The sequence below is a fragment of the Pinus tabuliformis genome, chromosome 8, assembly GCF_031772625.1.
Source record: "Pinus tabuliformis cultivar Carrire ecotype Pingquan chromosome 8, CPIR1, whole genome shotgun sequence".
NCBI classification, from domain to species: Eukaryota; Viridiplantae; Streptophyta; class Pinopsida; order Pinales; family Pinaceae; genus Pinus; species Pinus tabuliformis.
This window is the reverse complement of record NC_142294.1, coordinates 1,135,208,482-1,135,352,660: the sequence shown is the minus strand read 5'-3', so window position 1 is coordinate 1,135,352,660 and position 144,179 is coordinate 1,135,208,482. Positions and strand designations below refer to the sequence as shown.

At 38.6% G+C, this 144,179-nt stretch overlaps 1 long non-coding RNA gene and 1 pseudogene across 1 annotated transcript; both read right to left on the bottom strand.

Moving 5' to 3' along the window:
* Positions 1–46,717: 46,717 nt before the first annotated feature.
* Positions 46,718–143,050, bottom strand: LOC149239341 (oligopeptide transporter 7-like; annotated as a pseudogene).
* On the bottom strand, positions 88,444–89,282 carry LOC149239342 (uncharacterized). Its single transcript, XR_016245444.1, has 3 exons — positions 89,092–89,282; positions 88,783–88,856; positions 88,444–88,669 (listed from the first exon to the last, which is right to left on the bottom strand). It is a non-coding gene; the product is annotated as an uncharacterized LOC149239342 (long non-coding RNA).
* Positions 143,051–144,179: the final 1,129 nt, after the last annotated feature.

Below are 144,179 nucleotides of genomic sequence, written 5' to 3'. Positions count from 1 at the left end.
AAAACTAAGAAATGCATGCATAAGCAATAAAATATGAATGGTTTGAGCAAGTAGAATAGGCCAAAATGAGCCCAAATTGTACCAAAATTGGGGCTCATCAGATGTCATTCCCTTGGGCACTTATTCAGAGATTTCCCACTAACGCAGAAACCCTCTCCTTCCTCTGATCCGAAAGCTTTTGAAGCAAGGTGCTTCATCAAAGTCACAAATCGCCGGAAAGCCTACAAGAAACATGTTCCAAAACCAAAGGTAGCGCAGACTAGCCCGCCCGGGCCCTCAACAAGAAATAGTTTTGGTGTCATAGCTAACCAACTGGAAATGAAAACGAATCCACCGGAGCGAGAGACAATGAACAATGACCACTTAAAGAAGGGAAACCCCACAATTCCACAAGAAGATACTCAAGGTAAGGAAGCTTCCACCTCAGACAATAAAAAAGAAACATTATGGAACACTCAAGTCATGCAGTTGGAGATTCCAAACTCAAATGCCAGCCTAGAAGTGGAACCGATGGAGGAATCATATTACTCTCAGTTCATGGAGGAAGAAACAAAAGCAATAGACATTGGGGATCTGGACCTTCCCGTTCTAGAAAAAGCCTACACAACAAACAACTTTGACAACATTCTGGCAGGACAACTTAAGAACCTGGAGGAAGTGTTATCTCGGGCGCAAAGGGAAAAAATCGTAGGGATACAGACAGGAGGTCCATGGGATGGTCGATTCATAGCCAAAGATATCAAAAAGTGAGGAAGGAAGACTGTTCTATAGAGAACAATCAAGGTAGGACAAATTCTAGTGGAATCCAGTAGGTATGCCAAGTTAACCAAGTACTACCGTCCTGAAAACAGTCCTTCCCAATGAAGTTAATCTCTTGGAATATAAGAGGGATTAATGGCCCAAGGAAGACCTGAATTCTTAAAAACATGATAAAACAAGAAAACCCTCAAGTTTTATTCTTGCAAGAGACCAAATGTGATTCTAATGCATTTGATAGATTAACTGCTAAATTCTGGCCTGGTAATCATAACATAGCAGTGGATGCGGATGGTGCCTCGGGAGGCCTCGCTATTATATGGGACTCAAGAGCTATCAAGCTCAACAATTTTCATGCACACAGGAATTTCCTTCAAGCAATTTTTCATATCATAGGCACAAATCAACATGGGCTGTTAACTAATGTATATTTCCCACAGGATACATCTAGAAAAGTGGATATCCTAAACTCCATCTCTGCTCTCAACCATAACAGATTGCACCTTTTATGGATCGCAGGAGGCGACTTCAATATGATTACAAGACTGGAAGAAAAGAGAGGGGGCAGATGGAGAGGATGTTAGGAAGCGTCGCCCCTGAAGGACTTCATTCAGAATAACTGGCTTATCGACCTCCCTTTCAATAATGGAATATTTACCTGGAACAACAGACGAGCAGGGAACCAGCAAATCGCTTCTCGGTTGGATAGGTTTCTACTCCCAGATAATGCCATTCATATTGGTGGTGATTTTGCAGCCTCCATACTACCCTTCTCGGGATCTGATCACTGGCCCATTTCCCTCCAATGGTCTCATGAGGGAAACAAGTTCCACAGGCCTTTTCGCTTTGAGGCCTTCTAGTTGACCCATCCGGACTTCCACAAATTAATCAATACAGAATGGAACAACTTCTGTCCTCCTCCAAGCTCAAAAATGTTCCAATTCCAACAAAAGCTCAAGCACCTAAAAGGCAAGATCAAGTATTGGAGTCACACATCATTCGGAAATATCTTTCAGGGGAAAGCAACCATCGAGATGGAAATGAGGCAGCTACAGTAGAAGATCATCACAAATGGCCGCTCAGAGGACCTGGCAGAATAGGAAAAAACCCTTGAAATGCAACTAGCAGAAAAGGAAAAGTAGGAAGAAACGTTGTGGCGGCAAAAATCAAGGATTAGATGGCTCAAAGATGAAGAGAAAAACACTAAATTCTTTCATAGCACTACAATCCAGTGCAGGATGCATAATAATATAACTCATATTCAAAATGAGTATGGAATCAAAATGGAAAAGCATGAAGAAATAGAGACTGAACTTTTAAATTATTTCAAGAAGGTGCACAGAGAGCCAAACAATGACAGATCTCAGGCCATAGAGAAAATTACTTGTAATATTCCCAAACTTATCACAGAAGAGCATAACCAAATGCTTCTCAAGCCTGTTGATCTCCAAGAGGTGAAACTTGCAGTACAACAACTAAAAGCAGGCAAAGCCCCAGGCCCGGATGGATTCGCCTCTAACGTTTTCCATAACTTCTAGGACCTGATCAAGATGGAGGTCTGGCAGGTGGTTGAAGAGTCTCGCTCTCTAAGATGGATGTTTCCAGGGGTAAATGCTACTTTCATAGCCCTAGTTCACAAGGTGGATCAGCTAAGCACACCTGACAACTACAGACCGATAGCACTCTGCAGCATAATCTATAAGATCTTGTCTAAAATCATAGCTTCCAGGCTCAAACTCCTACTTCCTCTCATCATCTCACCTAAGCAATCCGGATATGTTGAGGGGAGGCAGATCACGGATGGGATCATCCTAACTCATGAAGTAATTCATTCTCTGAAGATCTCTAAGAAGCCAGGTATGCTACTCAAACTAGATCTCTCAAAGGCTTTTGATAGCCTTAGCTGAAAGTATATTGAAAAGGTACTAACAGGTTTTGGTTTTGATGCTTCCTGGGTTCGATGGATTATGAGCCTCATCTCATCCTCCCTTTTCTCTATTTTAATCAATGGCATTCCCTCTGCTAGCTTTCATCCTTCTCGTGGCATCAGGCAGGGAGACCCCCTCTCCACATTCATGTTTGTTATCATGGCAGAGTGTTTAGGTCACAATATCAGGTCTGCTAAGCAATATCTCAGTCTCAAAGGCTTCTCCTTTCACAACTCCCCTGCTTTCACTCATCAGCAATTTGTTGATGATAATATGCTTTTTGGGCATCCCTCAGTCCAAGAGGCTCGACAACTCAAAACTATTTTGACAGACTTCCTGCAAGCCTCTGGTGCCTCAATCAATCACTCCAAATCTCAAATCTTCTTCTTTCATATTCCCTCAGTCACTTAGTCAACCATTTCATGCATCCTAGGATTCTCCTCTGCTAAACTTCCCTCCTCTTATCTAGGTGCTCCGCTCATTGCCTCTGGCCTAAAGCACTCTTCCTGGAGAATCCTTCTAGAAAATTTGGAAGCGCGGCTCTCCTCTTGGACTCACAGATCACTTAACATGGCAAGTTGTCTTGTCCTCATTAAATTTGTCCTTCAAGCTATGCCTTTATACCTCTTCTCCATCCTTGCGGCTCCCAAATGGGTTCCTAAATAAATCAAAACTATCCAAATATTGTTCCTTTGGGGCAGCAGCGGCCTCAAGCGCAAGTGGGCTCTAGTTAAATGGGAAATAACATGTCTTCCAAAGAAAGGAGGCGGTATTGGATTGGGGGACGCCTCTCACAACAATGCAGTTATGGGGGCTTGAATCTGTTGGAAATGGCTTTCGGAACCTCTTACCCCTTGGGCCTCGTTATGGACAACTAAATATGTGGGAAGTTTTCCAAGGGAGGAACTACTTAGAATATCAGAGACCAACACAGGCTCAATCATGTGGAACTCGACCAAACAGCACAAGAACCTCATTCAGCAGCGTAGCTTCTGGGAAGTGAAGAATGGTGGTAATGCTAGGTTTTGGGAAGACTCCTGGCAACAGATGCCCAAAATCAGGGACCTTTTCCCTCCAAATACACTTCTGGAACACTCAAAATACGGTGAGAAATTTCTGGTGCAATTCCTCACACCAAAATTACAGAGAGTGGCTCAAAGCGACTCAGATCTTAAGACAGGGGCTGATACAAGACCAAGAAATTCTGGATACAGAATTAATGAAAATGAAAATTCAATATTCTGAGGAAAAGGACATTCTCAGATGGGGATGTGAAGAAAAGGGAACCTACTCCACAAGGGAGGCGTACAATATACTTATCAAGGAACACATGGTGCTGGACTCGCTCTGGAGCAAAATATTGGATCCCTCCATCTGGCTGAAAGTGTCTACTTTTCGTTGGCTCCTTTGTCACAAAAAGATTCTCACATGGGATAATCTAAGAAAAAGAAACTTCTATGGACCCTCCATCTGTCCCAAGTGTAAAAACGAAGAGGAAACCATTGAACACCTCATGTATTACTATCCGTTGGCACACAAGCTATGGAAAAAAATAAGTTTCCGTTGTCAAAAAGAAGGAGGAGCCAATGGAGATATCACTGCTACAGTGCGCAACTGGGACCACCGCCCCTATCAAAGTAAGATCCTGAATTTTCTCTGGAAGCTCATCCCAAGTTTTTTTATGTGGCCCATATGGAAGGAGAGAAATTGTAGAATATTCAAGAATCACACCAAATCGCTCGATGACATATGGAAAATCATTAATCAAAATATTGAAGAAACCATATCTATCAAGACATGGTACCAAGAGGACTTCCCAACTATCCCACAGGAACAAGCAATATGGAATAATTGGAAATGGCTCTCTGAGAGGTCACTCACCGGAGAAATGCCTCTCCCCCTCCCATGAACATGTATAAGCTAAATTTTGATGGTGCCTCAAAGGGTAACCCAGGGAATTCTGGCTTTGGAGGGATCTTCTGAGATCACAAAGGAGCTCCTATCTTAACCTTCTTAGGCTCATGAGGGTGGGACACCAATAACTCAACGGAGTTAGAAGGTCTATGGCAAGGCTACTTCTGGCGCAAGGTAAGGACCTCTTTCCTCTTATAATAGAGGGAGACTCCCAAATCATCATCAAAATGGTCTCGAGAATCCTACAAGGCTCCCCCTCCTCCAAGATCAGTAACAGTTGGAGAATGGCACAAAGGCCACAGCATATTGAACACTAGTTTTCCTCCCACGGAGCGGTCTCCTTGAAACACACTCGTAGAGAAGGGAACAAAGTTGCAGATCTATTAGCTAATATGGGCATTGAGTGTGGGATGTATCTACATGTTGGATCACTCACTAATTTAATATCTCAATCTAAACTCCTGGATTTTAACAATCTAGTGCGGAAGGAAATGCCTAAGATAGAAGAAATACCCCCGGATGCGGGTGGCACCATTACTCTTAATGCACATCATGCAGCAAATTAAAGCCTGGCACCGCCAGCTCCAGAGCACCGTGGCTTCCCAAGACTTCCCCTTGTGCGAGCGGGAGGAAGGTATTAAGGTTGGATCTGTAGGAGATTTGCATTAATTTCTCGCGCTGTTCGACGCAACATTCCCTTTGTTATAATCATGTCGATCCTCAGTGTCCTCATCATGCCTTGTGCTCAGTCTCACGGCAACGGAACCTGGTTAGCGTAGGTAGATGGTGACGGGGTAATTCTTTCTTAGCGCCTCGAGCTCCAGGCCAACATTTCCAAGGGTAAGCTCTCCCCTGCTCAGGACTTACGCATTGGTTGTATTATGCCTTCGTCTGGGGTGTTTTCTGTGCATTCTGTTTGGTATCTCTGTTGTTTCATTCAACCTTGTTATGTAGTCTCTGGTGTCTATAATCTTTGCGCCCTACCACTCGCCTGTCATTATGGTTTGTTCGGGTAAAATACATCGTTCTGGGGAGCATCGTGACAGTGGCTTGCATTCATCAGCCGATCATTCTCTGGAACCTCAGCAGGCACCCATCAATCCTCCTCCCATCCATGAGGCTGTGCCACCTTTGAGCTCTGGGCGCAAGCCAGTTCTGAAGAGCGCCTTCCAAACCACGCACTTTAAATTTCAAAGTAATTTGAACAGGCCTCTTACCACTCCTCACATCACCATTATCCTTTCGGAAGAGGAAAATCAGGTCTCCCCTCTGTCTTGCATTTCTCCTAATCCTTCCTAAAGCAGTGAGCACTCCATGGACAAAGATAGCCGGAGAATTGGAAAAATGAGAAGTCTAGTCAGGAGGAATTCAAAAAAATATTCTGCCCCTTGAAGACACAGACCCTGCTGTTGAGGAAGGGACTCATGGTGAAGCAAGCCATTCCATGGCAATCCCTGTCAGTGATCTGGTTGGCAACGAGAGTCTGAGGACCGGCAGTGCATGTCTAGCTGAGGAAAAGAATCATGGAAAAGCTAAGGAAGGGTAGCGCCACCTGGGACTGCTTCTTTCTTCTTTGTTTCGGTTAATGTTCAGATAATCACCTACAGGCATCCTAGCTCACAGTCAGGATTCAGCACTCATGACTTGTTGTTTTTGGCTTCGCGCTGGGGAATTGGTGATACACTTTCTGCTGGTTTGCACTGATTTTGTATTTCTGTGGCCCATGTCTCCTTCTCAACTAAACATGTCACTCTCTGTGTTTTTCATCTGGTTCTTTGCTCTATGTAACTGGTCTCACCAGCTTCCTTTTGTAAGGGGGCAGTTCTGTTGTGTTGAAGGCCCTCAAGCTATGTTTTCTGAGGCCTCAAGTCTATGTAAAAATATTCTTCTTTACAGTTAATAGAATTTAGTATTTGCATAGAAAAAAAATGGAGAAATTTGAAAACATTGGGAGACCAATACAGAAGTGGATAGGGGTGATTTATAGCCGATTATTGGAGTTCATGATAATTATTTATCTGAACCTTGTCTTCTTTTGAATAGCAAAAAAAATTAATCTCTATAACTGAAAGTTACTACGACGCTACAAGCATAAATTTAAAAGGTGAAATATGGAAATAAAAAAAACCGAACTGAACCTTAGTGGGAGCTCGACTGAGTTCTATTCCTCTAATTCATTACAATGGAATTTCCCAATAGTCAAAAATTATGATTCAAAACACACATGTATTTCCCATTCGAAATATAGTGATATATCTGATGCTTCATGAAAATATTAAAGAGTAACTTGTGCCCTCGATTAGAAGGTAGGAACGAAATAGCCTTTGTCTCTACAGATATAGAACTGGTTAGCCAAATGAAAATGGTTAGTAAAAAAAATAATTTCCTTATAACATTTACAAATGCATGAATATGAATTTCAATGAGTGTTTAGAAAAAAATTAAGTATACATTTTAGTGAGGTATATAGACGGAAGTGGTAAATGTATACCATCACCACTAACATCAATTTAGCAGTCGAACACGACCAGATAGATTAAGGGAGTATTCATTTAACTTTTTCAACATATGTAAAAACCTTTAGTGTATAAATACATCACTGCCATTAGATAGAAAAAAAGGGTAAAAGCTGGAAGTAGGCCATAAAAACAGTATCATTATGGCATACACCAAAAGTTATACTTCATGAAAATTTACCTGGTGCTTAGTACAAATTACACAATAGTTGTTCAATGATATATGAACCATCATGGGCATTATAGCAGTACTATGGCTACCTTGTAGTAGGATAAGGTCTCCATGGTACAAGCCTAGAACGGGAACCAAGAACCAACTATAACTCAAACTGGTTTAATATTCCCGAGTGAGGGGAAAGATGAGAGCAGAGAACCTCTGTAACTCAAAAATATTTAACACTTGAAATATCTACTTGAAAAGTAAAATGGTGAGTTATAAACGCAAATATTATCTGCATAAAACCTAATTGGTACGCTGCAATATTTGAATCATTAAGAGAGGAGTTGAGACCAACCTGGTAGTCAGAACAATCACAAACGAGTGTTGATTATGGAAGATCAGTTGAGCAGGAAATAGATTGATGCAAAGGAAATGTATACATGTAAGAAAGGAAACAGGGCGTTAGAATTTCATGCAAAACAGTACAACTGTACGAGATTAGGTTTGAGGGTTGGAAATAGAAAGTGAATAATACCCAAACTTTCACTTATATGAGAACGACAGATGTCGAAGGAGGTGAATATCTCGGTGTATATCTCGTCATTGTCGGACCCTCACATTAGTAGCAGATGAAAACGAAAGTATGTAGGTAAAGTAACTAAGGGAAAAAAAATGTTGTGTGCATGGTAATAAGCCATGGGTAATGCTCTCTAAAACCAAAAAGTGAAAAACTAAATTTTCACAAAGACTAAACAACAAATAAATGAAATTGAGACCTGAAAGTAACTACGATAAATATTCAACTTAACCAAATTTCCAGAGTGATTGCATAGAATAGAAAAGAAATAACCAGAGGGTTACCTGGTGGAGTATGCGTCTGAAGAATTTTTGGTCAGACCTTTGGGAAGGTGAACTACATGACGAGGGAGGTCAGTATGCTGGAAATATTCTAAATCTATGGCTGAGAACACCAGTGTGAAAGGTGGAAAAGGGTTTCATTAATTCGAGAAAATTCACATAGAAAGTAGCTCACAAACGAAAAATCTAATGTTCACCTTATATAATAGAGGTATAAAATTTCTAGTGATGATGAGACAATTACATAGAAGCGGAAGCCATGGAAAATGACCATCCCGATGTACCCAACTCCAGATGGAAAAACTCAATGCTCTAATGCCGAGTTGCAAAAGAAAAAATGTACCGAGCCAATTATCCATCAGAAGTGATATGTTAAAGGTTATGAACATTGTTTATCACCACCAAGATTGGGGAAGTTAATCTGGGCCATTCATTAGAAAAACGTGGTTAAAGGTTATGAACATTGTTTATCACCACCAAGATTGGGGAAGTTAATCTGGGCCATTCATTAGAAAAACGTGGACAACCCATGTGAACTCCACATGGCACGATCAATGTTGAGAACTGCGATTGATTCAAATATTTATACATATTAACTACCATTAAATACTTCCATCAAAGTGCTTGAGATGTACAAGTGTAATCACAAGCATCAAAATTTAATAAATTCGTTGATTTCCTTAACCAACAAATCATGACGACTATGTAAATCAAAGAGACCAGAAAAATTATATGTCAGTTAATGAATGTCGCATACCTTTTAAACCTTGACAGAGGGTTGAAATTATATTATAATTCAATTGGATAGGTCGTAAATTAGTGCTAATATTAGTATTAACGATGAGGGCTTTGACGCGAAGTGAAGAATGGAGGATAGTGAGAGTAATAACCTATAGTATAGATAAGGTATTATATGCATACTCAATTTAATTATGTATAAGCGCACATGATCAAAGTTCCTATAGAGAGGTAAGGTACTATGTAGGCTCATGACATATATGTTTTTAATGTGCCCTCGTTCTCCTTGAAGTGGGGTACTAAACAATAAAAGCCTAATAGTTTTCTAGATATAAGTCTTGTGATGACAAGGGTATAGTGATAATACAAATGTAGGTGTTGGAGGTATATATCACATGGATCTTATCACTTATTGTCATATGTGTGAACCTTTATATATAATGGGACTTTCACTGAGAGGATTTTCTTTTTATTAGGTTACTTTGAGGTATATGAAAGATGGTATAGTTTAGGCTCAAGTATCATGCCTAATGGGCACTATCGTAACATGGAGTAAGAAAGAATACCTATAGCACCTACCATGGGTGATGGATGAAAGGAAAAGTAATTCAATTCTTAAATTATAGTGGAAATACACATGTGAACCCGGTTGCCAAAGAAATTTGGCTTCCTAAATAGTGACGAACAATGCCATAACCAACAAGAATACCATTTCAGAGTGAGAAAACATGATCGATGGGCTATAAAAAAAGAATTTATTAGAATGTAACAACTTATCCAAGCCAATGAAGGAGATTGGATAATTCCTATTGAAGTTCGAGAAAATTTTTTTTTTTCCTTTTGAAAGGGAAGTCCATGGTTTGACCATTACCTTAGTTCATAGCAGTTTTCGTGAGAGGCACCAATAATAGTGTTAAATTGTTTTTTTGGTGAAGTTACATTCTTCCTTCCTTAAGTTCTTACTGTAATTGGTATCGGGAAAAGGGGGTTAGTCCGTAAGATGCATAAATTATTGAGAACCTCCTGTGATCATAGTTTGGGTAAAAGGAAGTGATGAGATGGTCAACTTATAGGTACACCTTATTTTTAAATAGGAAAAAAAACTCATGGAACATATATTCTATAACATATAATCATCTAGCGGATAAGCTTTAAAAAGGAACGATTACCAATGTTATCCAACATTGGATACATAATTAAACAACAAGGAAGGTTTACTGAACCTGGATCTCAACCCCTAATTGAAATACTAAACAATATTTCCTTGAAGTCTTGTAAAGATACACGACTTTGGAAGACATGGTATATTAAAGAATATATATTCTCATTTAGGCTTTAAAATATAGTAAAAATACTTTTAATAAGAAGTGAGCTAAGTATTGAGATAGCAAGGTAAAGAGGGTTAGTTGGATTTCTATTGAAAACTATGCTTATAAATAGAGGTTGGACTTCTAATCTGTCGAATAAAAGCTGGTCGTGAAGCATTTTCTTCGAAACTGTTAGCTCTGCTACAAGCTTCGGCGTTTAAAGGTCAAATTTGGGTATGGTGATGGGTTTATGCTGAAAAGGAGCGCACAACAGTCTTTTCACCTTCTTCTCCTTTAGTTTCCTTACACCCTCTTAACCTCTCACTACTTCTATTTTCCTCCAAAATCCTTCATAAACTTGTATTCCCATTTGCTCCCGCTTATACATTCAAGCCCACATACCCGCGCGCTTTCGCAAAAAAGCGCTATAGGCCTTTTCCCCTCAGTCGCTATTGCAAATCGCCCATATAACCCTCCACCTTGATCCCCGCCGTCGATCGCATCACGATCTGATGGTCTCCATTATTTTTATCACACGCTAAACCTTGTTTCTTTTCCCCACCATTGATCACGTCCATCACGAGATCTAATGGTTGTCGCAAGCCCCGATCGCATGACCTGTGCGCACGTTAACCCGCAGGGCTGGCAGTTTTCATCCGCCACATATCGTAATTTTACGGGATCGCGCCATCGCATACGGAAACCGCTCGATGCCTAAAGCGGTGGAGGGAATACCACCCGCCTGCGAAACCACCTTCCCCCACCTGTTATTGTCTGCATGTTTTTCCCACCCGATCGTCGTCGGATCTGTCTGCCCACAATCCGACGGCCCACATTGGTTTGACCCTATTGGTTCTCACTTCTCTCCCGCCAATAGATCGTTGTCGTCCATGCACTGGATCCGATGGCTCACAGCTTTCTTTCGCCTCGCCTCCCAATATTCCTCATCGAGCGATCTCCACCATTGATCTATGCCATCTGACAATCCGCCTCGTTTCTCTATTCACTCTGTCGACTCACCATGAAGTCTTTACTCCTTTGATTGTTTTGAGCTCTCGAAGGACGAAGTCATTAGCTACCATGTACTCTGTGCAATTAATACTTCAACTACCTACATTCAAATAACAGAGTGGCCGAGGAGGGAGAATAGAGAGCTCGAGCTAATAAACACAGTTATTAGTTATAGAGCCTTGTATCAGTCAGTACTCCGCCTGCTCACAGAAGGACAACAAAATATCTAAAAAGGCCAATTTGGTTCTTTAAAGCATACAATTTGTAGCAGAGACCCATATTAGATTGTAAATGTGGTTGGTAGTCGTTTATGACCCCTCCACGCATAGCATAGCAGAGTGTTTTATTAATCACCCTCTATATATATCCATAAGACAGAAGGTTGATGGTTGATGAATATTGTTTTGATGTAAGAGTTCAACTTCTGGAGACTGTAACTACTGTGATACCTGCAGCTTCTGGTCCTCATTTTCAGCTAATACAAGCTTCTCTTGATGTTAATTGCTCACTTTCGACTTCTTCTTTATTCTAGGCTGTGCCTGTTATGCATTGTTCATGTGATCTTGATGTTTAGCATTAGAGGGGCTGTCATCCCACCTCTGTGTCATAATCTAGTTAGTATTATTGAATATGTATGTAGGTTTATGTTGTTTTAATGCCAGAGAGCTGTCATCCTGTCTGTGCATTAGGAAATAGATTTGCAGGCCTCTTTACTGGTTGGAGCTGGCCATCATAGGGTCTTGTGCATCTTCTGATGTGATCAGTATTCTCCATTTCCATTTAATACTCAAACTATGAGTAAGTGGTGGTCTAAAGCCTTGTAGTATAGGGGTGTTCACCCATGTCTAGGGTTAAGCATAGTAGAAGTGGTTATCTGGCTTGAATAAGCATCATTCTTTTCACTCATCCACCATTTTTCCAAAAATTTTATTGAGTTTGTAATTTCCCAAGCATCTCTGATATACAACCTAGGAGAATTGCTTGGGGTGATAACAAGAACTAACAGCGAGATATAAAAATCATGAAAATGGGTTTCTTAACTTATGTGAAAGAATTAGTAAATGTGTGTTATATATCAGGAGGAAATTGTAAAGCTGGTTTTTGAGAGAACTAAACAAGTATGAAGGTACAAAAAGATACCACAAAATCAATGCCGAAAATATCATCTTGATTCTGAAATAACAAAATGAACGAGCACATAACTTTTAAAGAATTCGTGATTGAGATTTAATTTGAGGGAAATGGCCATAAGACTTTGGTGGGATTCGAACGTGTTATTTTGAATATACTACAGACTTTCAAGATTGGAAGTTAAATGAATTAAATTACCGGAGTAGTCTAATCAAATAACAAAGCTTTGGGACGGAGCTATACATGATACAACCAAGCTTGGAAGATAATCTATACACTTACCATATACACATAGAGTAAAGATGTCATGATTGCAAAAAACAATATTATTAAGGAATTTGCACAAAGTATTGATATAATCACTACCAATTGGTTGTTATTAGTAGAAAAACAAGGAAGCTAATATTTAATAAATTTTAAAGGTAATAAATTGAATTCAACTCAAAATTTTAAATAAAAGCCTATAGATGGGACCTTTTGAGGAGATTATAAAGATAAACTCGAAAATATATGAACTTGATTTTTATTTCTTATATAACCCTTAAACGTGATAATTCTTATTCTTTCTCACGAATTGAGGATGTGTCTAATAGTTTGATATGATATTCTCTCTACAAGAATAAGGTGGGTAGAGAATTATTTCTGATTACTAGGACTAGGGAAGTGTGTGTCACTCTTTGATAATGTACCAAAAAAAAAATTTGGAAATTTGACCGCCATGGTAAATTTATTATGCTTACACTCTTGAGTAAGGCTGAAAGTAAGGAATAAAAGGCACCAAATGTTAAAGAGTGAAGAGAGTCACTCAAATCCATAAAATAAGCTACAGAAAATGTGTATCTTAACAAGATAGGTGTGTTGGACACATTTCGGCAGGAGAAATGACGACTGGAATATGTTGGAAATGCATAATAAATCTACTAGATGTAGGAACCATTAATAAGTGATAGTGGGAAATATTAATATTATATAGTTAATGCTACGTGATTTTGGGTAACACACGGAATCTATTATAGATTCTCACAATAAGATAAGAAAGAATGTAATTTGGAAATTGAGAAAATTAAGTATTTTGTTGAGAATATTGATTAAGTAAGCGAGGATCATACAATGTGATGATCAAAGATAAGTCAATGTGACATACATAAAGAGAATATGAAGAAGTATTAAGCTCATTAACAATATGCAACCGATAGGGAAAAAGGAAATTTCTTGAGGATAACTAGTATTTATAGTAATATCACGGAAATACAACTATCAGGAAAACAAATTTTGATCGTATATGTATTTTGAACAGTGCACTTTTCAAGTTGAGAACTAAATTACCAAGGATGATTGAATATAATTACTATAACAACTCGTAAAAATTTAGGAAAAATGTGATTTTCTACGAAGAAAAGAGATGGTTGGAGGAAGTGACATTCTTTAGTTCCCAATAGAGACATATATAATGGAAACATGGAAAATGTTTGTCAGAAGTGAGTGGAAGTAATATAAGAATAGACACAAAAAAAAAAAAAAACTTGAATGGAGTTTATGAGATATCCATGTGTAGAATGTTATACTAGAATAATAATTAAAAAAATGATACTGGCTACTAACAAGAGCTAACAAACTTAATTCGCAGTCTAGATAAGAGTGTAACCATATTAAAAATTGGAATTAAAAACATGCAATGCTAAAGGAAGGAAGAACAACAAGGTGTCATAAGTGTGAGGACATGATGTTGATCGTGGGTGAACAATGAGATACCCATTAACTACCAGTATTGGTAATGGGATGAGTTAAGAATGGGCATCGTTGAGTTCACCTATACGTTATTTTAATCATAACATAACTATTTATATATATATAGCTGAGACAGTAGTTGCACAAGCGAGAAAATCATATTTAGATTATTCCCTACTATAAACAATTTCCGATTAATTGTGATTTTCCTATGAGAAATGTGCAAAGAAATATACTATTATGTATCTTGAAGTTATAAATGAGGCATGGTTATGATAATGTACCTAGCGTTGGGCCCATTGAAGTAATATATATAAAGGATGTTAAACTTATTAGTTGTAGGTAAATAATATGTTGAATGCAGGTGGAACTTATAAAGCATATATTTAACATATATGATCGAAAAGGACATGGAATGAATGAAAAAGTATAAAGGTTCAAGGTTATACACAAGGTAAATAAATTTCATAAATTACCATGAGAATCAACAGTATCAAGGAACTTCTTAAGTATCCATGATTGCAGTAATCCTATACCTACATTGGTTTCTAGAAAAGAATGAAAACTATATCAAATTATTGTCATGGACTTACCAAGATTCATGCAGAAAATGGGATTGGTAATAGTAAAATGATATCCCACACAGGAATATTCTTGATGGATGCATATTAGATACAAATATATCACGCTAATGGCATAAAATGGAATGATGCAAATAGCCTAGTCGTTATTATTTTTTCTATGTAAGTGATATGTTCTGTAATAGATTATACTCATATTGTGGAAAGTAGCAGTGAATGAATAAGTGAAAAGAAATATAGGAAATTGTTATAATACTACATTAAACTTACTAACATTACCAAATACATGTGGATAGATGTTACAAATGCAGTTGGAATGTACTAGGCGACTGATAAATATGAAAACACAGATACTGAAAAAGAAGGCATTCTCCTTCCTAATATTAAGAACACAATGCAGTGTAAAATGGGAAATGTTCAATTGTGGACAAAAGAAGAATTTATAATTTCTCAGCCATACTAAATCTTATGATATTTCTTTTTATATATGTAGCAATACTTCAATAATACGTAATTGATAACTCCCACACCATTGATTGTAACAAATGTTGTAGGTAGCACTTTAATATGGGTTGAAGTACTGAAAGAAAAAGTATACTTCTGATGTGGCTACCTGGCTATGAGAAAGTAAATTGTATAATTCTTATCTAGCACTAAGTACGATACAAGTGACTGGGAATATACACATCAAGGATGGTGTTAGTTTAAGGGGTGGAGAATGTAATATCCCTATGTGGATGTAATGAATTATTTAAGATGACATTGTGTGAATGGGCATAGTGGGAAAAGGTTGTATAAATGCATGGATATTTTATGTGAATCAAATAATTTGAATAAACAAACAAGCATAAGCTGTTAGAAATACTTGGAAATGAAACACTTAGAAACGTGACTCTTGCTAAAATAGAAGAATATAATCTCATAGATAAATGAGATTGGATAATTCTTTCATGATCATAATTATAAATAAAATTATAGATATGCTTAATGTATAGTTAATTTTATTAGCTAGAGAAATATGTTAAGATTAGAAAATCCTAAAAGCATCTTGGGAGAGAAATGCGGGCTTTTATGGAAAAGCCTGATAAGAAGTTCCACAAAAGTAGGACGTGGTTAACAAAAGATTTATCATGAAAGAAAGGTACTAAATATCTACTAAAGAGATCAATAGTGGTGGTTGATACTAAGAAATAAACTGAAAGATTATAATTCTAGGTTGGGTGGTGAAAATGTACGAGATTAATATCTACTAAAGAGATCAATAGTGGTGGTTGATACTAAGAAATAAACTGAAAGATTATAATCCCAGGTTGGGTGGTGAAAATGTACAAGATTCCCAAGCCAACTGCTATCAATAATTATGGTTTGATTACTATTGTTATTTAATTTTAATTCCATTTTGATTCAATTTCTTTTAGCATTTTACAGTATCCGAGGATTAGATTTAATTAGAACTTGTACACTAGAATAATTCATAGTGAAAAACTACTTAAAATAACATCAAAACTAATGTGGGGGATGTGGGACGATTGAGGTTGCTAGTTCAAGTGATTTGAATGTATTATTTCATGGTGGATATAACTAGGTGGAATCTAAATCGGCCTTTATATTACATTAATATGGTAGTATGGATTTTAGTTACTAATAATGAAATCAGAATAGGAATTTGAGTGATAATATTGTGCGCTGGTACATAGCATTGACTGAGTTTCATTATTTGTTAGTTATAGAGCATAAGATTACATCTTAACTATTGAGTAATGGGGAAAGTTAAAAATACTGACAGGGGTGATTTCTAGGCGATTATTGGAGATCAGGAAAATTAGTGATCCGAACCTTGTACTTTTTTGAATAACAAAAACGGAATTTAATCTCTATAACCTACCATTACTATTACGCTACAGGCAGAAAGTTAAAAGGCAAAATATGGAAATAAAAGAAAACAAACTAAACCTTACTCGGATCTTATTCAAGTTCTATTCCTGTAATTAATAATAATAGATTTGATCAAGAATTTAAAATTATTATGATAAACACACATGTGTTACCCATTGAAAATATAGTGATATATTTGATGCTTCATGAAAATATTAAAGAGTAACATATACCTTTGATTAGCAGGTAGGAAAGCCATAACCTCTGTCTCTAAAGATATAGAAATGGTTAGTTGGATCAAAATGGTAGATATTATGAGGGAAATGAGAAGACTTGAAGAATGAGATAACAATGGAAGAAAACAAAAGAATTTCCTTATAATAGATACAAATACATGAATATGAATTTCAACAAGGGTTTAGAAACTAATTAAGTATAAAGTTTACTGAGGTACGTAGCCAGAAGCGTTAAAGGTCTACCATCACCACTAACATCAACTTAGAAGTAGGAGAAAAGGGTATAATCCTGAAGTATACAATAATAAAAAATTATCGTTATGGTATACACCAGAAGTTATACTTTATTACATTGAAAATCCACGCAGTGCTTAGCACAAATTACACAATAGTCATTGCATGGGATACGATCCATGCTCGACATTATAGTAGTACTGTGACTTTGTTGTAGTATAATAAGGTGGCCATGGTACATGCCCAGAACGCAAACCAGGAACCAAGTATAACTCAAACCAATTTAATAGTCTCGAGTAGGGGAAAGACGAGACCAGAGAACCTCTGTAACTCAAAAATATTTAACACATGAAATGTCTACTTGAAAAGTGAAATGGTGAGTTATAAACCCAAATCTTCTTTGCCTAAAACTGTGTTGATATGCTGCAACAGTTGAATCATTAAGAGAGGATTTGAGACCAACCTATCAGGAAGAATAATGGCAAGCGACTGTTGATGATGGAAAATTGGTTGATGAGGAAATAAAGTAACGCAGAGGAAATGTATACCTATAAGAATGGAAACACAGAATTAGAATTTCATGGAAAACACTACAACTGCCCGGGATTAAGTTTGAGTGTAGGAAATATAAAGTAAATAATACCCAAACTTTTAACTGTACGAGAACGGCGAGCTGTCGAAGGAGGTGAATACCTTGGTGTAAACCTCCTCATAGTCAGACCCTCACATTCCTAGAAGATTAAAATGAAAGTATGTAGGTCAAGTAACTAAGAGAAAAATAAAGTGTTGTACGCACATTAATAAGCCATGGGCAATGCTCTATAAAACCAAAAAGTGAAAACCCAGATTTTCAGAAAGGCTAAACAACAAATAAATGAAATTGGTCGTTGAAAGTAACTGTGAGAAATATAGCTTAACCAAATTTCTAGAGCCATTGAATGGAATACAAAAAAAAATAATGAGAGGGTTACTTGATGGAGTATGCGGTTGAAGAATTTTTGGTCGACCTCTAGGAAGATGAACTACCTGATGAGGGAGGTCGGCATGCCAGAAATATTTTAAATGCATAGTCGAGAATAGTAATGCAAGAGGTGGAAAAGGGTTTAGTCAATCTGAGAAAATCCACAAAGAAACTAGTTCACAAACCAAAAATCTATTTTTCACCTTAAATAATAGATGTATAAAATTTCCAGTGACATAGAGACAATTACCAAGAAGCGGGAGCCATGGAAAATGGCCATCTCGATGTACCCAACTTGAGATGGCCAAACCTGGTGCTCTAATGTTAGACCGAAAAATAATAAACGTACCTAGCAAGAAACCCATCAAAAGTGAAATGTTAGGGTTATGAACATTGTTTAGCACCGTCAAGATCCGAGAGATTAATCTAGGCCATTCGTTAAAAAAATGTTGACAGCCCATGTGAACTCCACATGGCACAATCACCATGTAAAACTGCAATTGATTCACGAATTTCTACATATTAACTACCATTAAATCTCTCCCTCAAAGTGCGTGACAAGTACAGGTGTAATCACAAGAATCAAAATTTCATAAATTCATTGAATTCTTGAACCAAAAAATCATTACCACTATGTAAATCAAAGAGATTAGAAAATTTATATGCAAGTTGATGAGCGCCTTATACCTTTTAAACCTTAATAGATCGCTGCAATTATATGATTTCAATCGGACAGGTCGTGAATTAATGCTAATATTACTATTAATAATGAGGCTTCTAAGGTGAAGTGTGAAATGGAGGATAGTGAGGGTAATAAGCTATAGTATACATAGTGTATTATATGCCTACTCAATTTAATTATGTATAAGCGTACATGATAAAAGTTCCTGTATATGGGTAAGATACTATGCAGGCTCATAAGGTATATATTTTTAATGTGCCCTTGTTCTCCTTTAAGTGGGGTACTAAACAATAAAAACCTAGTAGCTTTCTAGATATAAGTCTTGTGATGACAAGGGTATATTTATAATATAAATATAAGTGTTGGAAGTATATACCACATGGATCTTAGCACTTTCTATAACACATGTAAAGGGAATTTAACTTGGACGAAAAAAAATAGTAGGTTAGCCTGAGGTACTTGACACACAAACACATTAAATTTTCTTTCATAATTATTAATATTTTTTTCAAAGATATTTTTCTTATTGATATAGTTGTGATTTAAATATCTCATGGTTGAGTGAAAACGCTATAATTATTTCGATGGAACAAAAATTGATAATAACATCAAAATGAACGAATGAATTTGAGGATGCAAAAAAAAACAAACCACTTGTGGGAAGTCTTATCTACCTCACCACCATCACAACATATCAATAATTTTTTGTTGTGATTATTTCTAGGTTTGTGCAAAAGTCTTGTGAAGGGAATTGACATGATAAAAAATGAGTTTTGAAGAACTTAAAGGGAACTCTAGATTTTGGAATCAAGTACTCTATCCTGTTTGACTTTGGCTTGACTGGATTTTCTAGTTTAGAATTTGATAGTCATTAAGAAAATGGAGTTTTTATTCTAATATAGCTCAAGAGTCTTCAATTATTAGTTGTCCCTTAGAGGTAATTGAAATAGTCAATTTTAGTAGATTCCTTACCTAGGGAAAATATGTAGTAGTTATTGAAGCAACAACGAATATTATGTAGCTCAGGAAAATACTTCAATGTTTGCATGAGAAACAAGTGAAATCTACTCCCCTCCTAGTTGATAATATTTTTCAATTAAGCTTTCCAGGAGTTCTACTTTCCATGGTTAAACTAAATACATCAATACAAGCAACCATTCAATTTAATACTCCTCTTCTAGCTTATAATATTTTTCAATGAATTTTCCCAACAGTCCTACATTCCATTATTACATTAAATACATCAATACAAACAATCATTTAATTTGATATTGTACATAGGAAAAGACTATTCATTTGAGACATTGTTCTATAAAATACCAAATTACAAACATCTTTACCGAAGCACTTGGAAGAGAAAATTCTAAAAATTTCATCATGATGCTTAAGCTCACCAACAACCCTTTAAGTTAATGTGGGGAATGGTGTACACATAATCCTATGATACTTTTGTTACGTTGCAAATAAATTGTAATTATTAGAAGAAATATGAATTAATAGGAGAATGTGAAAGACCATCGAACCTCTTGGAATATGAAGCCAAGATTCATATCTTATATATCTAAAATGAGATTAATGGTAATGGGAAACCATCCAATTATAGAGTTATCTCTAGTAAATGTGAACCATGAATGAAGGACTTATGGCATAAACATTTCATCTACATGGAACATTTGTGGATTTAAGTTAATTCATGGTAACAATTCATTATCATCTAAGATTACTTTATTCAATGGCCTTCATTAAGATGATTTAACTTTTATGTTCATTTATGATTTCAAAAATTTCACATTTCAAATTTCTATCCACAATGTATTACCCAAGAACAAGTGCACATAATAAGTTTTTTGTGTTGAATGTTCAACCCAACATGGTATTTTCATTTAATTTTTAAAACAATGATTCTAGTAGAGATTTCTCATTACTTTTCCTCTCTCTTCAATCCATTCTCAAATAAAATTCAAGTAACAAGTACATAATTGTTTCTAAAATATGTTGTAAAAGATGTTGCAGTGATTTAACTATGCAATAGGATAGTAATGTAATGAAAACATGATTATTACCATATCATAATTTTGACAACTTTCTGGTCTTGTAATATCTTAAAACCATGATCTAGGATTTTAAAAAAAAATTGATAATGCCTCTGATTTCTACATATTTGGTCTCCCTAAGATGTTGAAATAATAATTCTAAAGTACTTAGTCATTATGGCCAAGGAAGTAGGCTTGAAAATAGAATAATAGACTATGTAAGACACAAATACTCACTATAATTTATTGAACAATAAAACCATTAAACATAATAATCAAGTAAATAAAATACAATAAAACAAAATGCATACAATGAAATAATTTTTAACATAAAAATCTAAAAGAAAATGTCAATAATTTACTCTCAATGGTTAGCCTTTATTCCTTAGCAAATTTTTTGCTTCAATCAATTCAAGTATGGCTCTGTAGATTTATTTCAATCACTTCAATTGAATTTTATTACAACATTCCTTTCAATCTCTACGAAAGAAATCACTTTTCTTTATTGTGCTTGAGTTAATGCAAGAGTAGTTCTACTAGCAGTTACCTAAGGGGCTAGGAATCCCAACTCTTCAACTTGCCTAACTCCAACACTTTTCTTCCTTTTCATTATTTTTTGGAAACAATACAACACATGGTTGTTTTATTTTATTTATCTTTCTCTCCATTTTATTTGTAGCATTATGCTGAATAATATAAATTAACACATCTAGCATAGGATGTTTCAGGCTATGAATCACATCTCGATACCTCATTGTTAGTTTTTGCAACCATGAAATTCAATTTTTATGGCCATAAATTTCAATTTTCACAAGTACAAACTTTATATTTCGCAGCCATGAATTTCATCTTTTGTAGCATGAATTTTAGCTTCAAAGCTAATACTTCTTACTTTTATTGAATTAGTTAAGTTCATTTAATCCATTATCTATTTTATGAATCTCATGTAGATCCAAATTCGATCATCAATAGATCTAGAAAAACTAAGTATACTTTTACCAGTTACACTTCTAATTGAGACTTAGTTTTTCCACCTATTTATCTAATTTAAACTCCTATGGCTAGCACTAGATAAAAAAATTTCATCACCTCATTTATCCAATTATTTCTAGCAATTATATATAAGACAAAAAATACCATAACAACCAATAATGTTTATATCCAACTTGCAAACAAATGTGATAAACTAGAATACAATAAAAACTTTAGAATGATTTTTTTTTGGAAAATGTTCCCTAAAAAAAACATTTTGTGAGACAAAATTTCCTAGCCTTATTCCTTAAAACTAGAATATACAAAACTGCCTTTAGAAAAAAAGAATGCAAGTGATCCTGAGAAAAGTATATATCTACCAAAAATACCGAGAAAAAACAAATCCAAGGAAAGCAATCAAACATAAGATTACATAATCATACTTTAACACTTTCTAATCACAATTGTCATTTTCATGGACATCAAACAAAAAATTGCATAACTGTACTTTAACACTTTCTAATCACAATTGTCATTTCCATGGACATGGAATGGTGCACATTTAGTGTTTAGATTTATACCAAAAAATAATTCATCACACAATCTCTATAGCATGTACAAAATGTTCATTCTCTTAGCAATGACTAGTTCAAAATTTTCAACAACAAAAAGAAATATGAATGCGTAGGTACGTTTACATATTCACATTTGAAATTGTGATGGTATGGGAAAATGAACACATTTTTTGGCATGGGATTTGGTGATATATTTATCTATCATAACATAGGTGTACATATGTACATAAAAATAAATCATAAGGGTTTCCAAGTTGAATACAAAACGGTCTTTTCTAAAACGATGTAGAGACTCTTCCCTTGTTTCTCCATTCACTCAGATTAACCACCCTCTTAATAATTCTACTGGTTGTCATAATATAGCCGTTACTTGAAATTATGTCTCTACATTGTTCTCTATTTAAGACTTTGCCATGGTCTCCCTCTTCATTTGGTCTTGATGATGAACCACACTTGTTTGTTCAAAACTCGTCGGCCAAAAAATTCTCTCATGTGATTTCTACCGAAAGACTTTATTTAATTCATTATGGATCACAAAAGCTTGAATACATAAATTAATACCCTATACAAGAGAGCCACTGCTGTTAAATATCATCACTTTGAACGGTCTCACGTAAGGGTTTCCAAGTTGAAGACAGATCTCACTTTTCTAAAATGATGTAGAGACTCTTCCCTTGTTCCTCCATTCGCTTAGATTAAGCACCCTCTTAATAATGCTAGTGGTTGTTGTAATATAGCCATTACTTGAAATTATGTCTCTACACTATTCTCTATTTAACCTTTGCCATCGTCTGCCTCTTCATCTGGTCTTGATGATGGACCACACTTGTTGGTTCGAAATGCATTGGCTAAAAAATTCTCTCATGTGATTTCTACTGAACGACTTTGTTAGATTCATTATGGATCACAAAAGCTTGAATACATAAATTACTACCCTATACATAAGGCCATTTCTATTAAAGTTCATCACTTTGAGCAGTCTCACGTAAGGGTTTCTAAGTTGAACACAGATCTAGCTTTTCTAAAACGATGTAGAGACTCTTCCATTGTTCCACCATTCGCTCAGATTAAGCACCCTCTTAATAATTTTAGTGGCTATCATAATATATCTATTACTTGAAATTATGTCTCTACATTGCTCTCTATTTAAGCCTTTACCATGGTCTTTCTCTTCATCTGGTCCTGATGATGCACCAAACCTATTGTTTCGAAATACGTCAACCAAAAAATTCCCTCATGTGATTTCTACCGAAAGACTTTGTTTAATTCATTATGCAGCACAGAAGCTTGATTACATAAATTACTACCTTATATGGAAGGGCCACTACTGTTAAAGTTCATCACTTTGAATGGTCTTGCGTGAGGGTTTCCAAGTTGAAGATAGATCTTGCTTTTCTAAAACGGTGTAAAATCTCTTCCCTTGTTCCTTCGTTCACTGAGATTAAGCACCCACTTAATAATTCTAGTGGTTGTCATAATATAGCCATTACTTGAAATTATGTCTCTACTTTGCTCTCTATTTAAGCCTTTTCAATGGTCTGCCACTTCATCTGGTCCTGATGATGAACCACACTTGTTGGTTCAAAATGCATCGGCCAAAAAATTCTCTCATGTGATTTCTACCGAAATACTTTGTTTAATTCATTATGGCTCACAAAAGCTTGAATATAGAAATTAATACCCTATATGGAAGGGCCACTGTTATTAAAATTCATCTCTTTGAATGGTCTCGTTAAGGGTTTCCAAGCTGAAGACAGATCTGGATTTTCTAAAATGATTTAGAGACTCTTCCCTTGCTCCTCTGTTCGCTCAGATTAATCACCCTCTTAATAATTCTAGTGGTTGTCGTACTATAGCCATTACTTGAAATTATGTCTCTACATTGCTCTCTATTTAAGGCTTTTCCATGGTCTACCTCTTCATTTGGTTGTGATGATGAACCACACTTGTTGGTTTGAAACGCGTAAGCCAAAAAAGTCTCTGATGTGATTTCTACCGAAAGACTTTATTTAATTCATTATGGATCACAGAAGCTTGAATACAAAAGTTACTACCCTATATGGAAGTGCCACTACTATTAAAGTTCATCACTTTGAACGGTCTCACGTAAGGGTTTCCAAGTTGAAGAAAGATGTGGCTTTTCTAAAACAATGTAGAGACTCTTCCCTTGTTCCTTCATTCACTCATATTAAGCACTCTCTTAATAATTCTAGTGGATGTCGTAATATAGCCATTACTTGAAATTATGTCTCTACATTTCTCTCTATTTAAGCCATTTCCATAGTTTTCCTCTTCATCTGGTCCTGATGATGAACCACTGTTGTTGGTTCGAAATGCGTCAGCCAAAAAATTCTCTCATGTGATTTCTATTGAAAGACTTTGTTTAATTCATTATGGATCACAGAATCTTGAATACAGAAATAAATCATAGTGTTTGTATGGGGTTTGTGAAGGTACAAAAAACTACCATTTGTAACTGTGGTCTATTAAAATAGTGGAGACATTTCCCAAGTGAGGTCCTTGGGTCAAATGGTTGGAAGGTAGATTTCACATTTTTCTCACCAATGTTGAAAATCCTTGTGAGATTTTGGCCCATTGTTACGAAGTTAGAATGTTAGTTGTCATCCATGAATGGGACCCCTTTCTCTATATTTCTCAAGATGTCTCAATGGATGCTAATCAGTAAGTTTCTTAGATAAGTTGGTGTAAAGGACATCAACACCATTCTAGGGTTTATAGTGGCAATGAGGGGTATTTGAACTAAGGCCACAACGAAATAATCTAGCGAGTTATTAATACTCATCAAATTAAAATAAAATAGTGCTTTAATTTCCAAGGAATAGAGATATTGTTCTTCAAAATATTAATCATTAGAAATGATGCAATGTAAATCACTTATATTGCACACTCCTTTTATATCCAAAAAGCATAAGATTTTCTCTAAGGTTCATAACTTGGTGAATGGGGGTGTTAGTTCATAACTTGGTGAATGGGGCAGTGTTATTTCTACTCATTGCACAAGTTCATTTTGCACAAGTTACATATTCACTTATTGTCATAAAGATAAAAGACAAAATATTTATAATAGAGATCTAGTCTAATAAATGAAATTCCCTTTACATTTCCTTGAAATACCTTGAGAGAATAACTCAATATGTTTATCTCAAATTCAAACTCTTATTTGGAAAAATAAAAAATACATTTTCTAATTTAAGCAATAATATTTACCATTCAAATCAAATCTAAATAATATAAGGTACATTTTATGTTTAAAATGTAACGAGAATCTTTCATATTATGGATGAATTTAAAAATTAATAAATACTATATAGAAAATTAAAACCATTTTATTGAAATATATACCCAACAGAAAAACAAAAGTCAGAAGAATAAGCCTCCCTCATTTCCATGATATTAAAAAAAGCTATTGGATTCTTTCCATGCATAGAAAGAAATATACCAATTGGCTTCGATAATAGTCCCTTCCGGTGACTAGGAACTCTCAAAACAGAACATCTAACCACAAAGCAACAACATTTTCCACCAGACACACCTCCAACGGAAAATTCAGTTCCAGGAAAGCCTTGACTAGGTCACAAAAACACAGGACAGCCTTCCACATTATAAAAATCGATATTATATTAATTAAATAGCTCTCCAGGTGACATAACTTGAGAGTGTATAAACACTCATACACACACTACACACCACATACAATCAGGAGAACAACCTACTACATATAGGCTTTCTCACAATCAGGGTGGTTTCAACCACTCCCTAGATAGTAGGATCTCAGGTCTAAGATTAGTTAATCCTATCATCACCATTATAGTAATCTAAGTTTAGCTTTATCCATTAATTCTAACACTCCCGCTTAATGGAGAAACGGTACTGAAACAATAACATATGCCTGCTGGTCTAGTCTCAGCTAGGCTTACAATTAAAACATGAAACAACTTGGTAACATAAGTATTCATTTTTGTCTTCTTATAGCAGAGATCATACTTGTTCATTTGTGGATGAGGCTTCATCTTCACTTTCTTTGCCATGAGGTAGTGCTATATATTCACCTCATTTCTTCCCCAGTGATGGAAAGCTTGAATTCTTATTCTCTCCCTTCTCAAGATTATGACAGGCTGGATAGGAGAATTTTCCCTCTCGCTATTTTCGGTGTCAACCCTCTGAATTTCAATGATGATGTCTTCATAATTCATTGATGCAACTTCTATTTTAACTTCATAAAGACATGGTGTTTCAAGCCATGCTTCAAGAATCTTCAATTCTTCTTCAAACTTCGTTACTTTTTCCTTGTTGTTGTTGGTAACATCTGCACACAGAGAAATGTTAATGAGATCATCACAATTTAAAGTTTCTCCAACTTTGTTTTCTGTTGCACATCTTTGCAATCAGCTTCATTTGGCTCGTCCTATTGATCTTCAATACTTTATTTCTCTTCACACCCTTCTTGAAGATCAGCTCATGAATCTTGCACAAGATTGTGCCTCTTGAATCTCGTCGTCATCAACAGAACCACATTGTTTTTCTGAAATTTCTTCTGACTCGAACATACTACCTAGGTTAATGCCAAATACCCACATGAGAAAAAGATCATCATAATAATTAAAAATATCTTCAAATATCAACATGTTGTCAAAGTCCAGCTTATCTCGCTTCGAGATTCCTTTTTGACTCCACACGATCCTATAACGAGCTCCAACAACCCCGTTACCACGCAGGTGAGAAACTTCTCCCTTTGGCAGCGTTTCAACTGTAGAACCTTGTAGACTGTAGCTTATGTGCAACGCAGGTCTTAGTGCCCTCGGCTCTGGAAATGAGCAACAAAATGACCTCTCACAAGCTAGAAACATTGTCGGTATGTAATTTTCATGCACATATTTATGAAGATGGGTTCAAATTAGCAAAAAAATTCGCATTTTCTGTGCCATATAATAATTTAGAAGAATATTTTCCAACTTGTTTTTTAGATCTCCACAACTTTCACCTTCTAGGTTACTCAAAACAATAAAATTTCTAGACAATGAAAAGTAAAAAATGACACAAACAACAGACAAATTCAATCCACCACGGGTAGAATGTTGCCTCTGCAGCACCACCTCAAGATCCACACCAATGTTCCACGGATCTTCCAACCACAACCCTGAAGGAGCTACATATATGTCAATATTTCGATAGTTATTTCTATCGCCCTCTTAACTGGGTTAAACACGTGAACTGTGGGAAGTTGAAGCATGCAACTTCCATACTTTCGAAGGCATTCATCATAGAATCTTTATACCTGTGTAATTTGTCGGCTCTCATGATTTCCTTGATTAAGTGTGATTCGATCAAGATATCGAACCTTCAATGCAAGAAGCAGCAAGAAAGTCTCCACAGAGTAAAAACCCCTATCAATAAAGTCGCCTAAAAAACAAATAATTGGTCTACGGACAGATTCGTCTCTCTTCCACTGACTCTGTGACAGGCCCTACTCCTTATATGTATGACTTTTCTAAGCGATCCAGCCTCCTCGTCAATGCAGGTCTAGCCTGAACGCCTTCTTCCTATGGCCTCTTGAATTCAGCTGCCTGCAAGAATCACTGCAGCTACATGCAACCACCATGCACACCAAAAAACAAGAATCAAGGATCAAGGATCCCCGTTCCCCCACTCTCCAACAATCAACATTCAAAGGGACACCAATCAACCAAGATCTTTCACTTTCCTCTTCTCAATTCCCTTCATCCTCGGATCAAATCCATGCTTACTATGTTCCTCTCCCACACCATAAGCAAACTCACACAGTGCAAAGGCAGTACAGTCAAAGTGATCAAGCAAAATAATGCAGATGCATCCGTGACCACTGCAAACAAAGAACGATAACAGAACAGAATCTAGCCTCCACACAACCCCTCTCTCATTTACACAATGGGTTCTCTTATAAACCGTTGGCATTATGATACATATTTGGCTCTATGACATAGGTGTTGTCCTTGATGGCAACTCACACAGATCACAGATCATAGTTCAGGCTCACAAAATGAAGAAAGAGAGGTATATGTAGGTTCCCCATTGACCAAGCTGCATGTACACGCGGGTTCATAGAACAAAAGGCGCGTATAGTGTACACATGCACTTTCATGGAAGGAAAGGGGTGTACATGTTGGAAAACTTAGTTTTGGTCGGTGGTATTTGGTCCATGGTATTTTGGTCCATGGTATTGGTCCAAGGTATCTTATCCGAAGTTTTGACCATAGGTATTTGGTCCAAGGTATTGATTCTAAGTGGTTTTGGACTGTGGTATTGAGTAAGACCTAAGACTATAAAAGGAGGATAAGATCATTAGGCAAAGGCACTCATGAATTGAATATCTAATGAAGAGCAAGATCTAGAATATAGGTTGTTGGGTTATGGTGCACAGTTGGATCTGAATCAGGGATGAACCTAAGCACTTGATGAAGGATAAGTCCTATTGATGGGTCAAGATCTTAAGGCTTGAAGAGAAGTACCTTTGTGTGGTTTTGATCTTTTATCTGAATAACTGGCACATGTTGTAATCTGTAAATATGATGATCTGGGTATAACTGATGTCTGGAATTGTTGTAAAGTTTAAATCATCATTTACAGATCTGTACGTCGGTTCACCTTAGCAGAGACATGTATACACATTTGTTCTACATATCAAAATAGCATATATGCAATTTCGCCTTGAGAAATTGGCATATGTACGCAGGTTCAACACATTAAAGTAGTGCATAGATAATAAAATATGCTTTAGCTACTTCTATTTGCTATTGCAGTGTTTTAGGCTCTAGCTTGGGTTTTTCTTACTGTTACTGTATTCTGGTTACAACATTCTGAGAACTGATTGATTGCTTCAGTCCTTGTTGGCACAAAGGAGATTGATTGATTGATATATATTTGATGTTTGATTGATGGATCCAGTCTGAAAATTTATGACACATGGTCCCTGGAAGAAAAGAGAAGGTTGTAGCCTTCTATAGGCTAGCACCTATGCATTAGTAAACACATTAGCTAGTACAAGAGCTAGGGGGTTGTAGCTCCCTTCCAGGAGAAGTTGGAGAATAAGAGAAGGTTGTAGACTTCTGCAGGTAGAATTCTCTGTACTGTATAAGACTGCAGCAGTATAAAAATTGTAAAAAGAAGTTTCTTATTAAAAGAAGATGGAGATGATTGCAGCAGGTGGTTTTCACCCACATTTGGTTTCCACCTTATATCTTGTGTCCATATTTTTGATTGTATGTTCTATTTTTACTGCACCTGGTTACTATTTGTATGGTTCTGATGCATAGATTAAAGATCAACATATGATTAATTAAGTTAGTTATAAGTTTGAAGGGTATACACTAGTTGCCTTAAATATAGTTGGTATACACGCAAGCTTGATTAACTGAAGCATCGTATATAAATCTAAAATGAAATATTATTGACTTGCTAATATTGATTCACCCCCCCCCCCTCGCAATATTATTTCCAACAATTGGTATCAGAGCAGGTCCCTTAGAAGAAGCTTGATCGCTTGAAGGAAGATTTATCATTAGGAGTAACTACGAAAGAGAGGGATCCATTAGACCACCAATCTTTGATGGGAGCAACTTCATTTTTTGGAAGGTAAGAACCACAACCTATCTTCAATCTCTTGGAATAGATGTTTTGGAAATCGTGGATGGAGGATATACATTTCCATCAGCAATTCCTACAGATACGGCAGGTAAAAAGTAATATGAAACCAATGCCAAGGTTGTCAATACATTATTGGGGAGTCTGTCACAATCAAAATTTGTCAAAGCTATGCAACTGAAAACCACAAAAGAAATATGGGACAAGATTGTTCTAAGCTATGAAGGAGACAATCAGGTAAAACGTGCAAAACTGCAATCTCTCATAATTTAATATGAAACTCTCAAAATTCACAATGATGAAAGTATAGCTAACTACTTCTTACTTATCTATGATATTGTTAATTGCATGAAGAAATTGGGTGAAGAGATGGAAGAAGTTACTTTAGTTGAAAAGGTTTTAAGATCATTGTCTACTAAGTTTGAATCAAAAGTTTCTTCCATAGAAGAAAAGCAGGATCTTTAGAGTATCACTATGGCACAGCTGCACTAAATCTTAACTACATTCGAAATGAGAAAAGGAGGTCCATCAGACATGAGAGAAGCCACATTAAAAGCTTAAGGAAGAGAAGAACTCAATGAATCAGGACATACTTCAAAAGAAGATGAAGAAGCAAACTTTATCAAGAACCTTCAACGAGGTTCTGGAAGATTCAAAGGTAAACTACCTTTCAAATGTTTTTCTTGTGGAAGAGTCGGTCACTATGCTCCCAAATTTCCTCATAAAGATAAGCTTGATAAAGGTAAGGAATCAGCAAAATGGAATAGAAAACAAAGTGTAAGTAAGAAGATCTACTATACGCATGAAGATAGCGATGGTTTATCAAATAGTGATGAAGATAATAATGACTATAGACTTATGATGGCTTTTGAAGATGATGATTTCTTGGATGCTTTAGATGAATATAATCTTTATGAGGAAATCTCTAAACTCAAAATTCGTTTAGAAGAAAAGAATATGATTATAGATACTCTGACATTCAAACTTGCTAAAAGAGAAAAACATAATGAAAAACTAGAATGTGAAATTGAGGGTCTAAGGAAAGGTATTGAGAAAACAGAAGCTCTCAATCTCAAATTGGCTAAAGGATCAGAAAATTTAGATGAAATTATCAAAGTGCAGTGTTCTCCTCTGATAAAGACAGGCCTTGGATATACTGAAGAAGCATCTCAAGCACAGAAGCTGTCAACCTCCACTAAAAGCTATCTTGATGTAGCAAAGAGCAGTGAACAGTTTGACAATCATCAGCAAAGGCATAAAGCAATTCACCAAGTAAATTTGGTTCAATCTACTTCAAGGATAAACAAAAGTTACAACCAACCTCAGGTAAATCATACTCAATTTTCTTCAATAATAAATTCCAATGGAAACTATAATCACCATGTAAGTAGATTCGATAATCGCAGGAACTTCTTTAATGGCCAATGTTTTTCATGTCATAACTTTGGACACAAATCTACTCAATGTGTTTCCTACAAGACCATCATGACTAGAGAAACACGAAATCAAAGGAATGTGACAGGGATCATGAAAAGGACCTACAATAAATTTTCGCTTCTTGAAAATGAAATAGAATGCTTTACCTGTAACAACTTCGGTCATGAAGATTCTGAATGCAGGAGTAAATTTTAGGAAACATCTCAGAAGGAGCAAACTTTATTGAGCCCAAACTATGGAGGAAGAAAGAACCACAAACATAAAGATGTGGTATAGCCTTGTATGGAGAAGGAAAAGAAAATCAGTGGTACATCGACAGGGGATGCTCGAAACACATGACAGGTGATAAAGAAAAGCTTCAGTCATACAATTCCTTAGAAAAGGAAAAGAAGTTCTCATTTGGAAATGACACTCCTGCTATCATAAAAGGTAAAGGTTCTGCTCTATTAAAACAAAAGGTTAATGTTGGGAATGTTATGTCTATTGATGGTCTAAAGCATAACCTATTGAGTGTTAGTCAAATGTGTGATCAAGGATATGAAGTAGTATTTCGATCAAACGGATGTGTTGTTCATGAACTTGATACAGGAGAAACTGTGATCAAAGGCATAAGAACTCCAAACAACATATACATATTGAAGGGAGGACAAAAAAAATGTTATCTAAGCAAAAATGATGAACATTGGCTATGGCACAGAATATTGGGGCATATAAGCTTCCCACAAATAAGGAAAGCATACAAATTCTAGGATGTTCGTGATCTTCCTGATATCAGCATTCCAAAAAATACAATATGAAAATCATGTCAATTTGGTTAGCAAACCAAAGCAAATTTCCATGAGAAGGAAGGATCAGCTAGTAAGCCTCTTGAACTTGTTCATACTGATTTATGTGGTCCATCAAGGAAAAAGTCACCTCGTGGAGAAGAATACTTTATATTGTTCATTGACAATTTTTCCAGAATGTGTTGGATAGGACTTCCAAAGCATAAAGATGAAGGATTTTAAAATTTCAAAGCCTTCAAAGCTTTGGCTGAAAATGAATCAGATCGCGAAATCAAATGCCTCAGATCTGATCGGTGAGGGGAATTTACCTTGGATGAATTCTTCGACTTTTGTGAAGAACATGGAATAAAAAGAGCATTCTCCACCGAAAGGAGTCCTTAGCAAAATGGAGTGGTATAAACGATGATCAGAATTGTTCAACAAATGGCTCTTGCCATGCTAGATGAGTCTAGAACTCTTGCAACATTCTGGGGTGAAGCTGCATTCGCTACCATCACTATCCTCAACAAAGCAAACATTCGAGTAAATAGCACTCAAACTCCACATGAACTTTGGTATGGTAAGACTCCTACTATAAAATACTTCAATGTTTTTGGAAGCAAATGTTACATCAAAAGGACTGATGAAAAACTTGGCAAGTTTGAACCTAGAGCAAATGAAGGCATTCTCCTTGGTTACTCTTCCTGAAGTAAAGGATATAAGTGTTATAATAAAAGACTTGGGAAAATTATTGAAAGTATTGATGTTGTTGTTGATGAAGCAGGCAAAAATCCAAAGTAGGTATAAATGGAAGGGTGTGGAGAAGATGAGGATTATCCTTCCACATCAAATCAGACAAATTCTGAAGAAGAAGAAACCAATGAAGCACCAGAAGAACAGATAACGGTAGAAGAAAAGACTCCATCCAGGTATGTTGAGAAAATTCATCCAGAGACTCAAATTTTGGGACAGAAAGAGGTAGGTCTGCAAACAAGAAGAACTATTACAAAAGCTTCAATCTATCCAGCATTGCTTTCCTCCATCGAACCTCAAAATGTAAATGAAGCATGCAAAGATGAATGTTGGGTCAAGGCTGCGAATGAAGAACTTGAGAAAATTGAAAGAATAATACTTGGGTATTAGTTCCTAGACCTCATGATAAGAATATCATAGGAACCAAATGGATATTTAAAAACAAGTTGAATGAAAAAGGTGAAGTTATTAGAAACAAGGCCAAACTTGTTTGTAAAGGATATGCTCAACAAGAAGGTATAGATTTTGAAGAAACCTTTGCACCTATTGCTAGACTTGAAGCCATAAGAATGTTCCTTACTCTTTCTAGCTCCCAGAAATTCAAAGTATACCAAATGGATGTAAAATCTACCTTTCTTAATGGAGACTTAGAAGAAGTATATATTAGGAAACCAGACAGATTCATCCTTGGAAATGATCCAAAACTTGTGTGCCAACTTAGAATGTCTCTCTATGGTCTAAAACAAGATCCTAGGGCTTGTTATTACCATCTTGAGAAATACCTCCATCAGCAAGGCTTTTCGAAAGGATCGGCTGATAGCAATCTATGTACAAAGACTGATAATGGTAAATTTCTAATACTTGTAGTGTATGTTGATGATATCATTTTTGGTAGAAATGAAGAAGCCATGAGTCAAAACTTTTCTTTGGTAATGCAGTAAGAATTTCAAATGTCCCTGCTTGGTGAGCTCACATATTTTCTCGGCCTACAAGTTCAACAAAATAAAGATGGTATTTTTCTATCACAAACCAAGTATCTCAAGTAGATCTTGAAAAAAAACGGCATGGAAGATTATAAACTAGTATTTAACCCCATGGTAGCACGATGCGGTCTTAGCTCAAATGTTGAATCAACAGCAGTACATCAACCAACCTGCAGATCCATGATTAGCAGTGTGCTTTATCTAACAGGTACCCAACCAGACATCATGCATGCAGTGGGAATAGTTGGAAGATTCCAAGAAAATCCAAAGGAATCACACCTTCAAATAGTCAAGAGGATGTTCAAATATCTTCAAGGAATTCAGAATTTTGGTTTATGGTATCCTAGGGATAAAGATCTTACACTTCATGCATATACAGATGCAGATTGGGCAGGAAGCATGGATGACAAAAATTGCACTAATGGTGGTGCATTCTATATGGGTTCCAGATTAGTGTATTGGTTTAGCAAGAAAAAAAGTTCAATTGCATTATCTACAACTAAAATAGAATATGTGGCTGATGCATCTTGCTGCACACAACTCCTTTGGATGATGCAAAAATTACAAGTCATTCAGATCACATGTACTCCACCCACCTCCATTCTATGTGACAATACAAGTGCAGTTAGTATTTCAAAGAATCTCGTCATGCATTCCAATACCAAGCACATACCCATCAAATATCATTTTATACGTGTTACATAGTAATTTGTCACTATCCTCATCTCAGTCTGTCTATTCCGTCATGTGTCAAATAAAAATGTCCATATCTTTCCACTTATGCAATAATATTAAGCAAATGATCTCTAATGCTGAAGATTGACCATTTTTTACTAAGTTCCTACATTGTCACGAGTAAACCCTTAAAATACACGAAAGTTCTCTGTCATGCACTGTATCATTGTGACATCATCACTAGTCCCCAGTTCATGACCTGCGACGATCCATATTTGGTGAATTAGTTCAAATAGTCGGCCTTCTAGATTTTTCGAGACCTAGTTGTTGGGTCAGTTTGGGTCACCCTTCCTCTTCTGGGATGGTGGTTCTGCCTCTTATGCAACCTCCCTTGAGGATAAGCTCCCTCTCCCTCATTTCATGGAGGCTCCTCCTACTATAAAAGCACTCACCATTTCTATGATCAAGCTAGTTCCTAGTTATTTAGTTCTTTTGGTTGTATAGTGCTGCTAATGCATTTGAGTTTGGTAGAGAGCTTTGGAGTGAGTGTGACAAGTGTGGGATTATTAAGTAGTTTGTAAGAGGTTGTGGAGTTCCCTTAACCTTGCATTAAAGATTGTGAGTGAGAGATAAATATTTTTGTTTGGGAAACCCATCCTTGAGAGTGAATTCTTAAAGAAACATACTGGCTAGACCCTTTGAGAAGGCTTGTGACATCAAGACTTGGTTGTAAGCTTTGCTCTTGATTTATTATTAATACAATCAATGATGATTTCCTATGTCTTGTATGTAATTTACTTGATATCTCATGACTTCTTGACTTTATGAGTAAATAGATCATTCTTGTTCTCGGCTATGTCCTCTGTTGTTTTCTTATCATGTTTCAGATTGATTTCACATTAAGGAGAAGGAAACAGAAGTTGGAGATGGGTTGCATTTGTCCGTATAGGGAACACTTGGCACTTGTGAAGTAGTAAAGTGTTCCCTCTGCAAAGAGAGGTAGCCCCTCTAGCCCTAGAGTGGGTCTAGTCACAACAAAGAAAAAAAAACAATTGATTCCCTTAAATAGTCATCGTTGGTGGCCTACCTCAAACCGGTGGTTGATGAAGTTCTGTTTCATTTCTCTACGTTTCGTTTCCTTCTCCTTAATGAGCAATCAATATGAAACACCACAAGGAAACAATAGAGGGCATAACCGAGAACAATAATGATCTATTTACTCATAAAGTCATGAAGTCATGAGCTATCAAGTAAATTACATACAAGACATAGGAAATCATCATTGATTGTATTAATAATAAATCAAGAGCAAAGCTTACAACCAAGTCTTGACATCACAAGCCTTCTCAGAGGGTCCAGCCAGTATGTTTCTTCAAGCATTCACTCTCAAGGATGGGTCTCCCAAACAACAATATCTCTTTCTCACTCACAAGCTTTAACACAAGGTTAAGGGCACTCCAAAACCTCTTGCAAACTACTTAACAATCCCACACTTGTCACACTCACTCCAAAGCTATCTACCAAACTCAAATGCACTAACAGCACTATATAACCAAAAGAACTAGGAACTAGCTTGATCATAGCAATGGTGAGTGCTTTTATAGGAGGACGAGCCTCCATGAAATGAGGGAGAGGGAGATTATCCTCAAGGGAGGTTGCACAAGAGGTGGAACCACCATCCCGGAGGAGGAAGGGCGACCCAAACTGACCCAACAACCAGGTCTAAAAACAACTAGAAGGCTGACTATTTGAACTAATTCACCAAATCTGGATCGTCGCAGGTCATGAACTGGGGACTAGTGATGACATCGCAACGATATAGTGCATGACTGAGAACCGTCACCGATTTTAAGGGTTTACTCACGATGATGCAAGAACTTAGTAAAAAATGGTCAATATTCAGCATTAGGGAGGATTTTCTTAATCTTCATGCATAAGTGGGAAGATATGGACATGTTTGTTTGACACATGACGCAGTAGAGGGACTGAGATGAGGACAGTGACAAATTACTATGTAACAGATGCCCCCTAAAGAATGAAGCCCACGAGAGTGGGAGGGATGAAATTCTTTACAAAACTGTCTAAACTAGAACACCACTTTGAAGTACCTGTAGGCGCAAGTACAACTGATATCACTGATAGTGAAATACATGTCGTGTAGGAATGGGCGCAACCATCCAAAACACATATGAAACTTGATCAGTGGTATGGAAACAACCACCCAGCTTATAAGACCATGATAATGATAAAAGTATGGTTGCAGCCATTCATGGCGGGCCTTCTTACGTTCCATTTGTTCCGGAGAGGCGGAACACTAGCCTTTCCTTTTCATTCTGTTGCGCCTCGCTGGGGCATTTCGCGACCATCATAATAGGGTCTACTATGGAGCCATTTCACAAAGGGAATTGGGCGACTTCTCGTTATTACTATTATGATTATTATGCGACCTATTTCTTCTCCAACTATGGAAGGGGTGCCTAATTTCCCCCATTCGCACCTGTTCCGGATCATCGCCATACACTTTGAGCCATCCAGGTCAGGGAGGGGAAGGAATTCGTGGCATGAAGAAATGGCTCACATTCCAGTAGGGAAATTCCTGATTCCATTAGCGGAATGACTGAAATATCTTATCTATGTTGCGGTAGTTTTCCAGATGCATGAATCAGACGTGGAATCCAGTCTGAAAGGCCATTTGCGTGCGTTTTACGGCTACTTGAAACGCCCAAAGACTCGGGTATGGTCACAACCATCCATCAAAGAGTCATGTATGTAATCACGAACCAATCCATGCAGCCCGAAGATACATAATCTTATTTCAGGGTATCGAAACCCAACTTATCATAGTACAAATTATACCATGCGAACAGATGTGCTGAGGTCCGGCATGGTAGAAAGTCGCTTGATTATCGGTCAATCATGAAAACCATTAAAAAGCTGGAGAGAAACCACTAATAATGAAAATGGCTCTCAAGGTACTGTCCAATACAATCCACTAAGTGTGAAAAATGAGATGAGGTTGAACACTCATGGAATCACCTAATTGAATACCAATGATGAGAGTCTATCATCAGGTGCGAAGAACTTGCCATTGAAGCATGCAAGCTCCAAGGTACCGAAAGGGATCTCTACACCAATCTCTTGGATAATGACTTGGTGTCGACAAGAGACGGTCCATTGCAGGAGGGCTGTAATGTTTCCCCCATCAATGACACGAGATAAGGAACAAACTGTAGATGGTAAAACAAAGTATTAGAGGAGGAGGTAAGAGTCTGAACTGCAGAAGAATTACACTCTTGAACATATCAGCGAAATGACTCCGGAATGCGGCAGCACTTTAGCACCAAGGGATCAGAGGTCTGATAGAGACAACATGGATCAGATGGAATGAGGCAAAATGGCAATCGAAACCCCAGAAGGCGAAATGATGATTTATGGATATCCCGACCTGACAAGAAGCAAAAATGTCGATGTTCAAGAGTCACTAGCTGCCACAGATAACCAATGATGACTTCCAAATTTTCCCCTGCCATTGTTTGCGAGTACCCCAATTATTTTTGGAAATAAGCTTGAAGGGGATAGCATATGCTTGTAATATAAGTTCGACCTTCAGACGAATCCAACCTAGTGATAGTTTAACGAGCCATAGGGAGGAGAAGCTCGAGTCTCATCATGGCGACGAGTCCAATGTCATTAAGGTTTAACGAGTCTGACATGGAGAAAACTCAGAGTCTTTTTCATGTTTAGAGAGTTTGAAAAAGACACAAAAAAGAAAACTCGACGGGGGCCCCTAGAGCCCAAAAATATATAAAATAATACTCAAGAGAACCACTTGACCATTACGATCAAGGAGTAATTTTCGTAATTAGTGGTCTCAATCTGAAAAAGTAAAAAAAGAGATCGAAGACATGTTGTTTTGTGACCAATATCGAACCTAAAATGACAAAAGTCCGGCAATCTCTTTTATACGGTCAGAAAAGAGCTCAAAGTGGACCACCTTTTATTCCTTTTAACAAGTCAAAAGGGAAATTTCGGCAATCTTTTCATCCTTTATAAGTTGAAAAAGAGCTTAAAGAAGACTTGTCCTAGAGGAACGAGTGGTATAAAGGGTAGCATCTGGTTCTGACAATGGTGGAACAACTCAAAACATGTGATGGTCAAGAGGTTGGCTAATAAAACCATTCATCGTTGTGGTCCCTCAAGAAAGGAAAAGCAACCAAGTGAAAGCATATGATTGGCCAAAGAGGTGGCGATGATGAAACGAAAACAACCAAGGTTCTTCTAGCAGAATTTAGCGGATAAAAACAACAATCACGAGGTGTAAATTGGGTATGGGTTCATGTTTACACAAGCTTGAACCATGGAGAACTCTGCTTGGATTCGGTTTCATGTTTACACAAGCTTGAAACGAAAAAAATATGATTGTTATAATTTTGCATGCCCTCAGCATAATAACGTAAATCGACGTACACGCCCCCCAAGATTCATTGCATTCAATGAGGTGGATGGAATGAAGGTTCACTTTCAAGATCTTGGAAAGACTCGACTCAGATTTTACGAGATCTTAATCAAAGACTCAATTTGGAAAGGTAGTTGTTTCAATTTTTAATGAGGTTTAAATAGTAAAAGAACTATCCTCATAACCCTGGTTTCATTTTTTAACGAGGTTGACACAAGATCAAGAACTTTCCTCAAGACTCCTTGTTTCGTTTTTTAACAAGCTTGACACAAGACAAGAAACTATGCTCGATGATCCTTGTTTCATTTTTTTAATGAGGTGGACACGAGAACATGGCTCCCATGAGGTCTACATTGGATGGAAGAACTATGCTCTGGGAGGAACACATGTTAGTAGACACCAACGATAGATCAAGTTCCAATGCCCCCAATACATGATGTACTAGACCATCTGCATAATCAGCAGTAGAGGTGGAGATGGAATGGGTAGCCACATAATTGACCTGTGGCAAAGAAAGTGCTGCTTGTGGATAAGAACCGATGGGAAATGATGGCGGTACAAGAGGCACCCGGTGACTAAAGAATGAAAATTGATCAATAGTCACCATACTCCCATCGTGCGGAAAAAAAACCATGTAGAAAAGTGAAGAAACAAGAGCTCCCATTGCATAAACATAGTCACGACCAAGGAGAAGACTGAAATCTAAAGCACCTTGGACAACGATCATGTCGATATAGGTGGTTTTGCCTCCCAAAGTAACAGGGAACTTCGGAAGGATCCCTAAAGGTTGACTAGTTCCTCTGTCAAATGCCAACAGATTCTACGTGACCGGCACAAGCTGTGGGGAGCCCAAAGCTTTCCAAGTAGTGAAAGGCATGAGGCTAACTGACACACCCTCATCGAAGACAGTGCCAAGTACTGCCTTATCATGGGCATGTACTGTAATCTGGAAAGGCACATAGGATGGAAGGCAAAATGTAGTCAAATGACTCTAGTCAAAGGAAATGACTGAACTACTTGGTGGGGGTATCATATGATTTCCCCCATGCTCTACAGGAATTGAAGAAGGGCCCTCTGAATCAACTAGGATGGGAGGGTCATTCTCGGGCTCAGGAGAATCTGATGAGATGAGAAGAACATGAGCACAATGCTCTTCGGAATTAGAGTGATCAACAAGTGGTGAACCCAAGTCGAGACTCTCTCTGACCAATGGTTGGTATGGAACAGGCTTAGCACAACCAGGCTCAGAAAGAGGAGGACGGACAAGAGAAGAATCAAAGTCAATCTCTCTTTGAACGGGGAGAGGGTCTGAAGAGAGCGTTTGATAACCAACGAGATGTTGCGGTGAATAAGCTGTAAGACTTTCCAAAACAACAGAAGCTTTATCCATGAGAAAACAAAGGTGAAGCGGATGGTTGCCTTCACACAGTCTACAGGTGAATCGAATCTTCCCTCTCTTCTTACTGCTGCCAATTGATAGGGTAGCATCGTCATGAGCTTTAGAGGATGACAAGGGACGAACCAGATAGTGAGACCATAATTCTAAAATCCTAGGGATGTCAGGACAATCACGAAGAAGATGGTTACCCTTGCACAATTTACAAGGAAACTTAACCTTTCACAGAGGAGCAGAGGGTGGTTTGACCTGAGGTGTACTCGAAGCAATAGCTACATAGGTGGCGTCATGCTTATCGAACTTCTTCTTCTTCTTCATATTCCTCCTCTTCTTCTTAATCTCCTAGTTACTAGATGTGGAACTTTCACTAGGTGAAGGAGGAGAGGAGGAGGAAGAAACAGGGGAAGAAGGTGTAGGCTCAATCTTGGAATCATCGTGTCATGGTTCAAACGAAGGATATGGTGGAATAGGAGTCATGACACTCGGGACCACTGAGGTTGAAAACAACCAAACCGATAGACCGATGGTTAACCCAGGCAAAGATAATGTTGCCATATACAAAGCACCAGCATTTCCAAAAGGCAGAAACGGACCATGATTTCCATCTGCAGTAAGACCTTGTCCGGTAGACTCGGCGAATGTTGCCATTGGGAACAAGCTTGAAAAACACTTTTATCACAACCAAGAACTCATACTCTTACCAGGAATATTTCGTGGGCAGTAAATTTTATAACGTAGGAACAAAACTTGACCTTTTCATGTTTCAAGAGTCGAGAAAAGGACAAAAAGGTGACTCTATCTCTTTCGAGGTTTCGTGAGCCTAAAAGGACAAGTGCTCAGATGATCCTTTTCTTTTAATGAGTCCTAAAAGGAATGAAAGTGACTACTCTGGAGAACTAGGCAAAAGGTTTACCAAAGAACCGGTAAAATTGCATATACACCTTGGCGATCATATGAAAACCAAGGACTTTCTGTATGGAAGCCAATCTTCCTGAATGTTGTGTTTGGTGCATTACGGTTTGCAAGGTGGCTGTCATGGCTCCATAAGGATATAGGATGATAACCTAGTGGGGTCTCCCAACATATACTCGATCGTACTGGGAGCACAAGTCCATACTAGGCATCTATTGAATCACAGAAGGAGGAATCACCCAACCTTAAGTGAAAGCAATAGTGACTAGGTTTAACGATGCCATAGCACGTATCTAGCCTAGACCTCTAAATAATGTGCATTAAGTTCCGATGCATTGTTAATTTCATTCAGTTCATTTTAGAGTTGATCTTGAATTATGTTTCAGTATCCAGGCCTTACTGTATGTATATCGAAAACCTAGGATGCAGCTAGAATGAGTAAAGCATCTTTCATTTCAATGATCACCTACTTACAGGAGGGTAGAGAGATCATTCCCAAACCAAGATGAAACCAAAATCACCTAAGAGACACAGTGTATAAACACATCAATCCTATAGTGCCTCGATACCACTAATGATAGATTTTAAATTTGCTTTCCAATTACTTAATCATGAAAAGTTGAAATGCAAATATACTTTCACTTTCATATACTAAATGAATGCGGTCTTCTGATTTTGATTGTTTTCAATTTAAAGAGAAAAACAAGCAAGTATGAACTAATCGATCCAAAAAATTGTGATCTATGTTTGGTAGTGAAAGGAAATCGAATGAATATCAAAAATTGGTTCAATAATTGTCACTAAAAATCAACTAGAAAGAAACAAGCAATGAAAAAACCTTAAAGAAATCAACAAGATGGTTGCAGATGAACCTTGGACAGATAAGCAACCAAGTCAAATAATTCAAAAATTTGAAAAAAACTAGTTTACAAAGCCAAAAATGCAAGATTCACTCAATGAAACCAAAGGGAGAATATCTTAACCAGAATAAATTAAAAACAAACTAATTGGGAAGATAAAGAAAGGAGGGGATTAACCAGACTGGTGAATTTAGGAGGTAGAATTGAAAAAACAACTCTACAGGAATCGTCACGGGCATAACACCAGCAACTAGGGATGATCAGCCACTAGTCGTAGCAATAGAGTGACATCGTCACGAGAGTACAAGTCTCTTCTATGACAGGCTGATTTCAGGAATCGTCGTGACTATACGATAGGATTCAACGACGCACAGAACTTTAAAACGTCTCTTCCACGACGGGCCAATTTTAGGAATCATCGCAACTATACGACAGGATTCAGCGACGCACAAAACTTTAAATCAAAGACAGGGCGATGTCGGCACGACTATTAAGCCCTTTCCAGCGATGAACTTAAAAACGATTGGAAACAAATGAAAACTGCCAAACAAAGACCAGACTATCCTTACAGATAATAAAGAGATTTCCCAGATTGACCTAGGTAACCAAAAAGGATAACAGTTTAACCCCAAAATTCAAGAGACACTAAATCAAAATCAAACAAGAGTAAATAAGAGAAAAACACATGAAGGACTCCCCAGCGGAGTCACCAACTTGTGAAGTAGGAAAGTGTTTCCTCTACGGACAGAGGAAACCCCTCTAGCCCTAAAGTGGGTCTAGTCACAGCAAAGACAAAACAACAATTGATTCCCTTAAATAGTCATCATTGGAGACCTACCTCAATCCGGTGGTTTATGAAGTTCCATTGCACTGCTCCAAGTTTTGTTTCCTTCTCCTTAATGAGCAATCAATCCGAAACACCACAAGAAAACAACAGAGCACATAACCGAGAACAACAATGATCTATTTACTCATAAAGTCAAGAAATCATGAGCTATCAAGTAAATTACATACAAGACATAGGAAATCATCATTGTTTGTATTAATAATAAATTAAGAGCAAATCTTACAACCAAGTCTTGACATCTCAAACCTTCTCAGAGGGTCTAGCCAATATGTTCCTTCAAGAATTCACTCGCAAGGATGGGTCTCCCAAACAACATTATCTCTCTCTCACTCACAAGCTTTAATACAAGGTTAAGGGCACTCCAAAACCTCTTGCAAACTACTTAACAATCCCACACTTGTAACACTCACTCCAAAGCTATCTACCAAACTCAAATGCATTAGCAGCACTATACAACCAAAAGAACTAAAGAACTAGGAACTAGCTTGATCATAGCAATGGTGAGTGCTTTTATAGGAGGACGAGCCTCCATAAAATGAGGTAGAGGGAGCTTATCCTCAAGGGAGGTTGCACAAGAGGTAGAACCACCATCCCAGAGGAGGAAGGGTGACCCAAACTGGCCCAACAACTAGGTCTAGAAACATCGAGAAGGCCAACTGTTTGAACTAATTCGACAAATCTGGATCATCGCAGGTCATGAACTATGGACTAGCGACGACATCGCAACGATATAGTGCATGAAAAAGAACCATCGCGGATTTTAAGGGTTTACTCGCAACGATGCAAGAACTTAGTCAAAAAGTGTCAATATTCAGCATTAGAGGGAATTTTCTTAATCTTCTTGCATAAGTGGGAAGATATGGACATGTTTATTTAACACATGACACAGTAGAGGGACTGAGATGATGATAGTGACAAATTTCTGTGTAACACTACGTGAACAAGTGCTTGAACAAAAAGTCAAATTGGAGTATGTTCCCTCCAAAGAACAATTTGCTAATATATTCACCAAACCACTGCCCAGAGAGACATTTAAATGTCTCTGACAGAATCTGGGAGTAGTTGATGCATCATCTTGCTGTTAAAACTTATTTATTTCTAAGAAAAGTGGTTTTATGCATGTTTCATGAAGTGTATCCGTATACATATATCGGTTGTTGTGGATACAGTCGCGTATATATTGGTTTGAATAAAAATAGTCGATGAAAGGTGTCTGATATGGGTCTGACAGTGATCATCTGGCATAGGTTCAGGGGGAGCATATACTTATATTAATGCATTGTTGGCATTATCTTAGAAGATCTTCTTACAAATTCACAGTTGTTTTTGATTCAGGTCGAACAAGTTTAGGGGGAGATCATGGTCGCTAGTCTGGATGGTGATCGAGAGATGCTGTTGATGATAGTTGATGATAACTATTATAGTCTTGTTTTAGATATTTGGTCTGTATGTCATGTATATCTTTTATTGTCAAGGTCATGAAATGACCTATTTTGTTTCCCCACTATGCATGGGATGGATGATGTAATGTTCTTGTTCTGACATGTATAAACATTTGGTTTGGTGGATGAGTCAAAATTGGTATATCCCCACTTGGTTGGAAGATGGATGTATGTATGAGTCATTAGTGATAGGATGGTCATTTATGATTTATGTATAGAGTCATATTTTTGCAGACCTTTCTTATATTCAGGGGGAGCATAGACAACACACTTCATCTTATCAGAGAATTCAACATTTACTCAGGGAGAGCATAACCCTTTTCCCTTTATGACAAAGGGGGAGAGTGAATTGGGGTTGCCATCAAGTCCAAAGGGAGAGATTGTTGGCATTATGATACAAATTTGGCTATATGACACAGGTGTCATCCTTGATGGCAACTCACACAGATGATAGATCATAGTTCAAGCTCACATTTTGAAGAAAGATAGGTATACGTAGGTTCCCAATTGACCAAGCCACATGTATACGTAGGTTTGTAGACAAAGAGCCGCGTATAGCATACACACACACTTTCATGGAAGGAAAGGCATGTACATGTTGGAAAACTTAGTTTTGGTCTGTGGTATTTGGTCCATGGTATTGGTCCAAGGTATTTTATCCGAAGTGCTGACCCCAGGTATTTGGTCCAAGGTATTGATTCTAAGTGGTTTTGAACCATCGTATTGAGTAAGGCCTAAGACTATAAAAGCAGGAGAAGATCATTAGGCAAAGGAACTCATGAATTGAATATCTAATGAAGAGCAAGATCTAGAATACAGGTTATTCGGTTATGGTGCGTAGCTGGATCTGAATCAAGGATGAACTTGAGTGCTTGATGAAGGATAAGTCCTATTGATGGGTCAAGATCTTAAGGCTCGAAGAGAATAATCTTTGTGTGGTCTTGATCTTTTATCTAAATAACTAGCACATGTTGTAATCTGTAAATATGATGATCTGTGTATAACCGATGTTTGGAATTTTTGTAAAGTTTAAATCATCACTTATAGATATCTACGTAGGTTCTCTTTAGCAGAGGTGCATATACACGCTAGTTCTGCATATCAAAATAGTATATACATAGGTTCGCCTTGAGAAAATGGCGTATGTACGCAGGTTTGACACATTGAGGTAGTGTATACCTAATAAAATATGCTTTAGCTACTTCTGTTTATTGTTGCAGTGTTCTTGATTCTATCTTGGGTTCTAGTTACTGTTACTGTATTCCAGTTACATCATTCTGAGAAGTGATTGATTTATTCAGTCTTGGTTTGTGCAAAGGAGATTGATTGATGTAGATATTTTTGATGTTTGATTAATGGATCCAGTCTGAAAATTTATGTAACGTGGTCCCTGGAAGAAAAGAGAAGGTTGTAGCCTTCTATAGGGCAACACCTATGTACTAGTAAACACCTCAGATAGTACAAGAGCTAGGGGGTTGTAGCTCCCTTCCAAGAGAAGCTGGAGAATGAGAGAAGGTTGTAGCCTTCTATAGGTAGAAGTCTGTGTACTGGTATAAGACTGCAGCAGTATAAAAATTGTAAAAAGAACATAGAGATGATTACAGCAGGTGGTTTTCACCCACATTGGGTTTCCACCTTATATCTTGTGTTAATATGTGTGATTGTCTGTTCTGTTTTAACTGCACCTGGTTACTATTTTTATGGTTCTAATGCACAGAATAAAGATCAACATATGATGAATTAACTAAGTTATAAGTTTGGAGGGTATACACTAGTTGCATTAAATATAGTTGCGTATACACGCAAGTTTGATTAAATAAAGTAGCATATATAAATTTGAAATGAAATATTATTGACTTGCTAATATTGATTCACCCCGCCCCTCTCTGTATTATTTCCAACATGCGAATCCTTCGGCAATTTGGCCTCCACGCAACCCCTCTCTTGTTTACATAGTAGGTGCTCTTATAAACCACGATCTCGTGAATATCGTCGCCACTATACACTAAATAGCTGTGACGACCAATGAAATGAAAACATGCGGAAGAGTTATTGTGGATCTGTATGATTAGCCTTCCAATCCAAGCGACGATTTCACCTCAGTCGTGCTCTTCACTCAGCTTACAGGATCAACAACCCTGAAGCTCTGATACCATGATAAAAAACGATATTCTATTAATTAAATGGCTCTCCATGTGAGATACTTAGAGAGTTTATAAACACTCATACACACTCTACACACCATATACAATCAGGAGAACAAACTAGTGCATATAGGGTTTCTCATAGCCAGGGTGGTTTCAACCACTCCCTAGATAGTAGGATCTGAGGTCTAAGATTAGAGTCTCAATCCAATCATCACCATAACAGTAATCTAATTTTAGCTTTCTCCATTAATTCTAATACCACGACACTGCCTTTAGCTATGTGGCATGATGCCTAAGAGCATCCGTCCAAGTTTTGTCCCCACAAACTCAATGAAATATTTTCATATCCCAAGCACAAGTAGAGAAGAACTCCCATGAATGCCAATCCTTTGTCCAATCCTCCAGAGAGGACATAGTTGTGATGCTGCCACCACTCTTTCTTATATCTGTAGAGTACAAAGCTGAAAAGGAATCCAACTAATATCCAACTTTTATAATTGATTGTTGTAGCAAGGGGCATCATCCCTATGGCTCCAATGACAATATGCGTATTAATAAGTCTGATCCATACTTTCCCATGGTATGCCTTGTGAAACAACCATAGTATAAGTGGAGTTATTGCACCTCCTAAGAAAAGCTAGTCCATTGCTTCATATTCACTAAGACTTATAAAAATCCTTTTGGGTCACAACAATACCCATATTACAGAAGTGTTGTAGGAGATGTGATCGGTTGGACAAGTCCATGGGCTATTAGAAGGCAATAGAGCCGTGTTGTAGATATTGGGAATGGAATATATGAGCCACCACGTTGTGCCTAAGTACACAATCCCTGAAATTACTATGCCCACAATCTGCAACAAAGATTATATGGATAAATCAGTTACAACATAGAAATTGAACTAAAGTTCTAGGAAAAGATAATGGTTGTATAGGATTTTTTCCCTAGGAATACCCTAATCTTGTACTAAACTTTCAGTTAATTTCATTAGTAATACTTTTATTTAATTTTGTAATAAATATAAATTTTGATAAGAATTTACATAAATAAATTTCGAATATTAGGAGCGTTATGGACTCTATTATCTATTTCTCATTGAAACAATGCTACTCAGTTTATTTCCCATTCTAAATTAACATAAATTTTCAAAAAAATCTATTTAAGATTGATCAAACTCTAACTCCCTATGTGACAAGATATGTTTGCTGCAACATTAATAGTTCCATGTTAAATACCTATCCATAGAACATTGCTTTAGGAGGGATTTTCATATAATGACTCAGCTTAAAATCCTCCAGGAATGACAAGGCTTGGATCTATTGAGATATTAATCTCACTGTTAGTTAGTTGTTGGTTAGGTGTCATCTTAATTGATTTCTTGTCTACTAGGTGTCATAAGCAGTTTAGTCTTACTTGAGTTCTACTCCATAGGTGTTGAGTTTTAATTCAGTCATTTATTATTGATGTTTACAATGTAACCTATTTAGTATTTCATAATATTGAGAAGAGGAATCTCTAATCCACTTTTCAGTGTCACTCTTTCTCATGGTATGAGAGCTCAGCTTATGTAAAACTCCTTGAGAGCAACCGAGAGAGACAAGTTTGCATAAGACTCCAAGAGAGAGTAACAACTTGAGTGAAGAGAAAGCGTAAGCCTCTTTTTTAGAGTAGCAGAAGATTGAAGAAGCCTGCGAGGAAACAACATAGAAAACCAAGAAGCCTGCTACAACAAGGCAAAGGCGAAACATATTGAAGAAATTTCTTTTGGAGATTAACACTTTCCATGCATTAAAACCAGTGCATTGGTGATGTTAAATAGTGTTGAGCAGTCATAGCAGAAAGTGTGTCACATTTCCGAGTTGAGATCCTTTGATCAATAGAATAGTTAGTACGTGGACCTTGTTCAACATACATAGCATTAACGTAACAAAATTCATCAATTCACTCGTTAAAAGTCCACAGCCACCATTCTGTATGAAAAGTCAACAAAAATTATTTCAAATTCTCGATCCTCTTATATAATCTTATTTTTTTGAAGGCTCACATTAATGAGTTTCAAAGTTTTTAAAAGTTTCTTTTATTTAAAAAAAGGAGGTGCAAGTAATTGTTTTTCTAAAGGGGCTTATATAATATTTGAAATATGATGATATTGCTAAAGGTCCATGTATTTTTTAAGGAAATATATTGAATTTTATTTTAAAAAGAGATAGAATTTTTCTTAAGGCTTATTTAAAAGAGATTTAAAAGATAAAGTGGATATTTTGCATTCAAAGGAATGTCTTTTTCCATTGCTTTGCCACATACCCTGATTCTGTTTGGGAAAAATTATGAGTTTTGGTCTTTGAGAATGACGACATTCTTGCAAGCTCAAGAGTGTTGGGATACACTTGAGACTGGATATGTAGAGCCGACTCAAGAAGCATGGGTGGCCATGACTAATAATCAGAGGAATGTAGCGAATGAATTCAAAAAGAGAGAAAACAAAGCCAAATGTTGGATTCAAAACTCAATAGATGACTCTATTTTTGACAAGATAACATGCGCATAGATAGCACATGAATCTTGGGAAATCTTGAACGTTGCCTATCAATGTAATGATATAGTGAAGACAGTGAATTACAGACATTGAGATCACAGTTTGAAACCCTAAAGATGGTTAACACAAAAAATGTGGATCAGTTCATGACTAGAGTTGTGCGAATAATAAATCAAATCAAGCTCATCGGTGAAACCATTTCAAACAAGAAAATTGTCCAGAAAGTCCTTAAGAGATATGACATGATTGTAACAGTCATTCTAGAATCCAAAGATCTTACAACTTTCTCAGTAGAATAGTTAACTCGATCGCTTCTAGAACACGAAATAAAACTCAACTTGACACAAGATTCCATAGAACAAGATTCCAAAGCACAACTCCCTTTTGGCAGAGGCAGAGGCAGAGGATATAGAGGTAGCAATAAGTGAGGCAGAGGCCGAAGTAGAAGCAGATCAGAACATCATCATGCAGTAGAGCAATGGAGACCTCCACAAAATCAAACTCAAAGAAGCAGACCTTGGATCAAATATATTGTCTAATGTTATTAATATAAGAACTTTGGGCATTAGGAAAATGAATGCAAACAGAAACAATGATATTAGCACAGAGGCAATGTCCATCTCTCCAACAATGAAGGAGAATCCTCTAAAACAATGTTTCTTTCATGCAATTTGTTTGAAGAAACTCACAACAAGGATCTTTGGTTGTTGGAAAGTGGCTGCAACAATCATATGATAGGTAACAAAAATCTTGTTTCTTATCTTGATGCTTCCATAACATTAGAAATTACTCTTGTAGATCATTCTTCCATTAACGCTGGAGGAAAATGTATTGTTCCCATTCTTATTAAATAGAATCAATATAAATACATTCCTAATGTTTATTATGTTCCAAATCTGAAGCATAACCTCATTAGTGTAGGATAATTGGTGGAACATGGTTATGATGTAATATTTCAAGTGAACACATGTTATATCTATAACAAAACTCCTAATAGAAGATTGATAGCTAAGGTTGAAAAATCCAAGAATAGGATGTTTCCTTTCACTCTTAGAAATTGAAATCTTTCACAGTCTTTTGTACACAATGTGTTAAGAATAGATGAGTCTCATCTATGGCATTCTAGATATGGTCACATACCATTCAAAAATCTAATTCAACTTTAGAAAAAGTTAATGGTTATTGGTATCCCTTCTATGAATGAGAAAGACTATAATTGTGAAATTTGTGTTATGTCGAACCATCAAAGAGATAGCTTTCCCACGTATTCCTCTAGAGAAAAAGAGACTTTAGAGCTTGTACATTCAGATATATGTGGCTTTCCCATAGTCTATTGGTGGTAGCGTTTGTTTTCTAACATTTATTAATGATTATAGCATGAGTATATGGGTGTATTTTCTGAAAAACAAATCAGATACATTCTCAAGGTTCAAAGAATTCAAAGCAGAAGCATAAAAGAAAAGTGGAAAGCCTTTTAAAGTACTCAGATCCGATATAGGAGGAGAGTACAACTCCATTCAATTCAAAGCATTTTTTCAATAGAAAGGAATCAGAATGCAAAACAGAACAAGGTATACTCCACAACAAAATGGAGCAGCAGAAAGGAAAAATCAGTCAATCATGAACATGGCCAGATGTATGCTTCATGAGAAGAAGTTGTCAAACAATTATTCGGTAGAAGCAATTTCGATAACAGTGTATGTTCTCAACATATCTCCAACAACCACTCTCCAAGATACAGTACCTCCAGAAGCATGGGATGGTAGAAATGTAAATGTATCTCACTTCAGAGTTTTTAGATCAATAGCTTTTAAACATGTTCCTAAGAAGCTTGATGATAGGAGTGAAATATGTGTTTTCATAGTCTATAGTGAGCAGTCAAAGGCCTACAGAATTTATAATCCAGTTACAAAGAAGTTTGTTTTAAGTAGAGATGTAATTTTTTTTGAAAATAAATCTTGGTTTGATCAAGCTGATGATGCTTCAAGTCAACCTTTTTATCCACCACATCCACCTAGATTGCAGGTTGAAGAAGAGCCATACCATTCTGAAAATGGTACATCTTCAAGTAGTGAACCTACCACTTATTCAACATCTTCAGAAGACAATCAGAAAACAAGAAGCATGAGAGAAATATATGAGCATGAGCATGAATTTGAGCAACATAATATGTTTGCATTTCTTTCATCTAAGCCAACTCATTTTGAAGAAGAATTTAAAGAAAAGCATTGGGTAGAAGCAATGAACCAAGGTATTGTTGCCATAGAGAAGAATCAGACTTGGGAATTAGTTGATCTTCCAAGAGACAAAACCACAATTGGTGTAAAATGGGTATATAAGACCAAGCTAAATGAAAAAGGAGATATTAAGAAACATAAGGCAACGATGGTTGCCAAAGGATTTTCACAATATTTTGGTGTCGACTATGTTGAAATATTTGCTCCAGTAGCAAGGTTAGATACTATCATAACCATTTTTTCCACAATGGCTCAACACAAATGGAAAGTCAATCATCTTGATGTAAAATTTTCTTTCCTAAATGGTATATTGCAGGAAGAGGTTTATTTAGATCAGCCTCCTGGTTTTGAAGTTCCAGGACATGAGCATAAGGTATACAAATTGAAGAAAGCCTTGTATGGTTTGAAACAAGCTCCAAGATCTTGGTACAGTAACATTGACACCTATCTCATCAAAAGTGCTTTATTCATAAGCAATCACGAGCCAAATTTGTATACCAAAATGCATGAAGGTAAAATTCTGATTGCATGCCTTTATGTAGATGATCTTCATTATATAGGAAATATGATATTAGAAGATTTCAACGTAGCAATGCGAAAAGAGTTTGATATGACAGATCTAGGAGTCATGCAATACTTCTTAGGCATTGAAATTCACCAATCTACAAACGGAATCTTTGTCGGTTAGCAAAAATATGCTAGTGATATCATCAAAAAGTTTAGAATGACCAATTGTAAATCTGTAGATACACCAATTTCTAAAGGCACAAAACTGAGGAAAGAATATGTAGCACCACTAGTTGATTCCACACTGTATAAAAGTCTAGTTGGTAACTTGTTATATCTCACTTCAACTAGACCTGATATTATGTTTGCAGCAAGTTTTGTCTCCAGGTTTATGAAGTCACCTAAGATTTCTCATTGGAAGGTTACAAAAAGCATCTTAAGGTATATTTCCATGACAATAGATTATCATTTTTTTTATACACATTCTGAAAATTGTTCACTTTCGGGTTATATAGACAGTGATTATGCACGCAGTTTAGATCATCAAAAAAGCACCTCAGGGTATGCTTCTCATATTGGAACCAATTTGATTTCATGGGCATCCAAGAAACTGTCAATCGTTTCAATATCTTCTACAGAGGAAGAATATGTAGTAGCAAATTCAAATATTGTCAAGCTGTGTGGTTAAGAAGATTTTTTAAAGATATTTCAAATATTCAGAAGGAGAAAAATCCAATCTATTGTGATAACAGTTCATCTATTTCCTTATAAAAAAAATCATGTATTCCACAAAAAGAGCAAGAACATTGACACTCTTCGTCATTTCATCCTAGAGCTTGTCAATGATGGGGACATAGTGATCGAGGATCTTTAGCTTATAGATGTATTAAAAAGTTACATGCATAAATTGTAGCTTAAACATAGAAATTTAATATGCACATGAGATGACAGGAGAAATGCATAAAAACATGAAGGAAGACAAGAGACTTGATAACGAAGTTCGTCCAATTTCGATTATGTCTCTAGGCCTTGCTCAATCAATGGGGAGGCCTTCATTGATTAAGTGGCATGAGAAAGAAGAGTACAATCATCATTTATAAAGAGGAGTCTTATACCTCCATCCTGGAAAATGGCCAAAAAATGTAGAACTCTGTTGGAGAAATAGAGAGCAACATTGAGTTTGTGGAGTCGAGAAATGAAGAAACCATATAATATTTGTCAAAATCTGACAAAGTGAAGATCTTCCCCCCTAGAGAAATTTCTCAGATCATGGTTTCGCCCCCTCTCTACACTGTTGATGGTTCTACCACCTGAAAAGTTAATATGCCTCGAATTATGTGTGCGCTCCTCCTCTCCTAGGCACACTGGTGAAATGAGTTTTAAATATCGAGAGGTTGGTGGATTTTTCCAAAATTCCATTGGGAGGAATTGTTGAAGATCCAATTATTGTGGAGCGGGTCAGGCGGTCAAACCCCAGCCCCTCACATTTTACACAACATAATCTATTTTAAAAGGGAGTTTGGGTGGGGCCTGCCTTAGGCAGTGCGCCCACCTCACCTGTCGCCTGCTCCATGGTGGCCGGTATATAATTGTGGGCAGTTGTTGAGGTTGGGTCCATGCCACAAGGGTCAGCCCACATTTACTCCTACGCATGTGTAATGGTTCTGGCCCTCCGAAAAATCATGGCGTTTGCCAAGTATGGGGGGAGGGGCTAGGGGTAGTGGCATGCCCCTCGAATATTACATATATGATAAGGATTGGGGTGGCAGGGTTGATGGCCCACAACCCCCCTTTTTTTAATAATGTTTTTTAGATATAAAACAAGATGGTCGTTTTTTAAAATTCAGAATTTGGACCGAAGGAGACGATTTAACGAGGTGATAATTTCACCCGAAATCTCACCGGAGTTGGCCGAATTCTATCCACCGAAAAACTTCCAAATTGTGTCTCCATTAAGCCCGCCCAAACAGCAAAATTCAAACAGAACTTTGACTGCCTCTATCTTCCTCATCCAAACTCGGATTAGAGTGTCATTCAAACCATTGGAATCAGGGCAACGAACACTTCGATCTAATGTAAAGTTAATCAACTTTCCGCCACTTTGAATTTTGAGACTTTTCCATGCCACTAGTGTCTAGAGATCCACCTGGATCAATCGTCGCCATTGAGGAGCTTTTGGACTACCAAAAGCTTTATTAGTCAATTGGCAAGTGAGGGAATTGTTCCCTCGCTCTCTCTTTTTCTAGCCATTTTTCCTTGCTAGGGTCCATCCCTTTGAAACCAAATCGAAGGTATTCCACATCTCCCCATCATGAAGTCCTAGTTCTTCTATCAAGGATGATATCTTCAAGTAACTCATCAAGATACTCTGGCGCAAAGTCATCAACTATAGTGTAAACAGGAATGTGAACAGTCATCAAGAAGATGAACTGATCCGTCCATTTTATGTATATAAACAATAGTTGTCTAATGAAATAATCAGTCAGTTTTCTACTGCCCATTTTGGAGTTACCCTGGCCTGACATGGTATCAGAGCGCAGGTCCCAGATTCCTTGTAACTCCCATCTCTATTCTGAGCGCTCCTCTATCGTGAGCGCTGCTCAGTCCTGAGTGTTGCTCTGTTCTGAGCGCTGCATCCGTCCAGAGTGTTATTAATTCTCTGCGCATCATTGATTGTCTGCGCCTCATTGATTCTCTGCGCATCATTAATTGTCTGCACCTCATTGATTCTCTGCGCATCCGTTTTTCTGCCTCTCCACACCGTATACCTTGCTGCCATTGCGCACAGTTATCTTTTGACATTCATAACCTTTACAAAAATCCATCAGGAAGTTTAACAATTTACGATATTCCTTGCAGCAATCTTGAATCGTTAAAACTTACAGCTGATTCCTGAAGGAAATTTCGAGTTCCTCATGACCGAATCATATCATTCCCATGGAATTTGCCTCTTCCAACCTTTCGAGCTCGCTCATATTAGGGGGAATTAGCGCCATATACACAAACGGATTGGCTTTCCCTCCACATCACGAAGCGCTTAACCATATGCTGCTTCACCAACATTCTGAGATCCTTGCATTACGTTGAATCCCGCTGCCTCGAAAACCCTCTCTGGTTAATACTTCCTTGCTCCACAAGCACTTGTTTGACCACGTTGTTTCTAGGGAAAACCACCGCCTATCGACCCAATTGTCGGTACCAATAATTTGAACGTGGTGAGACCACGACATTGTGGCTCCTTTGAAGCATTCCTGTATGAACTCATCATGAGCCGGACCAAAGTTCACACTCCGCGATTCCTCAAGGCGAAATACAATTAGTCTACAGGCTCCCTTAATGGCGTCGAGGCTAGCTAAGTAGAGAGGAAGTGGAGCTCTATAATTCCCATTGAACTGTGGAATCTCAAGTTCGTAATTGGTATTAGAACTTTCCTGAAAGAGGAACAACCATCTATTCAGCCACTGGAGCAACTGCGGAGGAAGGAAGTTTTGGAGGACAGTGAAGAGACCATCAATGACCAAATCATCTAACATGGTACCTGTACATTGCATCCGCTCGCCCATTGCTTGTTATTTGAGAGCAGTTTTGTCATTGCTTATTATTTGAGAGCACTATAATTTATTTGAGAGAAATTTTGTCATCGCTTATTATTTGAGAGCAATGTAATTTATTTGAGAGCCGTTTTGTCATCATTTATTATTTGAGAGCAGTTCAGATTATTTTTGTCATCACTCACGACCGCAAGGATATGGTATGGTAACTAATTTGGAATTGCGTGTTTTATTCCATGTGAGTGTGAATGCCCGAATGGTAATGTTGTGAGTCAAGTATTGCGCAGTTTATGTAAGCAGTCTTTCAAAGAAATCAAAGTATTTTGCAGTTTTCAAAGGGTTTATTTATCATTCAGAGTATTGCGTTGTTCTTCAAAGTGTTTATATATATCAATCAAAGTGTTTGATATTACGCAATTTATTACACAGTTTTATTTTGAATGATAATGCTGCATTGAAAAGTTATCATTTCAATGCTGATGCTTCTAGCAAACATTAGAGGGATTTGAAGGTTGTAACGTAAGGAAAGTTTTTTTTTTCTTTTATCAGCAGAGACATTTTTTTTACAGAATGCATTCAATCATCTCTATGGTCGGAATAGTTCTCACTGGCAAGGAGAACTATTCTGAATGGTCTCGGATGGTAAAACACACCCTCATCTACAATGAGTTGTGGAAAGGAGTGTGTGTCGGAGAAGAAGACAAAGACCCTGTGCAGCCTACATCAGATAAAGAACTTGTCATTTGGGAAAACAAGAATAGAAAATCCTATGCATTGATCACAACATCTGTAAATGAAGAAGTAAGTCGTCATATTTCATCCTATTCCACTACCTTTGAAGCTTTACAAAAGCTGAAAGAACTCTACGATTCACATTCTGCACTTGAAGTTGTTCAGCTCATGATTAAACTCTTCACTCTTGAACTAAAAAATAATGATCCTCTTGCTCTTGCATCTGAAATAAAGTCTATAATGCATGATATTAAATCCACTAAGGTTGAGCTGGATATCTCTCTTATTTCCTTTCTCAAAGCACTCTATCCTACCTACTCCAATTATCTTGAGTCATTACAAGCAAATGGAAATCTTAAAGATATAACCTTTGACTCTCTTGTGAAAAAGTTTGCTGAAAGAGAGAAAGCCTTTGGAAAGAAGACAGTCCCTGAATCTTCTGAAGAGACTGTTTGCCTTGCTCATAAAGAAAAGCATCCTGCTCAAGATTCTACAAGAGGAAGAGGTGGACAAAGAGGAAGAGGAAGATACTTCAGAGGCAGGGGGGGCAGACATTCTCAAGGAGAAAAGGCAGATCTGCATTGCATTCGCTACAAACGAAATGGATCACATGATGCTTCTACATGCAAGCTACCATGGGACAAAATTGAGCAGAGAAGAAATCAGCAGAAAGGTAAAACTAATGACACAGAAAAAGGTAAAGCACCTGAATCCGCTCACTATATTGAGGCACAATGTAACATTGGAGTAAATGAAGATTTTTTTAATGCTTCACTTGCTTCTTCGACAAATGATTGGTTGCTTGATTCAGGAGCAACCTGTCATATGACTCATAGGAAATATTTTTTTGAAGATTTCACTGACAATGTTGATGGAGCAATATACTTTGCAGATCAGTCAAAAATCAAGCCATCAGGGCTTGGCAAAATCAGGCTTAAACTGCCTGGTCTTCCAGAATTTCTTCTGGATCATGTTCTATATCTCCCACAGCTCAAGAGAAACTTGTTGTTCTTGGTCCACATCCGCTAGCAAGGTCACTCCATTCATATGTTTGATGGAAAGCTTGAGGTAAGAAAGGCATCTGACCACTCACTTGTCATGAGGGGAATAGAAGAAGAAAGACTTCTTAAACTGCAAGGAACCTCTGCTCATGCACAACATTTCTCATATATTTCTCATCATGAAGAAGGTACACTTCCGTCAAGTTTATTATGGCATGCTAGATTTGGACATTTAAACTATGATAGTCTCCGCTTGTTAAAGAAAAATGGTGTTGCTGGTTTTCCTACCATTCCTAGAAAACATAAGCAATGTGATGCTTCCATTCTAGGAAAGCATAGCAAACAGTCTTTTCATGATTCACATTCAAGAGCACATAGGAAGCTTGAACTCATTCATTCAGATTTATGTGGTCCAATGCCTGTTCCTTCTGCAAATGGAAATAAATATATCATGACATTTATTGATGATTACACCAGAATGTGTTGGGTTTATTTATTGAAAAACAAATCTGATGCTTTTCAAACATTCAAGAATTTTCATAAGTGGTTTGAAAATGATGCACAATCTCATATTGGGTCTATTCGCACTGATAATGGAAAAGAATATACATCAAATGAATTTGAAAACTATCTTCGCCAACATGGGATCCAACATCAAACAATTGTACCTTATAATCCCCAACAGAATGGTGTAGCAGAAAGCATGAATAGAACAATCTTGAATATGGTACGATCCATGCTTTTCTTCAAAAATGTAAAGATAATGTTTTGGGTTGATGTTGTTCTATGTGCTGCATATATAAAGAATAGATGTCCATCTAGTGCTATAAGAAACAAGACTCCTTATGAATTGTGGTATGGACATGTTCCTTCGGTAAAACATCTCAGGATTTTTGGTTCCACCTATTATGCTTTAATACCAAAGGTACATAGAAACAAACTTGGTGCTAGAAGTCGTAAGTGTATCTTCCTGGGGTATTCAAACACCTCTAAAGCATACCGCCTCTATGATGAAGTAAATAAAAAGTTTGTTGTATCTAGAGATGTCATTTTTCTTGAATCATCCAAATCTGACAGTGTTGTTGAGCGACAACTTGATCGCTTGGATAGATTCACAAAAACGAAATCATTTCAAGAGTTTGATAATCAGATTCCACATCTTGAAGGGAGGATTCCTATACTAGATGAACATGTGGAATCTTCTTCTGAAGAACAATCTCCCTTGCATGAAACTCCAACACCGGATGATCCTTTAAGTGATGTATATGATAGAATTGGGAGAGTCAATCTTGATTCAGTCCCAACTCAATCAACAGAGCAGCCTGGACCATCTTAGAAAGGTCCCCCAAAGTGGCTGACAAAGACACTTGAAAGTGTTCATCCTGATGAAATTGGAAAAACAGGAACCAGAAATACAAACCGACAAGATGGAGGTGATGTAGATAACTCTAATTCACCTGTTGATATGGATGATACTTATGATTGTGAATTGAATGTGTCTACATATTTTGAACCAACTTCCTTCAAAGAAGCTGCTTCTTATGATGAATGGAAAGAAGCGATGCAGAAGGAGTATGATGCCCTCATAAAGAATGGCACTTGGAAGCTGGTTGATCCTCCATTTGGAACCAAACCAATTCGCTGCAAGTGGGTCTACAAGAACAAGTACAAAGCTGATGGCTCACTTGACAAGCACAAAGCTAGGCTTGTGGAAAAAGGTTTTGCACAGAAGGAAGGGGTTGATTATGAGGAAAAATTTTCCCCCACAGCAAAATGGGCCACCATCCGGACACTCTTTGCACTAGCTGCTCAGAACGGTTGGAAAGTCCATCAAATGGATGTAAAAACTGAATTCTTGAATGGAGATCTAAAAGAAAAAAAAATTATGTCCCAGCCTGAAGGATTTGCTGTGAAAGGACATGAACATAAAGTATGCAAACTTGTGAAGTCCTTGTATGGCCTCAAACAAGCACCACGAGGCTAGTATGAAAAACTAACTGAGCATCTTCTGAAACTCAACTTCAAACATTTTGATCTTGATGATGCAACTTTATTTGTCAATAAAGTTGGCAAAACAGTTGTATATCTTGTGGTATATGTAGATGATCTTTTAATGACAGGGAACAATGAAAGCTATATTGCATCCATAAAGAAAGAATTAGGAAAAAGTTTTGAAATGACTGATTTGGGCTATGTTCATTACTATCTTGGCATTGAAGTAACCCAACATCCAAAATCCATATTTCTTTCTCAAAAGAAATAAATTGGAGATTTGTTAAACAGATTTGGCATGACAAAGTGCAATCCTCTTTCTACTCCAATGGAACAAAACTTGAAGCTCACATCTATTGAAGGAAAGGAATTTGAGGATGCAACAAAGTATAGACAACTTGTACGAAGTCTCATCTACCTCACTACTACCAGACCAGACATTTCATTTGTTGTTGGAATCCTCTCCAAGTTTATGCAAATGACTTGTGAGGGACATTGGTCTGCTGCAAAAAGAGTTCTAAGGTACTTGAAGGGAACTCAAGACCTTGGAATCAAGTATACACAGGTGGACGACTTTAGCTTGATTGGATACTCTGATTCAGACTTCGATGGAGACAAAGAAACTGGGGTATCTACTTCAGGATATGCTATGAGTCTTGGATCAGGAGTTGTCTCCTGGAGATCACGCAAACAATCACTTCCAGCAGATTCCACAACAGAAGCAGAATACGTGGCAGCAGTTGAAGCAACGAAAGAAATTGTGTGGCTCAGGAAAATTCTTGAAGATTTGCAGGTAAAACAAGTACAATCAACTCCACTCATGATTGATAACACCTCTGCAATAAAGTTGGCCAAGAACCCAAAGTTCCATGATCGTACTAAGCACATAAATACTAAATATCATCTGATCCGACATCATGTTGAGGCCAAAACAATCCATCTCTGTCATTGTTCCACAAATGAGCAAATTGCAGACATCTTCGCCAAAGCGCTTGGAAGAGAAAAACTTGAAGGATTCAGAACGATGCTTGGGCTCACCAACATCCCTTCAGATTAAGGGGGGGAATGTTCACACCTAATCTTCAACGGTTGGGTAAACAGGAACGTGAACAGTCATCAAGAAGATGAACTGATTCGTCCATTTTATGTATATAAAAAATAGTTGTCTAATGAAATAATCAGTCAGTTTTCTACTGCCCATTTTGGAGTTACCCTGGTCTGACATATAGGAAATGTGCCCACCTCTTTAGTGTCTATAACCAATGGTGGCTCATACAGCTTAAATTTTTCCACATTCTCTATGGAGTACATTTGCACATATGTCGGTAAATCGAGATGGAAGGCATTGTCTCCAATCTTCCCCAATAGGGTGAATGGACCATACTAGATTGGTTGCAACATCTTCCCTTCTCCCTTCATCGTATCCTTGCTGATATGGATCCACACTTTGTCACCCACTTGAAATTGATGGTCGACTCGGTGTTTGTCATGTCGAGCCCTATACCGGGCTTGACTTTTCTCCAACTGCTCCTGCACTGCTTGGTGAATCAACTAGATCCACTAAATGAACTGTTTCACTTTGTCCCTATCATCATGTCCACTGGAGTCATCTTCCCTTCCAGAAACCATATCAAAAGAATGTTTGGGTAGGTAGCCAAAAGTGAACAATGTGTAGATGAGTGCACTACTCAATTGTAGGAATGATGCACATATGAAGATGCTCAACCCACAAATTAGGATGTTTCCCACAATAGCCTCACAACAAATGTACCACGGTGTGGTTCACAACCTTTGTCTATTTGTGAGTCTGTGGATGAAATGATGTGCTTCTTTTTAACTTGGTGTCCATCATCTTCCAGAAGGTGGTCCAAAACTCTTCGAGAAAGCAATAGTCCTGATCTGACACAATCGATGTGGGCAACCAAAAATGGACCCAAACATGCTTAGAGAAAAGGTAAGAAATCTCTTCTATAGTGATCTGCTTTTTACAAGGCATTAAAATACACATCTTACTAAAATGGTCAACGATGACATACAAATAGTCATGACTTTTCCTAGACAAAGGAAAACCTCCTACACAATCCATTGACACACTTTCCCATGGACAACTCGGAATATGGAGTGATGTGTAGAGCCTAAGCTTTCTATTAGTGGGCTTTGAAACAGAACACATCACACATCCCTTTACATAGCGAGTCACAATTTTCTTCATATGAGGCCAAAAACAAAATTTTTGTACATGACACAAAGTTTTTTCAACACCAAAATGATGAGACACAAGGGAGGTGTGGGCCTCTGGGATTATATGTACCCTTTCCACTATGGGTATGTACATTTTGGCAAGGTGATAAAACAATTTCCCCTACATGTAATAGTTGTTCACCTGTGAACCATGCGTTAGTTTTGCATAAATCCCCTTAAAGTCATCATCGTTAGCAAATTGTTTAGCATAACTTTCAAAAGATAACGAGGCATTATGAAAAATAAAGGAAGCAGAAATAGGAGGGCGAGACAGAATATTGGCCAATTTGTTGCTAGTGCCCTTCTTATACTTTATTACGAGATGAAACTGTTGAAGAAAACCCATCCACCTGAAATGATGAGATTGCTCCAACTTGGTTTGTGACTGAAGATATTGCAAGAGCTCATGATCTGTATGGATGATGGTCTCCTTGCCGATCAGGTAGTGTTTCCACTTTTCCACACTCTGGACCAAGGCATATAACTCCTTCTCATCAGTGGGATAGTTCATCACAACCTAAGAGAGCTTCTCTGAATGGTAACATATCAGCATCTTTTTATGCATCAGTATATCACCCATGGCATATCCGTTGGCGTTTGTCTCGATCTCAAATGGCTCTTGGAGATTTGGTAAGGCCAAGACTGGTGCGGTGCTGATATGTTCTTTCAACGTTTCGAAGGACTTCTACTGCTTTCCTCCCCATTGAAAGATTTTCTTTACACTTGTCAATGTGTGTAAAGGTGTTGCAATAATAGAGAAATTGGCAATAAATCTCCTCCAATACTATACTACAACCAAAACGTTGCGAGCCTCGGTTACACTAGTAGGCTTAGGCCAATTTACAATTGCTTCAACTTTAGAAGCATCAATTTTTAGCTGACCGTAAGCAACAATATGACCTAGGTTGTTGTGGGGAAAAATGCCTATGCAGGACGATCCTATCCACCTAAGGTGTGACAGTGCCTTAGAAACAAACAGAGGCAGTTATTCTAGTATTCTTCCTTTATGAATTAAGAATAAAGAGAGATAGATGGACTAACCGGTGTCTTCCGTTTGTCCCTCGATCCAGTTTCTCTTCTCTTTGGGAGTTCCCAGCTACTTGCCTTCTCACTCACCCAGCTTCAAGAGGTTTCTGCAAGATCACAAGAAGAGAACGCTACACAAAGACATAGATTCATATTCATAACTAGTTCAGGATTAGAAATAAACTAAACATACAAATGCAATCATACATCAAAGACACATCAGCATATAGAAGAAACCAAGATAGTTTTATTGATGAATAACAAGGTTCAGGAAGAGATACAACCTAAAGGGCTCCAATCCAGCATCTCCTTCCCAGCAAATGAAATTCCTATCTTCACCTTCCCTCAAAGCATTAAGCACCCAATGATTCCAATCTTAAACCAACAGCAATTCTTTGCAATAACAAAATTCCAGCCTCCTAGATCTCATGGAGGAAAGATCCATATATAGATGTTTGGAGAGAGGATGAGTTAGCTTGAGATTTGACTAGTGTCCTCTCCCTCTGTTAATTCTTGCTTCCACTTGGAGGTTCTTGATTCCACTTGGAGATTGGGAACCTCTTACTCATCACTAGTCGAATTCACTGAGGCAAGTGTCATTGAGGAAGATTCTAGAAGCTTCCAGGGTCTTGACACCTTGTTGAATGAACTTGCCATTTGTCAATTCTCGTTCAGTGCACCCTGGTAGTGCTTCTACCTGCGTTGCAGTGCAGGTAGCTAGTGCAGACTTTGCATTTCAGCACAGACAGCTAGTGGAGCCTCTGAATTGATCCTGAATTGACTTGTTTTTGAGCAGTTTCTGGTGGAGAACTTCTGTGAATTGCTGTGGTTTGTTAGCCTTGTTCCTCTAGGGGTAGGAACAACATGTTTAGGGACTTTGGATCCCTTAGATTATGGACATTTCATGCTTATAGCTGTAAGGCACAAAAATGTCTATAACAGTTGCCCCCTAAAGTATGAGGCCGTTTATCGGGTGAAATGCTTTATCAGGAGGATCCGAAGTTCATTCATTGCTGGGAGGAGACCTGTAATAAGATACAATACAATACATTATTTTTCATACTGCTTTCATGATCTAGCTGAGGCGGGCATTCCAATGCTCAGCTTTATAAATTCATTTTTCTATACATAGAACAGACAATCGTCTGATGGTAGACTAATAGTTTTGATGAAATTATCATCCTTTTGGTAGGATGATTATCTGCTGCAATGATGTACATGTCAATGTCTTTATCTTTCCTGAATATATATCGCAACCCGGACGGATGAAACGAGATCTGGGGTCTTCAAACTCATTTGATCTTCACTCTAAGTACAAGTCGATCCATGTGAGAAATGTTCTGAAGTCGAACATGGAAAGACATCGCTTGATTATCGGTCAATGAGGTAAACTGTTAACAAGCGCGAGAGGAATCACCGATAATGATAATGACCCTCAAGGTACTGCAGTACAATTCACGTGGTGTGAATAAAGGACTTGGCGTCGAACACCACGCAAAATCTTTCGGTTAAAGGTCATTGATGTATACCTGTCGTCGGAAGTGAGAAACTTGCCATTGAGGCATGCAAGCTTCAAAGTACTGAAGGGGTTGTTCCTAGATCAACTTCTTGGATAATGAGCTGATGTCGACAAGAAGCGATCCATCAAAGGAGGGCCTTAACGAATCCCACATCAGTGACACGGAATGGAGCAAATGATTTTGATGGAGGTGAAAACGATCTGATGACATATGATTCAGGGTGGCGGTCATGAAAGGATGAAGGATAATGTATGGCAGTGGATGGGACACGGTTGACTTCTCTGAACGACTTCTCTTGAACATATGGCGACACTTATGCGATGGATCGGTAGCATTACCCCAAATATGGATGGTATGGCGACACCATGGTGATGTGACCGGTGAATGAAACAACCCAACCCGATTGTGGTACGGAGGAAAAGTGTCATGTTCAAGAGCGACTTGCTACCATCAAAGTTTTCTTTAGCTTCTCCCAATTTTTCCCCAGTCATTGCTAACTAGTACCTCTTTATTTTTGTCAAGCTTGAGGAGGATAACATATGCTTGTTCTATAACTTGCCCTTCGGGCAAGCCCATCGCTATGTTTTAACGAGCCTAGCGATAGTGAAACTCGTTCTCGTCTAAAGACAAGTTTGTCACTATTTAATGATTTTAACGAGTCTAACGACAAAGATAACTCGGTCCTTTTCATTTTTAGAGACTCTGAAAAGGTACATAAAGTTAACTCCAAAAGTCCTTTTTCGTCATCTAATCCCTTAGGTCCGAAAAAGTATAAAGCAATACAGAAGGGATGAGTTTTCGATAGTTTTAACGAGCCGAATAAAACAAGCGCTCGATCTTTTTGTGCAATAATCCCTCAGGTCCAAAAAGATTAAAATCTAGAGGAGGGATAGCACTTCCTGTCCCTTTAACGAGCTGGAAGGCCAAGGACTTGGCAATCTTTTCATATTTTACAAGTCAAATGAAAAGAGCTTAAAGAAGACTCGTCTTTTGAGGAACGAGTGATGAAACAGGTTAGCAGCTGATTCCAGGTACAGGTTGGAATTTTCCAATCACGGCAGTGTCACAAGGATGGCTAGTGAAATCACTCTTCGCAACTGTTCCTCAAAATGGGTAAACAAACATATGGAGGTGAACGATTGGCCAATGGAAAAGTGGAGGTGACGGCGCAAAAACGACCAAGGCTTTAATGGTTGATGATATTACATTCACAGTGGTTATTTACCGGGATAGTTCATTTTTTAACGAGCTTAAACGCGGGTGGAAACATTTGCTCGGTCTTATGTTTATTTTTTAACGAGCATGAACTATGTGCTAAAACTGCTCGGATCTTGCATTTATTTTTTAACGAGCATGAATTGTGTGCTAAAACTGCTCGATGCGAGTTTATTTTTTAACGAGCTCGAACCCTGCGGTAACACTGCTCATGATAAGTTTGCATGACCCCAGAATAACAACGCAAATCGAGGTGCATGCCCCCCAAGCTTCATTGCATTCAACTCGGTGTTTGGAATGAAGGTTTACCTTTGAGATTTGGAAAGGGGATTGTTTCCATTTTTAGTGAGGTTGACACAGTAAAAGAACTATCCTCATGACTCCTTGTTTCATTTTTTAACGAGGTTGACACGAGATAAGAACCGTCCTCAGAGTCCAAATCCATTAGATATAGAAGGTTTCATATTCCACTGTGGCCACTTCCACCAGATTACTCGGAGGCGGTAGGGCAAGAGTACCCATTAAGGCAGGGTCTTTTAGGAGACCTACTCCGATATTTTGGAGCGAATGATTGCTTCCATGGATCATTGGAATGCTTCCAGTAACTTGAGAACCGTTGGGGAGGAAGTTTTGTTGATCGACGATTGTAATCCCTCCTTGGAAAGGGAATGCAATCTTTCTAAAATAGGTCGACACAACAGCTACCATGGCATATATCCATGGTCTTCCTAGTAGGATGTTGTAATCAAGATTTCCATCGATGACTTCAACATCAATTTCTACTGTTTTTCCTCCTAGTTCAACTTTCAAGTTATTTAGGATACCATATGGGGTATATGTCCTTCCGTCGAATGCTTTTAATGTCGTCGAAGATCGCGACAAGGTTGGAGATCCTAAAGTTTTCCAGCAACTCATTGACATAATACATGTAGATGCCCCCTCATCAATAATTGTTCGATGAACAGTTTTGTTGAGGGCTTTCACTTGAATAAGGAAAGCTAGTTGGGCTGGTAACTGAGGATCATATCCTTTATGATTAAAGGCCACAAGATTGGAATCTATTGGGTCAATTTCACCTATTGCTGATAATAAAGCTTGCTCTTAGGAGAGGCAATTTTGCGGTATCTCAAGCGTCGACATAGCGGACGGCGATTGGGCCAGGTCCTCTATTATATTATAATTTTGTGCTATTTTTGCACGGGGATTAAATGTCGACTTGTATACTACTCCCTTTGGCGACTTTATCATTTGTTTAGGAATGGTGGGTGGCACAACTTTGGTCAAAGTTGTTGTTGAACAACTAGGTTGTTCATTAGCCTTGTTATTCGACACCTGTGGATTCTCGTAATCTTTATTCCTTGCCAAAGCATCATTTCGCTGCATGGAGATAGACAACATAAGCACTTGGGATCGGGAAGCATTTTGATTAGCAACCAGTTTGGTTCCTGGGCTTGGAAACGGATCAGTCAATACTGCTGAGGTTTTTGAACTCTTAAAGAGTTTCTTAACTTCAGCTATATGTGGACAATCTCTCGTCCAATGATCCTCATCGCATATATGACACCCCGCAGGGGGTTTCCTTTTTCTCCCTTTCTTTTTCTTCTTGCCCCCTGGTTGCTTCAGTTGTTTGCCCTTGTCGGTCGACACGTCATTTACTTCCGAGGCAAGAAGTTCCTCATTTGCATTTTGATTGGAAATCTTACGGGCCTTTTTAGATGTAGCCTTTGTCGATTTCGTGTCTGTCGCACCAATCACGCCATCGATGGCATGAGAGTCATTGTTTGATTTAGGAGGCAGAGGAATTGAGAATTTCGGTCTAGGGGCGTCAGGTATTTTTTCGTAGAGCGTGCCAGACTAAGTATAGACCAAGTCCAGATATTGCGCACGAGTGATGACTTGCTCTTCCGTTACGACTCCGCCCTTTGCCACATCTTCCGTGATTGCAGGAAGTAAGGATTTGATAAACCATTCAGCTAATAGCTGATCGGGAACGTACGTTTTTACCATCCTACGACGACGCCGCCACTCATGTATATGATCAGATATGTGAGTGGTCGATGTCTGTTTGAAGTTGGTTAGGAGTTCCGTTACCGTTTCATACCTTATCAGTAATTGAAAATGGGTTAAGGAAGTCGTGGCTAAGGTACCGAATTTGTCGAATGAAGCTCTAGGCAATTCAATATACCATTTTGCCGCTGGACGAGTTAACGTCCTCTGAAAAAGGCGAAGCCTAATCGAATCATCGTTTAGGGTGTTTGATGAACACAACAGATGAAATGTCATCACATGATTCGACGGATCTTCACCCGGATTTCCATTAAATTTAGGAGTATCTGATGGAAGTTTATGCGGAATCGCTGGCCACCAAGGGGCATAAGCAATTGGATCATTCGTCAACCGGTTTAGATCTGGTAATTCTAGAGTTGCTACAAAGGGCAACTGTTGATTCAGGTTAGGCGAAGCATACCCAGGATAAGATGGAATCGCTTGAGCAGCGAGTCTTTGCATACCAGCATAATGTATTTGATGTTGGCAACTTTGACAAGGTTGATTGGCATAACCATTATAGTATGGTTGTTGATAACCGCTTCGGAAATTCGATTGCCCATTACTTACAAAGACTTGTTGCTCAGGTCCTTGATATGATTGCTGGAATGGGGGTTGTTGAGTTTGAACCCACTCTGGTTGTTGAACCATTTGCTGTTGACCAATACTGGATGATTGACCAAGATGAGGAGTCACAGTACTTGTTTGATCCTGAGTCGCTCCAGATAAGGAGGCACTAACCTGAGGTTGTGATTGAGTCGTTGAGACAAGAGGCTGTTGTATTGCAACCTGAGAAACTTGGGGTTGACATACAACAGGTAGCACTTCTACTTGCGACGCTATCACCATACCAGGTATAGTTGGAATGTTCTACACAGGGTGGACTGGTTGCATTGAATATGCAACCCTTGGTTGCTGAGGCAGTATTGGTACCCAACCGCTGGATGTAATTCCAGTTTGACCTGAACTTTGTTGTAAGCTCTCATATGGTTGTTCTCTGGGAGGGAACAATGAAAAGGCATACTGCCCTCCATATGGTGGCAATCCAGTACTTAAAGGGTAGATTGGCCTTTGAAGACACATTGGATCAATTTGTTGAGTTTCAACATAAGAAATACCAGATGATAATCCAGATGAAGAAATAGGAACTAACCATGTCGTCGAAGCAGTCCCTGATGGGACTCCGGCTTGTTGTTGATAACTTGCCAGGACAGATGGTATACCATTGAACATCGTTGGAGTAGCAGTAGGAGGCTATGCCACTGCTGTGTCGGACGACACAGTCCTGGATGTCGACGGTTTTTCAGACATATATAGTCTATCCAAAAGATTTTCTAGCGATTTCGATTAACTTTCTTCCATGATCGTGGATTACTCTATCAACTAAAAAAAAATGGGAAGTATGTTTCCGAATTAAATGAATTTTAGATGCTTTAGACACAACTTGCTTTTTCAATTTTAAAGAGTCGAGAAAAAGCTAAAGATGACTCTAGTCTCCTTCGATGTTTTAACGAGCCCGAAGTGACAAATGCTCGGATGGACTTTTTCCGTTATAGAGTCTGAAAAAGGCCAAAAGGAACTACTCTGGAGTTCTAGGTAGAGGGTATGCCAAACTTTTTGTAAAACCGCAGAATACTTTTTAAGGTACGGGCGGTCAATCTTCCTGAATGCTGTGTTCAGTGCATTGCGATCAGTAGGGTGGCCCACACGAATTCCTAAGGATAAAGGTTTTATGCCTATAGGGGTCTCCCAATATATACTCGACGGTACGTGGGAGCACAATCCGTACTGGCGCTATCGTCCCTCAGGAGGAATCACCCGCCATCAGCGAGATCGACAGTCACCGGGCTTTACGACGCCGGAACACGTCTCTAGCCTAGACCTCTATGTTGTGCGTTAAGTTACAAAGCGTTGTTAAGTTCATTCAATTTATTTTAGGTTGATCTTTCTTAGAAGTTTGCCTTTTTGGATCACCACGAGATGTATGATACAATTCCTAAATGCAGTCTAAAGATGATAAGCAAGTTTTTATATCTTTTCAACAATGAAAATCCTAGCTACAAAGGGAAAAGAAAGACACCATCTTTTCTCAAAGAGTAATCAACACACTCTAAATGCACTTTTCCTAAATCAAGCATGCAAACTATCAAGATGCAAATGCACAATGCAGGTGTTTGTTTTTCGCTCTCTTAATATTGATGCCTAAAAAGAAAGCTTTTTGTACAACTTTGAATTTGCTTTTAAATGACAAATACAAACAAGTTTACTTTTTCGAAATCAGAAAGGGTAGAAGAGAATACAACACTTTACAACTTTCGAAATGAACACTTGTTTCAACACTTAAAAGAGACAAACTCAAACCAAAAGAAAAAGTAAACATATAATCAATCTGTCAACAGCCAATGAACTCTCTCCTAAGATCACAATCAACAGATCTGAATCAAGGGCTACAGAATGACTATTTCACTCTTGCAAAGGAAAACTGTAAATGACGCCACAAACACATAAAAACACTCACAGTCTTTTTGTACAAAAGGAGGCGGAATTTAAGCAGAGAAAAGGAGTTATCAGACAGGTACCTATGCCGGTTACAGGCTGTAGAAATCAGAGATCAAAACAAGGCAAAACAGAGCAGAGAACCCCAGCTGCACAAGGCCTAACTGGATCAGCGCACCCTCAACACAGAGGTTTTGACATTCAGCGCAGGTAGCCTTCACGGGACATGCGTTGAAATGCAGAACCTCTTCACAGGGTCTGCGCTGAAGGAGAAACGAGAGTTTCTCACTCGGTTCTGGGTCACAGTTTGCTATTTAATCTACAGTTTCAGGCCAAATCAAAGCAACAAGCAAGGTACAATCAAAGGGATGCTTTGAGGAAGGGCTAAGATCTATCACAAAGGATCATCAAATCATTTGTGAGTCTATTGTTCAGATCATAGACAAATCCAGTGGTTGGATCAAAGCAACAACTGTCTACTTTGCATCTGAGAATAGCAGATGCAGTTTGATTGTTGCTGTTAAGTCTATGAAACAAAAAATGATAGAGACACAAATAAAATGACTAAACAGATCTCCCCAGTGGAGTCGCCAATTTGTTGCGGGGAAAAATGCCTATGTAGGACGATCCTATCCACCTAAGGTGTGACAGTTCCTTAGCAACAAACAGAGACAACTATTCTAGTATTCTTCCTTTATGAATTAAGAATAAAGAGAGATAGATGGACTAACCGGTGTCTTCCGTTTGTCCCTCGATCCAGTTTCTCTTCTCTTTGGGAGTTCCCAGCTACTTGCCTTCTCGCTCACCCAGCTTCAAGAGGTTTCTGCAAGATCACAAGAAGAGAACGCTACACAAAGACATAGATTCATATTCATAACTAGTTGAGGATTAGAAATAAACTAAACATACTGATGCAATCATACATCAAAGACACATCAGCATATAGGAGAAACCAAGATAGTTTTATTGATGAATAACAAGGTTCAGGAAGAGATACAACCCAAAGGGCTCCAATCCAGCATCTCCTTCCCAGCAAATGAAATTCCTATCTTCACCTTCCCTCAAAGCATTAAGCACCCAATGATTCCAATCTCAAACCAACAGCAATTCTTTGCAATAACAAAATTCCAGCCTCCTAGATCTCATGGAGGAGAGATCCATATATAGATGTTTGGAGAGAGGATGAGTCAGCTTGAGATCTGATTAGTGTCCTCTCCCTCTGTCAGTTCTTGCTTCCACTTGGAGGTTCTTGCTTCCACTTGGAGATTGGGAACCTCTTACTCATCACTAGTCGAATTCACTGAGGTAAGTGTCACCGAGGAAGATTCTGGAAGCTTCCAGGGTCTTGACACCTTGTTGAATGAACTTGCCATTTGTCAATTCTCGTTCAGCGCACCCTGGTAGTGCTTCTACCTGCATTGCAGTGCAGGTAGCCAGTGCAGACTTTGCATTTCAGCGCAGACAGCTAGTGGAGCCTCTGAATTGATCCTGAATTGACTTGTTTTTGAGCAATTTCTGGTGGAGAACTTCTGTGAATTGCTGTGGTTTGTTAGCCTTGTTCCTCTAGGGGTAGGAACAACATGTTTAGGAACTTTGGATCCCTTAGATTATGGACATTTCATGCTTATAGCTGTAAGGCACAAAAATATCTATAACATAGGAAAACCAAACAAGTTTTCCCAAGCTCACACTTTGACAATTTTACATAGAGTTTTTCTTTTTTCAACACATCAAGCACTTTTTTCACATGACATACATGTTCATTCCAACTTTTACTAAAGACAAGAATATCATCTAGATATTCAATAACGAATTCATCAATGAAATGCCCAAAGAGATCATTCATGACCCTCATGAAAGTGGCTAGAGCACTGCAAAGACCGAATGGCATCACCATCCATTCGAACAACCCGTGTTTAGTCTTGAAGGCAGTTTTCCACACATCTTGCTCTCCAATTCGGACCTGGTGATAACCACTATGCAAATCCAATTTGGTGAAATAAATAACATTCTTTAACTGATGTAATAAAACATCTATGTGGGGAAGAGGGTAATGATTTTTCACCTTGATTTTGTTTAGTGCTCGATAATCCACACACATCCTCCATGTGCCATCTTTCTTCAGCACTGAGACAATTGTTGAGCCGCATGGAGAAGTGCTCAGTATCATGACACCTTGGTTCAATAGTTCCCGCACCTACTTTTTGATCTCCTCCATCTTAATGGTTGAAATCCTATACATGCAAATATTTGGTAAAGGAGCATCATGTTGCAAATGGATCACATGTTGGATATTCCTTTTCGGAGGTAATCCCCTTGGTTCCCGAAACATCTCATCATAGTTAGAAATTAATTCACATAATTCCCTTTTATGCACATGATCACAACCCTCGAAAGCATCAGATAATTCTGCATCTTTCCCCCTTACAATCATAAGCATGCAACCCTTGCTGGAATTCACCAACCTCTTCATTTGTCCTGCACTTACAAGGCTGGCATTGATTTTAGTTTGATGAGCCCTTACAATATATTCTACACCATCTTTTGTGATTTGGTATTTTTTTTCATGATAGAAGAAGATTTCCTTTCTATCATATAGATATGGACTCCATAACACCATGCCACAGATATCCAATGGTATCACTTCAAGTTCTAACTCATCCACTAACCTAGAAGTGATCACAAAATTAACCTTGCACTTCTTAGTTACATTTAATTTTGTTTTATCATGTATCCATCTAAGTGGGTAAGGTTTTGGATGTGGTTTGGTTTCTAAGCCTAGCTTATTTACCAAGGACTCTAAAATTAAGTTTTCTTGCGATCCAGTATCAAATAGAGTTTCCACTTTTGTATGATTTATGATAACTCTAATATGAAATAGCTCAAATCTCTTTCGTTCATGAGGAAGAGACTCATCTATTGAACCAGTGCCTTCATGTGATTCATAATTAACATGAGGTGTAAGAATACCTTCTATTCTTGATGTTGTGACCAATGCTTCATCTCCGGAATTGGATCCAAGGTCTCATTGCATATTTGCCACTGTCTTTTGCTTGCCTTTTCCTCCATACTTCTTTGGTCTCCTTTCCGGGTACAGTTTCCAACAATGATCATTGTCATGACCTTCCTTTTTTCAATGAGTGCAATAAGGCCTTTCTCCTTCATCTTTATTGGTTGATTTCATCATCTTCTCCTTTCCCTTTCCTTTCACTTTGTGTTGGCCATTTGGAGGTTTGAAAGGTGGTTTCTTGAAATGATCATCTCTTTAAGTTTTTCCCCTGTTCTCAAGATGGATGGTCTTTACAGTGGCCGAGTCTATAGTAGTTGGTTCAAACAATAATAAAGAATGTCTAATGTAACTATGTAATGATCCAATATACTTAGTTACTACTTTAGGTGAGTCAAGTGAAATGCCCAAATTAAGTGCTTGTTTTATAAAATCCTTTGTAAAGCTTTGAACATCCTGACCTCTACCTTGCCTTAAGTATTTCCAATCCATTAAGGCTTTTTTCTCATAACCCAAGGGATAAAATTATTCTTTTAACGTAGAAATGAAAATAGACCATGAGGAAAAAAGATTACCCACACTCTTATTGCTTCGCAATTTTCTCTCCCACCAAATGAGAGCGGCGCCACTCAGCTGAAGAGAGGCGAGTTGAATCTTTGCCTTGTCCTCTTCGATCTGCTGAAACCTGCAATAGATTTCGATCTGCCTAATCCAGTTATTAAGCTTTTCTGCATTACTTTCACTGTTAAACATGGGAAGATCAAATTTGACATTTAATTTAAAGAAAGGCTTCTTAGATGCATCCCTTGAATTTCTATGATGATGGTGATGAGAGGAAGAAGGACTTTCACTCATGGAAGGAGAAGGAGGGGGTTCTTCTTCACCATTTCCATGCACTGAACCTTGTTCTTCTGCCTTTTTCCCTTATGCTTTCTCTAGCCTTGAAAGAAACTCACCGACATTTTTTTCCATTATATAGAATTTTTTGCAGAAATTGAGCTCTTCTTCATCTGCCATGTTTCTCCTTCGATGTGCACGCCCCGTTTCAGAATCGAAAGACTTTAGTTTCCCTTTGCATCTTCGGATCCTATTTATTGGTAGCATACAAATATGCAATTCACATATACAAAGACCTGCTCTGATACTACTTGATCTAGGATCTTTAGCTTATAGATGTATTAAAGAATTACATCCATAAATTGTAGCTTAAACATAAAAATTTAATGTGCACATGAGAGAAGAGGAGAAACACATAAAAACATAAAAGAAGACAAGAGACTTGATAACAGAGTTCCTCCAATTTGGACTACGTCTCTGGGCCCTACTCGATCAATGGGGAGGTCTTCATTCATTAATTGGCATGACAAAGAAGAGTACAATCATCATTTACAAAAAGGAGTCTTATACCTCCATTTTGGAAAATGGCTAAAAAATGTTTAACTCTATTGGAGAAAGAGACAAAACCATTGAGTTCTTGGCGTCAAGAAATGTTGAAACCATATACAATTTGTCGAAATCTAACAAAGTGAAAATTTGGCCCCTTGGAGAAATTGCTCAAATTATGGGTCTGCCCCCCTCTCTGCACTAATCATGGTTCCACCACCTTCTAAATTAATATACCTCGAACTATGTGTGCACTCCCCATGCGCTAGCTGCATTGGTAAACTGAGTTTTAAATATCCAAAGGTTGGTGGATTTTTCCAAAATTTTGTTGGGTGGAATGGTTTAAGATCCAATTCTTGTGGAGGGCGTCAGGTGGTCAAACCCCGCTCCCTCCCATTTTACACAATGGAACCTATTTTAAAAGGGAGGTCAGGCTGGGCCCGCCTTGGGCGGTCTGCCCACCTCACCTGTCACCTGCTCCATGGTGTCGCATATATAATCGTGGACGGTTGTTGACATTGGGTCTGTGCCCCAAGGGCCAGCCCACATTTACTCCTATGCATGTGTAACGGTTCTCGCCCGCCCAAAAATCGCGGGGTCTGCCAAGTATGGGGGGAGGGGTCGGGGGTAGTGGCCCGCCCCTCCAATATTAGATATATGATAAGTATTGGGGTGGTGGGGTTGATGGCCCGCCACCCCCTTATTTTTAATAATTTTTTTTAGTTATAAAAAAATATGGCCGTTTTTGAAAATTCGGAATTTGGACCGAAGGAGACTCTTTAACGAGGCAACAATTTCGCCTGAAATTTGGCATCCACCTTGATCACAGGGTACATTCTTTCTGTGGTTTGAAAAATCAACTAGTAGACATTTTCACAAAGCCATTGGGCAAGAATGTATTTGAATTTCAAAAAAAACAACTTGGCATTGTAAGTGTCACTACATGTAAGAGTTGAGAGTAGGAGGTGATGTTGAGATATTAATCTCACAGTCAATTAGTTGTTGGTTAGTTGTCATCTTAATTGATTTCTTGTCTGCTAGGTGTCATAAGCAATTTAGTCTTACTTGAGTTCTACTCCATTTGTGTCCAGTTTTACTTCTATCATTTATTATTGATGTTTACAATGTAACATATTTAGTCTTTCAGAATATTGAGAAGAGGAATCTTTGCTCCACTTTTCAGTTTAGTTCTTTGTCAGAATCACGGTTACATATCCATACGCCTTGAAGCAAACGTTTGCAACTGGTCTACCTGGATAAATATAACCTATCATGTACTATGTGATGATGTTCAGACCCGGCGTCTGCCATGCCCAACACAATCCAAGATTTAGTTTCATACAAGATAGATGATATAGTTGTTGGGGATTTTTCTGTCAAAATCCCAAAAACACAATATAAAATGCACATAGAGACAATGCTCTGTTTTTCTCCAGAATCTTAACACAGCGAAATTATCAGAACAGAGTATTACTCTCATAAACTAGGATCTGTATTCAGAAAAAAATGAAAAAGCCTAATACAATATTCTTCCTCTTCTGCTCAGAGGGATTCACCAAAAAGAACACACTATTACAGTCTACGCTGCTGCGTAAAAAAAAACATTCACACCTATCTTATTACTCTAATAACTACAATGCACACGTCTAACTTGCATACAAAATCTGAATAGTTTTTAATGAACAAAAATGGAGTCCCATACTAAGAACTACTCGAGGCTGTCCTTCTCGTCCTCGACTGAGTTTCATATTTACTGTGGTTGTTGGAAAAATTCAATGAAACAGCTTAAACGCAACCTGCTTCCTTCTCGCCCATGCAGGAAAAATTTAAAGCTTCTGCCTGCTATACTGTACGGCTCCATGCTCACTTTAACTGCTTCCGCGCCAATTCTCTGTTTCTCCATATATTTGAAATCATACATGAACGTTGCGAAACACAAAAATTGCCTTTGGGCGGATTTCAAATATTATACGGTTTGGCTCCGGAAACCCATCGGGTCCGAGCTTCATCGCATAGCGCGCATATATGAAAAGTTTTGCACCCATGGTTTCCCCGATTGCGATATGCCGATCGCACTAAATACCGATACCTTCGATCATATATATATATATATATCAATGCCCTGAGCGCGGACTTGAAAGTTTATCAAAAACTATTTATAATGTTGTCGGGTCCGCTCCATCGCATCGCAACATTACTTATGTTAAAATCCCCGACCCTATGACATTGCCGATGGCGATGTGCCGATGCGATATCGGTGATTGCCCATCGACGATGTTTCATATCGCTGGCGCTGCCTGCCTCTGATGCTCCAACCCGCCGATATGCCGTCTTGCCGATACGCCGACACGATCTGGACCGCTGATCGGCCAGATTTAACGGTTGAGATTTTAAAGTGGATCCTTAAGCCTGCAATTTTAAATTTTGAGTGTTTCTGCCTCCCGATCCTTGGTGGAGTGCGCGGCTATAGTCTTCATGCTGCTGCATGGCTCAACTGTTGCATAGTTGAAATTATATTTTCAACACTCCCCTTTAATTTCAACTGTCGGGCATTCAATCATACCCAAATACTTTCTCAAAAATTCAAAGCTTTTCTGATCCAATGGCTTTGTCAAGATGTCTGCGACCTGTTCCTGAGTGCTGCAATGTTGCAAACTGATTTCTCCATTGCTTACCAAATCTCTGATATAATGAAACCTTGTATCAATGTGTTTCGTTCGTTTGTGAAACACAGAATTCTTGGACAGTGCAATAGCAGAGCTATTGTCACAATAAATTACTGTTGCTTTTGCCTGCTCTTGGCCTAGGCTTCTCAACATCCTTCTCATCCACACTGCTTGACATGCTGCTGCTGTAGCTGCCACGTACTCTGCCTCTGCTGTAGACAACGCCACAATTGGCTGTTTCTTGGAAGCCCATGAAATGGCTCCTGAACCCATATGAAAAACATAACCGGAAGTGCTCTTCCGATCATCTACACTTCCAGCCCAATCGCTATCTGTGTACCCAACCAAATCTGAACTTTCTGAGACATTATATAAAATTCCAAACATTTTGGTACCTTTGACATACCTCAAAATTCTCTTTGCTGCTTTCCAATGTGCCTCCTTCGGCCTCTCCATGAACCTGGAAATTAAACTAACAGCATACATTAAATCAGGTCTAGTTGCTGTTAAATACATAAGGCTGCCCACAATGCTTTTATACAAGCTAGGATCAAAATCCTTGCTGCTGTCCTCTCTGCTGAGCTTTAATCCCATCACTGTGGGAGTGATTGCTGCCTTGCATTCTTCCATCTTAAATCTGCCCAAAACTTGATTTACATATCTTGCTTGACATATAAAAATTCCTTTTTCATTTTGATCTACTTCTATGCCTAAGAAGTATCTCAAGAAACCCATGTCAGTCATTTCAAATTCATCCTTCATGACTGATTTAAAATTCTCAATGAGCTGATCATCATTACCTGTGAAAATCACATCATCAACATATAAGACAACAATCAAAATTTTACCATCCTTTTCCTTGATGTAGACTGTGGGTTCTCCTTCACATTTGTCAAATTCATTATCCAATAGATATGAATCTATCCTGCTGTACCATGCTCTTGGCGCTTGCTTTAGCCCATAAAGAGCTTTCTTCAATTTGCACACTTTGTGCTCTTCACCTTTCTTCTCATATCCGAGAGGTTGTTCCACATAGACCTCTTCCATTAACACTCCATTTAGGAATGCTGACTTCACGTCCATTTGGTAGACTTTCCATTTGTTTTGTGCTGCTATGGACAGCACTGCTCTCACGGTTTCCATTCTTGCAACCGGTGCGAAAGTCTCCTCGTAATCTCTCCCATACTGCTGCTTGTAGCCTTTGACAACCAGTCTTGCTTTATGCCTTTCAATCTTGCCTTCAGCATTGCTCTTGGTCTTATAGACCCATTTCACACCAATGACTTCTTTGCCTTTTGGTAGCTCAACCAAATCCCATGTTTTGTTTCTCTCTATGGCATTCATCTCTTCATCCATAGCTTCTATCCATTTCCTATCTTTAATTGCATCTTCGAAATGAATAGGATCATCAACATGACAATACAAGCCAAATAAAGAATTCATTCCTTCATTATAAATGTCACTTAGATTTCTAAATTTCTTACCTCGTTCACTTGGTGTGCAAGTGCTTGAAGATGCACTTGAATTTCCTCCTTGTGGTGTGCTTGGAGAAGCACTCTCATTGATCCTCAATGGTGTCCCTTGCTGTTCTTGTGTTGGCGCTGCTGTTTGGGGATGCATTTCAGCCACCTCCTCTTCATCTTCATCATGAGACAAACAGTTCTTGACATTCACTGTTTTCTCTATGCTTCCATCCCAAGCTTCCTCTTCAATGAATTGAACATCCATGCTGACAAAGAACTTCTTGGTAGATGGAATGTACAGCCTGTAGGCTTTGGATTCATCACTGTATCCAATGAAAAGACATTTCTCCCCTTTGCTGTCCAACTTCCTCCTTAGCTGATCCGGAATGTGTGCATAGGCCACACACCCAAAAACTCTCATGTGGGTGACTCCTTGCTTTCTCCCACTCCATGCCTCTTCCGGCACTTTGTTCATGACTCCTTTTGTAGGACACCTGTTCAAAATATAAACTGCACAATGTACAGCTTCAGCCCAATACTCATTTGGCAAATGCTTTGCCTTCAACATGCTCCTCGCCATATCCATGATTGTCCTGTTCTTCCTTTCAGCAACTCCATTTTGCTGTGGGGTGTACCTGGCTGTAAACTGTTTATGAATTCCATTTTCTCTACAAAATCTTAGGAATTCCTTGGAGATATACTCACCTCCTCTATCAGTTCTCAAAACTTTTATATGCAGCCCGCTTTGGTTCTCCACAAGTGCTTTGAAATTTTGGAATTTCTCAAAGACTTCACTTTTGTTCTTGAGGAAATATATCCAAGTCTTTCTTGTAAAATCATCAATGAATGTCAAGAAATATAGGCTGCCTGCTAATGATGGAGCTTGCATTGGTCCACACAAATCTGAATGGATAATCTCTAAGGGTGCCTTTGCCCTTATGCTTTTCCCTGATGGAAAACTTTCTCTGTGTTGTTTTCCCAATATGCAGCCTTCACATAGGCTGTCCGGCTTCTCTATCAATGGTAATCCTCTTACCATTCCTTTTCTGCTCAACAAATTTAGACCTCCAAAATTTAGATGCCCGAATCTCAAGTGCCATAACCAGTTCTCATCCTTTGGCACGCTTTGGAAGGCCTCTTGGGTGACTGCTGCAATTTCCTTCTTGTTCTTCAAGTCTGCCCGGATCCGGAGAGGGAACATCCTGTTCCTTGTCATCTTCACTTCAGCAATGCATCTTTTGCTGGGTGGTATATCCATGATGGTGCACACATCATTTACAAAATAAACATTGTAACCCTTTTGGATAAGCTGTCCAACACTCAATAGGTTACATCTCATTCCGGGGACATAGTAGACATCTGCTATGGTTTTCCTTTCTCCTTGCTTTGTAAATATTTTTATCTCCCCTTTTCCCATAACAGACACTTTACTATCAGTTCCTAGTGTGACCTCTGATTTCAAATTCTGATTTAAGGCTGAAAAGAGGGCTATATTTCCTGTCATATGGTTGCTGCAACCTGAGTCTAAAAACCATATATCTTCACTATGTGTTTCAGCCATGTTACATGCTAACAACACATTATTTTGGCTGCTGTTATCCCTAGCAACATTTGCATTATGTCTACTACTCATATCATGCTGCTTCTTCCTACATTCACTGGCATAATGCCCATACTTTTTACAATAATAACATTGGACATTGGATTTTTCATACCTTTGTCCTTGAGCATGATGTTGTCCTCCTTGTTGGCTGCTGTCTTGGTCTTGGTTCTGATTTGGATTGCTGCCTCTTCCTTGTGCATTTGCTGGACTGTTCCTTCCACCTCTGTTCTGGCTTGTGCCTCTTCCTCTCTTGTTTCCTCTACCTTGACCTCTTCCTCTTCCAAAAGACATCTGGGTCTTGAAGGCTTGCTCTAGAGATGAGTTTTCATTCCTACTCAACCTCTGCTCATGTGTTATCAGTGATGCATGTAGCTCATCAACTGAAAATCTTGAGAGATCCTTTGTCTCTTCAATGGTGGTGACAATGGCATCAAACTTTGAGGGTAAGACCCTCAATATTTTCTCCACAATCCTTCTGTCTTCAATGGTTTCTCCATGGGTTCTCATTTGTGTGATTACACCAATCACATGAGTGAAGAATGAGTCAATGTTATCTGACTCCTTCATGTTCAAGTTCTCAAAATCCTTTCTCAGCAATTGAAGTTTTGCTGTCTTCACTCTCTCCATGCCTTGATAGGCTGTCTTGAGGGTTTGCCATGCTTCATTGGCTGTCTTAGCTGCTGCTAACCTTGGAAACATATTCTGGTCTACTGCTAGATACAACAACACACGGGCTTTTGAATCTTTCTTCCTATTGTTCTTAAGCAGATCCTTCTCTCCCTGAGTTAATGCATTGAACTCAGTTTCATCTGCTGGTTCTTCAAAACCATCTTCAACTATTTCCCATAAGTCTTGGGAGGCAAGCAGGGCTGTCATAGTTATTGACCAATAATCATAGTTCTTCCCATTAAACTGTGGGAGCTGGGTGTTAAACAAACCCATACCAGTGCTTGTGCTGGCCATTCCTGAATTCTTCGCTGTCTGTGTCTTCTGTCTGTCTGAGAAGTTTTGCTGCAGCAACAACCTTCTCCCTTCAGCTTCTTTAACTTCCTTAAAGAGCCTAAGCTAGCTCTGATACCACTGTTGGGGATTTTTCTGTCAAAATCCCAAAAACACAATATAAAATGCACACAGAGACAATGCTCTGTTTTTCTCCAGAATCTTAACACAGCGAAATTATCAGAACAGAGTATTACTCTCATAAACTAGGATCTGTATTCAAAAAAAAATGAAAAAGCCTAATACAGTATTCTTCCTCTTCTGCTCAGAGGGATTCACCAAAAAGAACACACTATTACAGTCTACGCTGCTGCGTAAAAAAAACATTCACACCTATCTTATTACTCTAATAACTACAATGCACACGTCTAACTTGCATACAAAATCTGAATAGTTTTTAATGAACAAAAATGGAGTCCCATACTGGGAACTACTCGAGGCTGTCCTTCTCATCCTCGACTGAGTTTCATATTTACTGTGGTTGTTGGAAAAATTCAATGAAACAGCTTAAACGCAACCTGCTTCCTTCTCGCCCATGCAGGAAAAATTTAAAGCTTCTGCCTGCTATACTGTACGGCTCCATGCTCACTTTAACTGCTTCCGCGCCAATTCTTTGTTTCTCCATATATTTGAAATCATACATGAACGCTGCGAAACACAAAAATTGCCTTTGGGCGGATTTCAAATATTATACGGTTTGGCTCCGGAAACCCATCGGGTCCGAGCTTCATCGCATAGCGCGCATATATGAAAAGTTTTGCACCCATGGTTTCCCCGATTGCGATATGCCGATCGCACTAAATACCGATACCTTCGATCATATATATATATATAAAAATGCCCTGAGCGCGGACTTGAAAGTTTATCAAAAACTATTTATAATGTTGTCGGGTCCGCTCCATCGCATCGCAACATTACTTATGTTAAAAGCCCCGACCCTATGACATTGCCGATGGCGATGTGCCGATGCGATATCGGTGATTGCCCATCGGCGATGTTTCATATCGCTGGCGCTGCCTGCCTCTGATGCTCCAACCCGCCGATATGCCGTCTTGCCGATACGCCGACACGATCTGGACCGCTGATCAGCCAGATTTAACGGTTGAGATTTTAAAGTGGATCCTTAAGCCTGCAATTTTAAATTTTGAGTGTTTCTGCCTCCCGATCCTTGGTGGAGTGCGCGGCTATAGTCTTCATGCTGCTGCATGGCTCAACTGTTGCATAGTTGAAATTATATTTTCAACAATAGTGGACTCGACATGATTTTTCTTGACGACAAAGGTCAATTTGCATGAATGAGGCATAGACTTACCTGATTGGTAGTTGCAGTAATAACACCAATGGGTAATGTGAAGAAGAATGCAATGCCACATGCAAGTATTACTCCCCACCACGGTAATTGAAGATGTTCACTGTAATATTCGCATGAGAAAATCGCTAATGCTATAATGCCGACAAGAATTCCAGTGAACCATAATTCTATCACTTGCTTGTACTTTCTCATTAGTCTGGTGTGCACATCTACTTGGGGATCTCTGAAAGCAGAGAGGCTAAGATGCCGAATTTCCTTACATCAAATTATAACCCATTATTGTCATTCTGAATGCTTCTGCATCTACGAAAAACGGACGAATTCAGTGACTGGTAACATACTTTCCATGAAACATGAGTACGTGAACCACTGTGGCAGTTAACACAGTGAACACAACGCCATACGTAACTGAAAAGACAGTACTAAGATGCAATGTTCCCAAGTTCTCATAAGCTTCAAGGTCGAGATGGAAGTTCGAATCACCGATTTTGGAGATGTTGTAAGTTTGGCGACTGGAGGTGAACAGGCCCTGAGAAAAGATTGGGAATGTTTTTGCATCATACAAGTTGTGCCATTACGGTAGTGGCATTATTACATACATTAAAAGCGCAAAGCCGACACCACTTTGGCTATTGCAAACCAAGGACTGACAAGAGGGCTTCACAGGTAAGAAGAAATGGTGGACCAGTCTATTGCTATGACACCGATGCCAACACCATTTAATCCTGAACCTAATTGTTGTGCAAAAATAGACTTTGGAAAGATCCAACAGATCCATGACACGGATGAAACTATTGGAAAAGGGTAGCCAAGGATTACGTAATATGAAAAACTACATGAAATGACTATCATGAAAAATTGGTTTCGTGTAAGGGATCCTTTGGGCCTCTCCCTCTCATGGAGCGCTGTGCAACGAAAACAATTGAAACAGAATAACGCTGAGTGTTTGACAATGTCCCTAAGGGGTTTGAGTATTCTGAATATGATTTATAGTAGCAAATGATCCACCGTAACCAAATGATCCGCCCTAACATTTTTTTGTAGAAGTTCTAAGTCTATAACAAGACCTATCCAAGATTTGTCCTCACCATAAATCTTGTTATAGACTTGAAACTTTGACACAAAAATGGGTACGGTGAATCATATTCCTAATACTCAAACTTAAAATAAAACTTTTCATTCACGATAAATCTTGTTATAGACTTGAAACTTTGACACAAAAATGGGTATGGTGATTCATATTCTTAATACTCAAACTCAAAATAAAACTTTTTATTCCATTTAGGAATGCTTATATTGTTTTCAGAAGAAAATGCTCAGAGACTTTCATTAAGAAAAAACAAGTTACATTCCCTTACATTCTGGATTCCATTGTAGACCCTTGAAAACTATATAGATGACAATTTTCCCTTTTTCCGTTTTTCTCCGTCCTGGATATTCTATTGTTTATCACTTGCTTATACTGGCCACTACATATGAAGACATCTTCTATCACAATCATATCCATATTTGATAATTACAAACGGCCTATACAATGAAGAAAAAATATTTCTATAAGTCTAGATCGGATGTCTAATATGATGCATCCAATTAATAAGTTAAGAAGATTCAAAGTTTGATCTTCGATTTCTAAGCATTTTGCACAATATAATACACCACACAGAACCAACAGCTCTTCTATTAAAAACACTTATATACCTATAAGAAATCACACAAAACTCATCCAACATCTCGAAGAACTCACACATAAAGAGAGTTCATATTTTCATCTATTCAAGTGAAATGAGAGTACTTGCTTGAACAGAGAAACCTGAACAAGGATTTGTCGGCCACCACATAGCAGCAGGCTCCACTAGATATTTTCTAAAGACCCCTGCCCATCCAAACCCCAAAATCTGCATATATAAAACGGTAAGAAATATTGCAAAAAACAACGAATTTAAACCTATGAAGAAATCTAGAGCAGAAATGGTCTAAACCTAACATAGGCTGTCATGACAACGAGTAAAGAAACGAAAAAGCTAGGTTCTTCTTGTAGAAAATTTTGACAGCATTGACAATGTGAATTTCTTATACAGTTCCTTTGTAGCGAAAACACCCATTTGCTCCCTGCAAAAGAACTTTTTGTTCATTATGGATGCTGCCATTAACCTGCCAAGAGGGAGGACTACAACCTGAGCAGCGATTGCAGTAATCGTGATGGGCTCCCTTCTGTCCCAAAAGAACTGATTTAGAAACGAGAGGAGAACGCAAGACATAATTCCGAGGACCCACATCCTAAAAGTTAGGACGAGAATGCTGGGATCATCTGTTGTAGGCACAGTGAAAGCCACCTCCTCGATGGGGGACTGGTCATCGGAATTTTCTTCTGTAGGTTTCTCTTCTTCACTCTCAATGACTTTCACCGAATCTGCCACTACATTCCAAGATGATATATGGTCCGCATCTCCATCGTTTCTGCCGCTTGAGGATGTGTCTGCAGAAACAACCATTACAAAAGTCAATTCAGCTTTCCGTGGCTAAGATGCAGATAATGTAATCACAGAGTGGTCTCTTGAACTAAATCTCTATCACTACTGTCAGATGCCAATCAATGCCAAACCGAGAAGAAGGAGAAGTCCATGTACATTGTGGGGTTTGAATATATTCATTCTCCATCGTTACTGGTCTAAGATATTCATTATCCATCTCTACCTTGTCTGTGATTCTCATTTACTTTCTATATTCAAATGAGGAAGAAGACAATAATTACGTAGTTGCTTGAGGCACGCAAATGGTAGAAACCTATGGACTTCACAGGCGTTGATATATATAATGTAATATGCTGAAGCACAGAAATCGCCAACAGAAATCGACCATAAAAATATATTTGAAGCACAGAAATCGACCAGAAAAATATATTTAACGTGTAGTAATATTTAATATTTAACGACATAAATCGACCATAAAGATATATTTAACGTATAGTAATATTTAATATTTAACATGTAGCATAATGGAAAGACAATTTTCAGAGCATTTTTCTTTGTATAATTTTAATCAGTATAAAAATTTGGAACAGATTTTTAAAAAGGTAGGTTTAAGTTAGGTTAGACTAATAGATCCCTTGTCTTTTCATTAGCTAGATGCTTTGGCCAAAGGAACTGACCAATTGAACTGAACCTAGAACTGACCAATTGAACTGAACCTAGATGTTACTACACTGCGTATTTAAGAGCCTCTTCCTTTATATAAGGAAAATACCTCATTTTATTTATTGAGTTTTTGAGCTATGGGTAGATGTTATGTTAGGTAATATTATGTTAAAAAATAAGAAAATTGTATTACATTAAAATTTAGAAAAATAGAAATGGGCTATAGAATAAAAAGGAATTCAAGCCAATTTTATTTATATTTATGATTTTGGCTTAAAACCGGAAAGAAATATAAAAATTGGTGAATTTAATACATGACCATAATAATAATGTGAAAGATTTACTTAAAACAAGGCAGGCTGCGATGCAGCGAGTCCCTGCACTAAGTTGAGCTAGCTTATAGATTAGATGCTGCGAGTGAGACTGAGTTTGAAACGGGCGCTTCAGCCAAGGTGGCTGCACAGCAGCAAGTCCCTGCCGAGCCAGTGAACTTTACCAATGGAATTAAGGCCGAGAGGAGCAGCGAAGTCAATACGAGCCATGAATTAAGGCCGAGAGGAGCAGCGAAGTCAATACGAGCCATGGAGATTCCCAAAGCGTCTCAAGACCTGCAATTGCTTGCAATATTAGTCACTGCTTTTTTTAAAATTGCAGCCTCTCTTTTTGAGTTTGAGAGCTAGACACAGAATCTTCAATGCTAGAAGCCAATCCATATAAGTTCATTTAATGGCTTTAATTTCACGTGTCAATAGTGGAGAGCATGTAAAATAGAAAACCTAACACATACACAAAAATGTGTTCCACAACGAATAGATATCAAAGTTTGTTTGGTGTCACCCCATCACGAAGTTTTTGTTGGAGAATGTAATCTAACAATTTATGATTCTCCAACGACCTATAAGTGTCAAACTCGTTTTTTCAATTGTTTTAATTCAGCTTCATGTACTCCAGTTTAAGTAAAATCTAAATGAGTCATTTATTATTGAGCTTTCCAATGTAATTTTTTACGTGATTTATAACACTAAAAAATCAAAACTTTTGTTCTCTTCATAGCAATAAAAAGAGACAAGTTTGCATAAGAGTCTCGAGAACAACAATGTGAGCGCAGATAGCGTAAGACTCGTTGAGAACATCGTTTCATACGTGTGTGCATTCACAACAAAAAAGCACTGAGTCACTACAGAAATTGTAGCGAAGTGAAGCAGCTGTGAGACAAAGGTTGCTGCGAACTCTGCGTTGATTTTTTTTTGAAGATTAACGTTGTCTAGGAATCAAACCATACCATACTAATGCGGTGCAGCGAGACGACAAAAGCGTTAGTCACCTTTAGTTAGACCAATTTCGGCTTAACAGTGCGCTCCATGGAGCACTAACGTTGAACTACTGGTCGAGAAAAGAGTTCTATTGGAAAAGTAAAACTTCCCGAAAGGGAGTCGTTGGTATGTTACTTCACGGGTCTGTATGTTATGAATCTTTTTAAACACATGATTTAAAAGAAAGGAAGGTTGCCTTGTAATATTTTAAAAGGGAGTAAGCCCATTTTTAAGGAAAAGGGATTTTAAAGAATTACGAAAACGATTTAAAAACAAATATTGTTAAAGAGGTTGTGGAATCTTTTAATAAGGGATATTTTGAAGTTTATTTAAAAACGCGTAGAAATTTTCTTCCACATCCACCATTCTATTGGCGTTAAGGTACTAAAATTTCGCAGCCAAAGTTCCTACGCAAAATTCCACAGCCACCATTCTATTGGAAAAGTAAAACTTCACGAAAGGGAGTCGTTGGTATGTTACTTCAAGTAAAGTATGTTTGTCTGTTTATAATATTTAAGGAACTAAAAAAAAAACTGAATAGAAACTAAAACCTCTTAAATGTGAAAGAATTTATTTGAACGAAAAATACTTCCGTTGATTTATTCGTTTAGTACCTTGATTGTTTACATGTCAATCTCCATGTTAAGTTAATGAACCTGAAATCAGAGTGTTGCATACGATTCCAACCGTCGAAGAACTCCACGAAACGCCTGTTTCATGAAACAGATGTATGTACACTATGACTATCATGGGCATATACTTATTTGTCACATGATATAAATACTTCTGTTGATTTATTCGTTTAGTAATTTGATTGTTTACATGTCAATATCCATGTTAAGTTAATGAACGTGAAATTAATCACAAAAAATCAATTATATGTTACAATAACCCAATAATAATATCTTAAAGAACTCAGAGCGTTGCATACGATTCCAACGGTCGAGTGTTTCCAACGACAGGTGTTGGAAGGAGAGGCACAGTGCCCATGCAAAGAACGAAGGCTTCTCTTAACTGAGTGTTTCCAACGACAGGTGTTGGAAGGAGAGGCACAGTGTCCATGCAGAGAACGAAGGTTCTCTTTTCTTGTATTCGTGTGTCAGCAGCTCCCATGGCTTCTGCAAGCAAACTCTTTCTCATATGTCTTCTGATGATGGTATTTGTTCAGGTAACGACCATGTAGTTTGGCTCTTGGAAGTCTTATTTTATATTTGTAGCTCATTACTGTTTCATGATGTATGTGCAAGCTGCCGACAGTGGAGCTTCAACCACAATTCTGGTGTTTCTCCTAAGTCTACTGATCGCCATCAGAAAATTTACAAAGAAACAAGCCTTCCAGCTCCAGTGCGTACTAAGGATAAAAAAAGGTACGAAATGACCTTCCAGCTCCAGCGTAGAATAAAAAAGGTCATTTGTCTATTCTTTTCATGTCCAGTTCTGATATGAAACTCTGTAACGGATATATAGAGATTCAAGAATGTCACTGCTTAATAGCAATTTTGCAGACCTACTAAAAACTAAATTAATTTCATCAGTTATTATGGAAGTTCTGTTTTGCCCTTCATCACTCTTTGTACTCTCAGATTCCTACTAAATTGGCAATTAGTCCAAAAGGCAATATATACATACTACTCTAAGGGCTCTATTCTGAACAGAATCTGTAACTGATATTGACTATGAAGTCTAACAAAGCCGGTATTAAACAGAGTTCCCCCATATCAGTAGATTTGCAAACCATAGGAAAATCTAGAACTGCTGCAAGAGGACAAGAATAGATTTGATCTCAATAAATTTTCTTCTCGAACAAAATCTTAAATTATCGCATGTTGCATCTGGATTATAGCACAAAGGCATTAAATTATAACGAAATGCTCTGTAAATTCAAAATATCTTTCCAGAAATTCTGTAAATTATAACGGCATGATGTAAACCATACCATACTAATGCGGTGCAGCGAGACGACAAAAGCGTTAGTCACCTTTAGTTAGACCAATTTCGGCTTAACAGTGCGCTCCATGGAGCACTAACGTTGAACTACTGGTCGAGAAAAGAGTTCACACGCGGCATGCTGCCTCTGTTCATTACAAAGTGCGTTAAGGTACTAAAATTTCGCAGCCAAAGTTCCTACGCAAAATTCCACAGTCAATCTCCAGGCAGTTGAGCATAACCCAATGGTAGCGTACCTGTACCACGCAAAAAAGGAAGAAGGGTAAATACAGTCTTTAACTCTGAAAATCAAATGAGGATTATTTAACCGGTTCTCGGTGGAAGAAATAGACAAGGAGGAGGAATTAACCTGAACCCTGCAACTGGCATAGAGAAAAATCTAGCACGCAAGATGAAGCTGCGAAAGGGAAATTCTCTTTATAACTGCACATTAAAAAAAAATTAAGTGGCAGCAGTACTGAATAGGTAAAACAGGAAAAGAATAAAGATAAAGTGGGAAAAACTATGAAGCTTCTGTAAACCCTTGATCTTTCATAGTGTGGTAAGAGGTTGGGCCACTGCATGGGAAAAATAGTAACCGGAAGATTGAAAACATTTAATGAAAACCTACAGATTTGGTAGCCTCGAAGGAATAGGCAAACTGAAGAATTTTTCTTACCTGATGGTTCAATCAGACCGTGTAGCGTTGACACGACTCCAGAGCTATGAACAATTGCCATGGCTGGACTGCAATAACCTTCAGAACTGGTAAACCCTCTTCAACAATAGGAAGCAAGATGCAGAGCAGGGAATGAGCAAATGAGACCCACCAGGAAGAGAGAAAGAGTCACCGTAGAGGAAAGAGTCACCGTAGAGGGCTGCAACTAGTGGATGAGCCGAGACCTCCTTGCGGCAGAGGCACGAATGACCGGAGTGAAGCAAGGAAAAGGGAAATTGTTACCCTAACAAAGCGCTGGGAGATGGAGGGACTTTATTTGGGAGATTGCAACAGCCATTCAGTGGAGACATCAACACGTACACCACTTCATGCAGAACAGCTGCCAACCTGCAAACAAACCTGCTATACCAACTTGCAAACAACCCTACAAACAAATGTTAGCGAACTAATGCTAACATACCTGTAACATTAATATAAATATACGTAGACCGCCAGAGATAATAAACACGGTAAAGGCATGCTAACATACCTGTAACATTAATATAAATATACGTAGACCGCCAGAGATACTAAACACGGTAAAGGCAAATAAACCTATGGTCCAGCCTCTTCCGCCTCGGGAAGAGGCCAAATAAGAAGGCAAAAATGGTCACTTTCGGAAACTTTGGTTACGCTGATCATGGTAAACACAGCAGCGTTCAAAAACTTTGGTTACCTTGCCATAAGCCGCTTAAAGTCGCCCCGAATTAATGCTACAGCATCGCGGATCGATTACTATAGTCCCTGCCGGATGCCAGATGGCAGGGACTAATAATATGAAAGATTTACTTTTGATAATGAGTTGGTCATGGAAATAGGAAAAATAGAAAAAAAAAGCATATTTAGTTTGTAATATAAACATAACGAAGGTTTATTTATGTTCATGAGTTACTAGTGAAGTTAGAAAAATCATTAAGCTTATATTGATTATGGAGGTTCTAGAAGAACAACAGGCTATATAAAAAATTCACTTACATCTTCAACAAGGCATGGATCAAACTAGGTTGGTATCTTTTTATGGTATCTTTGTTAGTTATTATAACGTAATGGTTCCTAATTTGAACCATAATGCTCCCTTTCCAGACACATGCTCCCTTTCTAAAGCTATATGTATTTCAATTCCATGGTTAGTTTTCATGGAGATTAACTTTTGTCTGATTTTAGGCTAGTATTAGAGGTTGTATACATGTAGAAGTCATAGTATAATAAATTTCTTCAATGGGTTTTGGCTAGACATCAAGCTAGAAAACCAGACCATACTGCTTAGCGAGACTCATAAAATATGTCTTCTTGTTATATTATGGCACCCCTAAGCATAAATTTTAATATAAAATATGTATGCGTATGGTTGAAAAAAAAACATTTACAAACATGACTTTTTATTTTATTTGACAATGAACAAAAAATATTGGAATTTATTCATAGTTGATTGCATCAAAAGTAGCAAGGTGCTCTATAGCCCAATAAGGGGCGGAATTGTCACTTAACAAAATAAATTATGTATGTATGTATATATGTACGGGACCATATCTAATAAATTAACCCAACATATGTCCATGTTGAACCCATATTTATCAAGCATCAAAAGGGATGATACTTCTTAAAGTGTAATCACTTAATCATAGAATATGGAGGAATTAATACATGATGCAATTAAATAATAAAAGAAATTAAACCTTAAGAAAGTTGATCCCTCTTGGAACTTCATATATTGGGGTTTAAGGTTGAAATACATTGGTTTGAGATAAATAAAAAAACTAACTTAAGAGCTATTGAGCATATTGTCTTCATGGTTTTTCGGTGTTTCTTAATGGTTAGACTAGGAAACTTTTGTAGGTTTGCTGCAAGACCAAGCTGTATCAAGGCTAGAGTAGGGCACCATGCTCCACTTGGAAGGGAATGCTAAGGTATAGATCTCTTACATTCACCTTTGGCAATAGACTTTTTGCATCATTACATTAACTTAGGGCATCCAATGATTCTTCCCTCTTCTTCAAGATCACCTTGATGTTCTTGGAGAGGATTCTACATGGACCAATCCCCCATCCATCCTTGTAGATGAGCTAGTAACCCCATATAATGATGGAGGGCCAATTCTTTAGTTTCCATCAACAATATCTCACCTTAAGGCCTAGATCTCACTTGTATCTTTGCTTAGAGACTCCATATCTCGTAAGGCACTTTATCACTTATCTTAACCAAAAATACAAAAACATCCAAAACAAATTCCCCTCTTTTTGGGTTTTATTTCAATCTAGGGTTTAATTAAAGAATCTTAATTTATGTTTTCAAAACCAAAGGCATTTTCATTTCTCACTTGTTTTATGCTTGGATCTCATGTGCTATATGTTTTCAATGGTTTATCATTTATTTTAGCATGAAAACGGTTTGATAGTAATGTCTTTTCCATTTTTAATGATCTAACCCTAAACTCATTAGCAACTTGAGCATTTCACTTCAAAATCTAAAAGGTTGGTAATATTTCAAAAATGCATGTTTGAGCTTGATTCATACTTTTGCATGAAGGGGTCTTATGATAATGTTGCACCTTCTTGGTGATCTATATGTTACAAAGAGGAATATAAATTCCATCTCAAGGAAAATGACTTATTGTATAATTGATGTCACTTACATTGCTACCAATGTTCTATGTTATGAAACAAGTGCACAAAAAGATAGAAAAGAGAGATTAACACCTTCAGAATAAGCCTCTTCGAGGGGGCAACCTCTTTTACATTACACAAATGAATAATTATTCTACGATTCAAATGAAAACACCTCCTTTCTATATATAGGAGTCTAAGGGGTCACAATATAACCCAAGCCGACCTAACCATAATAATATAAGGCCACATAAATAACAATAGTGGGCTTCTAGGGTGCACAATAATAACAATATGGGGACAATAGGGTCACAATAGTGACAATAAGGGATACAATGACAAAAGTAATGGGGTAATCACTAGTATTATAGGGACCTAACATGCTCCTCTCATTCAAAAAAGTGTTGTCCTCAACGCTTGAGTAGTTCTGGATACTTTTGTAAAAAATCATGATCCTCCCATGTGGAATCTTCAACGGGTAAGTTCTTCCACTTGATGAGATACTCTGAAATTGATCGATTTCATAGCTGTCAAGTTCTTGCTTCTTTAACTGCTTCAAGTTCCAATATAATCTTTCCTTCCTCATCAAGTTTTTGCAATATTGTTTGCACTGGGAGCTTGTCACATATAACCTTCTTTAATCATGAAACATGGAAAACTAGGTGCACTCGGGAAGCTGGAGGAAGCTCCAATTTGTATGTCATTGTAACTATCTTTTGCAACACCTTGTATGGACCATAATACTTTGGTGATAATTTATTATCCTTCTTAGCTTGCTTGAGGGACATTTGTTTATATGGTTGTAGCCATAGGAATGCCCAATCACCTACATCAAAAATTCTTTCACTGCGATGTTGATCTGCCGGCTGTTTCATTCTATTATGCACCAAGGTGAGGTTATGCTTTAAGAGTTGGAGAACATTTTGTTGATTCTCAATGTGATCTTCCACTGCTTGAACCTTAGAATTTTCTCTTAAATATGATGTGATGTATGGTGCGTGATATCCATAAAGTGCCATAAATGGGGTCATTTTATTTTAAGAATGGACGAAAGTGTTATACCACCATTCAGAAAAAGGCAACCATTTGACCTAATGTGTCTGTTTGTTAGATACAAAGAAACAAAGATATCCTTCCAAACATTTATTTACTATCTCAGTTTTCCCATCAGATTGAGGATGATAATATGAACTATGAGCTAACTAAGTATCAAGACAAGAAAATAATTATGTCCAAAAATTTCTAGTGAAGATGATATCTCTGTCACTTACAATAATCTTTGCGTTTCCATGTAGCTTTTGTATTGTTTCCATAAATGCAATAGAAATTCTACTGGCTTTAAATGGATGAGATAATGCACAAAAGTGTGCATACTTGGTAAGTCTGTCAACTACCACCATGGTGACACTCTTCCCTTCGGATTTGGGTAAACCTGTGATAAAATCCATTGAAACCTCCTCCCATTGTTGACTTGGAATGGAAAAAGGTTGTAGTAGACCCAGGGTCTTAATTGTTTCAACTTTATTTTGTTGGCAAACCAAACATTCCGCCACAAACTTTTGAATATTAGATTTAAGGCCATCCAAAAAAAATTCCTTCTTAACCCAGTGGTAAGTCTTTAAAAATCCTGAGTGCCCTCCTAAGGGATAGGCGTGTAATTCAATAAGAATATTTTGTTTGAGTTGGGAATTCTTACATGGGTATGAGCGATCTTTGTACCATAATGAATCATTTTTCAAGCTAAATGTATCAGACGCACTGGGATCTTGTTGTACCTTTTGAATGAGTGCCCCCACTTCTTCGTCATTCTTTCATTCTCTATATATAGGATTTTAAGAGGTCACAATATAACCCAAGCCGACATAACCATAATAATATAAGGCCACATAAATAACAATAGTGGGCTTCTGGGGTGCACAATAATAACAATATGGGGACAATAGGGTCACAAAAATGACAATAAGGGATACAATGACAAAAGTAATGGGGTAATCACTGGTATTATAGGGACCTAACATGCTCCTCTCATTGAAAAAAATGTTGTCCTCAACACTTGAGTAGTTTTGGATACTTTTGTAAAAAATTATGATCCTCCCATATGGAACCTTCAACAGGTATGTTCTTCCACTTGATGAGATACTCTGAAATTGCTCGATTTCATAGCTGTTGAGTTCTTGCTTCTTTAACTGCTTCAAGTTCCAATATGATCTTTCCTTCCTCATCAAGTTTTGGTATTATTGTTTACACTAGGAGCTTGTCACCTATAACCTTCTTTAAGCATGAAACATGGAAAACTAGGTGCACTCCGGAAGCTGCAGGAAGCTCTAATTTGTATGCCATTGTACCTATCTTTTGCAAAACCTTATATGGACCATAATACTTTGGTGATAATTTATTATCCTTCCTAGCTTGCTTGAGGGACATTTTTTTATATGGTTGTAGCCATAGGAATGCCCAATCATGTACATCAAAACTTCTTTCACTGCGATGTTGATCTGTCTGCTGTTTCATTCTATTATGCGCCAAGGTGAGGTTATCCTTTAAGAGTTGGAGAACATTTTGTTGATTCTCAATGTGATCTTCCACTGCTTGAACCTTAGAATTTTCTCTTAAATATGATGTGGTGGATGGTGGCTGATATCCATAAAGTGCCATAAATGTGATCATTTTTGTTGAAGTATAGACGGAAGTGTTATACCACCATTCAGCGAGAGGCAACCATTTTACCTAATGTGTTTGTTTGTTAGATACAAAGAAACAGAGATATCCTTCCAAACATCTGTTTACTATCTCAGTTTTCCCGTCCGATTGAGGATGATAAGATGAACTATGAGCTAACTGAGTATCAAGACAAGAAAATAATTATGTCCAAAAATTTCCAGTGAAGATGGGATCTCTGTCACTTACAATAATCTTTGGGTTTCCATGTAGCTTTTGAATTGTTTCCATAAATGCAGTAGAAACTGTACGGACTTTAAATGGATGAGATAATGCACAAAAGTGTGCATACTTGGTAAGTCTATCAACTACCACCATGATGACACTCTTCCCTTTGGATTTGGTTAAACCTGTGATAAAATCCATTGAAACCTCCTCCCAACGTTGACTTGGAATGGATAAAGGTTGGAGTAGACCCGGGGTCTTAATTGTTTCAACTTTATTTTGTTGGCAAACCAAACATTCTGCCACAAACTTCTGAATATTAGATTTAAGGCCATACAAAAAAAATTCCTTCTTAACCCAGTGGTAAGTCTTTAAAAATCATAAGTTCCCTCCTAAGGGAGAGGTGTGCAATCCCATAAGAATATTTTGTTTGAGTTGGGAATTCTTACATGGGTATGAGCGATCTGTGTACCATAATGAATCATTTTTCCAGCTAAATGTATCAGATGCACTGCGATCTTGTTGTACCTTTTGAACGAGTGCCCCCACTTCTTCATCATTCTTCCATTCATCCCTTGTGTCATTTATCCAATCTGGTTGGGTAATAGATATGGCACAAAGCAATGCTTCCACATCCTCATCCTTTCTTGAGATTGCATCTGCCACAACATTTTGCTTCCCTTTTTTGCAGATGATTTCAAAGTCATAACCCAACATCTTTGTGACCCATTTTTGTTTCTCTTATGAAGATAATCATTGTTATAAAAAGTATTTAAGACTATCATGATCTGTTTTTACCTTGAAGTATCTCCCCATTAGGTATGCTCACCATTTCTTAAGTGCATGTAGTATTGCCAACATTTCCTTCTCGTAAATAGCTTCATGTAAATACTTTCCTTTGATTGGAGGACTTTTGAAAGTAATGGGTCTTTCTTCTTGCATTAAAATAGCACCAATTCCATTTCCTGAGGCATCACGTTCCACAATAAATGTTTTTGTGAAGTCCGGTGTAGCTAAGACCGGTGCTTGGCACATTGCCTCTTTAAGATGTCCAAAGGCCTTTGTTGCTTCTGGAGTCCATAAAAATGTATATTTCTTCAATAATATTGTTAGAGGTGCTGCTATTCTCCCACAATTCTTAACAAACTTGTGGTAATACCCTGTCAACCCAAGAAATCCTCGTAGATGCTTTATGGATGTGAGGATTTTCCATTCCTTAATGGCTTTAATTTTGCTGGGGTCTACCTTAATACCTTCATTAAATATAATTGCATATAATTGCTTCTCCTTCAATAGGTTGAGCACCCTGTCAACGTGTTGAACATGATCCTTCCAAGACTTGCTATAGATTAGTATATCATCAAAAAATAATAACACAAATTTTATAAGGAAGGGTTTGAAAATGGAATTCATCAAGCCTTGAAATGTAGAAGGTGCATTGGTAAGGCCAAAAGGCATGACCAAAAATTCATAGTGACCCTTATGAGTTCTAAATGTTGTTTTCAGAATGTCTTCAGTCTTCATTTTGATTTGATGATACGCTGAATGAAGATCCAACTTGGTCAAGTAAATTGATCCATGCAATTCATCCAATAGTTGATCAATGACAGTAATGGGAAATTTATCTTTAATGAGCTTGTTGAGCTCCCTATAATCCGGACACATGCGCCATGATCCATCCTTCTTGTGCACCAATACTACTGGAGTAGAGAAAGAACTTTGACTAGGTTGAATTATACCAACCTCTAGCATTTCTGCAACCATACGTTCAATTTCACTTTTTTGGGCATAGGGATATTTGTAAGGCCTGATGGTCAGAGGAACACTTCCTGGAATCAAATGAATAGCATGATCATGATCACGAATAGGTGGCAACCCTTTGGGAGTCTCAAATACCTTGGAATGATTATCCAAGACTTTTTGGAGATCTGGAGAAATAGATGATTTTGATGTGGGAACCTCTAGCGAACATAATTGTGCAATTACACTCCGTTGTTCTTTCCTTAGAAGCTTTGTCATTCCATTAGAGGTGATTATCTTTCCTGGTTTCCCTGCGATACCTCTTAATTCAGCTTCCTTTCTTTTAGAAGAAAATTTCATGAAAAGTTCTTGAAAATTAAAAGCTATGGTACCGAAGGATTATAGCCATTGGATTCCTAGTACAACATAAGCACCACCTATTGGAATCGAAAGCATTGGGCTATTCAATACATATTCTCCCATGGATAGCTTAATATTATGGAACTTTCTAGAGCAATTTATGGTTCCTCCACTTGCAACCATCACTTGACAGTCTGGTGCTGGATATAAGAAGCAATTCAATTCCTTGGCTATCTTACAATGAATAAAATTATGGGTACTTCCCGAATCCATCAACACTATTGCCTTTTTCTTCTTGATATGTCCTTCTATCTTGATAGTTTGAGGACTGGTAATTCTAGCCAATGCATTACAAGATATGGTTGGATTCATTGCTTCTTTCTCTAGGGTTTCTACCTAGTGTATATCCTCTTCTTTTGGTGTTTCCTGTTCCTTTTCTTCCTCCTCTTCACAATCTATGTATAATAATTTCTTCTCATCACACTTATGTCCTTTAGTGTACTTGCTATCACAACTATAACAAAGTGCTTTTGCTTTTTTTTCTTCCAATTGTTGGGCTGTCAACCTTGTAGGTTGTGGATGGTTGGGGGAAAACACACTTCCATCCTTATAGTTGTGAGTGTTAGGCTTCCTTGTTGCCATAATTTTGCTTTCCTTTTTTCTTCCCAACCTGAATGCCTTCTCTAATGAGTCAGGCTCCTAAGGGCGAACCTCATGTTGGACGTGATCCTTTAGATTCCCTATGAACATATCAATCCTATGCTCCTCTAGAATATCTTTTACCCTTATATTCAATTTTTAGAAGTCCTCAATGTGCTCCCTCATTGAACCCTTTTGTTCAAGGTTTATCAACTCGCTAAAAAAGTGTTGTTTTTCATATCCTCATAATGTGCTGTCATTTCTTTCATAACAATTGCCCAAGTCACATTTTGTTTATGAGAGCAAAGCAATTGATACCATAAAAACTGGTTTGGTTCTAAATATAAAGCTGTAATGCGTACCTTTTTCCTGTTTTGCACATTATGGAGATCGAAAAATTTCTCCATCTGTAGTATCCATGTTACGAGATCCTTGCCATCAAACTTCCTCATATCGATCTTTGGAACATGATGGGTCTTTGTTCTAATGTTAGAGTCTATGAAATCATGATTAACATTTATTTTGTTCTCATCATGAGTTTCCTCTACAACATTTTCACCATTAAGAAGCCTTTCTTGTAGCAACTTTGTCAAACCTTCCTTCAATCCTTCAATTTCTTTCTTCAAATCTTCCATGTTGTCATTCTTCAAATCATGATTAACATTCCTTTTGTTCTCATTATGAGTTTCCTCTCCTACCTTTTTCCCATTAGGAAGCCTTTCTAGTAGCAATGTTTTCATACCATCCATCTTAGCTTCCATGCCATCCATCTTAGCTTCCATGCTATCCATCTTAGTTTCCACACCATTCATCTTAGATTCCATGCCATTTATCTTAGCTTTTGTTATCTTTTCTGAGAGTGACATTTTTTTCACTTGGTCTCGTAATTTTGATATATCATGTAGCATTTCTTCCACTTCTTCATGAGTCATGGTAGAGCTTTCAGGTTGTTCACTAGGTGTTTCCATTTTCTTCCTTTGGGACATCAATTACTGATAATAATGCTTCACTATGCCCTTTGAATTACTTCAAACTAATTTTTCAAACCAAGCTTATGCAAATATTTAAAAAAAATACACACATTTTTTCACTTTGTAGGCGCTCGATATTGAATCTGATGTATCTCTGTAATTTCTAATCTTCCAGTTCTGAAATTCGGACCTACGATAGCTCCTTGCATCCTCTTTCCAATGCCACAAGTCTGATTAAAATTGGATTCTTGAAGAAAACATTATGCACAATCTCGCAAGATGACCTGATTATATACCTTTTCACATGAGCGAAATTGTACGAAGTGCCAGGTATCACTACTTTGACCTTAGGACCTGAAACATATACACAACAAAATACAGGTCGTCCTCTTTCTATAACTTCTTATGAAATGGAAATCTGATGCCTAGAGAGAAATTTATGATGATATTCCCAAGATCACATGTTTGGGATGTAATTCAGGAGCCTGCAGAAACCCTAAATTCCTCTGATTACATATCCGAAACTGTAGTGAGACAAGATCTTAAATTTAGACCCAATGTTTATCCCAATTTCGTCTCAAATGGGTGTTTTTTTTGGCTTCTAAAAATTCACAGAAAAAATTATAGTGAAAATTCCATGATGACCTGTTCTAGAGTAAATTCTGGAGCTTGCAGAATCCCTAACTTCCTCAAATCATATCTCCAAAACTTTAGCGTGAAAGGATTTGTAATTTGGACCCAAAGTTTAGTGCCATGTCTTCTAAAATGGGTTTTTTGTTTAGATTATGAAACATCATAGAAAAATGTTATAGCGCAAATTCCATGATGACCTGTTTGGAGAATTGAAACCATAGAATCCAAAGCTCTGACACCAAATGTTATGAAACCAACTCACAAAAAGATAGAAAGGAGAGTTTAACGCCTTCAAAATAAGCCTCTTTGAGGGGGAAACCTCCTTTAAAATGAATAATTATTCGATGATTCAAATGACAAGACCTCCTTTCTATATAGAGGAGTCTAAGGGGTCACAATATCACCCAGTCAAACCTAACAATAATAATATAAGGCCACATAAATAACAATAGTGGGCTTCTAGGGTGCACAATAATAACAATATGGGGACAACAGGGTCACAATAATGACAATAAGGGATACAATGACAAAAGTAATGGGGTAATAACTAGTATTATAGGACCTAACATTCTACTATCTTAGGACCTAAATTCCATGGTTGTATTGGTACAAATTATTGATTTTTTTATCATTGAAGTCAACTCAAGAAAAAGTCAAAAGAAGCCTCAATGTCCCCACGGTTTTTCTGGCATATGGTTGTGAGAATGCATGCTAGACCATCATCATATAATTATAATTGCCACGTCTTTTCCAATGGTAGGTGGCATGCCACATAGCTCCTCTTGGTAAAGGAGATATGTCCTTTTAAAGTTGAACCGTAGAATTCTAATCATGATGCTCCAAAATGGATGATGTATGGGTCGAAATTTTTGTCATAAAAATTGAATGAAAATATATTGGAGTTTGATAAATTTTATTGCGACCTAAATGTTATTAAATGTTGACCAAGTAAACTTTCAAAAGAGGAATTTATATTGTGATATAAGTTAAGGTTGACCTAATAAAAATTTGAATTTATAAATTTAAAATTTCGTTAATGATAAGGTTGGCTCCATATTTTTGGGAAAGGCAGGCCCACTTTCTCATGTATAGATAGGTCATTCATATGCCCTAAAAATTCATAATTCCACTCAATATATTGTGAAAATCTCTTTGAAATATCTAATACCAATGGTTAAATTGTTGATCTGAAGGAAGGTAAAGTTTCTAAGGTTTTTGTTTTCACACCATAGTCAAGGGCCACTGAGATAGGGCACATTAGACCATAATAAAGGGACACATTAGGCTTATTTTAAGTTGTAGGATAAGGGCTGAATTTTGTCATTTCATGTTGTAGGAGGAAGGTTGAATTAGGCCTGTTTGGGCTCCAGCCACAAGGGTGAGTTTAAGGTTGTATAAACCTCATGGGGGCCCATAGTAAGACCATTTTTGGACAACAATCAGAGGCTTGCTTGGACCAAAATAATCATTGTTTAAAACTAAATATTAAGGGCTAATTGGGCGACAGTGAAGGAAGCATGAAAGGTAAGTTTGAGACTTGATTTGAAAGGGTTGATTGAAGAATAGTACTGACATAAATCAAATGTAGAATCTAGGGAAAACTAGTGGTGAATGAGACATATATAGTGGTAGTTGCAGTAATAACACCAATGGGTAATGTGAAGAAGAAGGCAATGCCACATGCAAGTATTACTCCCCACCATGGCAGTTGAAGTTGTTCACTGTAATATTCGCATGAGAAAATTGCTAATGCCATAGCGCCGACCAGAATTCCAGTGAACCATAATTCTGGCACTTGCTTGTACTTTCTCATTAGTCTCGTGTGCACATCTAGTTTGTGATCTCTAAAAGTAGACAGGCTAAGATGCCAAATTTCCCTGCATCAAATTATTTATTTTCGTTTTGAATGCTTCTTCATATATGGAAATTGGATGAATTTAGGGACTGATAACATACTTTCTATGAAACATAAAGACATGCACCACTATGCCAGTTAATGTAGCGAACCCAAAGCCATACATAACAGTAGAGACAGTACTAAGATGCGATGTTACCAAGTTCTTATTAGCTTCAAGGTCGAGATGGAAGTTTAAATCAATGATTTTGGAGATTTTGTAAGTTTGGCAACTTGAGGTGAGCAGGATCTAAGAAAATATTGGGAATGTTTTTGCATCATACAAATTGTGCCAGTATGCTAGTGGTGTTATTACATGCATTAAAAGCACAAAGTCGATATTCTATTATTTATCACTTGTTTCTACTGGCTAGTACATTTGAAGGCATCATCTATGAATCATATCCATATTTGATCATTACAAAGGGCCTATACAATCAAGAAAAAATGTTCCTATAGGAACATCCCAAATCACAGCTACATCAATTTTTAGATAACCCATTTGGAACTAATATCCTCTTGTAAGTCTAGATTAGTTGTCTAATATGATGCATCAAATTAGTATGTTAAGACGATTCAAAGTTTGATTTTCAATCTATAACCATTTTACACAATAAAATACACCACACAGAACCAACAACTCTTCTCTTAAAAATGCTTATATACATATAAGAAACGACACAAAACTCACCCAACATCTTGAAATACTCACACATAAAGAGAGTGCATGTTTTCATCTATTGAAGTGAAATGAGAGTAGTTTCCTGAACAGAGAAACCTGAACAAGGTTTGTAGGCCACCACATAGTAGCAAGCTCCACTAGATACTTTATAAAGTCCCCTGCCCATCCAAACCCCAAAATATGCTTATATAAAATGATAAGAAATATTGCAAAAAACAGTGAATTTAAACTTCTGAAGAAAACTAGAGCAGAAATGGTCAAAACCTAACCTAGGTTGTCATGACAACAAGTAAGGAAGAATTGCATATACAGTTCCCACCCCTGCATTCACGAACATGGTTATGTGAACATGTTCCTTTGTCTTGGATGGTCCTGGATTTAGTGAGAACTCCCATTTTCTCCCTGCAAAGAACTTTTTTTTCATTATGGATGCTTACATTAACCTGTCAAGAGGGAGGACTGCAATCTGAGCAGAGATTGCAATAATCATGAGGGGTTCCCTTCTGTACGAAAAGAATTGATTTAGAAATGAGAAGAGAACACAATAAATAATTCCGAGGACCGACATCCTGAAAGCTAGGATGCGAATGCTAGGATCCTCCATTGTAGGCACAGTGAGAGCCACCTCCTCAATGGGGGTCTAGTCATCAGAATTTTCATTTGTATGATTGATCTAGATTTAAACAGGAATGCAAAAAATTACAGCGATAACCATAAATACAAAGATATATCAGAAATAATACTTCATTTCATTAATGTAAAATACTAAAATATGCTTACAAACAGAAATGGAAATAGACTAGCTCGGGCGATGGTAGCTTATCTCTTAGGAGATATGTGGTGGCTACATGCCTATGAACTATCTTAAAATGAGGCTTGAAGGACTATTTATTGTTTAGAAACAATGGAAAACCCTAAACATCCAAAACCCTAACCCTAGGAGATGAACCGCAAAACTATGGTCCCATTTTGGGTAAATTGATACATCAACTTCCCAAGGTCATAACTTTGGCATACGATCTCTGTTTGACATGCACAATGCCATGTTAGAAAGATCTGTCCAAGGAATTCAACTTTTGGAAGCGAAACATGGGTCCATGGACCCATATTGCTCATAGTTTTCCCAAAAAACATCATTTAGGGACTCAAAATGGCTCCAGAAGTTCAGGACCTGAAAAACTGCCAAAAATAATAAATTGTGCTACAAATAATGAAGCTGAAAAACTGAAAGAAACAATGGTAAGGGTCCATCTGGAATTGGCGGGTGGCCACCAATATCCACTTGGATCATTCCTCCCCCCTTAGGAATCAATGGTCCCCATCGCGTTGAGCTCCTCCATGAAATGAAGAAACTTCTATCGAACTTGGTCCTTGGTGAGCCACTTGCCCTGGTGATGGAGTTGGCCTCCTTTGACAACTCAATACAGTTGGATCTTCTGCTGGTGAGTGTGCTTGATATGTATGTCCATGATCCGATTAGTTGTAGCTTGTTCCATGCAATCTGGATTTAACTCTATTAGTGTGAGTTGTTCTGCAATGTCAAATGTGTCTAGTAATGGAGGAAAGTATGGCTGAAGGCGATCCACATTGAACATTCGGTGCAGGCCAAGGAATAGCGGAATGTTGAGCTCAAATTCATTGTCTCCAACAGCCTTGGTAATGGTCTAAGGACCATATCGGAGTGGTTTTAGTTTCCGATAGGATCCGATAAGGCGTTCCTTTTGCAAATGCAAGTAGACTTTGTCACCCACTTGAAACTTGTGTGGCACCTGATGTTGGTCATGTTGCTGCTTGTACTCGGCATTTGATTTCTCCATAATTTCATGGACCTGTTGGTGGATATGTTGGATGTGCTCAATGAATTTGTTTGCCTTATCTATTTTGGATTGGACATGAGCTGAATCTAGCTAAGTAGATGCAATTGGCATGGCTAGATCAATGGGGCATAGTGGCTAGAATTCCAAGCCCACCTGAAAAGCGTTGTGGCCAGTCGAGTTATGGAGAGCCCAGTTATAGTTGTGCTGAACATACAGGAGGCTCTCATCCCATGTGCGTGGATGCGTTGAGTTGTACATGCACAAAATGTGTATGATCATCATGTTGACAACCTTTTTCTAACCATTAGTTTGGGGATGGAAGGGTGGACTTGGTGAGTTTGGTGTCCAACATCAACCACAGACTGGAGCAAAATGTGCTAAGAAACCTGCTGTCACGATCTGAGATGATAGGTTATGGGATCCCAAAGTGTACCTGCTCTCATTCAAGGAAGAGTTTAGCAATGGCTTCTACTATGATACTCTTCTTGCAGGCCTCCATAATGGCCATATTTTAGAACCTATTGACGATAACAAAAACACAGTCAGTTCCATGCTTAGTAGAAGGAAGGCCCAACATGTAATCCATGGAGATGGATTCCCAAGGTTGACTAGGCATATGCAACAAAGTATAGAGGCCTTGATTCTTGATGGTAAGTTTGGCAATGGCATAGAGAGTGCAAGACCTAATGTACTTTCTGACATCCTATCGAAGATTCAGCCAATAGAAATACTTCTGCAGTACTACCACCTTTTTCTCGACCCTGAAATGCCCAGCAGCCCGACTATAGTCTGCTTCCCAAATCATCTTGGCACGCTCACTTGAAGGAACACAAAGGTGACCTAGGTGGCATAACAGGACATCCTGGAGGTGAAAATCTGGAACATGCTAACCCACCAAGAGTGTCTGGTATGTGTGGCCGAACTCTGGGTTAGTATTGTAGAGAAGTTTCCAATCCGAAGTCTCGTGCCCGTAAGAGTTGAGCATGGTGGTTAACGCCATGATTGGTGGTCGACTGAGGCAAGATGCAACATTATTGGTGCTGCCCTTCTTATATTTTATATTCAAATGGAATTGTTGCAGGTATGTGGACCACTTCTGATGGAGATCATTCTACAATTTCCCTTGCATTTGTATGAACTGCAGGGGATGGTGGTCTATGTGGATGACTGGTTCCTTCCCCAAAATGTAATGCTTCCATTGTCAGAAGGTCTACATAATGGAATACATATCTTCTTCATAAGTGGGATACTTCCGAACTATGTATGAAAGTGTCTCACAATGATATGCCAATTGATGCCTGTGTTGAGTAAGGAGTGCCCTAATAGCATAGTCGGAGGCATTTGTATCAATCTCAAGTGGTCGTTGCAAGTCTGTTAATGCGAGCATTGGTACAGAGTAAAGGTGAGGTTTCAACTCTATGGATGCCTTCTATTGATGTTCAGACCAAAAGAATTTTTCTTTCACTCCTCCCTTAGTGACTTGACTTAAGGGTAAAGTGATATGAGAAAATCCCAACACGAAACTGCAGTAGAAGTTAGCAAGACCCAAAAAGCTACGGAGCTCTATCAGAGTGGCTAGAGATGGCCAATCCTGAATGACTTGGATCTTGGCTGGATCCACATGCACCCCCTGTTCATCAATAATGTGTCAAAAATACTAAACTTGTCTCATGCCAAAAGTACATTTCTCCAAATTGTCACATAACTTGTGTTCTTGCAATGTTTGGAGAACCTATCAGATGTGGTGGAGGTGCTCTTCCCAACTCTAGATGAAGATCAGGATGTCATCCAAGTATACCACTACAAATTAGTTGGTGAATGGCTGGAATATGTATTCCATTAGCCTCATGAAGGTTTCAGGAGCATTCGTCAACCAGAAAGGCATAACAAACCATTCAAACAGGCCCTCCTTGGATTTGAAGGTAGTCTTTCACACATCAGAGTGTTTGATTTGTATATGGTGATATCTTGACTTCAAATCAATCTTGCTGAAATATTTTCCCCCCTTTAGTTGGTCTGGAAGATCATCAATCTATGGGATTGGGTACATATTCTAGATAGTGAACTTGTTTAGCACTCGATAATCGATACAATGTCTCCAAGTCCCATCTTCTGTACCAATAGGATCGGGCTCCCACAGGGTTATGAACTTAGTCAGATGTGACCCTTCTGCAACAACTCCTAGATCTGTCTCTTGATTTCATCATTCTCCATAATGGAGCATTGATAGATTGGTTCATTGGGCAACGATGCGCCTCAGGTCAGATTGATGGCTTGCTTGACCTAAGAGTGCAAAGTAACCCCTGTGGGGGAGGTGAAGATGTCCTTGTACTCCTCCACGACCTTGTCATATGAAGTTGTCATGCAGAGGAGTCTAGTCTAGAGGTCGTGACCCCTGTCTTCTTCTTTCCTTGAGGGCGTATCATTAGGAAAAAAAATTCCATGTTTTGAAAATGAGCTTACTGCATTGTTTTACAGTAACCAAAGAGATGGCAGTAGGCGGTGCTACCTCCAGTATATTGTACAACTTATTTCCCAAAGTAACAACAACAACACGAGACCTTGAATCATATATAGGATGTCGCTTCCATAAGTATGGTTGGCCTAATAATACATCACAAACATCAAGGGGAGTAACATCACACAATACCTCATCTATGAAGGGCTTCATCTTGTATGGAAGGTGACACTGCTGGCTCACGTGAAGATATCATCCTTGGTGAAGCCACTCGATGATGTACAGTTGTGGACGTGTTGTGTTCGGTAAGCCCAACCACTTCATGACCTTTCTTGAAATGAGGTTCTTTTGGCTCCCGCTGTCGACAATTAACTATAGTGGGGAGCCCTTTACCCACATCTAGGAGTTGAAGAGGTGATCCTCCTCCTCTGGATCTACGGGTTCTTACTTCTAGATCTTCATGGTGGCAACATTGGCGTTGGGCTCCACATCAATAATCTACTTCCCTTTGTCATTCCCCTTATTGGGTTCTAACTCAGAGTCTGAACATGCATCTGATTCCGAATACTTTAGCTCATCTGCAAGTGATTGCTTGGCCTGAAACCCACTTGTGTTGCTAGTGGATCTCTTATGGAACTCAAACCACTTTCTTGTGTCCTTCTTCGGCTTCACGGTGTTGTTCTTTGCTTGTAGCTTTGGCGGGTTGTCTTAGGCCACCTCGCCTTGGATTTGTCCTTTGTTCAGTGACTTGGGGGCACCTTTCCCTTGCTTTATATTTGCAGATCCAAAGTCTCACTTCCTCTGTTAAAACTTCCGCTCGATCTTGACAGCATATCGGTACATTGTGCCAAGCGAGGAGATGTCCATGAACTCCATCTCATCCTATACATAACTGTGTAGGAAACTGCAATATTTCAGTACCAAATGCAACTCAGATTCCTCGATACCCAATTTTGTGCAAAGGGTATGAAAAATATTGGTAAACTTTAGCATGTCTTAGTCCCTTCCCTACCACAACATGATCCACTTTATGTATTTATTCTCATAGCTTTTGATAGGGTAGTAATGCTACTTGATGACATTCCAGAATGAATTCCAAGTGGGTGTGGCTGAAAAAAGTGAGGTCATACTTTCATCCTTCTTTTATCACTCAGGCTGTCCCTTGGCTCCTTAAGGGATACGGCCGAGGTAACCACAAACCAATCTTTGGGCTGTAGGTCCTAGCCTACCTACAGTCAGAGAGGGCTCTCTCTTTAAAATTTAGCTTTGTTTTGGCTTGATTTTAGGCTAGTTATGGTGTACATGGGTTTTGTTTTGATTTTGGTGGGAAGGATGATGTTTTCAAGAGGAGTTGGGATGCATAGTGTGAGAAGTTCAAACCATTGGGCATGGAGTCATGGATTAGGGCTTGCTGTTGCGTTTTCTTGGTCACAAGAGGAATATAGAGCAGGATAGCTACACATGGAACAATATCACACTGGAATAAAGATGGAATAGAGGTCAGAGATGAAAGGCAACTAAGAATCTTTAATTATCTAACCGAGAGGGAAGGTGAATGAAAGTTTGTCTACGAGCAATCAAGAATTTCTGAATAACAGTCATATGTGAAAGAAACAGGGTAAACATGATCATTTAAGTATGCATATTCATAACCATTTCTGAAGAAAACATATAGAAATAACAAGAACTGAGCATAGAGTGCAGTCAACCAAAGCCTAAGCTATTCCTTTCTTGCTATTTAGATGGTAACACAATGGTGGCGTAAACATATATAAACTGTAAACAGAGGTAAGAAAAAACTTATTGAGCCATGTAGTAGCACAGGAATTCCACAGTCACTCTTTGGCCATTAAATAACACAACAGACATCTCTTCATCCAAAGCATTCCAGCAGTCTTTGATTATAGAGCTCTCAAAGTATACATCGCAAGTCTAGAATGAGGATCATTAACCAACCACCCCAAATATGCTTTGTGGGGAAGTATATATACAAAAACTCAGTTACAAAATATCTAGTTGATGAGTTAATAACTCATAACTTTTTTACCAACTCTTGAGGAATAGTAGATAAAAGAGTAAATGATGCAGTCGATATTTAGGGTAATAGCTATGCGTTCTGTCAGAGAATTTAGACTTTTGGATCAGCTAAGTCGGCTGAGGCTGTGCTTTTAATTTGCGTTTTTTGGGCCTGTTGCCCTAGTGCTTCGCTGAGTCACTGCTTTGTTATCTTGCTCTCGATATGCATACTTGACCTTTTAATAAAATTGTCGTAGTCATATCTTGACTCCCTCTGCCTACTGTCTTTCCTTTAGTTCTCTGTTCCCAGCGTTGCCTCTTGCGAATTTTTGGGTTATGCAGGTAGCCAAGCAAATAGGAAGCTCTCCTTTTTGAGTAATTTTTCTTAGCGATGTGCGATTAGCGTTAAGCGCTAATCACGCATCGAAAACTACCTCTGTTTCTTGTTTCAGGCATTCTTTGACGCAATTCCCGCCCTTTGCGCTTTTTCTGTGATGACGTCAGCATGACGTCATCGACGTGTCTCGGGTATGGTAGGGTGACGTGGCAGTGACGTCAGTGGAGGACAGGTAGCGGATGACATGGCAGTACGACAGGGTGATGTGGCAGAGGACAGAAGGCGGGGTAGGGACACTCACAGATGAGCTAGCGGTGACATAGAGTAGTGGTGGGTTGATGCGAAGGTGACGTGAGTGGCAACATGGCACAAGAAAGAAGGCGGTTTGTAGTTTTATCGGACCACCTCCTGTACAAGGGCGGTATGTGTCAGAGCCCGCCTGATACAAGCAAAACGAGACACTTGTCTTCTGTACGGTGGAGAAACCACTACGATATCAGAAGCTAATTGTCGAATGTCGAGGTGGCTCCAAAATCGTCAAGGGCTGTCAGATGGGGAGGGCACGATCCGACGGTGGATGGAATTGCGAGCTGGAGGGCTGTTAACATATGGAACTCGCGCGAATATTCGAATATTTATACAATGCTGTGAGGGTTTAAACTTTGGGTAATATGGGTTTGTAAGTGGGCGCCGGTGGTTATTAATTTAACCAAATGCTTAATCAATCCCAGGTTTGAACGTGGAAAGGCTAATGCCAAGCCCCAAATGAACTTATCATTTCCCCAAACTGATGTTATAGGGTTATAGTGCCAGGGATGGGAATATGTATTATTTTTTGGAATATTTATATCGTTTTTTGTAGCAATAGGGATAGGAACATACGTTAGGGAGCTATATAAATAGAATTAGAAGTTAATATGAGTTTTCGAGGTGAAAGAGTAGGGAAGAGGTTAAGTTTATGGACTGAAACTTAGACATAAGAAGTGAATGGAATGTGGAGAAATGATTTTTACACAAGAAATGTGGCTTCTTTTTATTGAAGAAAGTCAAATCTTGACTTAGTATTTTACAGAAATGAAGTGATAATAGGACTATTTGGGTAGATCCCAAGGTCCTTCAGGGGTGTTAGTAAGAAACTTTGGGGGGGGGGGGGGGTGAAAGGGAGTTAGACATGCTTCCATAATTCTACCATCAAACAACTGCTTTAGCACTTTTGTCACTGATGAGATGAGCTCTCATTTGATCAGAAAATCAATCAAAACCTTGCTTTCTGCAACCTCAAACTACCTACCCAGCCTAATACACCTAACATTTTTTCTTCCTTTTGCATGGGTGCACTTAGACTTGTAGACCCTGATTATTCTCTTTTCTTTTGAATTCCCTCCTACCAAAATCAACCCTTATCTCTTCCAAGGGCCAAGATTAAGCAGTTGGGCTCCATTTCTCTACCTAGCTACTCATCTGCCAAGCTTAAGCTGTTTCGACAGATATTCATTCTCTATCTTCTAAAACAAGCAATTTAAACCTAGGGAAGCCAAGATTAAGCTGTTTGGCTTTCCCTTAACTGTAAATCTCTTTAAAAATGGTATGATTCTTCAAAATGGAACTTCTTAGAAATATAGAAACTTGCAGCATGAAAAGATGACATATTTGGCATGTAAAACAATCAATCATGAAATATGAAACCTATTGCAATAAGAGGCTAACAGTGGCTCCACTTGGGGATGGCTTTTCAAGATGAAAAGCCAAGAACAGTAGGTCAGAATGCCTTGATCTTCAATTTTTGCTATAAACTGAAATTCTCCTTCTTCTCAATGCCTTTGATTGAATTCTTATAAGCTAATATGCAGTATCCTTTTGAGTTGAATTGCAGAAAAATTACAACTCTGCTTCTTGCCTTTTGGGTGCTTGTAAACATATTGAAATATACTTGAGCACTTCTTTGGAATTATTTCAAAAGCAGAGATCTGAAATAGAGATTTCTTTGATCATTCCTTCAAAATTTGCTGCGTTGTTCCCTCTTATTGGCCTGCTATAAGAAAAAGTGCTGAAAATACAAATATTAATGTACAGATAGTATACAGAGCTGTTTTGCATTCAACAAAAGGGATCATGATAGTGCTTTAGCATTCAGCCATTGACAGGGCCTTCTTCAACTTTGCTGCCATCAAAACTCTTCAGAAAATATGTGTTGTTGCCTTGAACAACAAAAATAATAATGGGGCCTTTACACAGGAAATCAAACTTGCCATGCTTTCCTTTGTCCTCTCTTCTTGAATTCCATCTTAGGACTTTGTTCCTTATGTAGAAATCTTCAGCCTTGGTTCTTTTGTCAAACATTTTCTTGAGCTTGTCTTCTAAAATCTGAGCTCTGTCGTACACTTGCTCTCTTTTTTGCTGCAAATGGATGGTTTGGTTTATTCTTCTTTGGATATCATTTGGCTCTGCCTGAATCTCTTGCAACAATTTGATAACAGGGATTCCCAAAGAAGAGGGGAACTTGGCCTCCATGCCATAGACTAACTCATATGGGCTCATCCCAATGGATCTCTTGGTTGACAATTCGTCTGCCCATAGGGCATTTACAAGCTTTTTGTGCCAGTTCTTCTTGTTCTCCTCCAAGACTTTCTTAATGATGTTAATCAGACTCTTGTTGGATGATTCGGCCAAGCCATTACCTTGAGGGTAATAGGCTATGGAGTGACCTAAGGTAATGTGGAATTTTTGGCAAAAACTGATCGTTTTCTTGGATTTGAAGGCAGCAACATTATCTGTAATGATCTTCTCAGGACAGCCAAATGTGGACAAAATGTTGGCTTCAAGGAATTGGATGATGGTGGAGTCATTGGCATGCCTACATGGGATGGCTTCAATCAACTTGGTAAAGTAATATGTGGCTGTTAGAATCCACTTATGCTGGCCAGAAGAGGATGGATGGATTTCTCCAATGAAGTCAAGACCCCATTGTTGAAAAGGCTTCTCAGTTGAAATGGCCTTAAGGGGAAAGGGCAGAAGCTTTCTTTTGCCTTCAAAGATTTGGCATTTGTGGCATGAAACAACAAACATTCTCACATCAGCAAACAAAGAGGGCCAATAGAAACCAGCCCTTAGTATCTTATCAGGAGTGGACTTCCAATATAAGTTCCCTCCACAGTCCCCTGCATGAAATTCTTTCATGACACTGTCAGTTTCACTCATAGTTAGACAATTCTGCAATATTTCTTCATGATTTTTCTAAAACAGGGCACTATCTAAGACACAAAACTTTGATGCTTTCATCTTTAAAATTCTCTTTTTGGTTCTGGACAACCCTAGAGGAGCACATAGGTTTAACAATATAAAACATATATTATCATACCATGGGGATTGCAAAAAAGCTTCACTGATCTGTGGAGTCCCCAGCTCCTGTTCATTGTCTAGTTGATTAATGTCTAAGGCTTGAAAATTGGTTTCAGACATCAGTTTGGCTAAACCTTGTCCCTTTATCAGCTTGGTGGGTTTTATCTCAATGTCATACTCAAGGATATTGGCAATCCATTTTCCTCTTTTGCCTTCTATGCCGTCTTAACTTAATATGTCTTTTACAACAACAGTTGGCACATAAGCAATCACATGTGAATATAAAATGTAAATTCCGAAATCTTTGATTGCTTTAACAAGGGCATATGCTTGCTTCTCCATGATTTGGTACTTCATGGGTGCATCTCTAAAGGCTCGGCTGAAAAATGCAATTGGCTTTTCATTTCCCTGATCATATTTCTGGAAAAGGACAGCAGCAATGGTGTGTTCAGATGCAAATGAAAAAATGATGAAATCCTTATCAAAATGAGGACTTGTGAGGACTCCGGCTTGGGTTAAGGCAGATTTTATGCCCTCAAAGGCTTTCTTGACCTCTAAAGTTAATTTTACCTTGGAATCCTTCTTTAACATGTTATTTAGCATTGTTATCAGCTCAGCCAAGTTTGGGATAAATCGCCTTAGGAAATTGATTTTTCCTAGGAATGCTTGCAATTCTTTCATGTTTCTCGGATAAGGGATTTGCAAAATGGCTTGGATTCTTTCCGGATCTATTCTAATTCCATCTTTTGAAATGAAATGGCCTATCAATTTTCCTTCTTCTAGGCCGAAGAGAGATTTCTTAGGATTTAAGGAAATGCCATATTTCCTATAGGTTAGGAACACTTGCCTTAGGTGTTTAAGGTGCTCTTGATCAGATTTTGAGAAAGAAGTAAGGTCATCAAGGCAAACCACTAGGAAATCATGGATTTCCTTGGCAAATGCAATGTCCATGGCCCTTTGAAAGGTAGCACCTACATTCTTTAGTCCAAAAGGCATTTTCACATATTTAAAGGTTCTCCACAGTGTTTTAAAGGCTGTCATGTCTTTGTCATCTAGGTGAACAAGTATTTGATTAAAACTTGAAAAGCCATCTAGCAAAGAAATTCTTGAAGACCCCACTACTCTTCATAGAATGTGGTCCATTTTTGGCACTGGGTAGTGATCTTTAAGGGAGACTTGGTTCAGATTTCCTAAGTCCACACATAGTCTAATCTCCCCTGTTTTCTTCCTTGTGGGAACAAGATTGGATACCAATTCTAAAAATTTAATGGGTGCTATTATACCAACCTCAAACATTCTTTTCACTTCTTTCTTGATCAAAGGGAGAAGCACAGGATTGATTCTCCTTAGTTTCTGTTTGAAGGGCTTTTGATTTAGCTTTATGGGAATGGTATGTTGAATAACAAAGGTGTCATAGGACTTAAGCTTCTCATAACTTCAGGCAAATACATCTTGAAACTCTCTAAATAAATCAACATATTTTGGTTTTTGATCGGGAGGCAAAGACTTGGACAATTTAATCATTTTGGGCTTCTCTGCTGTCCCAATATTACAGTCTTCCATAGCAGCATTTAAGGGCTGCATCTTTGGCTTTTTGGGGACATCGTTTGAATTAAATATGTCTTCTAATGGAGTGAGGCCAGCCGGTAGAAAATTGTCTTTTAAATCAGTCACTTCGGCCTCTGCTTCAGCTATTTCATCTAAATGCATTTGCTTCAGCGCTTGCATGTTTTTCTCATCAAAAATGGTTGGGTGCAGCATTTGATTTGCTGCTTCAGCTGTTATAGTTTACTCATTTTGGTTCATTTTCTATTGTGGGTCATCCATGGCATCTTCATCAATGTTTAAGCTTGAGAATTCTTGCTGTAAGGTAAGAAAATTGTTGATTTGAGCATCATCCTCAAACACTTGCCAATCTTTGATATTGTTAGGGACAGCAGGCCTGTGCTTTATCACAGCAGTAAAGTGGTGATTGGGCTCAAAGGGCAGCTTGCAAGTGCTAGAAAAAGTAGCTAGAGTATGAGCATGCATGTTATGGCTTCTATAAATGTTAGCAAGCTTGGATTTGGTGAAGTAATTGAGTATTTCTATGGAAGCAGACCTACAAGCTCTTAGCTTATTTTCATTAGTAACAAAGTTAACTTTCATCTGTTGAATGATCAAATCGGAGTCACCTAGAATGGACACTTTTGTAGCTCCTAGAGCTTTGAGCAGTTTAAGGCCTAAAAGGAGAGCCTCATACTCTGCCATGTTGTCGGTGCATTTGAAGTTTAGTCTGTAAGCATGACCCTCTGCATGTCTTTTATGTGTATTGTTAATCCATATTCCTGCCCCTGCTTCTAGCTTATTAACAGAACCTTCAAACTCTAAATACCATATGATTTCTTGCTTGTGGTTAGTATTAAGAGTTTCAGTCATTTTAGGATTGGGTGGACCTAGGTTTTGTGCTTCATGTGGTTCTTATTGTATGCTGGTTGCACTAATTGTTTTAACAGTTTCATGGGTATGGGAAACCGACTCTTGATTGATGCATGTTTCTTATTCTAAAGGCAAAGGCTTCTCATCAGCGGGAGGGCAACTATCGTTATTGAACAATATAAAGGCATCCATATCAGAATGGATTGAGTAAATGGGAAAGTTTTGGGGTTTTTCCTCACTACTTACCACATACTTCATCAGTGTTTCTCTATACAGTCTCTTTGGTTGCCCAAATACTGAAATAGTGGCATAGGAGAGGTCTAGTTGGAGATATCCTTGGAGTTTTTCTCCCCAAGATCTTAATAAGAGCATGCCATACTTTGGTGGAATGTCAGCAACCACCACGACCATTAGGATCGTTTTGTTGGGAAATTGGAATAAAGACACACAAAGGTCTTTGATTAAGCCTAAACACTTCACCTGACTAGAATCAAGTGAGAATAAATCTTTGTAGGGTCTAGTGACATCAAGGTTTAGCTTCTCCATTACAGCGTTGGGCATTAGATTGTGTGAAGCACCTGAATCAAACATAGCATTGTGCAACACTTTATCATGAATGTGCAAACTGACATAAAAGGGTAGAACAACTCCATGTCCTGATTTACCATTGATTTCAGGACCAAAAAGTAATTCAGGTTGATCATCTAAGACATTAACATCATCCCTGTTCTCTAGCATTTGTAGTGATATTTTGATTTGTTGTCTGTACACATCATGTTTAGCAAGCTCAGAGAGAGAAATAGATATCTTTAATTTACCAATTTCTTCTTCTAAATCAAAAGGTTTTTCTGACTGTGTTTTAGTATTGTGACTGGCAGATTTTCCCTTTTCAATTGTATCTCCAGTGATCTTCTCTTGGTTATCAGTGATTTCTTGAGATTGTTCTGTTTTGGGAAGGTTTTGAGGAGTTCTATTTACATTGTCTTTTGAGGGAAAGGATACAAAAGGCTGGTTATTAGAGGGCTGCATGTAAGATACATCCTCTATGGTCACTTCTTTTAATTTTGGGTTTGTTTTATCAGCAGGTTCTGTGATAGCGGCCTTGTCTTTTACTTTCTTCGGCTGTTTGGCATCCTTTGGCTTGATGGGATCAGACACATCAATGGTTTTTGTTCTCAATTTGTATTGTTTATGGACTTCGTAGACAGCTAAATCATAGCCTTGTTTGAAGTCAAATGACTCTCCAGACTTGGTCTGAAATTGATTTATATCATGGTCATCTTGGTCTTCTTTGGTCAGAAATACTTGTTGTTCACTCTTCAAACCCATCAAGTTTATGTGAGTGTCTTCTATCTGCTCACTAGATGTGGATGCTTCGGCATAAGTTTCATGAACAGGAGGTCTTATATCATGGTCAGGACTTTCCCTTAAAATGTTTGGGTTCTGATTTTTTCTAAAGTTTGGATTTCTAATAGGATTGCTTTGTTGTCCTGCCCGTGAGGATTTTCTTTCAATAGTTCCCATTCTATTTTCAAAGCTATCCATACCTTTGATGATTGTGTCCAATTTTTGCTCAAAGGATGAAGGTTCATCCTTAAAAGTGGTTCTTCTCTCAGCTCTTGCTCTATTTCACTTGGCAATCAGATTTTCTTCCACACTAATAGCTACATTTTGCATGTCTGCTAAGGTTTGAGGGGCTCTTTCCCTTAACTGATAAGCCATGTCTGGATCAAATCCATCAGGGAATTTGTATAAAGCAAGATCAGGTGGAGCTCTAAGGTTTTGTGGAATAGCATTGTAAACATTGTTAAACCTGGCACAATAGTCTAAGACAGCTTCTTGAGGGCCTCTTTTGATAGTGTCATACTCAGATAATATGTGTAGAGGGTCATTCTTCTTCTCCCATCTGTTAAGAAATGTTTGGTAAAGGGCCTCTAGGTCAGCTATGGAATTTACAGGAAGAGCTCTAAACCAGGGCCTTACATCTCCTATTAAACTTTGGACAAAAATCTTCATTCTTACACTATCATCATCTATTTCATAACTCTCAAAATAGTCCTGCATTTTCTTGGTATGTTGCAGGGATGTGCCAGAACCAGTACCATCAAAATATGTGATTTTGGTTTGATAGTCCTGAGGCATAGCCCCTGGATTTGCAGGTAACTATAAAGGTGCATATCTGTTAGCCATATTTACAGGGATAAGTGGAATGACTGGAACAACTGGAACAACTGTAATAACAGTGGTGGTAGTGGTAGTATGTGCAGTGAATGGAGGTGTGGAAAAGGTGCTTGGAGAAGTGGATGACGAACAAGGGGAAGTAGGGGTTGAACGAAACAAAACTTTAACAGGGGTTGGAAAATAGCTTGGCTGAACTATTTCAGGACTAGAATCAACAAACTCTTCTTGTTTTTGTTTGCTAAGGTTTCTAGAGATTAAATTGGGATTTTCAAAAATAGCTGGTGGATTTGGGTCTAGATTTGACCTTGTATTACGTGTTTTCTTCTTCGGAGCCAACTTCTAACTTGTTTTTTGGAATTTTCTGAATAAGTTCCCCAGTGGAGTCGCCAATGATGTTATCACTAGGGTTTTCCCTTGGCTCCTTAAGGGATACGGCCGAGGTAACCACAAACCAATCATTGGGCTGCAGGTCCTAGCCTACCTGCAGTCAGATAGGGCTCTCTCTTTAAAATTTAGCTTTGTTTTGGGTTGATTTTAGGTTAGTTATGGTGTACATGGGTTTTGTTTTGATTTTGGTGGGAAGGATGATGTTTTCAAGTAGAGTTGGGATGCATAGTGTGAGAAGTTCAAACCATTGGGCATGGAGTCATGGATTAGGGCTTGCTATTGCGTTTTCTTGGTCACAAGAGGAATACAGAGCAGGATAGCTACAGATGGAACATTATCAGGTTGGAATAAAGATTGAATGAAGGTCAGAGATGAAAGGCAAATAAGAATATTTCATTAGCTAACCGAGAGGGAAGGTGAATGAAAGTTTGTCTAGGAGCAGTCAAGAATTCCTAAATAACAGTCATATGTGAAAGAAACAGGGTAAACATGATCATTTAAGTATGCATATTCATAAAAATTTCTGAAGAAAACATATAGAAATAACAAGAACTTAGCATAGAGTGCAGTCAAGGAAAGCCTAAGCTATTCTTCTTTCTTGCTATTTAGATGGTAACACAACGGTGGCGTAAACATATATAAACTGTAAAAAGAGGTAAGAAAACACTTATTGAACCATGTAGTAGCACAAGAATTCCATAGTCACTCTTTGGCCATTAAATAACACAACAGACAGTTCTTCATCCAAAGCATTCCAATAGTCTTTGATTATAGAGCTCTCAAAGTATACATCGCAAGTATAGAATGAGGATTATTAACCAACCCCCCCAAATATGCTCTGTGGGGAAGTATATATACAAAAAATGACTAGTTGATGAGTTAATAACTCATAACTTTTTTTACCAACTCTTGAGGAATAGTAGATGAAAGAGCAAATGATGCAATAGATATTTAGGGTAATAGCTATCCATTCTGTCAGAGAATTTAGACTTTTGGGATCAACTGAGTCGGCTGAGGCTGTGCTTTTAATTTGCGTTTTTTGGGCCTACTGCCCTGGTGCTTTACTGAGTCACGGCTTTGTTATCCTGCTTTCGGTATGCATACTTGATTTTTTATAAAATTGCGTTAGTCATATCTTGACTCCCTCTGCGTGTTGTCTTTTCTTTAGTTCTCTGTTTCCAGCATTGCATCTTGCGAATTTTTGGTTTTAACAGGTAGCTGAGCAATAGGAAGCTCTCCTTTTTGAGTAATTTTTCTTAGCGATGCGCGATTAGTGCTAAGCGCTAATCACGCACTGAAAACTGGCTTTGTTTCTTGATTCAGGCATCCTTTGACGCGATTCTCGCCCTTTGTGCCTTTTCTGTGATGACGTTAGCATGACATCATCAGCGGTCTCAGCTACGGCAGGGTGACGTGGCAGTGATGTTAGCGGAGGACAGGTGGCGAATGACATAGCAGTATGGCAGGGTGATGTGGCAGTGACGCCAGTGACACGACATGGCACAAGACACGGTGGTGCGGTAGGGACGATGATAGATGAGCTGGCGGTGACACGGAGCAGCGGTGGGTTGACACAGAGGTGACGTGAGCGGCGACGTGGTGCTTACGTCAGGGGTGGAGAGACAAAAGGCGGTTTGTGGTTTTATCAAACTGCCTTCTGTACGGGGGTGGTATGTGTCAGAGCCCTCCTGATGCAATAAAAACGGGACACATGTCTTCTATATGGTTGAGAAACCGCTACGCTATCGAAAGCTAACTGTCGAATGTCGGGGTGGCTCCAAAATCGTTGAGGTCCGTCGGATGGGGAGGGCCCGATCCGACGGTGGATGGAACTGTGAGCTGATGGGCTGTTAACATACGAAACCCGCCCGAATATTCAAATATTTATAGAAAGTTGCGGGGGTTTAGACTTTGGGTAATATGGGTTTTATGGGTTTGTAAGTGGGCGTCGGTGGTTATTAATTTGACCGAATATCAAATTAATCCCAGGTTTGAACGTGGAAAGGCTAATGCCAAGCCCCAGATTAACTTAGCATTTCCCCAAACTGATGTTATAGGGCTATAGTGTCAGGGGATGGGAATATGTATTATTTTTGGGTTTTTATATAATTTTTTGTATAATAGGGGATAAGGAAATGATCTAGGGAGCTAGATAATAGAGTTAGGAGTTAATATGACCTTGTGAAGTGAAAGTGTAGGGGCATGAAGCTAAGTTTACGAGATGAAACTTAGGCATGGTACTGAATGGAATATGGAGAAATGATCTTTACACAAGAAATGTGGCTTCTTTTCGTTGAAGAAAGTCAAAGCTTGACTTAGTTTTTTACAAAAAAGAAGTGATAGCAGGACTTATTGGGCAGATCCCAAGGTCCTTAAGGGGTGTTAGTAAGAAACTTTGGGGGGGGGTGTGAAAGTGAGTTAGGCATGCTTCCATAATTCTGCCATCAAAAAATTGCTTTGGCATTTCTTTCATTGATGAGAGAAGATGTAATTGATAATACATCAGGTGATCAAAACCTTGCTTTCTGCAACCTCAAACTACTACCCAGCCTAATACACCTAAATTTTTTTCTTCCTTTTGAATGGGTGCACTTAGACTTGCAGACCCTGATTATCCTCTTTTCTTTTGACTGCCCTCCTACCAAAATCAACCCTTATCTCTTCCAAGGGCCCAGATTAAGCAGTTGGGCTCCTTAATTTCTCTACCTAGCTACTGATCTGCCAGGCTTGAACTGTTTGGACAGATATTCATTCTCTATCTTCTAAAACAAGAAATTTAAACCTAGGGAAGCCAAGATTAAGCTGTTCGGCTTTCCCTTAACTGTAAAACTCTTCAAAAATGGTATGATTCTTCAAAATGGAACTTCTTGGAAATATGGAACCTTACAGCATGAAAAGATGACATATTTGGCCTGTAAATTGGTCAATCATGAAATATGAAACCTATTGCAATAGGAGGCTAACAGTGGCTCCACTTGGGGATGGTTTCTTAAGATGAAAAACCAAGAACAGCAGGTCAGAATGTCTTGATCTTCAATTGTTGCTGTAAACTAAAATTCTCCTTCTTCTTAATGCCTTTGACTAAATTCTTATAAGATGATATGCAGTATCCTTTTGAGCTGAATTGCAGAAAAATTACAGCTTTGGTTCTTGCCTTTTGGGTGCTTGTAAACATATTGAAATGTGCTTGAGCACTTCTTTGGAATTATTTCAAAAACTGAGATCTGAAATAGAGCTTTCTTTGATCTTTCCTTCAAAATTTGCTGCGTTGTTCCCTTTTATTGGCTTGCTATAAGAAAAAGTGCTGAAAATACAAATATTAATGTACAGATAGTATACAGAGTTGTGTTGCGTTCAACAAAAGGGATCATGATAGTGCTTTAGCATTCGGCCATTGACAGGGCCTTCTTCAGCTGCGCTGCCATCCAAACTCTTCAGAAAATACGTGTTGTTGCCTTGAATAGCAAAAATAATAAAGGGGCCTTTCCACAGGAAATCAAACTTGCCATGCGTTCCTTTGTCCTCTCTTCTTGAATCCCATCTTAAGACTTTGTTGCCTATGTAGAAATCTTCCGCCTCGGTTCTTTTGTCAAACATTTTCTTGAGCTTCTCTTGTAAAATCTGAGCTTTTTCATACACTTGCTCTCTTGTTTGCTGCAAACGGATGGTTTGGTTTATTCTTCTTTGGATATCATTTGGCTCTGCCTGAATCTCTTGCAGTAATTTGATAACAGGGATTCCCAAAGAAGAGGGGAACTTGGCCTCCATGACATAGAATAACCCATATGGGCTCATCCCAATGGATCTCTTGCTTGACAATCTATCTACCCATAGGGCATTTACAAGCTTTTTGTGCCAGTTCTTCTTGTTCTCCTCCAAGACTTTCTTAATGATGTTTATCATACTCTTGTTGGATGATTCGGCCAAGCCATTAGCTTGAGGGTAATAGGCTGTGGAGTGACCTAAGGTAATGTGGAATTTGTGGCAAAAACTAATCATTTTCTTGGATTTGAAGGCAACAACGTTATCTGTAGTGATCTTCTCAGGACGGCCAAATCTAGAGAAAATGTTGGTTTCAAGGAATTGGATGAGGGTGGAGTCATTGGCTAGCCTACATGGGATGGCTTCAATCCACTTGGTAAAGTAATCTCTGGCTGTTAGGATCCAATTATGCTGGCCAGAAGAGGACGGATGGATTTCTCCAATGATGTCAAGACCCCATTGTTGAAAAGCCTTCTCGATTGAAATGGGCTTAAGGGGCAAGGGAAAAAGCTTTCTTTTGCCTTCAAAGATTTGGAATTTGTGGCATGAAACAACAAACTTTCTCACATCAGCAAATAAAAAGCGCCAATAGAAACCAGACCTTAGTATCTTATCAGCAGTGGACTTCCAATATAAGTGACCTCCACAGTCCCCTGCATGAAATTCTTTCATGACACTGTCAGTTTCACTCATAGTTAGACAATTCAGCAATATTCCTTCATGATTTTTCCAAAACAGGGCACTGTCTAAGACACAAAAATTTGATGCTTTCATCTTTAAAAATCTCTTTTTGGTTCTGGACAACCCTGGAGGAGCACACAGGTTTAAAAATATAAAACATATATCAGCGTACCATGGGGATTGCAAAAAAGCTTCACTAATCTGTGGAGTCACCAACTCATGTTCATTGTCCAGTTGATTAATGTCTAAGGCTTGAAAATTGGTTTCGGACATCAGTTTGGCTAAACCATGTCCCTTTATCAGCTTGGTGGGTTTTATCTCAATGTCATACTCAAGGATATTGGCAATCCATTTGCCTCTTTTGCCTTCTATGCCCTCTTTAGTTAATATGTATTTTTCAACAGCATTTGGCACATAAGCAATCACATGTAAATATAAAATGTAAATTCTGAAATCTTTGATTGCTTTAACAAGGGCATATGCTTGCTTCTCCATGATTTGGTACATCAAGGGTGCATCTCTAAGTGTTTGGCTGAAAAATGGAATTGGCTTTTCATTTCCCTGATCATCTTTCTACAAAAGGACAGCAGCAATGGTGTGTTTAGATGCAAATGAAAAAATGATGAAATCCTTATCAAATTGACTTGTGAGGACTGGGGCTTGGGTTAAGGCAGATTTTATGAGCTCAAAGGCTTGCTTGGCCTCTAAAGTCCATTTTACCTTGGAATCCTTCTTTAACATTTTATTTAGCATTCTTATCAGCTCGGCCAAGTTTTGGATAAATCTCCTTAGGAAATTGATCTTTCCTAGAAATACTTGCAATTATTTGATGTTTCTCGGATAACGGATTTTCAAAATGGCTTGGATTCTTTCCGGATCTATTCTAATTCCATCTTTTGAAATGATGTGGCCTAGAAATTTTCCTTCTTCTAGGCCGAAGAGAGATTTCTTAGGATTTAAGGAAATGCCATATTTCCTACAGGTTAGGAACACTTGCCTTAGGTGTTTAAGGTGCTCTTGATTAGATTTTGAGAAAGGAGTAAGGTAATCAAGGTACACCACTAGGAAATCATGGTTTTCCTTGGAAAATGCAATGTCCATGGCCCTTTGAAAGGTAGCACCTACATTCTTTAGTCCAAAAGGCACTTTCACATATTTAAAGGTTCCCCATGGTGTTGTAAAGGTTGTCTTGTCTTGGTCATCTGGGTGAACAAGTGTTTGATTAAAACCTGAAAAGCCATCTAGCAAAGAAATTATTGAAGACCCCACTACTCTTTGTAGAATGTGGTCATTTTTTGGCAGTGGGTAGTGATCTTTAAGGGAGACTTGGTTTAGATTTCGTAAGTCCACACATAGTCTAATCTCCCTTGTTTTCTTCCTTGTGGGAACAAGATTGGATACCCATTCTGAAATCTAATGGGTGCTATGATACCGGCCTCAAACATTCTTTTCACTTCTTTCTCAATCAAAGGGAGAAGCACAAGATTGATTCTCCTTAGTTTCTGTTTGAAGGGCTTTTGATTTGGCTTTAAGGGAATGGTATGTTGAATAACAGAGGTGTCATAGGACTTAAGGTCCTCATAACTCTAGGAAAATACATCTTGAAACTCTTTAAATAAATCAACATATTTTGGTTTTTGATCGGGAGGCAAAGACTTCACCAGCTTAATCATTTTGGGCTTCTCTAGTGTCCTAATATTACAGTCTTCCACAGCAGCGTTCAAGGGTTGCATCTTTGGCTTTTGGGGACATCGTTTGAATCAAATATGTCTTCTAATGGAGTGAGGCCAACAGGTAGAAAATTGTCTTTTATATCAATCACTTCGGCCTCTGCTTCAACTATTTCATCTAAATGCATTTGCTTTAGCTCTTGCATGTTTTTCTCATAAAAAATGGTTGGGTGCAGCATTTGGTTTGCTGCTTCAGCTGTTATAGTTTGCTCATTCTGGCTTGGGTCATCCATGGCATCTTCATCAATGTTTAAGTCAAAGCTTGACTTAGTTTTTTACAAAAAAGAAGTGATAGCAGGAGCTATTGGGCAGATCCCAAGGTCCTTAAGGGGTGTTAGTAAGAAACTTTGGGGAGGGGGGCTGAAAGGGAGTTAGACATGCTTCCATAATTCTGCCATCAAACAACTGCTTTGGCATTTCTTTCATTGATGAGACAAGCTGTAATTGACAATACATCAGGTGATGAAAACATTGCTTTCTGCAACCTCAAACTACCTACCCAGCCTAATACACCTAACATTTTTTATTCCTTTTGCATGGGTGCACTTAGACTTGCAGACCGTGATTATTCTCTTTTCTTTTGACTGCCCTCCTACCAAAATCAACCCTTATCTCTTCCAAGGGCCCAGATTAAGCAGTTGGGCTCCTTCATTTCTCTACCTAGCTACTCATCTGCCAAGCTTAAGCTGTTTGGACAGATATTCATTCTTTATCTGCTAAAACAAGCAATTTAAACCTAGGGAAGCCAAGATTAAGCTGTTTGGCTTTCGCTTAACTGTAAAACTCTTCAAAAATGGTATGATTCTTCAAAATGGAACTTCTTGGAAATATGGAACCTTGCAGCATGAAAAGATGACATATTTGGCATGTAAAACAGCCAATCATGAAATATGAAACCTATTGCAATAGGAGGCTAACACCTTCTACTCACAATAGGTTTCCCACCAGACCTTGACATTGGGGTTGGCTTTGAGAAAAGCGAAAGTAATCTTTTCCCAGTCGAAAAAATCATGAATAGAAAAATACCCTTCTAGAATATTGAACCATTTATCTACAGTGTCTACATCTATCTGATGCTCCAATATGGGAATGCCAAAGGTAACTTGTACCTTATAGGTTGTGGCACTTCCATAGTAGCGACTGGAAGTAGATGTGTCACCCTTGGGTAACTGTTATAGAAATTTTTGTGCCTTACAACATTGAACATGAAATGTCCATAATCTAAGGGATCCAAAGTCCCTAAACATGTTGTTCCTACCCCTAGAGGAACAAGGCTAACTAACCACAACAATTCACAGAAGTTCTCCACCTGAAACCACTCAAAAACAAGTCAATTCAGGATCATGTCAACTGCTCCACTGAGCATCTGTGCTGAATGTCAACTGCTACACTGGCTACCTGCGTTGAATGTCAACTTCAACACTAGCTACCTGCGCTGAGCGAGTTTGGACAAGTGGCAGGCTCATTCCTCAATGTGTCAATGCTCAGGAAGCTTCCAAAATGACACTTGCCTCAGAGAATTCGACTGGTGATGAGTAAGAGGTTCCAAATCTCCAAGTGGAAGCAAGAACCTCCAAGTTGACTCAAGAACTGAGAGAGGGAGACGACTCTAGTCAGATCTCAAGCTGACTCATCCTCTCTCCAAAATAACTATATATAGATCTCTCCTCCATGAGATCTAGAGGCTGGATTTTTGTTATTGCAAAGAATTGCTGTTGGTTTGAGACTGGAAACATTGGGTGCTTAATGCTTTGAAGGGAGCTGAAGAAGGAATTCCATTCTACTGGGAAGGAGATGCTGGATTGGAGCCCTCTGGGTTGTATCTCTTCCTGAACCTCGTTATCAATCAATAAAGTTATCTTGGTTTTCTCCTATATACTGGTGTATTTGTATGATTGCATTAGTGTATTTGATTTACTTCTAATCCTGAATCATTTGTGAATATGAATATCTGCCTTTGTGTTGTGTTCTTCTCCTGTCGCAAGTAGCTGTTCTCTTGAGCAAGCGAGGAGGCAAGTAGCTGTGAACACCCAAAGAGAAGAGGATCTAGATCGAGGGAGAAACGGAAGACAACGGTAAGTCTATCGATCTCTCCTCTTTCACATTTCATAAAGGAAGAAACCAGGATAGCTGTATCTGTTTGTTGCTAAGGCTCTGTCAGACCTTATGTGGATAGGATCGTACTGCATAGGCATTTTTCCCCACAAAAAATTGGTGACTCCACTGGGGAGATTGCTTTAGTCATTTTATTTGTGTTTACATCATTGTTTGCTTCATAGACTCAACAACAACAATCGAACTGCTTCTACAAAGTAGACTGTTGCTGCCTTGATCCTTCACTGGATTTTGTCTATGATCTAAACAATGGACTCACAAATGACTTGATGATCCTTTGTGATAGTCTTTAGTACCCTCTCAAAGCATCCCTTTGATTATACCTTGCTTGTGTTTCTGATTTGGTCTGAAACAGTTGATTTTTGAGTATTTTGTGACCCAGAACCCAGGGGAAACGAGAGTTTCTCCTTCAGCGTAGACACTGTGAAGGCAGTTTGAATTTCAACGCAGGTCCCGTGAAGGCTACCTGCGCTAAATGTCAAATCCTCAGTGTTGGACTTACGCTGAACCAGTTTAGCCTTGTGCAGCTGGGGTTCTCTACTGTCTGTTGCCCTGTTTTGATCTCTGTTTTTTGCAACCTTTAACCAGCATAGGTACCAGTCTGATAACTCCTTTTCTTTTCTTAGATTCTGCCTCCTTTTGTACAAAAAGACTGTAAGTGTTTTTATGTGTTTGTGACGTCATTTACAGTTTTCCTTTGCATGAGTGAAATAATCATCCTGTAGCCCTTGATTCAGATCTGATTGACTGTGATCTTAGGAGAGAGTTCATTGGCTGTTTACAGTTGATTATCATTTGATTTTGCTTATTGGTTTGAGTTTGTCTCTTTTAAGTGTCGAAACAAGTATTCATTTCGAAAGTCGCAAAGTAATTGTAATCTCTTCTGCCCTTGTTGTTTTCGAAAAGGTAAACTTGTTTGTATATGTCATTTAAAAGCAAATTCAAAGTTGTACAAAAGGCTTTCTTTGTAGGCATCTATACTAAGAAAGTGGAAAACAAACACCTGCATTGTGCATTTGCATTTTGATAAGTTTGCATGATTGATTTAGGGAAGAGTGCATTAGAGTGTGCTGATTGCTCTTTGAGAAAAGATAGTGTCTTTCTTTTCCCTTAGTAGCTAGGATTTTCAAAGTTGAAAAGATAATAAAGCTTGCTTATCATCTTTAGACTGCATTTAGGAATTTGTATCATACATCTCGTGGTGAACCTTGAAAGGCAAACTTTAAAAAGATCAACCTAAAATAAACTGAATGAACCTAACAACGCTTTGTAACATAACGCACAACATAGAGGTCTAGGCTAGAGACGTGTTCCGGCGTCGTTAAGCCTAGTGACTGTCGATCTCGTGGAAGGTGGGTGATTCCTCCTGAGGGACGATAGCACTAGTACGGATTGTGCTCCCACGTACCGTCGCGTATATATTGGGAGACCCCTATAGGCATATATCCTTTATCCTTAGGAAGCCGTGTCGACCGCCCTACTGATCGCAATGCAGTGAACACAACATTCATGAAGATCGACCGCCCGTACCTTAAAAAGTATTCTGCGGTTTTGCGAAAAGTTTTCCACACCCTCTACCTAGATCTCCAGAGCAGTTCTTTTGGCCTTTTTCAGACTCTATAACAGAAAAAGTCCATCCGAGCATTTGTCACTTCGGGCTCGTTAAAACATCGAAGGAGACTAGAGTCATCTTTAGCTTTTTCTCGACTCTTTAAAAGTGAAAAAGCAAGTTGTGTCTAAAGCGTCTAATAAAATTCATTCATTTCAGAAACATCAATTTCCATTTTGTATTTTGGTTGATCGAGTAATCCGCAATCGTGGAAGAAAGTCAATTGAAACCCCGTCGTTCGCGGAGGCTTATGAGTCAACCGTCTTTGTCTCCGGAATCGAAAACAGTACGGACAAAGCGAACTCATTTAACCGGTTCAAAATCTCCTATCAAAGTTAGAACAAGTGTTCCAACCACATCTGAGATTCCGGTTACTCCAAACATTTCTGGAAACCCTGCCTCTATAGAAGAAGTTCAACAGCCACAGAGGGACAGTAATACTGATCCTAGTCTGGGGGCAAATACTTGCGTTACTGAACTAGTTCCATCTGTAACCAGTTTAGAGAGTCTTGCTCCCCAAACAACTGTCGCTGTTGATTCAACCCCTTCTTCGGCACCAGAAATATTTTACGGACCTGACGGTCTTCCTCTTCCACCGGGTTTGATTGCGATAGAGGAAATTGTAGAGGATCAGCAAGCAAGTACTCCAACCCATTTTGGAATCGGGGTCACTCTATTTCCTTCATGAGAAGTTAATCCACCACAAGTGGAAGTTCCTGTAGAATCGCTAGGCAATCTATTGGATAGACTCAAAATGTCTGAACAACCGTCAACATCGAGGACTGTGTCGAACGACAAAGTGACAGCAGAAGCCCCTGCCGTCACTCCGACAATGTTTGTCGGCATACCATCTGCCCCAACTAGCTCGCAACCGCTAGAAGGAGTCCACCAAGGGACTATTTCGACAGTGTGGTCTGTTCCAGTTTGTTCATCCAGAATAATATCCGGAAACTCTTATGTTGAGACTCGCCAGATTGATCCATTTGGAGGTCAATTTGGGCAATCCAGTCCCCAAGGACAAACAATCCCCTTGAGTTCCAGATTGCTACCATATGGGGGGCAGTATGCCCTTTCATTACCCCCTCCGGGAGGGTATCCATACGGGAGTTCACAACAGTATTCAGGTTATACTGGAATAACATCAAGTGGTTGGGTACCTATGCTACCTCAACAACCAAGGGTTGTATATTCTATGCAACAGTGTGTACCTATGTCGAACATCCCGACCACACCGGCTATTGTAACAGTGTCACAAGTTCAAGCGATGCCTGTTGTATGTCAACCTCAGATTTCACAGGTTGTAATGCAACAGCCCCTTAACCCTGGGTCACAACCACAATCGCCAACTGGTGGGGCAACACAGGTCCAAACGGGTACAATTACCCCACACCTTGGTCCAGCAGTTAGCATAGCACAACAGAACATGGCTTCACAACCGTGGCTAGTGCAATACCAACAACCACAATTCCAGCAATTGTACCAAGGTTCTGAGCAGCAGATCTTTGCGAACAGTGGACAACCGTATATTCAAAACGGTCAAAACCAACCGCTTTACGGTGGTCAAGTCCACCAACCGTATCAGTCATACCAACATCAATTACATTATGCTGGTATGCAAAGGCCCACTGCTCAAGCGATTCCATCGTACCCTGGTTATGCTTCACCTAACCTGAATCAACAGTTACCATTCGTGGCAACCTTAGAGTTACCCGATTTACACCGGTTAACCAATGATCCAATTGCTTATGCCCCTTGGTGGCCAGCGATTCCTCACAAACTTCCATCTAACATTCCTAAATTCAATGGAAATCCAGGTGAAGACCCATCGAATCACGTGATGACTTTTCATCTGTGGTGTTCATCAAACACCCTAAATGATGATTCGATAAGGCTTTGCCTTTTCCAAAGGACGTTAACGGGTCCAGCGGCAAAATGGTATATTGAATTACCTAGAGCCTCGTTCGACAATTTTAGCTCCCTAGCCACGAATTTCTTAACCCATTTTCAATTACCGATAAGGTATGAAATGGGAACAGAAATATTAACCAACTTCAAGAAGACAACTTCCACTCATATATCCGATCATATACATGAGTGGCGTCGTCGTCGTAGAATGGTGAAAACATACGTTCCCGATCAGCTGTTAGCTAAATGGTTTATAAATTCTTTACTTCCTGCTATAATAGAAGATGTGGCAAAGGGGGGAGTTGTAACAGAGGAGCAAGTTATTTCTCGTGCACAATATCTAGACTTAGTTTATACTCAGTCTGGCACGCTCTACGACAAGATACCTGACGCCCCTAGACCGGAATTTTCAATTCCTCCTCCTCCTAAATCAAATAGTTACTCTCATGCCGGCGATGGCGTGATAGGCACGGCAAATGCGAAATCGACAAAGGCTTCGTCTAAGAAAGCCCGTAAGAATTTGGATCAAAATGCAAATCAAGAAATTCTTGCTTCGGAAGTAAATGCCGTATCAGCAGATAAAGGCAAAGAAACCAATCAACCAGGAAGCAAGAAGAAACAAAACAAAGGGAAGAAGAAGAAACAGGGTGAGTCATCTCCTGGAAAAACTTCTTGAAACCCTCCTGGGAAAGGGAAACCAAATTATCCATGTCAAATATGTGATGAGGAGGATCACCGGGCAGGAAATTATCCATACAAAGCTGAGCTTAAAAGGTTCTTTAAAAGTTCGCAAACCTCAGCTGTGTTAACTGATCCATTTCCCAACCCAGGTCAAAATCTGGTTGATAGTGGAAATGCTTCCCCGTCGCAAGTACTTATGTTGTCGGTTTCAAAATAGCAGAATGATGCTTTGATTTGGACAAGGAACAAAGATTACGGGAATCCGCAGCTATCGAACGACAAAGGTAAAGATCAACCAAGTAGTTCGACAACAACTTTGACAGAAGTTGTACCGCCCATCATTCCTGAATTAACAATAAAACCGCCAAAGGGAGTAGTACACAAGTCGACGTTTAATCCTCGCGCCAGAGCGGCGCAGCATTATAACATAGTGGAAGATTTGGCCCAATCGCCATCCGCTATGTCGACTCTTGAAGTACTACAAAATTGCCCATCCCAAAGGCAGGCTTTGTTATCGGCTATTGGTGGGGTTGATCCTAAGGATTCCAATCTTGTATCCTTTGATCACAAAGGATACGATCCTCAGTTACCAGCTCAACTAGCTTTCCTTATTCAAGTAAAAGTCCTCAACAAAACTGTTCACCGAACAATTATTGACGAGGGGGCATCTACATGTATTATGTCGATGAGTTGCTGGAAAACTTTAGGATCTCCAACCTTGTCGCGATCTTCGACGACATTGAAAGCTTTTGACGGAAGGACTTATACCCCGTACGGTATCCTTAATAACTTGAAGGTTGAACTGGGAGGAAAAACAGTAGAAATAGATGTTGAAGTCATCGATGGGAATCTTGACTACAACATCCTACTGGGAAGACCATGGATCTATGCCATGGCAGCTGTTGTATCGACTTATTTTAGGAAGATCGCATTCCCGTTTGAAGGAGGGATTACGATCGTCGACCAACAAAACTTCCTCCCTAATGGTTCACAAGTTACAGGAAGCATTCCAATGATCCATGGAAGCAACCATTCACTTCAAGACATCGGAGTAGGCCTACTGAAAGACCCCACATTAATGGGAACTTTCGCACTTCCACCTCCATTCTATATAGGGGAAGTAGCATTCGTAAGAGCCTGCAACATGATATCTTCCACGAAGATCTCAGAAGACGATGTCGAAATGGATCATGCAATGGTTTTGCCCCCAAGCCCTATAGAAATATTGTAGCAATCAATGTTTCGAGCATGGGAGGCAAACCCAAATCAACGCTCATCAAGCGTTTGGGTAGATAGCTCTAGAGAATATGGTACCCCATTAGATCCTTGGTCAAAATTACATGGGACTGATGAAGGAATTCTACAATCAATGTTGATTGAGGGGGCACCATGGAATGATTGCCACCATCGTTCCCTTCTTCTGGAATATGAAGAAGATACTCAACATGACCTTTATCACCCTTCAGTTTTTGAATTCCTATCAAATACTATAAATACGGTGGATTCCGAACGAAACTTATCCAATATTGAAGAAACTATAGCCATAAATATCTCAACTAAAACAAATGTTGTAGAGAATATTTATGTCGGCAAAGGTTGTTCCTCTTCAGAACTGGAAATATATAACGCTCTTTTTTGCGAATTCAGAGATGTCTTTGCATGGTCATATGATGAAATGCTAGGCATTGACTCGAGTATTGTTGAACATGAAATTAAAATGTATCCTGATGTCAAACCAGTAAGACAACGGCTTCGGCAGGTGCACCCCAAGAAAGTCGTTGCCATTAAGGCAGAAGTTGAAAAACTTCTCCATGCTGGATTCATCTACCCGGTTCCTCTAACCGATTGGGTATCGAATATTGTCCCTGTTATGAAGAAACAAGGGACGATTAGAGTGTGTGTCAACTATGGGGATGTAAACCAAGCTTGTCCAAAGGACAACTACCCTACACCCTTCATCGACCAGATAATTGATGAATGCACCGAATGTGAAATCTTTTCATTTATGGATGGATTTTCCAGGTATAATCAAATAAATATCCGCCCACAGGACCAGTCAAAGACTGCATTTATTTGTCTGTGGGGCACATTCGCTTATCGAAAATTACCCTTTGGTTTAAAGAACGCAGGGGCGATGTTTCAGAGGGCAATGAATTATGCCTTCCATGACATCAAGAACATCGTTCAACCATATCTCGACGACCTTCCGGCTCATTCACGAAAGCGGACTGATCATCCACAGCATTTAAGGGCAATATTTCTACGTTGCCGACACTACAAGATAAGACTCAATCCGCACAAATGTGTGTTTTGCGTCGGTTCTGGTTGTTTACTTGGTTTTGTAGTCTCTAAGGATGGGATTCGTCTCGATCCTTGCAAGGTTCAGGCAATCATTAATTTTCCTCCACCTTCAAATTTGCTTCAGATACAGAAACTCCAAGGGAAAGCAAACTTTCTGAGGAGGTTCATTCCAAATTACGCAGAACTTGCTAAAGGTTATACTCGTCTTTTGAAAAAGGATGTACCTTTCGTCTGGGACCAGGTGGCGCAAGCTTCCTTTGATGCTCTGAAAGATTCTCTAGTAAAAGCATCATTAATGTATGCCCCAGACTATCAAAGAGATTTTAACCTATATCTGGCTGCAGCGGATACGACCATTGCGATGGTTTTAGTTCAAGAAGTCGATGGAATTGAACACCCTATATATTGTTTTAGTAAAAACTTAAATGATACAGAAAGTAAATATTCTTATGTTGAAAAACTAGCGCTTGCAGTTGTTCAAGCGATTCAAAGGTTTTGACATTATGTCCTCTTTCGGAAAACTACCATTTTATCAGATTGCAACCCCATGACTTATATACTGTCGCGACAGTTGCTGGGGGGCAAATATTCAAAATGGATAGTGATCCTTCAAGAGTTTGATCTGGAATTTCTAAAATCCAAATCAAAGAAAGCTCTAGTTTTCGCAGAATTATTGTGCGATCTCCCATCGTCGTCCAACGATGAAACCTCCGAAGAATCAATCGTGGACGAGAATTTGTTTCTGATATCTACAAGCAATGAGTGGTATGGAGATATCATAATTTATCTCCAAACCCAAAAATTCAGGCCTAACACCTCTCACTCAGAACAGAAACGTATACGATACCAAGCTAAAGACTACATGATCGTCGGTGATACGCTTTACCGTCGTGGTATCGATGCAGTCCTGAGGAGGTGCCTAACCCATGAGGAGGCCAAAAAATCCCTGAATGAGTGTCATTCAGGCGCGTGTGGGGGGCATCAATCTGGATATGCAACAGCACAAAAAATCTTACGAGCAGGATACTTCTGGCCAACCATGTTCAAAGATTGCATAATCGCAGTCAGAAGTTGCCATGCTTGTCAAATTTTTGATAGCAAAACCAGAAGACCACCCGCACCTTTACAGCCAATAGTTGTTGTTGGGCCTTTCGCCAAATGGGGCATCGATTTCATGCAATGTAACCCCACCTCGACCGGGGGGCATGGATATATTATAGTTTCTGTTGACTATTTTACCAAATGGGCCGAGGCGATGCCTACATTGGATAACACTGGTGAAACAGCCGCCCTTTTCTTTTTCAATCATGTAGTCGCCAGGTTCGGCGTACCACAGGCTATAGTAACAGATCATGGATCGCATTTTCGCAATCACATGATGGTTGAATTAGCTGCCAAGCTAGGGCTATCTCATGACAGCTCTACCCCGTATTATCCGCAAGCTAACGGACAAGTTGAAGCAATCAACAATGTCCTGAAGCGTATGTTGCAAAGGATGATCGGGGTTCACAAAAGAAGGTGGCACCTAATCCTGTACTCAGCCTTGAGGGCTTACCGAACATCGGTAAAGAACGCGACCAGGTTCACACCTTTCCAACTGGTGTATGGTCTGGAAGCAGTCTTGCCAATCTAGTGTGAAATTTCGTTGCTTAAACTCGCAATTGACCTCCTCCCCGGAACTTCGGAAGAAGAGGCTCGTTTCTTGGAATTAATCCAATTGGATGAAACCCGTCGTGATGCTGCTTTGGCTAACGAAGCCCATAAGAAACAAGTCAAGGCGCAGTTCGACAAAAATATCAAACCCCATGTCTTCTCAGAAGGTGACTTGGTCTTGCTGTATGACCAAGAATCCGATAAATTGGGAGCAGGTAAATTTAATTCCTTATGGATGGGCCCCTATATTGTTAAACGAGTGTTAGCAAAAGGAGCCTACGAGTTAATGGATTATGACGGAATTCCACTGGCGAAGCCCCGTAATGGGTTGTACCTCAAGCGTTACTATGCTTAATAGTAACCTGTATGCTTTTGTTGTATTTTTTTTCACTAAAGTGTTTGTTTTGGTCGAATGATCCACCTTTTTACATTTATTACAGATGTCAAACCTTCTGGAGACATGTGTTGGATATGCCGACGGAGCGAGTCGTAGTTCGCGGAACCTATCCTCTGCAGCCTGGGCCATTTTTGATCCAAGCGGCGAGTTAGTAAATTTCAGAGGTCTATGTATTGGGCAATCAATGAATAACATCGTTGAGTATAGCGCGTTGATAGAACTACTCTCTAATGCCATCACCCGTGGTATACGCTGGCTAATCGTCAGGCTAGACTCACAGCTCGTAATACTACAACTCAATGGTATATATTTCATTCGCAATCCAGCTATTTATCGCATGTTCCTAAGGGTTAAGATTTTGGAAAGACAATTTGATTCAATTCAATACCAGCATATTTCCAGAAACTTAAACACATTAACCGACTCATTAGCAAACTATGTGTTTGATAGACATTTGCGGCATTTATAAAAAGAGACACATCATCAATGATTGTACATATGGATCATATAACTCAACCAGAATAAAACTCGAAAATCAAAATATATATAAGCTATTTATCGTTCATACATAATGTTCTGTAACCAAGACAAAATCGGTCATATGACCCAAAAACTCAAAAGTGCTAGGGGGCACCCTAGTCTAGTGATGCTCATGATAGCACGTCACGGCCTGTGCAATCATGCGCAAGAGACGAGTCCATCGTCTTGGCACGCCAGTAGTATGTCGCTGCAACTGTAAAGGTAACTCATCAATCCTCACATCGAGAATGCCGAGAGTAAGGCTCTCAACCTGCTCCTGCACAGCTGTAAGGATCTCGGCTACGTCAAGGTCGTGGAGAATAACTCTCCCAGCAGTCTCCCCTGCTGGGGCAGCAACTGGCACCCTCGGGCGAACTGTTGGACGAACAGGACCAACATCTGCATGCACACATGAGTTTGATTAAAGTCTTGATAGAATAAAGCACAAGAACATTATAAATAAGAGCAGTAAACAGTAATATGGTCAGAGATTTTACCAATAGCGCCCAACTGTTCGCCATCCGGTAACACCAAATCCGAATCACCTCGGAAATCCATACCCACATATGGATACTCGGAATAGACCATCTCCTGGCGTTCGAACCACCTGAAGAAGGTATCAGTGAAAGTAATCTGAGGTTGACCAGCATGCCTAGACATGTGATCGACCCATCTCTGCATGCGTGGTTTGATCGGAGAAGGCAAGTCGAGAGCAATATACTGAGGTTGCATCAGTGGTATTTTCTCCAAGGCGAAGGCAGTCAAAATAGAACCAAATCCAAAGTTCTTCAGCTTCTCGTCCTTTACCTTGGTCAATTGACTTTTCATCTGAACAAGTACTGCATCACACCAGTTGAATACTTTCGGTTGGAGACACTCCAAGGCGTGTTGTACGTAAGACCTGTTGGCAACATGAAGAGATGCACTACCAGCCATCCTACCGATATTATACAGAATGGACCTGAGGGACCTATCAGTAATCTCACGGATAACGACCTTGCCATCTCTTCTCGGCTGGGAACCTTGCCTGCAATACTGATGGACATAGTCTCTCACGGAGTCATTCCCCCGGGCCGAACCTGACAAAGAAATGGGAGCACCCCGCCTTGACAACCCAGTCAAGAAGTAAATGTCCACTATGGTCAAGGGGATGGATTTTCCCCTAATCTGGAATAATTGGTTAATAGGATCCCAAGCATCAAGCATGTACTGCAGTAAAGAGATCTGTGCTCTCATACTAGAGATACGGAAAAACTTCAGCAGGCCACAGTTCCGCAGCGCGTTCACTATGACAGGGTCATGGAGGGAAATCATGTACTCCTCTTCATGTTCTCGTTCTCGCCATGTAAGGGACATTTTTGCTCAAAGATCCCTGCAAAACAAACAAGAGAAGGAGTAAGTTCCTGGATTTGATGAGAAACTGGCAAAATTTCATCAAAAAAACTGTGCAAGAAGACCAGTTTTTGTGTCCAACGGAGGTAACCAGTGTCCCACCTACGTTGAAGGTCAAACTGCCTTAAGGCAGAATTACATTCAACGCAGGTTTCGAATGGACCACCTGCGCTGATGGCAGGGCGCCCTGGCAAAACCCCAGGTGCCCAGAAAGACAGGGAAACAGGCACAGAATGGAAAAATGAAACCATGAAAAGAAAGAGCTAGGGTTTAGCTCCTACCTGTTCTAGACGGCACCGAGAATCGTCCAGAGAATCTCCCGAAATCAGCTGGTGAAAATCAAGGGGGAAGAGGCACCTCCAAAGCTCCAACAAACCAAGTTCAAATGAAATGGTAAAATGAGAGGTAAAAACACTTTTTAATTGCTTTTTACGTGGTTCAAAGCGAAATATTAGGGTTTTAATCTCATTTTCAAGCAAATGTTATTCATTTCTAACTAAGTTTGATGCAACAATTGAGAATGCACTACTATCCTTGAAAAGAGAAAAGCTAGTTATGGTAAAAAATCAAAATTTGACTATATAATTGAGCAGTTTTAGCATAAAGTTCATGCTCGTTAAAAAATAAACGTAAGATCCGAGCAGTTTTAGCACATAGTTCATGCTCGTTAAAAAATAAACATAAGATCGAGCAAATGTTTCCACCCGCGTTTAAGCTCGTTAAAAAATGAACCTACCCGGTAAATAACCACCGTGAATGTAATATCATCAGCCATTAAAGCCTTGGTCGTGTTTGCACCTACCACTTCCACTTTTCATTTGGCCGATCGTTCACCTCCATATGATTGTTTACCCATTTCGAGGAACAACTGTGAAGAGTGATTTCACCTAGCCATCCTTGTCACACTGCCGTGATTGGAAAATTCCAACATGTACCTGGAATCTGCTGCTAACCCTGTTTATCACTCGTTCCTCAAAAGACGAGTCTTCTTTAAGCTCTTTTCAATTGACTCGTAAAATATGAAAAGATTGCCGAGTCCTTGGCCTTCCAGCTCGTTAAAGGACAGGAAGAGCTATCCCTCCTCTAGATTTTAATCTTTTTGGACCTGAGGGATTATTGCACAAAAAGATCGAGCGCTTGTTTTGTTCGGCTCGTTAAAACTATCGAAAACTCATCCCTTCTGTATTGTTTTATACTTTTTCGGACTTAAGGGATTAGATGACGAAAAAGGAATTTTGGAGTTGACTTTATGTACCTTTTCAGACTCTCTAAAAATGAAAAGGACCGAGTTATCCTTGTCGTTAGACTCGTTAAAATCATTAAATAGCGACAAACTTGTCATTAGACGAGAACGAGTTTCACTATCGCTAGACTCGTTAAAACATAGCGATGGGCTTGCCCGAAGGGCAGGTTATAGAACAAGCATATGTTATCCTCCTCAAGCTTGACAAAAATAAAGAGGTACTAGTCAGCAATGACTGGGGAAAAATTCGGAGAAAATGGAGAAAACTTTGATGGTAGTAGGTTGCTCTTGAACATGACACTTTTCCTCCATACCACAATCGGGTTGGGTTGTCTCATTCACAGGTCACATCACCATGGTCTCGCCATACCATCCATATTTGGGGTAATGCTACCGATCCATCGCATCAGTGTCGCCATATGTTCAAGGGAAGTCGTTCAGAAAGAGTCAACCGGGTCCCATCCACTGCCATACATTATCCTTCATCCATTCATGATCGCCACCCTGAATCATATGTCACAGGTCATTTTCACCTCCATTAAAATCATTAGCTCCATTCCGTGTCACTGATGTGGGATTCATCAAGGCCCTCCTTTGACGGGTCGCTTCTTGTCGACATCAGCTCATTATCCAAGAAGTTGATCTAGGAACAACCCCTTCAGTACTTTGAAGCTTGCATGCCTCAATGGCAAGTTTCTCACTTCCGGCGACAGGTATACATCAATGACCTTCGACCAGAAGATTTGGCGTGGTGTTCGACGCCAAATCCTTTATTCACACGATGTGAATTATACTGCAGTACCTTGAGGGTCATTATCATTATCGGTGATTCCTCTCGCGCTTGTTAACGGTTTACATCATTGACCGCTAATCAAGCGATGTCTTTCCATGTTCGACTTCAGCGCAATTCTCACATGGATCGACTTGTACTCAGAGTGAAGATCGAACGAGTTTGAAGACCCCGGATCTAGTTTCATCCATCCGAGCTGCGATATATATTCAGGAAAGATAAAGACATTTGACATGTACATCATTGCAGCAGATGATCATCCTACTAAAAGGATGATAATTTCGCCAAAATTATCAGTCTACCATCAGACGATCGGCTGTTCTATGTACAAAATTGAATTTATAAAGCTGAGCATGGGAATGCCCGCCTCAGCTAGATCATGAAAGCAGTATGAATCATAATGTATTGTATTGTATCTTATTACAGGTCTCCTCCCAGCAAATGGATGAACTTCGGACCCTCCTGGATAAAGCATTTCACCCGATAAATGGCCTCATACTTTAGGGGGCAACTGTTATAGACATTTTTGTGCCTTACAGCATTGAGCATGAAATGTCCATAATCTAAGGGATCCAAAGTCCCTAAACATGTTGTTCCTACCCCTAGAGGAACAAGGCTAACTAACCACAGCAATTCACAGAAGTTCTCCACCTGAAACCACTCAAAAACAAGTCAATTCAGGATCATGTCAACTACTCCACTGAGCATCTGCGTTGAATGTCAACTGCTACACTGGCTACCTGCGTTGAATATCAACTCCAACACTAGCTACCTGCATTGAGCGAGTTTGGACAAGTGGCAGGCTCATTCCTCAATGTGTCAATGCTCAGGAAGCTTCCAAAATGACACTTGCCTCAGAGAATTCGACTGGTGATGAGTAAGAGGTTCCAAATCTCCAAGTGGAAGCAAGAACCTCCAAGTGGACTCAAGAACTGAGAGAGGGAGAGGACACTAGTCAAATCTCAAGCTAACTCATCCTCTCTCCAAAATAACTATATATAGATCTCTCCTCCATGAGATCTAGAGGCTGGAATTTTGTTATTGCAAAGAATTGCTGTTGGTTTGAGACTGGAAACATTGGGTGCTTAATGATTTGAAGGGAGCTGAAGAAGGAATTCCATTCTGCTAGGAAGGAGATGCTGGATTGGAGCCCTCTGGGTTGTATCTCTTCCTAAACCTTGTTATCAATCAATAAAGCTATCTTGGTTTTCTCCTATATACTGGTGTATTTGTATGATTGCAATAGTGTATTTGATTTACTTCTAATCTTGAATCATTTGTGAATATGAATATCTGCCTTTGTGTTGTGTTCTTCTCCTGTCACAAGTAGCTGTTCTCTTGTCACAGGTAGCTGTTCTCTTGTGATCTCGTGGGAATCAAGTAGTTGTTCTCTTGAGAAAGCGAGGAGGCAAGTAGCTGTGAACACCCAAAGAGAAGAGGATCTAGATCGAGGGAGAAACGGAAGAAAACGGTAAGTCTATCGATCTCTCCTCTTTCACATTTCATAAAGGAAGAAACCAGGATAGCTGTATCTGTTTGTTGCTAAGCCTCTGTCACACCTTAGGTGGATAGGATCGTCCTGCATAGGCATTTTTCCCCACAACAGTAACCACTAAAGGGTCTAGGCAAAGTTGTCCATCATCGCATTCCTTTTTCGCTCAAGGGCCTCCTCCAACAATATTTTGATAGGATCTCCTGCACCCTCATCTTTCTTTTCATCCGCCATGGGAGGTTTAGATTTGCAAGGCTGTACTTGCAAAGGTTCGACCAGTTCAAGCCCTAACTCCTTATATCCTGACCTCGTTAGGGACATGCAAAGAAAAACAGAGAAATAACAAACCAATCTGATACAACTAATCCAGATTTAAATAGGAATGCAACAAATTATAGGGATAACCATAAATAAAGAGATATAGTAGAAATAATACTTCATTTCATTAATGTCGAACACTGAAATATGCTTACAAACAGAAATGGAAATAAACTAGCTCAGGAAATGGTAGCTTATCTCTAAGGAGAGATGTAGTGGTTACATGCCGATGAACTATCTTACAATGAGGCTCTAAGGCCTATTTATTGTTGAGAAACAATCGAAAACCCTCAACATCCAAAACCCTAACCCTAGGAGATGAAGTGCCAAACTACGGGCCTCGTTTTGGGTAAATTGGTACAACAACTTAACGGGGTCATAACTTTGGCATACGACCTCCGTTTGATGTGCACAATACCTCGTTTGAAAGATCTATCTGAGGAATACAACTTTGGGAATAGAAAAAATGGGCAATGGACCCATGTTGCTCCAAATTTTCCCAAAAAACATAGTTTCGAGCCTCAAAATGACTCTGGAAGTTCAAGACTCGAAAAACTACCAAAAATAGTAAATTGTTCTACATATAATGAAGCTGAAAAACCGAAAGAAACAATGGTGGGGGTCCAAGTGGAATTGGCAGGTGGCCACTAATATCCACCTTGATTAAGGATTCCCTTATTCACTCTCAGTGACTTTCACTAGAACTCCCACTCCATTACAAGATGATATATATTCCGTATCTCCATCATTTTTGCTACTTAAGGATGTGTTTGTAGAAACAACCATTAAAAAACTCAAATTAGCTTTCCATTGCTAAGATGAAGATAATGTAATCCTAGAGTGGTCTTGATGCCAGTCTAAGTTTACTATCACCCACAGTATGCGTATAAAATGCATAATCTATTATGTCCCAGGAATTTTAATTTCCCTGCGTAGTCAAACCTTCACAAATTAAGGCTTTTCGATTCTTAATTAAACCTCATGCAGAAACATTTCATGTGATTAACCCAAAGTCTAAACTTTAATATCTCTTTAACCGAAACCTTATACCCCCTTCCTAAACTTTGCCTAATCCTTAATCCTGCTTTATTTCTATTAGAACTCTCCTATAATAGAAATATACCATAAACCACTTAGCCTTACCTTTCCACCTTACCATGAACTTTTCACATTTACCGATGCTCACCTTATCGCGTTTAACCTTCACTCCACTAGATCAATGTCTCTCACGTGATCATGATTCATCCTCCAGAACTCAAACAAATTTAACTTGCATTTATAAACACATTGGCTCCGCTCAGAATATCAACCTGCGCGCACTTTTCCGCGTGATTACCATTCAGTCTGTCAAACCATGGACAGTCCTGATCACTGGAACTCAACGATATGCATCCGATCGCCCTTCCAACTGATGGTTTGATCACCTCCAGACTTCAACTGGATTAAGTTATCATTCATAACTTCATCGGGTTTTTTTTCAATTACCTCTTACGATTTTGAGGTCACACGAAAACTACTTCTGCCTAAGAAAACCACTCCATTCTTCTACCAAAACGTGGTTTAATCTCCACCGCTCATGTTCTTGACTCCATTCTACATGACTTAATCCTAGCTGCTTATTGCAAACAATCTCATCCGCTGATCTAGCTCATCCAACGGCTCCTGTGCACATTTACTTCATTCCTTCGTGCCTTTAATTTATTTGCCTTTACGTGGTTTCTCAAGGTTCTTCTGTGGTTTCAGGTTCCTCCAGGGTTTCTGGTCTTTGCTTGTTCTGCAACACACCAACCTCTTTGACTTACTCCACGTACTCTTAAACACTATCACTCCTGAACTTCATGTTGGTCCTTCAATCAAATTCAATGATCCAACACGATCCTTCATCCTCACTTCTTCTTTGTGTTCTGCTTGAACTCCACCTGCGTACATATACTATTCAGAAACTCTAATTCACACACAATTTATGATTCGACTACTCAATCCACACTTACACAATTCAAGAATCAAATTCTTTTTATTGATAAATAAATATTTACATAAACAATCTCTCTCTCTCTATGGCCTGATTTTCTAATCAGTGGCATCTGTTTTCCTACCTTCCCGTAGCCTTATAGTCAAACCCACTAACTAAGTAACCACTAACTGTCTAACTAGCTAACCCATAACTAGCTAACCCCTTTCTATTCCTTTTAGGCTTACATTTTAGATCCATAACTTTCTCAACAAAATCCTAAAATCTCTTCTTTATCTCTGAGGATCCTCTCTAGTTCCTGAAATCATGAAACCAATTCCTAATCTAAGATTTACAACCGATTCCCAAAAATTTTAACTATCCTAAATCTCCCATGTTCTCCAACATTCGAGTACATTTACAAATATGCCTCACAATACTTAATTAATTCCTATTCTCATTAAAATCACTAAAAAACCTAAATAATTACATTAATTTAACACTTAGGAAACTAACTTCCTTAGAATAGAAGACCCCCTATGTCTACTAAAATACAATAATTTTCCTGAGCTGAATGCTCTTGCATCATACTCCCAAGGTAGAAAACATTCATGACATCCTGATCATGTGTCTTCATATGTTGATAGAAAGTCTCCAGGGTCCCCAACATTAGTTTATAGTTGTCTGAAATCTCTGCACCTTTGCTGCTATTGTATGTCTATTTTCTTCTTTTTCATCTTCCTCTTATTTTCAATCAGTTTCAAGTTTCGATTGATCATTCTTCCTACTACTGTCAATCTCCTCCATATGGTCTGCCTCATCATTAATTTCCATAATTCTTTAATATTTGTCTCCAACATATCCTTGGGTTAGTCCATACTATGCCACTTACTGCTACCTCTTTCTCTTTGTCTTAGGTTGTTGTTGATGTTCACTAACTCTTCAAATGATTGTCCATCATCCCCTCTTTGAAGTTGTCAGATTCTTACTCTTACTGCCTTGTTATACTTATCCTCTTTCATGATTATCCCTCTCTACATTGAATCCTGACTTTCCAACATTCTTTCTAACAATTGAACATCTCTGTTCCATGGATTAAATACTTCCACAAAATCCTTTTCTTCCATCATTTTTACTTGGCTGCTCATCTATGCCAAATTTCCTCCAACGTTTGCAACAAAACCTTCACTCACCAAAACAATTATTAAAATAAAAATCATAAGGCCTTTGTGCCTCTTCTTCTTTTGGACACACATCAGTATGTTTCTTTTATTTCTCCTCATCTATTAGCACTTCAATATGCTGACTTAAATTCTCAAAAGAATTCTCCAAAGTACTCTCAAGACTATCAGTTAGTCTCTCCTACACACCATCTACTTTAGTGATGTCTTTCTGCTTTTCTTCACTGTAGTGAACTCCTTCCTCTGCAATCATACTGTCATACTCTGAATTTTCCAGCAAATACTCCAACAATTCAATTTCCCTATGACACTTCATCCTTACTTATGATTCCTACATTTATATACAAATTATCAATCTGAAAATTAAATGGTTCAACACTGTCAACTGTTGCTTCGCATTTCAGCTCTTAAGACTGAATTTCATCTCCTTTCACAAGAAATTGTTCCTGTGTTGTAATAACTTCAAACATCAGTGTATTACTAAATTCTTTCTGCTGCAATAATTCACTGCTTTTCTCATTCAAGAGACATTCTCCATCATTCTTTACTTCAGAGTTTTTATCTTCTGAAAGATACTCTTCCATACCTTTGACAGCTTCATAAGATTGCTCATCCTCTGCAAAACCTGTAATCACATCAAAATTATTAGGTTCAAATATACAAGGTTTTACTTCCTCCTCCTTATCTAAATTTGCCCAGCAATTCAGAAAATCATCAAAAATTCCTTCCTCAGCAAAATAAACTTCTTGTTGTCTTGAATCATCCAGATCTTTCACAAATATCCCATCTTCATCTTCACCCAAAACCTCAACTTGTTTTGGTTCAAAAATGGAAACTTCCATTTCCAACTCTACTTCTCTAAGTTTTTTCATCAGCCACTTCACCTGCCTCTATTGTAGCCTTCTCTGTAACTTAGACCACTTCACTGGATCTTTCTTCAAGACCCAACCTAGTCTTTGCTTTTCCTCTAGTATCATCCTGAATACATTGAGTTGTTCTTTTAACTCAGCAACCTCCTTTTCAATTTACTCTTGACTCATTCTCTTCCCATTTTTCTTGACATCCTCCTTCTTCAATTTTCTTCTGCTGTGGTTTTCCTTAGAACCTCTACCATGACTATTAGTAGTCATCTTCTTCTCCATCTCTATGAGTTCCTCACTCACTCACTATGAGCTGCACAAGTCTCTCCAATAACAAGTCCTCCCTGCTACATGATACCTCACTAAGATTCTCTCTTTGAGCTCAATGTTTTGGCATCTCTCTGCTTCTCCCCTTTGCAAACATATGAGTACTCCATGCTCTAGACTTCAACTCATATGCTCTTTTGAGAACACAATTGTCCTCTTGTATTTCAAACACAAATGAAATACTAGGTTCTTCCACTCTCTCAGAAACCTTTACTGGCTTCCTTCGTGACTGCTCTTCAGGCTGTGATCTTCTCGCTGAGATGCTTCACTAATTACTGTTACCTGCATATCAATGACATTTAAACCAAATAAAATTCCAAACATTCAAAATCTTGCTATTCAGCTTCCTACTGAGAACACTCTTATCCCCTCTGTCCAACCTTTAGTCGGATTCTTTAGTTTCACTACCACCTATTTTCCAGTCTTTCATTCACTTTGTTCTTTTAGAACACATACAACTTTCCTTGTGAGTTCACCTCTATAAATATTTACTCTATCTTAAACCTGTAAAACTCAAATCAAAGTTAAATAAAACAATACCTGTATGATTTCACAATCAGTCTCTATCCACTCTTCACATTCGAGTGAGTCTCCATTTTCCTCAAGAAAGCAAACATCACTGTTTTTTCTTTATGCTTCTGCAATCTCTTCTTAAGAGTATGACTTACTCTAATCTTGCATCATGCCTTCTACTTATCAGATTCAAATAACTTGATCTCCTCTTGACTGCATACACATCTTTAAAACATAACACATAATTTCCTTACTCTGCTATGATACCAAA